The sequence below is a fragment of the Myotis myotis genome, unplaced genomic scaffold (genome assembly GCF_014108235.1).
Source record: "Myotis myotis isolate mMyoMyo1 unplaced genomic scaffold, mMyoMyo1.p scaffold_m19_p_4, whole genome shotgun sequence".
Lineage (NCBI taxonomy): Eukaryota > Metazoa > Chordata > Mammalia > Chiroptera > Vespertilionidae > Myotis > Myotis myotis.
The window spans coordinates 58,710,889-58,855,067 of NW_023416346.1; the positions used below are offsets into that span (position 1 = coordinate 58,710,889).

General features: G+C 40.4%; 3 protein-coding genes and 1 pseudogene across 4 annotated transcripts; 3 read left to right on the forward strand and 1 right to left on the reverse strand.

Moving 5' to 3' along the window:
• The first annotated feature begins 14,579 nt into the window (after positions 1-14,579).
• Positions 14,580-16,814, forward strand: BEX5 (brain expressed X-linked 5). 2 transcript variants are annotated; one of them, XM_036305971.1, is made up of 3 exons: positions 14,580-14,715; positions 15,748-15,814; positions 16,231-16,814. In XM_036305971.1, exon 3 carries the CDS (start codon positions 16,259-16,261, stop codon positions 16,598-16,600), a length of 342 nt encoding a protein of 113 aa, XP_036161864.1. In that variant the 5' UTR covers positions 14,580-14,715; positions 15,748-15,814; positions 16,231-16,258; the 3' UTR covers positions 16,601-16,814. The 2 variants fall into 2 exon arrangements, with proteins under 2 accessions (XP_036161864.1, XP_036161865.1); XM_036305972.1 differs by lacking the exon at positions 15,748-15,814 and having other exon boundaries at positions 14,589-14,715.
• Positions 16,815-47,867: 31,053 nt separating this feature from the next.
• Positions 47,868-52,580, reverse strand: LOC118653417 (annotated as a pseudogene).
• Positions 52,581-54,784: 2,204 nt separating this feature from the next.
• Positions 54,785-86,212, forward strand: ZMAT1 (zinc finger matrin-type 1). The gene is made up of 7 exons (XM_036305638.1): positions 54,785-54,848; positions 68,414-68,520; positions 70,989-71,090; positions 71,168-71,342; positions 72,848-73,132; positions 83,086-83,185; positions 84,357-86,212. The coding sequence occupies exons 1-7, from the start codon at positions 54,785-54,787 to the stop codon at positions 85,678-85,680; spliced, it is 2,157 nt and encodes a 718-aa protein (XP_036161531.1). The 3' UTR covers positions 85,681-86,212.
• Positions 86,213-98,625: 12,413 nt separating this feature from the next.
• On the forward strand, positions 98,626-119,373 carry LOC118653418 (nuclear RNA export factor 2-like). The gene is given in 20 exon segments (XM_036304139.1): positions 98,626-98,706; positions 98,790-98,808; positions 111,580-111,754; positions 111,975-112,128; positions 112,717-112,800; positions 112,910-113,014; positions 113,121-113,201; positions 113,315-113,384; positions 113,520-113,608; positions 113,949-114,056; positions 114,229-114,338; positions 116,444-116,480; positions 117,097-117,156; positions 117,207-117,292; positions 117,372-117,479; positions 117,598-117,656; positions 117,761-117,876; positions 117,980-118,022; positions 118,594-118,666; positions 119,202-119,373. Coding segments are annotated over 20 exon segments (1,830 nt in total).
• Positions 119,374-144,179: the final 24,806 nt, after the last annotated feature.

Consider the following 144,179-nt stretch of genomic DNA (forward strand, 5'->3'; position numbering starts at 1 on the left):
TTCAATTTTCATAGAAATGTAGGTTTATTTCCATAAAGACATGCTGAATACAAAGGGCTGAAATAAATGAGTAATCGTTAACATAAAATAATAGAACATTTTAATAAAAATTAGTATTTTTTCTTGAACATTAATTTACCAGACACTGAATAATTGCACAAATTAATAAGCATAACAAAAAATAAACCTATTTTTCTTGTTCTCTGAAAGCAAAATATTTCCTATTGCACACACCAAACAAGTCAGTACAAGACTAATGACGTGGCAATCAGCTGCTAAAATATTTGCTGCTAGTATAGTGGAGAGAAATGGTGCTCCTGTGTATAAGGCGCTTAGGAAAATGAATGCAAAACGATTATAGTAATCAGTCATTAGCGAACGTTGTAGTTTGTTATTAATAATTATGTATAACAGGATATTGTAAAAATTAAGTCACGAAATTTTTATTAAAATGTTTCTTACATACCATTATATTGGCTGGCTGCAAAAATATTCATTGTGGGCTGCATGCGGCCCGCAGGCCATGAGTTTGACATGCTTGACTTAAATGTATCTGAAGCTCTGGATCTCTATCAATTCCAAAGTCTTATGCTCAGCTTTTTCTGCCCTTTCACTGAAAAAGATAAGAGCCTCTTTAAAAGCTACCAGCAATGTTTTCAGATTCTCATACTTGTTGAGGACCTTTAGTTCTCATTTTTCCTCTGCAGGGTATCAATAAATTTAGCCAACTAGTAAGCAGCCAACTCCACTCTCCTAATAGGCATTATCCCTTTCCTAGCTTTTAAAATGCCTGTGTTCCAGCAAGGGTGTTTTTATCATGGAGGCTTTTTTTCCACTTCAAGACTGATGAACTCTCTAGCCATTTGGCCATATTATGGTAGGGACTCTCTGTGTCGCCATGCCACTCAGGATATTTTTTTTATTTGCCTGTTGGGCGGTGAGCCAGAACCCAACCTCACTTTACCACCAGTTTTCTTGGACAATTTGTGTTAGCACTGTCCTCTGAGAAATAGCTGTCCCAATGGGATAGATGATTAAGAGATTAATTGGAGTAAACACCATGAATGATAAAAGGGAGGGAATGGGAGAAGGTGGGGAGAGCCTTCAGATGACAATGCAGGTCTGATATTGGTGAGGAGGAGTAAAGGAAGGAGGATTTAACAGGAAGAGCCTTAGTTAGACTGTAGTGGCATCTTAGGGTTTAAGCCAGGCTGAAGGGGAGACCTGGAGCCAAAGACTCTGGTTAGAGAAGTCTCACACCTTACAGAAATGCGAGTACATTAGCACCAGTAATTGGCAGGGATCAGCCCATGGATGCATTGCCTCAGTATGAATGTGGGGGTAAATTCAGAGGGGCAGCAGCTGAGACCATCAGTCAGCAATGCTCACCACTAATTAGATCTGGGTGGTGCATTTTCATGATTGTTATATTACCTAATAACTTTTTAATAACTAAGGTAAAATTCCTGATATTTGGCTGTTTTACCAGTTCTGATTCCTTTAGTTTTTTTAAAAAATTATTATTAATCAATCATGCATTATTTCTAGCTTGTAAAAGCATCTAATATATTTATGTGTGAATTTATATTTGAATTTCACCAAATCCTACAAAAAACCATTTCACCACAGATATGAGATACAAACTAAAAGTGTAATACAAAATGCAATATCAGAACTTTCAAAAGTTGGATTGTAAAATACACTGAGTGGCCAGATTATTATGACCACCTGACGTTTGTAGGCAAATTAGCCGTAATTTCACGCTGAAGTTGCTAGAGGGCCAGACCATTATAAATAGGGAAGCAGGTTGTTTACCATGACAGAAGTGATTTTTTTTCTGAAGATATGGTTAAACAACGCGATTTAACAGCCTTTGAATGTGGGATATATATTATTATGAGTGGCCAGATTATTATGACCACCTGACGTTTGTAGGCAAATTAGCCGTACACTGCATCATATGGAATATGGAAGCCAAAGGCCTGTTCGAACACCTTTGCTGTCTGCAGTTACCAAGATAAAACGTCTCCAATTCACACAGGTACACAAGGATTGGACAGTCGAGCATTGGAAAAAAGTCATGTGGTCCCATGAATCACATTTCCAGTTGCATCATGCAGATGGCAGAGTGAGAATTGGGCAGAAACAGCATGAAAGCATGCACCCCACATGCATGAGCACAGCCCTTCAAGCTGGTGGGGGCAGTGTTATGGTTTGGGGCATGTTTTCCTGGCATGATTTGGGACCCTTAATTCGTGTGGAACAACGTCTGAATAGCACAACATACCTAAGTATCGTTGCTGATCAAGTTCATCCTATCATGTTGATGGCGTATCCCAATGGAGGTGGCTTCTTCCAACAAGACAATGCGCCATGCCACGGTGCTCATATTGTGCAGGAGTGGTTTCAAGAACATGAGGGAGACTTTACCTTGCTTAGGTGGCCCCCACAATCACCAGATCTCAATCCAATTGAGCATTTGTGGGATGAAGTTAAAAGAGCCATCAAGCAGCTGGTTCCACAACCATCAAATCTCACAGAACTGGACAGTGCTATTCATCAGGCATGGTGTCAGATTCTTCATATCACCTTTCAACATCTTGTGGAGTCAATGCCAGGAAGAATCGCCACAGTATTGAAGGCAAAAGGTGGTCCCAATGAAGTACTGATGGGGTGGTCATAATAAACTGGCCACTCACGTTCCAATATATCCCACGTGCAGCTGTAAAAAGGAAGGAACTCCTACCATTTCCAACAGCATGGATGGAGGTGGAGAGAATTATGCTAAGTGAAATAAGTCAGTCAGAGAAAGATAAATATCACATGCTGTCACTCATTTGTGGATTATAATGAACAACATAAACTGATGAACAAAAACAGATGTAGAGACAGAGAAGCATCGATCAGATGCTCGAAACTCAGAGGGAAGGCAGGGGAGGGTAGAGGTGAGGGGGAAAGATCAACCAAAGGACTTGTATGCATGCATATAAGCATAAGCGATGGATGTGGACAACAGGGGGTGAGGGTGAGGGCAGGATTGTGGGATGAGGGGACATTGGGGGGATAAGGACACATTTGTAATATCTTATTTAATACAGGGAAAAATATTTTAAAACAATAAAAAAATAAAAATGCCAAAAAATACCTAGGAATAAATTAAACCAGGGATGTAAAAGAAATTTACTCAGAAAACTATAAGACAATGAAGAAAGAAATTGAAGAAGATACAAATAAGCAGAAGCATATACCATGTTCATGGATAAGAAGAATTAACATTGCCCAGCTGGTGTGGCTTGGTGGTTCAGCATGGACCTATGAACCAGAAGGTCACAGTTCAATTCCAAGTCAGGGCACATGCCCAGTTGTACTAGTAAGCTCAATCCCCAGTAGGGGGCATTCCAGAAGCAGCTGACCAATGATTCTCTCTCGTCATTAGTGTTTTTATCTCTCTCCCTCTCCCTTCCTCTCTGAAATCAATAAAAAACATATAAAAAAAGAATTAGCATTATTAAAATGTCAATACCATCCAAAGCAATCTATAGATTCAATACAATTCTTATCAAGATACCAATGGCATATTTCACAGAACTAGAACAAATATTCCAAAAATTTATATGGAACCATAAAAGACCCTTAAGATTCACAGCAATTCTGAGAAAGAAGAACAAACTGGGAGGAATCATGCTACCTGATATCAAACTACTTGTATACTACACGGCCATAGTAATCAAAACATGATGATACTGGCATAAATACAGACATATAGATCAATGGAACAGAATAGAGAGCCCAGAAATAAACCTACACCTTTATAGTCAGTTCATATTTGACAAAGGAGGCAAAACATACAATGGAGTAAAGATAGTCTATTCAATAAAAGGTGTTGGGAAAATTGGTCAGGTATGTACAAAAATATGAAACTAGACCACCAACACCATACACAAGAATAAACTCAAGATGGATTAAAGTCTTAAATGATAGACTCAAAACCATAGAAATCCTAGAAGAAAACGTAGGCAGTAAAATGTTGGACATTTCTCATAGCAATAATTTTTTTCTGATATACCTCCTTGGGTAAGGGAAACAAAAGAAATAAACAAACAGGACTACATCAAACTTTTTGCACAGCAAAGGAAACCACCAAAAAAAAAAAATGAAAAGACAACCCATTGAATGGGAAAAACATATTCTCTGATACATTTGATATGGAGTTAATATCAAAATTTTATAAATAACTTATAAAACTCAACACCAAAAACCCCCAAACAATCCAATTAAAAGTGGGCTAAAGATCTGAATAGACATTTTTCCAAAGAGGACATTCAGATGTCCAATAGATATATGAAAAGATCCTCAATGTCATTAATCATCAGAAAAATGCAAATTAAAACCACAAGGAGATATTACCTCAAACCTATTAGAATGGCTATCATCAATAAATCAACAAACAATAAGTGTTTGCGAGGATATGGAGTAAAGGGAACCATTGTGCACTGTTGGTGGGAATGCAGATGATGCAGCTACTGTATAAAGCCATATGACATTACCTCAAAAAAATAAAAAAATGGGTCCTGACTGATGTGGCTCAGTTGGTTGGGCATTTTCCTGTGGACTAAGAGGTTGCCAGTTCTATTCCAGGTCAGGCACATGCCCGAGTTACAGGCATTGGGGGAGGGGGGGAGAGGGGCGTGTGGGAGGCAGCCAATATATGTTTCACTCTCACATTGATGTTTCTCTCTCTAAAAAAAATCAATAAACTATTTTTAAAAATTAAAAATGGAACTACCTTATGACCCAGTGATTCCACTTCTGGGAATTTATCCAAATAAACCTGAAACATTAATTCAAAAGACTATGTGCACCCTTATGATCATAGCAGCATTATTTATAATAACAAAGATTTGGGAGCAGCCCAAGTGTCCATTAGTATATGAGTAGATAAGAAAGCTGTGGTACATCTACATAATGGAATACTACTCAGCTGTAAAAAAGAAGAAAATCTTATCTACCCTTTGCTATAGCATGGATTGAACTGGAGAGTATTATACTAAGTGAAATAAGCTAGTCCGATAAAGACAAGTATCATATGATTTCATCGTATGTAGAATCTAATGAACAAAATGAAGTAATAAGCAAAATAGAACCAAAGTCATAGAAAGCTGGCTGTCAGATGGGGGAGGGGTGGGGGGCTGGGTTGGGGGATGGAAGGATTGAGCAAAAAAGAAAAAAAGAGAGAAAAAACTCATGGACATGGGCAACAGTGTGGTGACTGCCAGGGTAGGGGAGGTGGAGGAAGGTATAGGGGGAGATAAATGGTGATGGAAGAAGACTTGACTTGAGGTGGTGAACACATGATACTGTGTACAGATGATGTATTGTGCAATTGCACCTGAATCCTGTATAATTTTTTAAACCAGTGTCACCCCAATAAATTTAATAAAAAGGAAAAAAATTAAATAGACAATTTTCTCCAGCTGGAGAGGTCGAAATTAAAGGAATTCTAAGTGTTAGAGAGATTTGAAATAAGGGCTGTTCACTCTTGCTGGGATTGAGGGGACCACATGTAGTTGCTGAGAGCAGTCCCTGGCTGACAGCTAGTAAGAAAACCTGGATCTTGGTCATATATCCCCACAGAATTGAATCCTGCCAATAACAAAAATGCGCTTGGAAGCAATTCCCTGGTTTTACCACCAGATGAGGACACAAAAAGCCAACACCTTGATTTTCTGAGCAGAGAACCCAGGCATTCTGTTCCTGATTTCTGTTCGATAGAAACTGAGATAATAATTTTTTGTATATGCCTCTAAGTTTGTGGTAATTTGTTACATAGCAATAGAAAACAAATACAGATTTTACTTTATTTACTGATATGGAAATATGCCCAAATATATTGTTAGGTTAAAAAAAGAAAGCAGCCCTAACTGGGTTGGCTCAGTGGATAGAGCGTTTGCCTGCAGACTCAAGGGTCCCAGGTTCGATTTCGGTCAAGGGCATGTACCTTGGTTGCGGACACAACCCCAGTGGGGAGTCTACAAGGGGCAGCTAATTGATGTTTCTCTCTCATTGATGTTTCTAACTCTCTATCCCTCTCCCTTCCTCTCTGTAAAAAATCAATAAACTATATTAAAAAAAAAAGAAAAAAAAGAAAGCAAATCTCAAAAAAGTATATACAGGGGTGGGAAAGTAAGTTTATAGTTTTTCGTATGGAAAATAGTACAATAATTAATAAATAATAATACAAGAATAAACTTTGTGTTTCGTATATCCCAAACTGTAAACCTACTTTTGCTGGCCCCTGTATGGTTCAATTAAATATATGCATATGTAAAGTATGTGTTATTTTTAGTAACATATTTTTATAGAGCAAACATTTTTGTTATGTGTTTAAGATTTAGGAAAGACAGTAGAATCACCTTTATTTCTACTATAGAAGCAAACAACTTTTGTAATGTGTTTAAGATTTAGGAAAGACAGTGGAATCCCTTTATTTCTACTATAAAAGAGAGGTTTATCTTGAACCATGTTTATTAATATTATCAAGAAAACCTGAGTTTTAGTAGCATTTGAATACAAAGTTTTCTTTAATAAAATCTTACTAAACTTAACAAAGGGTTGTTTTACATTTGCTGTTAGAATTTTTAAAGCAACAATAATTTTCCCACTAATCTTTTATGACCCATGTTATATTACAATGTTTCTAATGTCGTAAATTATTTGAAATAAAAAGACAATCTTTTATTTTAAAGCATTTGAAATAAAAAAGGACAAATAATCTTTTATGACCATGAAATTGTTACAAGTTTTAGCATTAGAAAATAAGTGTATTCATTAAAAAAACTTAGTTGAGTAGTGAACAATAGTTTCTTTTACAGAGAAATAGAAAAAATGTAGTGACTTTAAAACGTTATTTTCTTTAAACTTTTATCTTGCTCTGAAGCATAATTTTGTACTATCCTTAAAGAAGAAATTCACATTTATTATGTAATTCTCCCCTGATTTAATAAAGTTTTCTTTTACATATGTATATGCATAGAAAATAATTTCCAATAATATACACCAAACTGGATGGATTGTTTTATTTTTTGAAAAACAACTCTTCATTAATATAAAAGGTATAAAAAGAACAGAGACTGAAATAAAAACAGAAGAAATCAAAATTACAGATCAATGATGGGTGTGTGAGTGTTAACAATTTTCAGGGCTTAGGGAAATAAATTGCTTGCTTGTACAGAAAACTTAAGGAAATGTATTTAGTTTGAAAATTTTCCCTTAAACTTAAAATTTTGTTCTTAAACAAAATTTAAGAACTCTGTTTAGAAGCTATGTAACATCCTAAATATTAAAGAGCAATTTTAAGTATTATTTCATCCTTAAGACCCAATCTTTAAGGACAATAAAGAAACTTAAAAATAAGAGTCTGAACTACACTAAGAATTAAAGAAAATAAATTAGCAAATTAATGATTTTTTAAACCCATCAAGGTGTTTCCCAAACGCGCCTGATCTTATATGTTACCTGGGGTGCTTCTTAAATACAAACTCTCATGTGTCATCCCAGATATATTATTAAAACCTCCTTAGGATGAACTTGTGTATCAAGGTGTTATTTATATATCTAGGATGTCACTCAAGAATAAGCAGATTTGGTAAATCCTGGGAGATTAGATTTACAAAAACAAAACAAAAACAAACAAACAAACAAAAAACCATCAACAAAACAAACCTAAAACCTAAAAACAAAACAAATTTTATTGTTCAAGTGAGGGAAGTGCAAAGGAGCCTTGCACAAGAACCTTCATTGCATATATGCTTGTAATAGAAAAAAATAAGGGGGGGGGAATCTAAATGTACATCAGTAAGAAAACAAAAGATGAATGACAATACAATTGTACAATGGAATACTATACTTCTATAAAAATAAATCACCTACATTTATATACAGTAGTTCTTCATCATTTGCGGTTTCAATTACTCATGGTCAGCCAAGGTATGAAAATATTAAATGGAAAATTCCAGAAATAAACAATTCATAAGTTTTACATTTTAAGCCATTCTGGGCCGCGTGATGAAATTTTGTACCATCCCACTCTGTCCAGCCCCACTCCCAGGGATGAGACTCATCTTTTTTCCAGGAAATCTACACTGTATACACTACCTGACGATTAGACACTTAATAGCTATATGGGTTATCAGATCAACTATCTAGGTATATCAGTGTTTGTGTTCAAGTAACCATTACAGTGGGGCCTTGACTTACGAGTGTCCCGACTAACGAGTTTTTCGAGATAAGAGCCATCTCTCAGCCGATTTTTTGCTTTGAGTTGCGAGCTAAAATTCGGGTTATGAGCCAGCTTCAGATACCCCACCGCTAGTTGGCGCAGCGAACGTCACAGTGAACGCCACAACATCAGCCCAGCATCACGTGTCTCACTCATTCACTTTAAGATTTGACATACGAGTAATTTGAGTTACGAGCTCAGTCACGGAACGAATTAAACTCGTAAGTCAAGGCCCCACTGTATTTTACTTAGTAATGGCCCAAAACACAAGACTATATGCTGACAATTCTGATATGCCAAAGAGAAGCCATAAGGTACTTCCTTCAAATGAAAAGATGAGTACAGTACAATGAGATATTTTGGGAGAGATACCACATTTACATAACATTTATTACAGCATATTATTATAATTTTTCTATTTTATTATTAGTTATTGTTGTTAATCTTTTACTGTGTCTAAATTATAAATTAAACTTTATCATAGGTATGAATGTATATAAAAATATAGTATAAGGTTTGGTACTATCTACAGCTTCAGGTATCACTGGGGGATAAAGTACATAAAATATGTACATAAAATACATAAAGCATTTGTACATAAAATAACTAAAGTACATAAAATAACTATGTATGTATTTATATGTATATATATACATGTTAAAGTACATAAAATAACTATGTATGTGTTAATATGTGTATATATGTGTGTGTGTTTATATGTTTTTTCAAACTATATACAGTATAAAACAATGGATATATGCTAGTATAAAATAATGGATGATTGATTACACCTTGCTTTGGTGATGGTGTAAACAAAAAATTTTTGGAGGATAATCTGCATATATAAATTTATTTAAACAATACTGGTAACTATATATACACTGAGTGTCCAGATTATTATGACCACCTGACGTTTGTAGGCAAATTAGCTATAATTTTGCGCTGAAGTTGCTAGAGGGCCAGACCATTATAAATAGGGAAGCAGGTTGTTTACGACAGTAGAAGTGATTTTTTTCTGAAGATATGGGTAAACAACGCGATTTAACAGCCTTTGAATGTGGGATACATATTATGATGAGTGGCCAGATTATTATGACCACCCCATCAGTACTTCATTGGGGCCATCTTTTGCCTTCAATACTGTGGCGATTCTTATTGGCATTGACTCCACAAGATGTTGAAAGGTGATGCGAGGAATCTGACACCATGCCTGATGAATAGCACTGTCCAGTTCCGTGAGATTTGATGGTTGTGGAACCAGCTGCCTGATGGCTCTTTTAATTTTGTCCCACAAATGCTCAATTGGATTGAGATCTGGTGATTGTGGGGCCACCTAAGCAAGGTAAAGTCTCCCTCATGTTCTTGAAAGCACTCCTGCACAATATGAGCACCGTAGCATGGTGCACTGTCTTGTTGGAAGAAGCCATCTCCATTGGGATACGCCATCAACATGATAGGATGAACCTGATCAGCAATGATACTTAGGTATGTTGTGCTACTCAGGCATTGTTCCACATGAATTAAAGGTCCCAAATCATGCCAGGAAAACATGCCCCAAACCATAACACTGCCCCCACCAGCTTGAAGGGCTGTGCTCATGCATGTGGGGTGAATGCTTTCATGCTGTTTCTGCCCAATTCTCACTCTGCCATCTGCATGATGCAACTGGAAATGTGATTCATGGGACCACATGACTTTTTTCCAATGCTCGACTGTCCAATCCTTGTGTACCTGTGTGAATTGGAGATGTTTTATCTTGGTAACTGCAGACAGCAAAGGTGTTTGAACAGGCCTTCGGCTTCCATATCCCATATGATGCAGTGTACGGCTAATTTGCCTACAAACATCAGGTGGTCATAATAATCTAGCCACTCATAATAATATATATCCCACGTTCAAAAGCTGTTAAATTGCGTTGTTTACCCATATCTTCAGAAAAAAATCACTTCTACTGTCGTGGTAAACAACCTGCTTCCCTATTTATAATGGTCTGGCCCTCTAGCAACTTCAGCAGGAAATTATAGCTAATTTGCCTACAAACGTCAGGTGATCATAATAATCTGGACACTCAGTGTATATATAAATAATACTAATATGAATTACTTGGGGATTGATCAAATAGGTTATGATAATTTAAACACTCTTGAAACATTAAAAACAAGTGGAGTCCTTAAACTGTTACTAATCTGAAAATACTTTTAAACAAATAAAAAAGCATGTAGCAGCCCTAACCGGTTTGGCTCAGTGGATAGAGCGTTGGCCTGTGGACTGAAAGGTCTCAGGTTCAATTCTGGTCAAGGGCATGTACCTTGGTTGAGGCACATCCCCAGTGGGAGGTGTGTAGGAGGCGGCTAATGGATGTTTCTATCTCATTGATGTTTCTAGCTCTCTATCCCTCTCCCTTCCTCTCTATAAAAAATCAATAAAATATATTTTTTAAAAAAGCATGCAGCAGAATAGTTCATGGTATATTGTTCCACTAAATAAGATATGTAAATAAATTATATGAGTATAATAGTGAGTACTGAACATTTAGTAAGACTATACACTAAAATATTTATCTTTAGACATTACAAATTATATGTATTTTTAAAATCTTATATAAGAAACCCAAAGATAAAAATAGGCTAATATTTAAGAAAATGTTATATAGAATGAGGAAGTTGAGGAAAGGTGGAAGAAGGCAAAGGGGGCCCTGGCTGCATGGTTCAGTAGTTAGAGCGTCCGTCTGGTTCCTGGGTTGCAAGTTCTATTCCTGGCCCTAGGGCTGAGTGGGGGAGGCGACCAATCGATGTGTCTCTCTCACATCAATGTTTCTTCTCTCTCACCCTCTCTCAATCCCTTCCACTCTCTCTAAAAAATCAATAGAAAAAAATATCCTTGGGTGAGGATTAAAAAAAAGAAGAAGAAGGCAAAGGGAGATAAATGTGGACAAAATTGGGCGAAGGGTGCACAATGCAGTATGCAGATGATGTCTTGTTGAGTTGTACACTTGAAACCTGTATGGTTTTGTTAACCAATGTTACCCCAGTAAACTCAATAAAAAAGACCAAATACTCAAAAGACTTCAGGGTTTAATAAAGTAGAATTCATTTTTTAAAGTTTTATATGAAATGAATTAAACTAAATATTTTTAAATGGCCAGTTAGTATTCAACTGAGGACATGTGACGTACTTTGTGCTATTTTCAGAATCATTCTGTAACTTTGAAATGATTTCATAATAACTTTTTTTTTTGTAAAAAGACCACTTACATAACAATGGGAGATTTTCTGTTTTGTTTTTGAGGTTTCTTGTTTGTTTTTGCCTGGGATATGGATTTCCAACCCTATCCAATATTAAGAATTGCATAAGGTGAAAGATTTATAGGATCTGAAAAGGAACTCTCATTTACTGCTACAGGAATGTAAACTGGTATAGCCACTATGGAAAGTAGTATAGAGGCTCCTCCAGAAATTAAAAATTAGAGTTACTGTATGACCCAGCAACTTCTCTTCCAGGTATCTACCTGAAAATCTTGAAAACATTTGTTCGCAAAGATATATGCATCCCTATATTCATTACAGCATTATTCACAGTGGCTAAGACATGGAAACAAAGTGTCCTTAGCTAAATGTCTAGATAAAGAAGATGTGGTACATATATACAATGGACTACTACTCAGCCATAAGAAAAGATGAAATAACTGCCATTTGCTACAGCACAGATGGATCTTGAGAATATCATGCTAAGTGAAACAAGTCAGACAGAAAAGGTAAAGAACCATATGATTTCACTCATATGCGGTATGTAAAACTGAAAGTAACAAATGAACAAGCCTGAAAAACAAACAAATCTCATAGACACAGATAACAGTATGGTGGTTATCAGAGGGAAAGGGATGGGGAATAATAAAGGGTATTGGGGGCCAAATATATGGTGATGAAAGAAGATTTGACTTTGGGTGGTGGGCACACAATGCAATATATAGGTGATATATCATAGAATTGTATACTTGAAACCTATATAATTTTATTAACCAATGAATTTAATTTTTAAAAAATAACTGCATAAGGAACTTAAATGCAGATTCTCAGATATGACTCCAATTTACTGAACTAGAATCTTCAGAGTCTGGAAATATTAATGTTAAGAGTCTGTTTGATGTGGCAAGTTTAGAAAATATTGCCTGATAACCTTGACAACAAATTTTTAAAAATAAATGAAATAAGACAAAAAGAAACAAAAATAAAATAAAAACTACAATAAACAAGGTAATAGTGTTCTTGGACACATGAAAAAAACAGGAATGCTCATTCATTATAGAATCAAATTGGAACAATATTTTTCAAGACCAATTTCTATGACAATTAAAAGCATCCAAAATATACGCATAGCCTATGGACACAGACAACAGTGTGGTGATGGCCAGAGGGAGAGGGGTAGGGGCTGGGTGGAGATGGGTAAATGAGGAGGGGGGAATGGGGGACATCTGTAATAGTATCAACAATAAGAAAATAAAGACATCCATAGTAATATACAGCAATGACAGTTCTAGGAATTTAATACTCTCATATTATTATTTTAAAAAACCATGTACAAAGAGTTTCGATTAACACTGTCTCTCATAGATAAAACTACAAACATCCCAAAGTTCATAAATATGGGAATCGATGTGTGTGTGTGTGTGTGTGTGTGTGTGTGTGTGTGTGTGTGTTGTCTTTATTTTAAAGGAAAATATTTGGACTGATTTACAGTAAAATCTGAATAGTATATTTCTTGAGGCAAGGATAAAAGCAAATATTTTCCTTCTACCTCTTCTGTATTTTCTCATTTTACTGAGGGATTTTTCTGGCACCTTGGGGGCTTGCTCAACCTAGGCAAAGGACAACTCAGAAGTGCCAGAGATTTTAGCATTCTCAGGGTAACATGCACTAATAAAGACCTGCATCTGTGGATAAACATTCTAGATTTGCAACGCTGATTGGGATAGTTCTGAGGAGCATTCTACCTGGTTCCTTAGACTTAAGCAAAATTGGGCCAGTTGTCTTTTGCCATGTCTGTCTCTGGTGTTATATTTCTAACAACTTTTTCATCCTAATATTATATACAAAATTATTTTTCCTATATATTATTTTCAATGGTTTTATGTCTTTTTATCTAATCATTTAATGTCTGTATGTAAGTGTATAACAAGAATACAGCACTTTATTATTTTTTTCCAGATAACCAATTATCCATCACCATTTCTTCAACAATATAACCTCTCCCCACTAATTCAAAATATTTCAATCAGATTACTAATATTTCTCTTTATTTGAGTTGGACAATTGGCTTTCTTTTCTGTTTCATTTTTTTCTATATTTAGTCTGGCATAATATTTTTAATATTGTAACTTTACAATACTTGTTAACTGTCAGTATAACTTTCCCAAATAATTGTTTGAAAGACCTCAGTGTTGCTCTAATTTAGAGGCCATGTTAGAGGCTTGTTGTAAAGTTGTACTAATGTAATTTAGAGGAGACCATAAGTTTGTCATAGGCTCTCAAGATCTGAAAATCCACCAGCAAGAATCTATTAGGAAAAAAAAGACTCTAATTATTAGACACCTGCCTCATCTCATAGAAAGACCACACAGAGATCCTTCCTAAGAGGAACCACTAGCTTAGCTTTCTATTTCAAAGTCCTTAAAAGGGGAAGGGGTGCTGTCTGAAGGGTCTATATATATAGAATGTTTCAGCAGCAGATACTGGTTGCCAAGATTTTACAACTTGAATCCTATTTTTCAACTGAAAATAATAGTATTGTCTAATTATAACAACTAAAAGATTAATGCATGCCAATGGAAACCAAAACAACCACCCCCTTTAAAAATCAACAGAAAGGGAAACAATTAAGCTGAAAAAAATGTTAATGTTACTTCCTACCTGTTTTCCAGACTTCCTAGCCTCACCCCCCTTCCCTGCTCTGGTTTCAGTCTGGGACAAAACCAGTAAGTCCTGGTGAGTGGAGGGAAGAGAAGTTGGCTTTTCATAATATAGAAGAGAAAGAAACAATTCTTTAAAAGTTCCAGCAGAAATCAGGGAAAAGGGCAAATACAAACTATAAAATATTATGGCCCGATTGGTTTCAAAGATTGCTAAATAGAGGGAAATATAATAAGGCATGGGCAGTAGCCTGCGGTAAGGATGGGATGGTGAAAATGAGGAGAAAGGTGGCCCCGCCATTCTCCTGCCCCCACCCTCCTGCCGTACTGCAGGTATGATCCATAATTCCGGATCTGAGCTCACAGTGACGTAATTCTTACGAGACGTAATGCTGACGCGAGGGTTAGTTTCTCCTCCTACTTGCGGTGTGAGAGTCCTTTGTAGCTGTGTGTCTGCTCACTATTGCCTTCAAAGCGATCCTGTAGCCCAGGGAAGGAGGAAGTCCTAGAAGCTGTCTCCGATCCACTGCAGGTTGGTGGGCGCTGACTGGGGGAGGGGTGGCAAAGGGCAAAAACCAGATTGGGTCCTGGACTAGATTCTCTGTACCCCTCCCCCGATGCCCACCCGTTTGGTGCAAGAAATGGTTGATATAGGGAGGGGCCAAGAGTTGGAATTGTGTACCAGTTCGGATCTTCAGGAGATGGGTGATTGGGCGACATCTGGAAGGGAAGAATGAGAGAAGGGGTTATTGAGGAATGGGCCAGGCAACGGGAGGGGGGCATAACCATGAAATCAGGTTGGGGATGACGGGCTCCCCAACCGGTTTAGGCCTCCGTTACCGCCATCTCTTCACCCTTCGTCCATTTTTGGTGTCTGAAATGGTGGGCTGCGGGAACCGTGTGGGGATGGCGCTTGCTGCAGAGAATATAGGGAAAGGTATTAGGCCTGGAAAATAGGTCCTTTTTGCAGAGGAGGCAGTCGAGTGGGCGGGTTTTTAACTGAGGGATCTCGGCAGAGAGTGCGAAACTGTTTCAGGTCTTTGCGGGTCGGTGTAATCGTGGTCGCTGAGTGTGCCCTAGGGCAGGCATGACAAAGCGCTGAGACTGAAGCGGGTCCAGGTTTGCATGCCCTCGCTATTCTGCTCCCTTCGTCCATCTTGATACATAAAATGATGGGCAGTGAAAGGCCACTGGGTCTCAGAAGGTCCTGGCTGATACCCAGACTGAAATTCTTTATGAATAAACCACGTCGCCGTGCAGTAATCTCTTCTGACTACTACCCCGCCCCGAAAAGTTATCCATTTGTGTTCAAGAAATGGTAATTAGGTGACGGGAGGGACAAGACAGTGGGGTAAGGGACCTAAAGAATAGGTAGCACTGGTTTGGAAATAATCATTGATTACAATGCCTATTTCTGGAAGGCGTGTTAGGGCATCACTGGAGGGGAAAAGAAGCCGTGAGACCGAATGAAGGAGAAAAGGATGGTGGCAATGCTTGACTAATAAGCAATGAAGCTGTCCTTTAATCAAGTGATCAGTCCTGGCCATTGTATTTCTGTCTGCAGGTCTCTAGGTCCTTTGGTGCAGCAGATATCAAGGCTAAGAGAGGAAACCTGCTTCTGATCCCTGAAGGTAGGGGAGTGCCTGGGATCCTAAAATGTAGGGGTATCAGGGATTAGAACAGAAACTGGGGGACTCAGTCTTCTGTGCCCGAATTAAGAGCAGGAGAAACTTGTGTAAGTCTTTAGAAACTGGGTCTGTGGCTGGTGAGGGAAGAAGGAGGGGCAAACTCGGGCGCCCCTGGAAGGCTTATCAGGATTTCTGTTCTCTCAACCACTGTCCCACCCACCACTTGTCCTGCGTTTTTGTGTGAGGACTGGCCTAGGGAAGGATTTTCAGAGAAGGTGGTGGGCTTTGGGGGGCAGGGCTGGATCTGGGGCGACCCCTAGAGGGCGCGCCAAGTCTCTCAGATGGGGAAACCTTTGCCTACACAGGGTTCTGAATCAGATTGTTACAATGCATTGAATCCTTGTTTTTTAATCTCCTAGAAAGAAGCAGAAAAACAACAACCTCAACATGGAAAATGTCCCCAAGGAATGCAAAGGAGGTGAGCAGGCTCCAGTGCAGAATGAAGAAGAAGCCCGCCCTTTGGGAGGTGGTGAAGTCCAGGAGCCTGGAGGAAATATTAGAGAGGCTTGGGCTCCACCTGCCCAGGATTTTAGAGAGGATATGCCAAATAGGCTTGTCAATAACATTGATATGATAGATGGAGATGCAGATGATATGGAACGGTTCATGGAGGAGATGAGAGAGCTAAGGAGGAAAATTAGAGAGCTTCAGCTGAGGTACAGTCTGCGCATTCTTATAGGAGATCCCCCTCACCATGACCATCATGATGAGTTTTGCCTTATGCCCTGAATGCTGAGGTTAAGAATAATAAACCCCCTACTTCCCACACTTGCATTTTTTGATGTACCCATTATGGTGAATCTTTGGTGTTTTTTATTTTTCTGATTGGAGATTTCATTTTGATGTAGTCTGTAACTTTTTCTGTCAGCAGGGGAGTTTCATTAACTTGCATGGAAAAATGGTTAATAAATATCACAAAGTTAATAAAGCAGTTTAAAAAGCAGCTTATAGATATACTATCTCATTTAAAAGCATGCATATTACATATATATCAGAGTGTGTTTTTTATTTTGTTTTTCTATTTTTTTTCAAAATAAATACACATGTATTATATGTATCAGAAAACAAGTAAGAAGCAAAGGACTTGTCAATCATCTTATGAAGGGAATGCATACAATTAAATACTTGAGACACAATTTAAAGACATTGATCTTTTTAATACATATATTTTATTGATTCTTTACAGAGAGGAAAGGAGAGAGATAGAAACATCAATGAGAGAGAAACATTAATCAGCTGCCTCCTACACACCTCCTACTGGGGATGTGCCCGCAACCAAGGTACATGCCCTTGACCAGAATTGAACCTGGGACCTTTCAGTCCACAGGCTGACGCTCTATCCACTGAGCCAAACCGGTTAGGTCAAAGACATTAATCTTATATTACCTCTGTATCTCTTATTTAGAAGCACAAGCCTGGAAGGATGTCCGGTCTAATTAGCATATTATGTTTTTATTAAAGTCAGCCTATTTATGATGAAGATACAGCAATACATGCCTTACAGGGCTATTGTGGGAATCAGTAAGGTAATAACTGAACTCTGGCTGGCTCTATCCACACATGCAAGGCCCCAAACCCTCTAGGTGCCATTCATATTTAGGGAAGAGCCCAAGGAGTATGCTTACCAGCAAATACAGTTGACTGCCAGGTGGGTAACACCTTTGTATACCTATGCTGCTGGATTATGCCATGACTGATTGGCACCCCTTCCCTATATAATGCTATGACTGCTATGTACTCCTTCCCCTTCTGCTCAGTTTTGTTTTCCTCCACTGGTCCCAACCACTGCTGATGTGCTGGAGTGCTAAAGGTGAAAAAGACCCATTAATTTCTCTGGAACCTTCAGTGGTCTGACTCCCCATTTTTGCCTTTCAGAAATGTGGAATATGCCCCCTTCCTGCTTTAAAGTAATAATCAGGTGCATACTTCCCCAGTGCTGCTTAGGAGTCCAAACAGCCCTTTATGGTTTATCTCAGACTTTTTTTCTCACCCTTGTTCCCTAGATAACTGAATGACACTAATGATAGTGTGCTCAGAATTGGACTATCCCTTTTATCTTTGGATGAATATGGCCCGGTTTTCTTGACTTGCCATTTCTTGTGCATACACTGCTGTAGGTTTGCTCTGAGAATATACAGGTGTTTTGAGGTCTCCAAGACTGCTCTGGTCCACACCACTCACACATCCCAGGAATTCACAGTAGACTCTACTTACACTAGCTTACATGGACCCAGAGGAGTTTCCTTCTTCCTTTGCTTTGATTTTTGCTGCACCAAATAAACCTGTAATCACAAATCATTGGGAAACTGGCTGGGATTGGGGACCTGGTAGATGGACCATTGTTTTAGAACATATTCCACCACCCAGTCATCACTGCTCCTAAATTGATTGTGCCCTTCTATCAGTAACTATATTGTCTCCTTTGTCCTCATACTCTCAGTACCTAGCACATAGTCTGATAAGCTGTAGGGCACAATAGTTAATTATAGCTGAGTCAAGAGTCCTGCATTCTGGGCCCAGGTTTCCTCTGATCATTTATGGGCAAGTAACATCTTTTCCCTATAGACTGTAGCTTGTAATTGAAAAAAGTATCACAACAGAGAAAGCATAGTACACCAATGTTAACACATGGACTTAGTATAATGTTACATACATATCAGTATTTATAAACATGTGCTATACAGACCACCTACAGAGAATCACCTGAGACATTGGCTAAATATTCAGGAAACTAGGTTTTAATTCACTCCCACTGCATCCTACAAGTTCATCTTTGGACTTAGATAAATTAAAATGGAGACCCCAGCTTTAATTCAAGATATATATATATATATTTTAAGTGCCTTAATTAACCTATATACATCAGGCTTTATTTTCCCACTAGACTACCATGTTTAGAGACAACTGTCTTATATTTTACTGTTATCTTTAGTGCATAGGTTCTCAACCTTGGCTACAGGTTTCATTTATTTGAGATTTTAAAGTGCAGCTCAGAACCTACTCCCAACAAATTGAATCAGACTCATGAGAAGTGAGACCTAGGGATTATCACAGTGTAAGTGCTCTCCCATTGATTCTGATGTACATGTAGAGTTGAGAATAATTGGGTATAATTTGTGATTAAAATATCTTTGGTTCGTTTTATCTGCACTACATTTGGTTGACTGTGTGAGCCTAATCAAGTCATATCATTTATGTAGAATATATATTTGTTAAAGAATAAAAAAGGAGGAATTACACCCCCAAAACAACACATCAGAGCCTTTTAAGATGATATATGTCAGAATTCCTCCAAGTTTGATAGCCTATCAAATACTTCAGAATCACATGTGGAGCTTGATTAAAATACAGAATCCCAAGAACCACTCTTTGGTAATTGTGCCCAGGTAACTGCATTCGTAACAACTTCCCAGGTGATTCTGCTGCTCACTAGAGTTTGAGAATTACCCTTGCATACATTTTTATCTCAAGTATATTAAGGACAAACCAATTAAACACAGACAGTCTTCGGGTTACGTCGGACTCAACGTACATCGTTTTGTGGTTATGTCATCAACTCCCATTTATTTATTAAAAAAAAGTTCCATCATTTCAATATATGTACATATGTGCTTTATGTTTTTTTATTATTTATTTACCACAAGTAAAGGTCAAGAATTGCTATCTTTTTTAAAAATTTTTTTACTGTTTCACTTCATTACTGCTGTGTATGTGCTCCATGTGAGTGATGTAGGTGCTTTGTAGGTGGGTTCTGACTTACGGCAAAAATAGTGTTACGTTGCATCATAGGAATGGATCTCCAATGTAACCAGAGGACCTACTGTACTCTGAATTCTTTCTATGACATGTTACTTGCCTCCATTTCATTTAATTCCCTTTCTGGTGATTCCTCTTTTTCTTTCCTTTGGGAATTTTTTTTGTCTCCCATTTTTTGCTGTAACATTTTAATTATTTCTGTGTCTTAGATCCAACTGCTTTGCTACCCAGGTTCTTTTGGGGGTGGTGCTAGTGGTGAGATCTCTCAGGTCTCCTGGGCTTGGTGATCTAGCAGAGTTCCCTACTTGAGATATTTGGGTTCTCTTGATGTAGTTAAATCTTGAATGTTAGTTTCTTATTCATGGATAAAGTCTCATCATGGATTGGCAATATGACCCAACCCTGGCTTCATTGTGCAAGCTGCTTTGGATGTGATCACGGTTCCGGCTCTTGTGGAAAAGGTTGTCTGAGGTCTCAGCGGTATGTGCTCATTGTGAGTTCCCAGAGTCCCGGCCTGGGAGAAAGGACTCTCAGGGCCTGAGGCACAGGTACTGTGACTTTGGTTGGTGTGGTGTAACTCTTGCTGGATTAGTGTCACTCTGTACCTCACTACGAGAGGCCTAGAACCCGTGACAGTGGGGGGCCGATGTCTCATAGTCTGTAGTTGAGGCAGAGGGACTTTGGCCAAAGTGATTCCCTCTCTGAATCATGAGGGAATTCAGAATCCTAAAGCTGGGGATGTGGAAATCTTGGAGTCTGTGGCTGAAACAATGTGACCTTGTCCAGGGAGGCAAGTCCTCAGTAACTCACCAAGCTGTCCAGAGGTAGGTAGCCGGGAGGGGGATGTCCTGGATCCTACTGAGGGAGCCATGTGACCTTGGATGCAGAGGCACACATGCAGTGACAGCTCACAGAGGGGCCCAGGAGCCGTCTGCAAGGGGTGTGTGCTCGTGGGGCCCATACACTGGATTGGGGCGATTGTGGTATGCCACCAGCTCCGTGGAGGGAGAAGCCCCAGTTTCTGCTTTGGGGGATGTGCACCCTTGGTTGGATATGTGCGCTCAGTGCCTGCTTACAGAGGTACCCAGGAGCTGTCTGCTGGGGCAGTGGGCTCAGGGGGCCCATGTGCTGGAGTGGTGCTACCATGGGGACTGGATGCCAGCAGCCAGGGTTGTGCCTTGTGGCAGCTCAGAGAAGCACCCCGGGAGTCACCTGCTGGACAGGGGGCCAGTGTGCGATCAGTAGAACAAGATTGCTAAATACATTTTTAAAAATTTTATTTTATTGTTTAAATAATTACAAATAGTAGTACATATGTCTCATTTTTTCCCCATTGACCTTCCCCAGGCCTCCCCAACCCCCCAGAATATGCCCTCACTCCCCCCCCCCAGTTCTTGTGTCCATTGGTTATGCTTATATGCATGCATACAAGTCCTTCGGTTGATCTCTCTCCCCCCCGCCCAGCCTTCCCACTATAATTTGACAGTCTGTTCGATGCTTTTCTGCCTGTGTATCTATTTTTTGGTTCCTCAGGTTATAATGTTCTTTATTATCCATAAATGAGTGAGATCATGTGGTATTTGTCTTTCACTGCCTGGCTTATTTCACTTAGCATAATGCTCTCCAGTTCCATCCATGCTGTTGCAAATGGTAAGAATTCCTTCTCTTTTATAGCAGCATAGAATTCCATTGTGTAGATGTACCATAGTTTTCTAATCCACTCATCTGCTGATGGGCAGTTAGGCTGTTTCCACATCTTACCTATTGTAAATTGTGCTACTATGAACATAGGGGTGCATATATCTTTTCTGATTGGTGTTTCTGTTTGGGGGGGATATATTCCTAGAAGTGGTATTACTGGGTTAAATAGCAGTTCCATTTTTAAATTTTTGAGGAAATGCCATACTGTTTTCCAAAATGGCTGCACCAGTCTGTATTCCCAACAACAGTGCACGAGGGTTCCTTTTCCTCCGAATCCTCTCCAGCGTTTGTCGTTGGTTGATTTTTGATGCTACCCATTCTGACAGGAGTGAGGTGGTACCTCATTGTTGTTTTGATTTGCTTCTACCAGATGATTAGTGACTTTGAGCATGTTTTCATGTGTCTCTTGGTTTTCTGAATGTCCTCTTTTGAAAAGTGTCTATTTAGGTCCTTTGCCCATTTTTTGATTGGATTGTTTATCTTCCTTTTGTTAAATTGTATGAGTTCCCTGTAAATGTTGGAGATTAAACCCTTATCAGAGATAACATTGGCAAATATGTTCTCCCATGCAGTGGGTTTTCTTGTTGTTTTGTTGATGGTTTCTTTTGCTGTGCAGAAGCTTTTTATTTTGATATAGTCCCATTTGTTTATTTTCTCCTTAGTCTCTCTTGCCCTAGGATCTGTGTCTGTAAAGATATTGCTGTAACATATATCTGCAATTTTGCTACCTATGGAGTCCTGTAGGATTTTTATGGTTTCCCGTCTTACATTCAAGTCCTTTAGCCATTTTGAGTTTGTTTTTGTGTATGGTGTAAACTGGTGATCTAGTTTCATATTTTTGCATGTATCTGACCAAATTTCCCAGCACCATTCATTAAAGAGGCTGTTTTGACTCCATTGTATGCTCTTGCCTCCTTTGTCAAATATTAATTGAGTATAATGGCTTGGGTCAATTTCTTGGTCCTCTATTCTGTTCCATTGGTCTATATGTCTGTTCTTATGCCAGTACCAGGCAGTTTTGAGAACCGTGGCTTGGTAATATAATTTATGTCTGGTATTGTGATCCCTCCAACTTTGTTCTTCTTCTCTCAGGACAGCCGTGGCTATTTGTGGTCTTCTTTTATTCCAGATGAATTTTTGGAGAGTTTTTTCTAGATCTTTGAAATATGCCATTGATAATTTTAAGTTAATACCTATTAAAATTCTTTAATACATATTGCATTGAATCTATAGATTGCTTTAGGTAGTGTGGATATTTTAATGATGTTGATTCTACCAATTCATGAACATGGTATGTTCTTCCATTTGTTTATGTCTTCCTCTCTCTTTTTTTAATGTTCTGTAATTTTCCAAGTACACATCTTTTACATCCTTGGTTAAGTTTATTTCTAGGTATCTTAATTTTTTTGGTGCAATAGTAAATGGGGTTGTTTTTTTCATTTCTCTGTGAGTTCATCATTGGTGTATAAAAAAGCCATAGATTTCTGGGTGCTAATTTTGTATCCTGCTACATTGCCAAATTCATTTGTTAGGTTTAGTAGAAAGGGAAATGGAGAGGGATAGAAAGTTTGAAACATTGATGAGAGGAACAGTGATCAGCTGCCTCCTGCACTTTCCCTACTGGGGATGTGCAAGCAACCAAGGTACATGCCCTTGACCAGAATCGAACCAAGGACCCTTCAGTCTGCAGGCGGACACTCTATCCACTGAGCCAAACTGGTTAGGGTGAGGTCTAGTAGTTTTTTGATGGAGTCTTTGGGGTTTTCTATGTATAGTATCATGTCATCTGCAAATAAGGACCCTTTTACTTCTTTTGCAATTTGGATGCCTTTTATTTCTTCTTCTTGTCTGATCACTATGGCTAGTATTTCTAGTACTATGTCAAACAGGAGTGGTGAAAGTGGGCATCCTTGTCTTGTTCCTGCTCTTAGGGGAAATGGATTTAGTTTTTGCCCATTTAGTATGATATTGGCTGTAGTTTTATCATATTGGGCTTTTGTTATGTTGAGATATGATCCCTCTATTTCCACTTTTCTGAGAGTTTTTTTTTTATCAAGAAAGGGTGTTGGATTTTGTCAAATGCTTTTTCTGCATTAATTGATATGATCATTGCTTTCTGTCCTTCAGTTTGTTTATGTGATGTATCACAATTTTTGATTTGTGGATATTGTACCATCCTTGCATCCCTGGAATAAATCCCATTTGGTCATGGTGTATGATTTTTCTAATGTAATGCTGAATTTGATTTGCTAGAATTTTGTTGAGGATTTTAGCATCTATGTTCATCAAGGATATTGGCCTGTAGTTCTCTTTTTTTTGTGGTGTCTTTATCTGGTTTTGGGATTAGGGTAATGCTGGCTTCATAGAAAGTCCTTGGAAGTGTGCCTTCCTCTTGGATATTTTTGGAATAGTCTGAGGAGGATAGGTTTTAGTTCTTCTTTGAATGTTTGGTAAAACTCCCCTGTAAAGTTGTCCAGACTAGGGCTTTTGTTTGCTGGAAGATTTTTGATTGCTGTTTCAATTTCTTTGGTAGTTATCGGCCTACTCAGTTTTTTGTGGGTTTTTATTATTATTATTCTTGGTTGAGTTTTGGGAGCTTGTATTTTTCTAAGAATATGTCCATTTTGTCTAGGTTGTCCTTTTTTTGGGAATAGAGTTGTTCATTGTATTTTTTTCATAATCGTTTGTATTTCTGTGGGATCGGTTGTTATTTCACCTCTTTCATTTCCGCTTTTGTTTATTTGGGTCCTCTCTCTTTGCTTCTTGGTGATTCTGGCTAGAGGTTCATTAATCTTGTTTATCCTTTCAAATAACCAGCTCTTGGTTTTGTTCATCTTTTGTATTGTTGGGGGTTTTTTTGTCTCTATCTCATTTATTGCCACTCTGATCTTTATTATTCCCTTCCTTCTGCTTACGCTGGGCTTTTCTGGTTTCTCTCTTTCTAACTCTTTGGGTTTTAGGGTTAGATAATTTATTACCATTTTTTTGTTTGTTTTTTGATATAGGTCTGTAGAGCTATGAACTTCCCTGTCAAGACTGCTTTCACTGTGTCCTATAGATTTTGGATTGTTTTGTTTTCATTGTCATTTGTTGCCATGATGCCTTTTATTTCTTCTTTGATCTCTTTGGTAACCCAATAATAGTTTAATACCATGGTATTTAGCTTCCAGATGTTTGATTTTTTAATTGTTTTATTGTAGTTGATTTCTAGTTTTATGCCAATATAATCTGAGAAGATGCTTGATATGATTTCTATCTTCTTGAATTTGAAGAGACTTTGCCTATGTCCCAATATATGGTCTATCTTTGAAAATGACCCATGTGCACTTTAGAAGAATGTATATTCTGTGGCTTTGGGGTGAAATGTTCTGAAGATGTCAATTAAGTCCATCTGATCTAGTGAGTCATTTAGGATTGATGTTTCTTTGCTGATTTTTTGTTTAGAGGATTTGTCCAGTGATAGTGGGGTATTGAAGTCCCCTACTATGACTGTATTGCTGTTAATCTCTTCATTGATATCCTCCAGAAGTTTTTTATGTATTTGGGTGCTCCTGTATTGGATGCATACATGTTTACCAGAGTTATATCTTCTTGTTGAATTGCTCCCTTTAGTATTATGAAGTGGCCTTTCTTATCTCTTGTTATGGCCTTCATGTTGAGGTCTAATTTGTCAGATATAAATGTTGCTACCCCAGCTTTCTTTTCATTTCCATTCACCTGTAAAACCTTTTTCCACCCCTTCCCCATCAGTTTTGTGAGCCCTTTGTTCTGAGGTGGGTTTCCTGTAGACAGCAGATATATGGTTCATGTTTTCTTATCCACTCACCTACCCTATGTATTTTAACTGGGGGATTTATTCCACTTACATTTCAAGTTATTATTGATAGGTACTTGTTTGTTGCCATTTTTATTCTTTTGCCTGTGTTCCTTCTTTCCTTCCTATTTCTTCTTTTTACAACAGACTCTTTAGCATTTCTTGCATTGCTGGTTTGGTGGTTATAAACTCCCTTAGTCTTTTTTGTCTGTGAAGCTCCTGATTTCACTCTCAATTTTGATTGATAGCCTTGCTGGGTATAGTATTCTTAGATTCAGACCCTTGCTTTCCATGATTTTGTATATTTCATTCCATTCCCTTCTGGCCTGATGTGTTTCTGTTGAATAATCAGTCAATAGTCTGATGGGAGATCTTTTGTAGGTAACTTTCTGTCTCTCTCTGGCAGCCTTTAAAATGCTTACTTTGTCGTTGGTGTTTGCCTATTTAATTATAATGTGCCTTAGTGTTGGTCTTTTGGGGTTCAGTTTGTTTGGGACTCTGTGAGCTTCTTGGACTTGTGTGAGTTTTTTTCTTCCAGATATCAGGGAAGTTTTCTGTCAATATTTCTTTTTTTTTTAATATATTTTATTGATTTTTTACAGAGAGGAAGGGAGAGAGATAGAGAGTTAGAAACACCGATGAGGGAGAAACATCGATCAGCTGCCTCCTGCACATCTCCTACTGGGGATATGCGTGCAACCCAGGTACATGCCCTTGACCGGAATCGAACCTGGGACCCTTCAGTCCGCAGGCTGACGCTCTATCCACTGAGCCAAACCGGTTTCGGCCTGTCAATATTTCTTCAAGCAGGTTTTCTATTCCTGCTCAGTTTTCTCTCCTTCTAGTACTGCTGTTATGCAGATGTTGTTTTGTTTCATGTTGTCCCAAAGTTCCCTTAGGCTCTCCTCCTGTTTTTTAAATTTTGTTTTCTAGATGCTGCTCTGCTTGGGTATTTTTTCCCATCTTGTCTTCTAGCTCACTGATGTGGCCCTCCACTTCTTCTAGTCTACTGTTGATGCTTTCTATTGCATTCTTTATTGTAGTGATGTCATTTTTCATTTCTTTTTGGTTCTTCTTCATTTCCTCTTGGTTCTTACACATATTGTTGAATTTGTCTTCCAACCTTTTCAGAGTCCTTATGACCATTGCTCTGAATTCTTTCTCTGACATATTGGTTGCCTTCATTTCGTTTACTTTCTTTTCTGGTGTTTCCTCCTTTTCTCTTGTATGGAGGCTATTTCTTTGTCTTTCCATGATTGCTCCTCTCAGGGTGTCTGGTTCTGTAGTTCTCTCTCTCCTGCGTTGACTTTCTCCTTTCCATCCATGGATTGCATCACCAGCTGTGTTTAATTTGCCACTTCCAAGTGGGTGTTGTTTGATTCAGCTGTTCCTTCTACCTGCTCTGTGAGATGGCACAGGGCCCATCCACATAATTGGCGCCACTTTGTATCCCCCTGGACAGACTCTTTAGGCACCCGTGATCAGTTGGGGAGTCTGGAGTCCTGGTGTTCATGGGTTCACAGCAGAGGCAGCTGGTTCCTGGGTGTTGTGGTTGTAGGGTCCCGGGAGGTATCCGAGGTCTCCCCAGTTGAAGGTACAGCTGGGCTTCCAATCACAGCCAGTTTCCCCTTCAAGATGGCATGGTCTCTGCAGCAGAGCTGACCACTCAGTGAGAGATTTCAGCAGCAGTAGAGGCTGCCCGGCCAGGGGAGCCTGGTCTGCCAGTCCCTAACAGTCTTGTGGAATATAGCTGTCCCTCTCTCACAAATACACTCTCCACACGTCCATGCACTCTCTTTTTGTTCTCTCACTCACGCACTATCTTGCAGCCTGCCATCTTGTTGGCAGCCATCTTAGATCTCTTAAGTATTTTTTTTTGTCATTTAGAGACAGTCATTGTTTTACTCTGATGCATTTGAAAAAATGTTGCATCTTCTGACTTCTAAAATATGAATTTTTGAGAATAAATTTTCTAATCATACCTTTGAATTGGATGAAAATTTATAAAACTCCAAGGAATAACTGGATTCATAGACATACTGGCAAATAATAAGGATAAATAAGAATCAATTACAGATTGAATAAACTAAAGATAATTATATTATGATTTTTTTCAAAGTATGGTTGATTTTGAAAAATGTGTTTGTTTTCTTAGAGAAATTTGGTAAATTGTACCTTGCTAAGCAATATTAAAGCATTTATATTTTCTCCTTACTTTATCCCTCTAGAATTTAAGCACTCTTAATGAGTGAGTATTATTATTTTAATGTCACTATGTTTGTTTGCATAAATCCAATAGGAATCTGGTTTTTTCATATTAGGACACATAAAGCCAGTTTCCAATTGCTGTTTTATTAAGCAAGACTGACTGAAATGTCATATTTGAGAAAGACCTGCCTAGACTTTGGATGTCAGTAAAGAAGCCTACAGAAGCCTGTTGGAAAATTGTCATGGTACCTTGCTTATTCATATGCTTCATGGCAATCTTTCCAGGTAAGGATTGAAGGTTGCTTTCCTGGGAGTTGGCAAGGAAAGAATCTCAAGACATTTTGGAGATCTCAAGAACTTGAGGAATTTACCCAAACCTATAGGCGTTGCAGGCAAAGCCTGATGGCAACTCTGTGGCTTGAGTTCTTTTCTCTGAGAGAACAAAGCAGATTTTAAAAGCCTATATGATCAACTAGTATTCTTTTTTTTTATTGCTTAAAGTATTACAAAGGGTATTACATATGTGTCCATTTTTCCCCCCCACCCTAGACAGTCCCTTAGCCTCCCCTATTCCCCAGTGTCTTATGTCCATTGGTTATGCTTATATGCATGCATACAAGTCCTTTGGTTGATCTCTTACCCCCCTACCTCCTGCCCCCCAACCCCCTCCGGCCTTCCCGCTGCAGTTTGACAATCTGAGGCAGCTCTGCCTCTGTATCTATTATTGTTCAAAAGTTTATAATGGTCTCTATTATCCATGAATGAGTGAGATCATGTGGTATTTTTCCTTCATTGACTGGCTTATTTCACTTAGCATAATGCTCTCCAGTTCCATCCATGCTGTTGCAAATGGTAAGAGTTCCTTCCTTTTTAGAGCAGCATAGTATTCCATCGTATAGATGTACCACAGTTTTCTAATCCATTCATCTGCTGATGGGCACTTAGGCTGTTTCCAGATCTTAGCTAAGGTGAATTGTGCTGCTATGAACATAGAGGTGCATATATCCTTTCTGATTGGTGTTTCTGGTTTCTTGGGATATATTCCTAGAAGTGGGATCACAGGGTCAAATGGGAGTTCCATTTGTGGTTTTTTGAGGAAACTCCATACTGTCTTCCATAGTGGCTGCACCAGTCTGCATTCCCACCAGCAGTGCACAAGTGTTCCTTTTTCTCGACATCCTCTCCAGCACTTGTCGTTTGTTGATTTGTTGATGATAGCCAGTCTGACAGGTGTGAGATGATACCTCATTGTTGTTTTGATGTGCATCTCTCGGATGATTAGTGACTTTGAGCATGTTTTCATATGTCTCTTGGCTTTCTGAATGTCCTCTTTTGAAAGGTGTCTATTTAGGTCCTTTGCCCATTTTTTGATTGGATTGTTTATCTTCCTTTTGTTAAGTTGTATGAGTTCCCTATAAATTTTGGAGATTAGGCCCTTATCAGATATGACATTGGCAAATATATTTTTCCACACAGTGGGTTTTCTCGTTGTTTTGTTGATGGTTTCTTTTGCTGTGCAGAAGCTTTTTATTTTGATGTAGTCCCATTTGTTCATTTTCTCTTTAGTTTCAAGTGCCCTAGGAGCTGTAGCAGTGAAGAAATTGCTTCGGCATATGTCTGAGATTTTGTTGCCTTTGGATTCTACTAGAATTTTTATGGTTTCCTGTCGTACATTTAAGTCCCTTATCCATTTTGAGTTTATTTTTGTGTATGGTGTAAGTTGGTGGTCTAGTTTCATTTTCTTGCATATATCCGTCCAATTTTCCCAACACCATTTATTGAAGAGACTATCTTGGCTCCATTGTATGTTCTTGCCTCCTTTGTCAAATATTAATTGAGCATATTGGTTCGGGCCGATTTCTGGGCTCTCTATTCTATGCCATTGATCTATATGCCTATTCTTGTGCCAGTACCAGGCAGTTTTGAGAACAGTGGCTTTGTAATACATCTTGATATCTGGTATTGAGATCCCACCTACTTTGTTCTTTTTCAGGATTGCTGCAGCTATTCGGGGTCTTTTTTTATTTCAGATGAATTTTTGGAGAGTTCGTTCTAGATCTATGAAGTATGCCGTTGGTATTTTAATGGGAAGTGCGTTGAATTTATAGATTGCTTTGGGTAGTATGGACATTTTAATGATGTTGATTCTACCAATCCACGAACACGGTATGTTCTTCCATCTGTTTATGTCTTCCTCTATATCTTTTTTCAACGTCCTGTAGTTTTCTGAGTAGAGGTCTTTTACCTCTTTAGTTAAGTTTATTCCTAGGTAGCTTAATTTTTTTGGTGCGATGGTAAACGGGGTTGTTTTTATAATCTCTCTTTCTGAAAGTTCACTATTGGTGTATAGAAATGCCTCGGATTTCTTGGGGTTAATTTTGTATCCTGCTACATTGCCAAATTCATGTATTAAGTCCAGTAGCTTTTTGATGGAGTCTCTAGGTTTTTGTATGTATAATATCATGTCGTCTGCAAATAAGGACAGTTTTACTTCCTCTTTTCCAATTTGGATGCCTTTTATTTCTTCTTCTTGCCTAATTGCAATGGCTAACACTTCCAGTACTATGTTGAACAGGAGTGGTGAGAGGGGGCATCCCTGTCTTGTTCCTGTTCTTAGCGGAAATGGTGTTAGTTTTTGTCCATTGAGTATGATGCTGGCTGTGGGCCTGTCATATATGGCTTTTATTATGTTGAGGTATGATCCTTCTACTCCCGCCTTACTGAGAGTTTTTATAAAAAATGGGTGTTGAATTTTGTCAAATGCTTTTTCTGCATCAATTGATATGACCATGTGGTTTTTTTCTTTCAATTTGTTTATGTGATGTATCACGTTTATTGATTTGTGGATATTGTACCATCCTTGCATTCCTGGGATAAATCCTACTTGGTCATGGTGTATGATCTTTCTGATGTACTGCTGGATCCGATTTGCTAAGATTTTGTTGAGGATTTTGGCATCTATGTTCATGAGGGATATTGTCCTGTAATTCTCTTTCATTGTGTTGTCTTTACCTGGTTTTGGTGTTAGGGTGATGCTGGCTTCATAGAATGAGCTTGGAAGTGTTCCTTCCTCTTGAATTTTTTGTAGTAGTCTGAGGAGGATAGGTTTTAGTTCTTCCTTGAATGTTTAGTAAAACTCCCCTGTGAAGCTGTCTGGTCCTGGGCTTTTGTTTGCAGGAAGCTTTTTGATGACTGCTTCAATTTCTTCCATAGTTATTGGCCTGTTGAGATTTTTAGATTCTTCCTGATTGAGTTTTGGAACGTTGTATTTTTCTAGGAATTTGTCCATTTCCTCCAGGTTGTCTAGTTTGTTGGAGTAGAGCTGTCCATAGTATTTATTAACAATCATTTGTATTTCTGTGGGGTCTGTTGTTATTTCGCCTCTATCGTTTCTGATTTTGTTTATTTGGGTCCTCTCTCTTTGCTTCTTGGTGAGTCTGGCTAGAGGTTTGTCAATCTTGTTTATCCTTTCAAAGAACCAGCTCTTGGTTTCATTGATTTTCTGAATTGTTTTTTTGGTCTCTATGTCATTTATTTCTGCTCTAATCTTTATTATCTCCTTCCTTCTGCTCACTCTGGGGTTTTCTTGTTGCTCTCTTTCTAATTCTTTGAGTTGTAGAGTTAGATGATTTACTACCATTTTTTCTAGTTTTTTTTGAGATAGGCCTGTAGAGCTATAAACTTCCCTCTCAGGACTGCTTTCATTGTGTCCCATAGGTTTTGGATTGTTGTGTTTTCATTGTCATTAGTTTCCAGGATGTTTTTAATTTCTTCTTTGAGCTCATTGGTAACCCAATCAATATTTAATAGCATGCTATTCAGCTTCCAGGTGTTTGAGTATTTTGGGTTGTTTTTATTGTAGTTTATTTCTAATATTATGCCATCGTGGTCTGCGAAGATGCTCTTTATGATTTCAATCTTCTTGAATTTGGGGAGACTTTGCTTGTGACCCAATATATGGTCTATTTTTGAATATGTCTTATGAGCATTTGAGTAGAATGTATACTCCCTGGCTTTGGGGTGAAGTGTTCTGAAGATGTCTATTAAGTCCATCTGATCTAGTGAGTCATTTAGGATTGCTGTATCTTTGCTGATTGTTTGTCTAGAGGGCTTATCCAGTGCTGTCAGTGGTGTATTAAAGTCCCCTACTATGATTGTATTGTTGTCGATCTCTCCTTTGATATCTTCCAGGAGTTTTTTTATGAATTTGGGTGCTCCTGCATTGGGTGCATATATGTTTACCAGGGTTATATCTTCTTGTTGTATTGATCCCTTTAGTATTATGAAGTGGCCTTCCGTATCTCTTGTTATGGCCTTCACTTTGAGGTCTAATCTGTCCGATATAAGTATTGCTACCCCAGCTTTCTTTTCCTTTCCATTTGCCTGAAAGATATTTTTCCATCCTTTCACTTTCAGTCTGTGTGAGTCCCTTCTAATGAGGTGGGTTTCTTGTAGACAGCAGATGTATGGGTCATGTTTTTTTAATCCATTCAGCCGCTCGATGTCTTTTGTTTGGAGCATTTAGTCTGTGTACGTTTAAAGTTATTATTGAAAGGTACTTGTTTGTAGCCATTTCTTTTTTTGTGTGGCTGTTTTCTTTCTGAGCTTTTTATTTCTTCATTTTATACCAGTCCCTTTAGCATTCCTTGCATTGCTGGCTTGGTGGTGATAAACTCCCTTAGCCTTTTTTGTCTGTGAAGCTTCTTATTTCCCCTTCAAGTTTGAATGATAGCCTTGCTGGATAGAGTATTCTTGGATTCAGTCCTTTGCTTTGCATCACTTTGTAAATTTCCGTCCATTCTTTTCTGGCCTGATGTGTTTCTGTTGAGAAATCATTTGATAATCTAATGGGAGATCCCTTGTATGTAACTTTCCGTCTCTCTCTTGCAGCCTGTAAGATTCTCTCTTTGTCCTGAACATTTGACATGGTAATTATGATGTGTCTTGGTGTGGGTCTTTTCGGGTTCACCTTGTTTGGGACTCTCTGGGCTTGTGTGACTTTTTTCTTCCCCACCTCAGGGAAGTTTTCTGATATTATTTCTTCGAATAGGTTTTCTAATCCTTCTTCATCTTTCTGTTGTTCTGGTACCCCTATTATTCGTATGTTGTTTCATTTCATGTTGTCCCAAAGCTCCCTTAGGCTCTCCTCCTGTCTTTTAGTTTTTTTCTCCAATTGCAGTACATTTTGGGTGTGTTTTGCTTCCTTGTCTTCTAATTCACTAATTTGGTCCTCTGCTTCTCTTAGTCTACTGTTGATACTTTCAGTGGCGTTTTTCATTGCAGCTATATCACTCTTCATTTCTTCTTGGGTCTTAAGTTGTTGATTTTTTCATCTGTTTCTTCTAGCTTCTTGCAGAGGTTGTCGATTTTTTCCTCCATCCGGTTTATGCACTCTAGAATCCTTATTCTGAATTCTTTTTCTGTCATGTTGCATGCCTCTGTATTACTTAGCTGCTTTTCTGGAGAGTCCTCCTTCTCTTTCCTTTGGGGGTTTCTTTGTCTACCCATGTTTGATCTCACTGACATATCTAGACGTTGAGTCATTCAGTGGCTGCTCCCTGGGTGGCAGTGACTCCTTGGTCTGTGGTTGCTCTTTGGGCGGTTGCGGTAGCAGCTGCTCTTCAGTTGGCAGCAGCTCCTCTGGTGGGTGCTGTTCACAGCTGTGGTGGCTCTTCTGGCTGGTGGGGGGAGGTTTCACGTACAGCTGCTGTTCCTCAGCAGAGGGTGTGGTGCTCAGGAGGCTGCTGTTGCTTGGATCTGCTGCGTTGATTTAAAGGCACAAAATACAACACAACAAGGCACCACATACCAGGCACCAAGCACAAATATATTCACGATATTAATAACCCCAAATAAAGGTGACCACCCGAATTAAGAGAATTAGGGGATAAGGAAGAAGGAAGATAAAAGAGAAAAAAGAAAAGAATAGTAGGGACCAAAAAAAGGAGTGCAAAAATGAAATTGGGAAAAAGGAGGGGGGGAAATAAAAGCGAGAAAAGAAAAGAAAAAAAAAGAGCGAAAAGAGAGAATGAAGTGGAAGAGGGGAAGAGACTTTTTATATGAGGAGAATACTCCTATAGAACCGCCACTAATCCCAACAAATTCCAGCAACAGCTCCCTGGAGATGGATGCAAACTCGAAACAACCAATAATATAACTATGAAAATAGAATGGAGAACACTAATCCCAAAATAAAATAAAGAGAAAATAAAATGGCACTTTAAAAAATGGTAAAATGGTAGCAGTAATAATACTGGTTAAAAATAAGAAGGTAGTAATTAAAAGGGTAAAATCAGGTGATGGAAAAAGAAGAAGAAAGAAATAAAAAAAGAAAAAAGAAAAAAAAAGAAGAAAAAAAAGGAAAAAAAATTGGTTTCTTAGTTAAAAGGTGAAAAAAGAAAAAAAAATTGCAGTAGTGAAGGTCCTTCGGTTCTTCTATTCTTCAGTCTGGCTCACCTTTAGTCCTGCCAGGTATTCAGGAGATTGTTGAGTTTCCCTGCAATACACTGTTCCTCTGTGTTGTAAACCACAGTCCTTATTTTAAAGCAGGCCGTATTTGTTTCCCAGACTGCCTTATTTCGTGTTTAGCGAAGAGTCAGTTCGTGGCTCAGCCTCTGGGTGGCAGTGTTCTGGGGTTGGCCTCTGAGGCTATACGGCATCTCTATCGCACTTAAAAATGATTTGGAGAGGTCAACTATCCAGAGCTGGTTCCTTAATAGTTACCTGCTCTGTGTTGTTGCTGGGATTGAAAATCCCTCTATAGGCCAGACCCTGTTAACTCCCAGGGACTGATCAGATTATTTTAATCCTTGATCTCATTCAGGGTGGAATCTGGGTGTGGCTGTGCTCCTTGCCTGGGGGCTGGGGGAAGGAGTCTCACTCTCCGGAGAGAATGGCTGCCCCAGTCCTGGGCTCAGGAGTGTCTCAGCACTCAATTCGCTGCCACCTCTCCCGGCCCCCCTTCTCTCCTCAGTCTCTCTCCAGATTCCACTCCTCCGCACCCTCTCCCTCTCTTCAGCACAGGTGAGTGTCTATATCCGAAATGTCCCATGAACAGGATTCAGTGAGAACAAACAAACAAATGCCGGCCGCGGAGACGGGGAAGGCTTGGTTCCTGTAAGCTCTTCTCTTACCGGCACTGCATGGTCTGGTCAGCTCTTCAGGCTGCCCCCTTTAGGCTCAGTCCTCCGTGATCACAGAACCCAGCTCTCAAATCCCCCGGCGGCGCCAGGAATCCCACAGATCTCCTTTCCCCAGTCAGGGGCTGTGCCTGTCCCAAGGGACGCGGCTGTCTGCCATGCGGTCTCCCTCCGACCCTCTGGGCTCAGAGGTCTGGCAAACATTCCTGCCCAAATCCCTGTTTTTTTTTTTTTTTTTTTTTTGTTTTGTTTTTGGTTTTTGTTTTTTTTACCTTTCCAGGGGAGTTCTGCCCTTCCTGGCTGCAAACCGTCTCACCAGCTGAGCAATTTCTCCAATTCGGGGTGGGTGTTATTAGTTTCAGCTGCTCACTCCATTTGCTCCGGGACACGACCTGGGACGCGTCTGCCTATATCGCCACCATCTTCTCAAAACCTGCTATTCTTGTTGTGTTTATGCAAATAATCAGGCCAAATTGAAACTGTACTTAATACAGTAAATGAATTAGTCTTGACTTGGCTCTTTGACAAAAATGAGGGTGATTTTAGGAAAAAAATGTGTTCCAATAAATCTATAATATATAGTTATGAATATTAGACTCTAGTTCAGTTAATTGTCTGTAAATTTTTACTTTTCACTTATGAACTAGACCCGTGGTTGCCAAACCGCAGTTTTCGAGCCACATGCGGCTCTTTGTCCCCTTCAGTGTGGCTCTTCCACAAAATACCACGTGTGGGCACACACGTACAGTGCTATTGAAACTTCGTGGCCCATGCGCAGAAATCGGTATTTTGTGGAAGAGCCAGTATTTTGTAGAAGAGCCACACTGAAGGGGCCAAAGAGCCGCATGTGGCTCGCAAACTGCAGTTTGCTGACCACTGAACTAGACTATATCCTGAATTCTTTTCTGAAATAGTTTGGCTACAACCACCTAACTTTTATGGAAATGGAAGAAAAAATGACATGGGGGAATTGTAACAATGGGAATTGTAACCCATCCCACTATTCTTTTGGGATTATTTCTGTAAATTCTGACTCTGACTAATATGTAGCTTGTAGATAAACAGCATCCTATCTAATAAAAGAGAAACATGGTAATTAGCCATACCTCCGCTACCCTTCCCATTGGCTAATCAGAGCGATATGCAAATTAACTGCCAGCCAAGATGGCGGCCGGCAGCCAGGAAGCTTGAAGCAAACATGAGGCTTGCTTGCTTCATGATGGAGGAAGCCAACGTTCCCCGCCTGCCTTGCCGGCCTCTGAGCTTGCAGTTTGAAACATTGTTACAAATATAGAAGCTAAACAAAACCCCAGAAAGCTGCTTTCAGCCAGCCGGGATCTCAGAGCTGGAGTTGATACAGTGTTTTGATTATAGAACCCAAACAAACCAGATACCTGCTTTCAGCAGCAGAGGCCTCAGAGCTGGAGCCAAGCCTCAGAGCTAAAGTTGGCCCAGAATAAAAAAAAAAAAAAAGGAGCGGTTGGGAGCTTCAGTCACATGCCAGGCTGAAAACAGCCCTCAGCCCCTCACCCAGACTGTCCAGGAACCCCAGTGGGGACCCCCACCCTGAAGGGTGTGTGACCAGCTGCAAACAGCCATCATCCCCTCACCCAGGCTGGCCAGGCACCCAAGCGGGACCCCCACCCTGATCCAGGACATCCTTCAGGGCAAACCAGCCGGCCCCCACCAGTGCACCAGGCCTCTATCCTATATAGTAAAAGGGTAATATGCCTCCCAGCACCAGGATCAGCGTGACAGGGGGCAGTGCCCAACCCCCTGATCACCCTGCGGCTCTGTGTGTGACAGGGGGCGGGGCCACAACCTCCCTATCTACCCTGCTCTGTTCATGACAGGGGAAGGCGCCCCAACCCCCTGGTCAGCCTTGCTCTGTGCCTGATAGGGGGGAGCTCCCCAACTCCCTGATCGCCCTGTGGCTCTGTGTGTGACAGGGGGCAGTGCCCCAACCTCCTGATCGGCCCTACTCTGTGCTTGACAGGGGGTCGCGCTGCAACCTCCCCATCAACCCTGCCTTGAGTGTGACGGGGGCGATGCCCCAACCCCCCAATCGGCCCTACCCTGAGCGTGACTGAGGGTGGCATTGCAACCTCCCGATCCGCCCTCCTCTGTGCATGACAGGGGGTGGCGCCCCAACTCCCCAATCGGCCCTGCTCTGAGCCCGACCAGGGACTGCACCTAAGGATTGGGCCTGCCCTCTGCCACCCGGGAGCAGGCCTAAGCCAGCAGGTTGTTATCTCCCAAGGGGTCCCAGACGGCGAGAGGGCACAGGCCGGGCTGAGGGACCCCCCTCCCCCCTGAGTGCACACATTTTTGTGCACTGGGCCTCTAGTGTTTGTATAAGAATCCTAGGAACTAACTTCAGAAGATGCAGACTCCAACCTTCAATCATCCCAATCTCGTGAGATTTGTTGACCTTCAACCATAGAACCAGGATGATGTAGAACCAAAATGACAAAGACCAGGATGATGTACACCACCCTTAGTTTCTATGTTCTGCATTACCTCTCCATCCTAATAAAAACCTCTGCCTGCACTGAGATGTTGAGATGGGCTTTTGACAAGAGTCCTCCATCTTCTCAGGTGACCAGCACTTGAATAAAACTCTTTCCTTTTTTACCAGCATCTTTCTCATGTGTTTGGTTTTCATAGCGGCAGGCAGTCAAACTTTGGTTCTGGTTACAGTTTCTTGATAAGCATTTTAGTGAACCTGTAGATTACTTTGGGTAGCATGGGCATTTTAATGATGTTAATTCTGCCTATCCATGAACACGGTATATGCTTCCACTTATTTGTATCTTCTTTGATTTCTTTCTTCATGTCTTATAATTTTCTGAGTACAGTTCTTTTGTGTCCTTGGTTAAATTTATTCCTAGGTATTTATTTTTGAAACAATTGTGAATGGGATTGTTTTTTAAGTTACCTTTCTGATAGTTCATTATTGGTGTATAAAAATGCAACTGCTTTCTGGACATTTAGCTTGTATTCTGCTACCTTAATGAATTCATTTTTCAGTTCTAGTAGTGTTTTACTGAAATATTTAGAGTTTTCAAAACATAGTATCATGTCATCTGCAAATAATGACAGTTTTGCTTCTTCCTTTCAAATTAGGATGCCTTTTATTTCTTCTTGTTGTTGGATTGCTCTGGCCAGGACTTCCAGTACTATCCTATCTAATAATAGAGAAACATGGTAATTAACTGTAACTTCGCTACCCTTCCCATTGGCTAATCAGGGAGATATGCAAATTAACTGCCAGCCAAGATGGCGGTTAACTGCCAGCCAAGATGGCGGTTAACCGCCAACAAAGATGGCGGTTAATTTGCATACGTAGCAGCAATGCTGGGAGGCGAAAGGGATTGGAAACCCAGACAGCAGGCAAGAGGTGGGGGGCGGGCAAAAGCGGCCAATGATCGGTGATTGCATTGTGGATTGGAGGCAGAGAGAGCCGTGGCGCAGGCCTGCCGGCACCCCTGGACCCCCCGGGGATGGGAGTGCCAGCTGGCCTGCTGCCCCGTGATCACCATGGCACCCCCAGCACCTCAGCACCTGAGATGCAAAGTTTCGGGATGAAATGACTTTTCCCAACCACATCTGCAAATATCCTGGTGAAGGCATCATGAAGAGTTCACATCAACTGTCTTACTTGGCAAGGAAGAAAGCAGTTGGCAATGGAAACAATCCCTTACATCAAATTTAAGGTCCCTCTGAGTAAAAAAGAATATTTCCAAACTAAAGGAGGGAGCAGGCAAAAATAATAGGTTCTCATGACTTCCACTGAAGTTTGAGCATATGATAGTCAAAATGAACATACAAATTAAAACAGACAGTGGACATTCAAATGACCCGAATCAACTGTCACTGTTTGTTCCAATAGCAGCAATGCTTATGTGATAATAGAGTTTAACAAACATACAAAACAAGTCACATGATAAGAGAGGTTCGGCTTCTAAAGTAAATTGAATATGTTCTTTAAAAATTCTCATGTCCTCCCCTCTGACTATAATTCTTAATTTTCCAATCAGAAAATTACCCCAGGCGATCCAGTAACATGTAGAACTTTAGTAACCTAACTTATTTAAAAAAAACAAACATCCCAACCATTTTTAAAATATTTAAATTGATATTTTAGGTTTTAAATTATAGCAGATATTTAGATCCAAATATATTTTCTGAATAGAAAATATTTCAGTTTTTGATATTAAAAAAATAAACATAAAAAATATATAAGTGACACATTTTCCCAAGGAACTCTGAATTAGTACCTTTCCCTCTAACTTTCTTCAAATTAAGAGAATCTATGGAGTTCCCTATACTGCACAAGTTTTAATGAAAGAAAATAAGACTTTCTAAGAGCATCAAATACATGTTTTGTTATTTACAAACATATACACTTCTCTCTCTCTCTCTCTCTCTCTCTCTCTCTCTCTCTCTCTCTCATATATTCTTACTGATTCAGAGAGGAAGGGAGAGGGAGAGAGATAGAAACATCAATGATGAGCCCTGGCCGGTTTGGCTCAGTGGATGGAGCATTGGCCTGTGGACTGAAGGGTCCCAGGTTCGATTCTGGTCAAGGACATGTACCTTGGTTGCGGGCACATCCCCAGTAGGAGGCGTGCAGGAGGCAGCTGATTGATGTTTCTCATCGATGTTTCTAACTCTTTATTCCTCTCCCTTCCTCTCTGTAAAAAAACAATAAAATATATTTTTTAAAAAAGAAAGAAAGAAACATCAATGATGAGAGAGAATCATTGATCGCCTGCCTCCTACACGCCCCGTACTGGGGATCAAGCCTACAATCCCGGGCATGTGGCCTGATCTGGAATCAAACTGTGACTTCCTGGTTCATAGGTCGATGCTAAACCACTGAGTCACACTGGCCAGGCTCAATTCTAATTTATAAATTCATTCCAAGGACATATACAGCTTGAAAAGCTTTGGAAGTAGTTTCAAAAAAACTAGCTTTTAAGTAACAAGAAAACAGTTATAGAAGAAAGTTTAAATTAAAAGAAAAAATTGTTTTGATTTATTCAAGAGTGGGAACATCCTCCATGAAAATGTGTACCTTGACTGTGGATGGCTGGGAGGCCTTATCACACCTTAGGCATTCAAATGCTTTTTACAATGAAAGGAAAGAGAGTTTCATCTCATTTCTCTACCAGGGTAGATGTCTGTCAATAGAAGGTGGACATTAATAAAAGGAGGGGTTTGCACAAGCAATCCAGAAAGTCAGCAATCTATGAATAATCCAGAACCGAGTATTTATCTCCTCTGCCACACACCCTCCCTCCCAGCCAGTGAGCAAGATAATTACTCTCAAGTCAAGCTAAGTGCCCCCCAGTCACAGTGGTCCAATGCTGACATACAAAGCATACAAATAATTCTCACTCTGGCATAAAAGTGACAACTTTCTTGGAAGAAAAGCAGATACTGTAAATTTCTCAAAGTCTTCCTGAGACTTTTTTAAAGTAATTTTTACTTCTTTAGAAAAAATGCCCTGGGAAACCATCTGTAATAAAATGCCCATTCTATAAAATAATTCATCTATACTAATAAAAGGGTAATATTAGCCTGGGAGACCTTCCAGATGTTCTTCTGGACAAAGCCATGGTGGCGGGGCTGAGGTAGAGGCAGTTAGAGGCCAAGAGGGGAAGGCAGTTGTGGGTGATCAGGCTGGTCGGGGGCAGGGCAGTTGGGGGTAAGCAGACCAGCAGGGGGGCCAGTTGGGGAAAAGCAGGCCATCAGTGGGGGTAAGTTGGAGGTGATCAGAACTGCGGGGGGGCAGTTTGGAGTGAGCAGGACAGCAGGGGGACAGTTGGGGATGAGCAGCCAGTGGGGAGGGAAAGTAGGGGCGAGCAGGCCAGCAGGGGGGGCAGTTTGGGGTGATCAGGCTGACGGGGGTGCATTTGGGGGCAAGGAGGCCGGCAGTGGGGAGGGCAGTTGGGACCAAGCAGACCGGCAGGCAGAATGGTTAGAGGCAATCAGGCAGGCAGGCAGACAGGTGAGTAGTTAGGAGCCAGCAGTCCCTATTGCAAGAGGGATGTCTGACTGCCAGTTTAGGCCCGATCCCTGTAAACTGGCAGTAGGACATCCTTTGAGAGGTCCCAAATTGGAAAAGATACAGGCCAGGCTGAGGAACATACCCTCCCCTGTGCACAAATTTTGTGCACTGGGCCACTAGTCTATATATATAAAACCCTAAGTGACTGTTACTACCAGTCGCTATGACACACACTGAGCACCAGGGGGCAGACGCTCAACACAGGAGCTGCCTCCTGGTGGTCAGTGTGCTCCCACAGCCAACCTCCCATGGTCCTTGTCTCTGGCTGGCTGGCCTCTCTTGGCAAGAGGACCTCATTGCTGGCCAGATGAAGGGACCCCACCTGTGCACGAATCCGTGCACCAGGCCTCTAGTGTTGAATAAGAGTGGTGAAAGCGGACATCCCTGTCTTTTTCCCATCCTAAGGGAAACTCTTGTGGTTTTTGCCTGAGTATAATGTTGGCTGTGGGTTTGTCATATATGGGCTTTATTATGTTGAGGTTTGTTCCCTCTATTCCCACTTTGCTGAGCATGTGGTTTTTTATCCTTAATTTTATTTGGTGTAACATGTTCATTGTTTTGTGAATATTTTACCAACCTTGCATCACTGGAATCAATCCTACTTGATCATGGTGTATGATCTTTGTAATATATTGCTGGATACAGTTTGCTAATATTTTTTTGAGGATTTTAGATTCATGTTCATTGGGATATTGGTGTATAATTTTATTTCTTTGTAGTTTCTTTGTCTGGTTTGGAATTAGGATAATGCTGGCCTAGTAAAATGGGCTTGGGAGTCTTCCCATCTCTTGAAATTTTTGGCAAAGTTTGAGGATAGTTGTTAGCTCTTCTTTGAATGTTTGGTAAAATTCACCTGTGGAGACATCCAGTCCAGGACTTTTATTTATTGTGAATGTTTTTATTACTGCTTACATTTCACTAATTGTAATTTATCTTTTCAGAATCTGTGAATATTCTTTATTCAGTTTTGGAAGACTTCATGTTTCTAAGAATGTATCCATTTCATCCAGATTGTTCAATTTGTTAGCATATAATTGTTCATAATATTTTCTTACCATTTCTTGTATTTCTTTAGAGTCAGTTGTTAATTCTCTTTCATTTCTGGTTTTATTTATTTGGGTCTTCTATCTTTCTTTTTCTTGAAGGATCATCAATCATTTTTATATTTTTAAAGAACCAGCTCATGGTTTTATTGATTTTTTGTATTGTTTATAGACTTTGTTTTGTTTATTTATGCTCTGATCTTTATTTTTTCCTTTCTTCTACTCACTCCTGTCTTTGTTGGCTGTTCTTTTTCTATTCCTTTAAGTGTAGAGTTAGATTATCTATTTGAGATTTTCTAGTTCCTTGAGATAGCCCTGTAATGCTATGAATTTTCCCCTTAGTACAGCTTTCACAATGTCCCATAGGTTTTTGGCTGTTGCGGTGTCATTTTTATTTGTTTCAAGGTACCTTTTGATTTCTTTCTTGATCTCAATTGTTAATTGATTGCAATTGTTAATTGATTCATTGTTTAACAACATATGATTCATCCTCCATGTCTTTGTGTATTTTTCAGTTTTTTCTTGTGATTGATTTCTAGTTTTATACCATTTTGGTCAGAGAAGATGCTTGATATGATTCAAATATTAAATTTATTGAGACTTGTTTTGTGTATTAACATGTAGTATATCCTAGGAAATGTTCCATTTGCACTTGAAAAGAAGGTATATTCTGCTGCTTTGGGGTGAAATGCTCTGGAGATATCAATTAAATCCATCTGATCTATTGTGGTATTTAGGGCCACCATTTTCTTGTTGATTTTCTGTCTGGAAGATCTATTCATTGATGTCAATGGGGTGTTAAAATCCCCTACTATGACTGCATTACTGTCAGTCTTTCCCTTGTAAGCCCATAAATATTTTCTTTACATGTTTAGGTGCTCCTATGTTGGATGCATAAATGTTTACAACACTTGTGTACTCTTGTTGGGAGAATCATGCTACATGATATAAAACTATATTACATGGCCACAGTAATCAAAACAACATGGTACTAGCATAAAAGCAGACACTTAAATCAATAGAACAGAATAGAGATCCAAGAATAAATCCACACCTTCCAAGTCAATTAATGTATGACAAAGAATGCAAAAGCATACAATGGTGTAAAGATAGCCTATGCAATAAATGGTGTTGGGAAATTGGACAGATACATGCAAAAAATGAAACTAGATCACTTTCTTAAACCATACACAAGTATAAACTCAAAATGGATTGAGGACTTAAATGTAAGTTGTGAAACCATAAAAATACTAGAAGCAAACATAGGCCATACAATCTTGGACATTTCTCTTATCAATACTTTTTTCTGATATTTTGTCTCAGGGAGGGGGAATAAAATAAAAAGTAAAAAATGGGTGCCAGAGGCAAAGACCAACAGTAGTTAACATATAAATGTGAGAAGTCCGCTGGAAGGCTAATGGACTTTAATATTCAGCAGGGCTGAAAAATCAGCATTATATTACCCTGCTGTTGGCAAGATGGCTGAAGACAATCCCCTAACCTGATAATCCTTTTATTGTTTACCAAACTTTAGCATTGATATACCTGTTTGCATTCCTAAAGGGAAAATGTGTATTCAAGTAAATAAAAGCTGATGGGTCCAGGGTTTCAGAGAGTCTCTCCGCTAGAGAGAAAGGTTTCTGCTTGGCTCCCCCATGCCTTCTAAATTCATATTTCCTGTCTAGTGTATTCATTGTGTACAGCCCCTTTTCCAGATCCTGAATCCTTGCTGCAAAAGGTTGCAGCAATGGGATTAAAATAAAAAAAGGTTTTGCACAGAAAAGTAAACTATCAACAAAATGATAAGATAATTCACTGGATGTCAGAACATATTTGCCAATGATACATCTGATAAAGGGTTAATATAAAAAAATTTTAAAGAACTTATAAAACTCAATACCAAAAACCAAAGAAGTCAATAAAGAAATGGGCAATGGATCAGAATAGATACTTCTCCAAAGAAGACAAACAGATGGCCATTAGACATATGAGAAGACTAGAGGCCCTGTGCACACAGTTGGGGAGGGTCCCTCGGCCCAGCCTGTGCCCTCTCGCAATCTGGGACCCCTCAGGGGATGACCACCTGGTGGTTTAGGCCCGCTCCCCAGCAGTCAGACATCCCTCTGGCAGCCCAGGAGCCCTCGGGGGATTTGCATGTTTCTCTTTTATTAGATTAGATCATGGTGTGTTTTTTTTCTTGCCATCATTAAACATAGTAACTCTTACTTATGTATTAAAGTTCTATTCCTGCTAGGTCTAGAAGCAGCCTCAGAATCTTTCTCACCATTCTTCTTAAGTCTGATGCTTAGTTCATCAGAATTAATACCTGAGGTGAAGCCTCTTACTGCAGATGTATCCCAGAATGTATGGCATCCTCTCTGCTTTATGATCCAGCTAATAATACATTGCCTCAATCATGTTGACTGAGGTCATTTTTCTCCTTGAAGTTTCTAGTAGTAGATTACCATCTACTGCCTAGGAAGTAAAATTGACTGTCTCCATGTAGATCGCAAAATAATGCATTTTTCTCATCAATAAAAATTCATTCTTTCAGCATGAGTAATTTTGTCAACAACGTTTTCAGGCAGTAATAGTTTATAACAAATTGAGTGAATTATTGATTCAGGTACTGTGCTGTGTCATACACAGATTTCATTTTATCTTTGCAACAACTCTACACAGTAGGTACTATAATGACACAGATGAGAACACTGAGGTATAGAGAGATCAGGTAACTTGACCAGTAAAACCCAAAAGTGGCTGAGTCTTATTTCAAATCCATTAGCCTTGGCATTTAACCATTACACTCCACTCAGTATTGTGCTAGAGCCTGATCTTACTGGCTCACAAATTTTCAGGAATTTTGTAAGCTGGTTTTAAACACGTTCATTATTAAAAATTAAATTATATAATCTTAAAAGTGAATAAATTACATTAAAACCAAAGGAAATACATAGTCTACATTCATCACGCCTCAATTATTTACTACACTTTACTGTTCTGACTCTTGACATTATTTATATTTTTGGGGTCTTTCTGGTAGAATATAATAGTGTATTACTGCATGTTTCTCCTCAACTCTGCATTTAGTGGCATCACATTAGCAGCTGAAATCAGCCTTGGATGGAGAATTTATGCCACAGCAATTGGCCGACAGTATAAATCAGAGTCTTGTTTTCTTTGAGAGCCAGTTGGTAAACATTTATTAGCACAACACTGACCACATTGGTGGTGGTGGTCTTGTCAGAATGTGTTAGATTATGCTGATGAAAATCTATTTAAACAGATTTGATGTAGATATTTTCAAAGATGGAAGAATTGTCCTTGTCAACTATGTTAGTTGATTCATATCTTCACTAATAGTCATCATTGCAAAGTTTTCAGTCCCCTTATGGATTGCTGGATATAATAGGTCATGTGCTGTCCCTGTCCCCACCCCCCCTTTGTAGCCTTTGTTACCTTAAGGACTCTAGTTTTCCATTTATATGTTTAAGTACCAGCCTTACCAGCTTAAAAATGTAAGCTTTTAACACTGCTTTGTTCCGTATCCTTCCGATGAAAAGTGGAGTTGGGTTGCAGCACAGGAGAGAAATTCAGAAGGGGAATATTGAAGTAATGACTGCAGTAGGAGAAGAGGGAACCTATTTCCCGGGCCACAGGCGCTGGAGCCCTCAACTACTGGGCTGGCAGCTTCTCCGGGTGGCTGCAGCCTGGGACCTCAGGGCAGGTGGCTTGTCCATTTCCTGGGCCACAGCCAGCCGCAGGCACTGGCGCCTGGACCACAGGTGGGCAGCTTCTCCATGTCTCCTGGGATGCAGTGTGGGCAGCTTCTCTGGCTGGCTGCAGCCTGGGATCATGGGGCAGGCGGCTTCTTTGTCTCCTAGGCTGCAGCCAGCCTCAGGTGCTGGGGCCCGGCTTCTCAGTCCTCCTGAGGACATGGGGCAGGCATATGTGGGGCAGGCAGCTTCTCTGGCCAGGTGCGGCCTGGGATCACGGGGCAGGTGGCTTCTCTGGCCTGCTGAGGCCTGGGATCACGGGGTAGGTGGCTTCTCTGGCCTGCTGAGGCTTGGGATCATGGGCACGCAGCTTCTCCAGCCTGCTGAGGCCTGAGATCATGGGGCAGGCAGCTTCTCCGGCCAGCTGCAGACTGGAATCACGGGGTAGGCGGCTTCTTCGTCTCCCAGGCTGTAGCCAGCCTCAGGCACTGGAGCCGGACTTCTCTGTCTCCCCTGACTTCTGCGTCTCCAATAAGCCTGGAACAGCCAGAGCCGGGATGCTTGCATGGTAGCTGTGGCTGCAACGCAAGTATCCCGGCTCTGGCCTCCACCATCTTTGTCCGGTTAATGTGCACGTCTCTGGATCGGCTGGTGGGCGTGGCTGGTGGGTGTGGCTGGTGTTGGGTCTAGCGAAGGTACGGTCAATTTGCATGTTTGTCTATTATTAGGTAAGATGCTCAACATCACTAGTCATCAGAGAAGTGAAAATTAAAAGCACAATGAGATATCACTTCAGGCCTATCAGAATGGCTATCATCAATAAATCAAACACAAGTACTGGTGAGGATGTGGAGAAAAGGGAACTCTTGTACTCTGTTAGAAGGAATGAAGATTGGTACAGCCACTCTGTAAAGTAGTATGGTGTTACCTTAAAAATTTAAATATGGAACTGCCTTATGACCCTAGTGAACCACTTCTGGGAATATATCCAAATACACCCAATACACTCATTTGAGAGAATATATACACCCCTATGTTCATTGCAGCATTATTTACAGTAACCAAGATTTGGAAGCAACCCAAGTACCCATCAGTACATGAGTGAATAAACAAGGTGTGGTATATTTACAATATGAAATACTACTTGGCCATAAAAAGAATAAAACCTTACCCTTTGTGACAGCATAGATGGAAAAGAATTATATGATCTCACTTATATATGGAATCTAATGAACAATATAAACAAATAAAAATTAACTCATAGATACAGATAACAGACTGACAATTGTCAGAGGGAAGGGGATGTGGGGGTTAGGTGAAAAAACTGAAGGGATTAAGCAAACAAATAAACAAACTACTCATAGATAGATAGCAGTATGGTGATTATCAGTGGGACAGAGCTGTTGGGGGAGGTAGGAGAGGGTAAAGGGGTGATAAAGTGATGAAATAAGATGTGACTTGGGGTGGTGCACACACAATAAACAGAAAATGTATTATAAAATTGTACCTCTGAAATCTGTATAATTTTATTAACCAGTGTAACCCCAATAAATTCAATAAAAAAGACACTACCTTTTAAAATGTACAAAAAGTGAGGGAAAACTTTAATTACAGAAAAGAAAGTCAAATTTATTTAATGAGAAACTAGAATTAATGAAAATTATCAAATACACAAAATATACACACAGTAGCACTACATATTGGCTAAAAAAAGAAAAAGTGAGCAACGTCAGAGAAATGGCAGCTTGAGAGGTCCCCTTGACCTCTTCCCTTGAAGTTCCAACAATTTGAACAGCTATAATTCAACAAAGGATTCCCTGTTTAACGTACAAACAGATCTGCGCATTAAAACATCTGAAGTTGGGCAAATGGGAGCAAAACCCCGGAGGTGGGACGAGAGAAGAACTTAGCTGGTATCAAGGACGCACCCCAAGGCTCGCAGGCTGGAACTCATATCTTGAAGCTCATATCTTGGGTCTCCAGATAGGAAAGGAATCAGGTTGCCACTGGTACTCCCTTCTGTCCGGAGGTGCAGAGAGCTATAATGAGCATCCCTGTAGCTCAGTATGTACTGCAGCTGAACCCAGTGACCTTGGCAGAGACAAAGCTCAGAATTGTAGACATGGTTGTCCAGATATTGCCATTCCAGACAGAGAAACAAAGTTATAGAGCCTGCCTGCCTTCCCTCACCCTCTCCAGAGCTCTTCTCCCCTCACGTTGCCAGAGCTAACAGCAGGCCCCAGGAGAAGTTATAGCAGTGAGTGTTGTGTTGCATGGCACATTATCTGAAAACCTGAGAAATGCTACTACAGAAACGTCTTTTCCTTGGAGCAACAGGCACATTCTGCAACTAATCCGAGGGTCATGCAGAAATATAGAGGGGAAGTCACTGAGGTCTGCCAGTCACCAATACTGGGGGAACAAAACAACAAAGGAAGCAACCACTTTTCCCTAGGTAACCCCAAGTCCACCCATCAAGGCTGCACTGAAGCAGTGTCTGGCTGCAGAGGACAACACTGATATTTTATGGATTTGGAACCCTATCACCCACCACATTCCCCCTCAGTGTTGATCCCCTGAGATGGAGATGGCCTGAACACAGAGGAGATGCCCACTCGGGAACACCAGGCATTCTCCATCATCCCATAGAGATCTGAAAAGTCAGAACAGTGCAAGAGAACTAAATATCTTGTGCTTCAGCACTACCTACTAGAAAACAATAGAAGGACTTCTTATAAACCTACCAGAGCCTACCACTAAGACATAGATGCCTAGAGAGAGAAGAAATCCATTAATACCATGAAAAAACAAGGTCACAATGCAGCTCTGGAAAAAAGGGGGGGGGGAAGTTCCAGAAAATAAACAGAAAGAAAACACAGATAGGCAGTTTAATGAACTCAGAAATAAAATCAATGAACAAAAAGAATACTTTACAAAAGAGATTGAAACTTTAAAAAAGAACCAAATAGTAATTCTGGAGATGAAGACCTCAATAAAAGAGATAAAGGATAAACTAGTGAGCTTAGGAAATAAAGCTGGCCAGATGGAGGAAAGAATTAGTTATGCTGAAGATAGAAATTTAGAAATGATGCAGAAGGAAGAGAGAGACTTGAACATAAAAAAGTGCAAGAACTCTTTGAGAACTATCTGATTCCATCATAAAGAGCAATATAAGAATAATAAACATACCAGAAGAAGAGAGGGATAAAAGAATGGACAGCCTATTCAAATAACTGATGAGAACTTTCCAAAGCTATGGAAAAAGCTAGATCCTAGAATCCAAGAAGCAAACTGAACACCTAATTACATTAATCCAAAAAGGCATTCTCTAAGGCACATTGTGTTAAAACTGTCAAAAAATTAACAACACAGAAAGAATTTTCAAGGCAGTCAGGAAATAAAAGACAGTAACCAATAAAGGAAAGTCCATTAAGTTATCATTGGATTTCTCAGCAGAAACCCTACAAGCTAGGAGAGAGTGGAATCAAATATTCAAGCTACTGACAGAAATTACCAACAAAAAATAATATATCTAGCAAAGGTATTTTTTAGATATGCAAGAACTAAGGACTTGGTCAGACATAGAGAAGGTGATGAAATTTCTTAAAATATATTTTTATTGATTTCAGAGAGGAAGGAAGAGGGAGAGAGAGATAGAAACATCAGTGATGAGAGAGAATCACTGATCGGCTGCCTCCCGCATGCCCCCCACTGGGGACCGAACCTGCAACCCAGGCATGTGCCCCTGACTGGAATCAAACCCAGGACCCTTCAGTTCACAGGCCGATGCTCTATCCACTGAGCAAAACCAGCTAGAGCAGAAGGTGATGAAATTTATCACCAGAAAACCCTATTGCAGGAAACACTCAAGGTGGTTATTATACCTGAAACAAAGAACAAATCTTTGAGTAAGATCACCAACAGGCAGACAGAAACAGGATATTATAACCATTTTTAGAATAAGGTACTATATACTTAAATATCACATTAAGTTTAAAGGAGGTAATAACAGAGAGAGGAAGAAGACAATAGCCACTTCAATTTAGAAATGAACTAGGAATGTAAATAAAGATAATTGGTGACACTAAAAATATAAAAGAAGGGGGTTATAAAGGTCTGAATTTGAAAAAGGAGATGGAGATTATATGCATTCAGAAGAAAAATGACTAATACATAGATGAAAATTTATTTTACATAGACCTAACTGCAACAATATAAAAAAGAAACTGAGACATAATTTTAAAAATAGAGGAAACAGAAGGAAAAGTAAATAATGCCTCAAAACAAAAATAACAGACAGAAATGCAAAGGAAAAGAACCAATCAAACACCCTCCAATCAATTCTCACAGTTTCATTAATTTTCATTCTACTAGAAATTAATAATAGAAACAAGTAAGTTCTGAGCAACATTTAAGCTCTCATAAGGTCAATCATGAAGGATGATATGGAAATAAAAACAGGCTTTTTTTTTTCCTGGATACAATATTTTTCTTTTATCCAGAATCCCCGCCCATAACTGTATAATTTAAACAATGTTTTTCACTGTTACATTTTTCAGATTAAATAGTGTTGAAAGAAAGGGTGATATTTTAGTTGGGCATTTTAGAAGAGGGTAATGTGGAGAGGCTAATGTTGAGAAAATACCAGTGAAAGTACATCTCCGAAGAGGAGTCATTACACTGGTGAAGTTTGGAGGGAGAGCCAGGGCCCCTGCCTTGGGAATGAAATCCGAGGAAAGACTCTTCAGCAGACAGTTCACTTATTCCTGGCCCCATTTTATCTTGTCCAGTTTTCACTGCTCAGTGAGGAGTGTTGATTTCATTTTTCCCAAAGTGCTAGTAACCAGGAGTTGTTCCTCTGAAAGGTAATTGGCCAGAATGCCAATTGACCACGTATTCCCTCGGTCCAGGTTATCCTTAAGCACCTGGGAATCATTGTGCTGCCTCGCAAGGACCTTCTTGTTCTTGTTGAGAGGGCTCCTTTCTTAATTACTGGCATCTTCACCAAGGCCAATAAGGAAGTTCTGCATGTGGGCTAGGTGCCTCCACCAGAAGAGCAGCAGGTTTACCACCTTGTCCAAGTCCCCAATGAATAGCTTGTACTTGTCAAACTCACTGGGCTTGCAGAGCTCACTGATCAAAGTCTTCACCTCTTCTCCTAAGGCATTATTGAGCTTGATGGCTATTAGCAGACATTCCTTCTCTTTCTGGAGTGTCTCAAGGTTGTGGGTAAGGCTTCCCATCAGCGTGATCTTCTTCCTGTTGACATCTCCCTGCTCCTCTTCTTTATTCACTTCTTCTGGGGTATCTTTAATTATGTTAGAAGTTCCACTTTGGGAACAGACACACTGTAGTAGGCAGGACAGTTGACCAACAACTGCTTTCTTGTCTTCACCCCCTCTTGCTTTCATATCCTGGGCAGCAGACAGTTCTCTACACCACCTTCCTCTTTATCTGTTTAGCTACAGCAAGTTAACATTTTGAGGAAACAAATCTTCCATCAGACGCATAGCTGTCTTCATTCTGGGGTCTGAATCCAAAACGTCTGCCAGAGATTTGTCTTGGTGGACAACTTCTTTGTCCAGAGACTTTATTCTGTTGTCTTCTGAGGACCAGAAATGACACAAAAGAGAACTATTTTATTATTTATTTACTCTTTAAAGACATGTATATTTTTAATTATCAATCAGTTGCTTCCTGCACGCCCCTTTACTGAGGATCAAGCCCACACTTGGGCATGTGCCGCTAATGGAAATCAAACTGTGACCTCCTAGTTTATAGGTTGATACTCAGCCACTGAGTCATGCTGGCCAGACAGAGGAGGGCTATTTCAAAAGAAATTTTTTCATAAAGTAAAAACTTGTGGTGAGCGGTTCTGTTGAAGAGGAGTTCAAAGAACTGGATCTGGGCTATTCAGCTCTTGTGTGTGTGTGTGCGCGCGCACACACACACACACACACACACACTATCATCAAGCTAATAGACCCTTCTTTTTAAATTTTCTAAAAATATATTTTATTGATTTTTTACAGAGAGGAAGGGAGAAGGATAGAGAGTTAGAAACATCGATGAGAGAGAAACATGGATCAGCTGCCTCCTGCACACCCCCGACTGGGGATGTGCCCACAACCAAGGTACATGCCCTTGACCGGAATCGAACCTGGGACCCTTGAGTCCGCAGGCCGATGCTCTATCCAGTGAGCCAAACCAGCTAGGGCAATAGACCCTTCTTATAGCATAAAATCTTAAATTCTACAATAGTGATTACTATTTTAAAAATGCCCATGTGAAATACACCCTTTAGCAATAACCAAAAATATGGCTATAGTGATATTTATTCTAATATTATTTTCATCCAGAAAATAATTACTAGCTGGGAGGTAAGATTAGTTATACATTTAAAAAAATACTCTACTGCACACTATTTGTGCAATTACGTTTAGTTAACTTCATTATCACTTGAATACAGTGAACAGTTTCTAGCTGAAAGAACAACCATAGATAGGACTAAGATAGCAGCTGATGTCTCTTAAAGCAAGAGCTGCATGGTGATGTGAAGATGATGAATAGCACAAAAATGAAAAATTAGAAATCAGAGGTGCACATGAAATAAGAGGAAATGGAGTGCTGAAATTGTTTTCTAACTCCAAAACTGCACTGGATGATTAAGGGACCAATATTTAAACATGTTCCCTCCTTAACCAATTATAGAAGATAACCTCAGGTTATGGAAAACTATTTTCTATACTTCGCAAACAATGAGAACTTTCTAGATGTTTATAAAACATAAGGAACATTTAGAGTAATTCTGGCAGAGATGATAAATCACTTGGTAGGATGTTCCCTTTAGACCTTCTCTATGACTGTGTGATGGGGTGGGGAGCAGACAACAAGAATGAGAACATATGCGGGTGTATACTTTGACACAAATACATTAGGCATACATAGATATTTTTCTGTAAAAGTTCTGTACAACCCCCTTTTCATAAAAATATATATTTACATATGAAAACTTTTCATGTCAATAAAATACACTTCAACAACACAAATAACAACAATGTTCAAGGTTTTATAATTCCCACACTCAGAGATTCTGATTGAATATTCCTTTACAAGTGGGCTGGGATTCACATTTTGAGAAACAATGCTTTTGAGGGATTTCTCTTCCTCCCCTTATGGGAAGGAATAAAATTACACTCTATTTTTCATGCTTACCTTGACGTACTGGCTATTTCAGTGGAATATTTCTTGTCCATGACCTATCCAATAATTTCTTTGATGAGTAAATGTTGCACTAATTAAAGGACATGATAGAAGATTGGAGAAACCACCCAATTACTCAGATAACATTGGATAAATTAGAACCACAAAACATTATGTTCTTAAGAGCCCAGCACTCCAAGTCTCAGAATTTGCTATTCAGCTCCAGTACACAGCTACTACTGCCAATCTTCAAATGCTTTCAAAAGACTTTTTTTTTTCATGAAATGCCCCTTTCAAATATTGACAAGAAAGTAAGTAAACAATTATGCAGTTAAACAAAATATATTTGTGGGCCAGATCTAGGGACCTAGGACTTAGAGACCTAGACTTAAGGTCCACTGGTTTGAGAACTTTGTCTTAGTAATTAACTGTTCTGAAGCATGGAGTGTCAAAAATAAAACAAACTGTATTTTGTGATGTATTATCTGAGCTTCAAGGTGGGTAGAAGGGTTTACTAGGCAGGTGCCTAATGTGAGGAAATGGGCCTTTCAGGAAGCAAGAGAAACAAATACAATTACATTGCATCATGGAAAAAATCATAGTCTTCACGAGAATCTATACGAGGATTTAATACTGCCGAATCATAAAGTACGAGTGGTGAGGTGGGGGCAGAAGAGGATGAGATTAGGGAGATAATAATAGGAAGCCATGACCTTTGAGTATCCAACAATCAACGGAGAGCTAGCGATAAATGATAGTGATACGGAAATAGATTGGAGGGATTGAGATCAGAGGAAAGGTGGCCATTGGGACAGGTACCATAGTTCTGAAAAGAGATGATGAGGCCCTGACCGGTTTGGCTCAGGGGATAGAGCATCTGCCTGCGGACTCAAGGGTCCCAGGTTCGATTCCGGTCAAGGGCATGTACCTTGGTTGTGGGCACATCCCCAGTCGGGGGTGTGCAGGAGGCAGCTGATCCATGTTTCTCTCTCATCGATGTTTCTAACTCTCTATCCCTCTCCCTTCCTCTCTGTAAAAAATCAATAAAATATATTTTAAAAAAATAAAAAAAGAGATGATGAGGACTTGAAATAAGGCAATGAAAGTGAGTCTGGAGAGGATGGCATACCTAAAATAAACTTTGCACAGATGCACCAGGACACATACACATCAACAGAAATGGATGGGGTATTATACAGCACTGACAATGAATAAACTACAGTTACATGGTAATCTCAGGAACAAAATGTTGAGTGAAAGAATCAAGTCCCAAAATGCTATATAGAAAAGATATACATTTTCGTGAAATTTGAGAACAATAAAAGCTAAACAATATTGTTTAGGCACATAGCCATGTGATAAGAATATATGTAAAGAGAAGACAGACATAATAGATATAAATCAAGATATTGGTTTCTCTGGGAGGGAAATTTGGGAAAAGATGGTGAGTCGGATATTTAAATTATCAGCAATATTCTAGTTCTTTGGTTGGGTACTGGATTCACAGGTTTTTAATTTAGATGGGTAATTTGATAGACATGCCATTGTTCATGGGGACATAATATGTCATGACCAAGGACGCTGCTTATTTCTGTACTCCGTACTGATGTTTTCCACTGGACCCCTGCCTTGTCTGCCCGTGTTAAGCTAACTCCTCTCACTGACAGAAGATGTATTTTAGAGATATTTTGGGGATGGAATCAATTGTTTTTACTAGATATTATTTTCCCCCTTGAATTGGTTGTAGATGACTCGTGAGGCCCAGGTACTTTCACATCCCTCTCTTTTTGCCCTTTGCCCTTGGTCATCTTAGCTTCTCCACAGAAGGGAGAAGTGTGACGCCAAGCAGTGGAGAGAGGGAAGAAGCGGCCAGCGGGTCTAACGCGTTTTCATTGGCAGAGAGGAGCTAGTAGATTCTAGAACGAGGCAGAAGCTGAAGCGAGAGAAAGAGGGGCAAAGGGGCGGGGCTTAGAGGGAGGCGGGGCTAAGGGGGTTAAGGGGAGCGTGCGATTGTCCGCGCTTCACTGCGTTGGCGGCGCCTAGCGCAGTCACACCGTCGGTGGCAGAGTCTTCCCCTGAGGAAGCTACCTTCTCTGCCACCTCCCCCCCCCCTCCTCCCCCCCCCCTCCTCCTACACCGCCTGCGCGGCGGCGGCGGCGGCAGTGATTGAGTCTGCCTCCTCGCCACCTCCACCCCTGCCAGCTCGCCTGCAGGTGGCTGTGGCGACAGCGGCAGCGGAGGCTTTGGCGGCTCCACTATGGCGGCGGCGGGGAGGGGGGACAGTAGTTTTAAAGTAGACACCCGCCCTTGCCTCAGAGAAGGTGAGTTCCCGTGCCGGGGTTTGGGGGCGGCCCCATCTCCTTCGCTGCCTCTCTTCAGCCTGTCCAAGATCTGAGGGGCGCGGTTCGCCACCGCCCGACCCCCCACCTGCTGTGGCGCAGTAAGAGGCCAAGCTCCTCCCGCCCCGCCTCGATGAAGTAGCCCCGAGTGTACAAGACGGACTGAAGCAGAGAGTGGGTTCCCTAATTCTCCCCCTACCCCGAAAAGAATGGGGCTCCCAGGAAAAGGAACCTCAGGTATTCATTCACAAGGCAGGAGTTTGAAGGGGGAAAAAAGCCCGTAATTTTTCTTCCAGTCAGGCCACCTCAGTATGCTGTAGGAAGCTGAGACGTGATTTGGTAAAAGATAGGAGACAAGGTAGACAAGCGCTGTGGAACTATAGGATCAGGGAAAGGGAAGAGAGACTGACGGATGAGAAAGGGGGCAGAGATCAGAAGAGTAAAGGTCAAAGAAATCAGAGAGAAGAAACCCCCCTTTGGTGAGATTCAGCATCCTGAAGGGCAGATACTTGCAGTGGGATATTAAAGAAGAGATGAGTTTAGGAATTTGGGGTTGTTAGCGTGTATACTTTAGCTTTCAGGTAGGATCTGTTTGATTTTAGAATCCTAGGGTCTGGTGGAGGAGGGAGTTGTATTGAGGAAAGGAGAGGAAGAGAGTGTGGCAGAAACACCGATTTTCAGGAATCACTTTGGAGAGTTTTCTTTGGCTCTTTGAGGACGAAACCTTGTACATACAGCAAGGTTTGTGGGCCCATCTTTAAGGTGGTTTTGGTTTTAATAAGTGCTATTGTACCTACAACACATTCCTAACAGAAAAAAAATTATTTCTTGACTATTTCAGTATATGGTATTTAGTTCACACAAGTACTATATACTTGTAAGCAGCCTGCTAGTAGCAAACTGTAAAGTTTGCCATTGTGTTTTAAAGCATCTTTTGGAAATGTTTCTTAGGTGGTTAAAATAGATTCCAACTGGAGACCTCTAAAGTATTTTGCCAACGTAAACTTTGTATTAATTTTCATTATTTTCGCTGTGTTACCTTATGTTGCTAACTTGACTCCAAAGTGAAAGGTCATGGACTCCAAAATAGAGTAGAATAATGTAAGTTCCTTTTCTTAGGAGCACACCCCATTAAAGTTGCCCCATAAAATGATTTTCCTCGTCACATTCTTTTTTTAAAAAATATATTTTATTGATTTTCCACAGAGAGGAAGGGAGAGGGATAGAGAGTTAGAAACATCCATGAGAGAGAAACATCAATCAGCTGCCTCCTGCACACCCCCTACTGAGGATGTGTCAGCAACCAAGGTACATGCCCTTGACCGGAATCAAACCTGGGACCCTTGAGTGCGCAGGCCGTTGCTCTATCCACTGAGCCAAACCAGTCAGGGCTTCACATTCTTAAATGACACATCCCTGTGTGCTATTCCATATCCGTTCACACCTTTCACTTTGGAGGAAAAGCAAAGCAGTAAAAAAATTTACAATATTTCTCATAGGTTCATTACATACATACCACTTATTAGAAATTAGAAATACACTATGATATGATGTTTTTATTTATTAACACACTTACTGAAGGCAACCTTTGAAACCCTTCGTTTAATGTCTTCAGTCAGCCTGGATTTGTACAGTTGTTCTGGGATGAAGATATGAAATCTCCTGGAATTTTGTTTTTATACCAAACTTTCTCTCTGTAACCAACAAGGAGGAGAAAACAGTGTTATAGGTGGTCATGACCACAATTCAGTTTGGCTCTCATAACTTTTGCATAGTAAGGTTTAGAACTAGTATTTCATGGAGAAAATGGCTTTTTCCTGGCTTGGTTGCAATGTCTTTTAATATATGCAGGTATTAACAGCTTTAAGAGATAAAATTCATAAAGTAGCTGCAATACCATGTCTATAGTATTGCTAGCTGGTAAAATGAGGAGAGCCCTAGTGTATGAGTCTGGTGTAGTGACCATAGGTTCTGTTGTTAATCTACTAAATTTTGTTGCCCTGAACAGATCCCAAGTTTCCTGGATTTGAGTTTTGACGTTTCTGAAGTACAGGTTTTGGACTAGCCAGAGTCTGAGGTTGTTTTCAGATCTGAACATATGAACCTTGATTTTGCAGTTCTATATTAATATTCTTTCAATGGCATTTCCATGGCTGTGCACTAGAAACCCATAAGAAACCTTGCCCAAATAGTATCACTTGATATTCAGTGAGTAATAAAATCTGTGTTGTTAGTGTTGAGACAATTTACTAGGATATGAAAATCCAAATATAATTGCTACCCCAAAACTATCATTTCATTATAGGTAAATATCCTTCATTAACTTCAGTCCAAATAAAACTCCCTTACCTTTTCATATAGTACACTATCTAAAACACTATTAGTTCTCAAAATATTTTTGTTTAGATGTTTATAAAGGCCATAAATGATTGTCATTTATGATAGTAGATAAAGGAGAAGAGAGAAAAATGTTGTTTGGTAGTGTGCCAATATCTTGTGTTTGTTTCTTAAGTCCTAGTTAGGAGATTCTCTTAAAGGTGGCAAAGAATTGTCAAGATTTCAATTATTACAAGTCTACTCCAAATAGGACCATTAAAAGTGTCTTGCTATAAACTATTTGCTGATCCATTTTCAATGATAGCTAACATTCCTGAGGATCTCATCTGTCTTGGTTTGGTAATGAACAAATGTCAGTGGAGATTAGAAATTGCAAAGCAGGGAAGATTAGAAGCTTTCAAAGGTTCCAAAGAGGAAGGCAATCAGCCTAAAAACAAAAACAACAAACAAAAGTGCCCACTGAACAGACATATGAAAAAACATATACCCAGAATCCATGGTAAAGGGAGTAATGAGATTTTGTAGGGCACTTCATGTTTCAGTCACTGAAGTTTTTAAAAATAAACATGTTCAATGGCTCAAAAATGAATTTTCAACCAGTATTGATATCCATGATGTAATCATAGTAAAAATCAAAACAAAATTAAACAAAAACTCTCTTTAAGAAAAATAAATTATTAAATGGATTCTGTTTTAGACTGGAGGGCATTCTGGATTTTTATTTAGTTACTAATTCATTTGCATAGCAATTACCCAGCAAGGCTTCCTTTTGTCTCTATATTATTCAGTAAAGTTTCAGGTTCACCATAAGAAACCTAGTTAATAGCCTTTCCATTATTCATTCGGGAATCATTTATTGAACACCTGTGTGTGTGTTGTGTGTGTGTGTGTATGTGTGTGTGTGTACAAGTGAGCGCATGCCACACATTGCTGAGGATATACAGATGAATTAGACAGTTATATTAAAGAGCTTGATAGTAAAATTATAAAATGAATAAGATCACTGGGGAAATGCAATCTAACTAGTCAGACTCCTAAACTATAGGACCTTTCCATTTTTTATTATAAATCTGTACTCTTCCCATGGTGGTTTATCTATATATATAAAAGGCTAATATGCAAAGTGTCTCCTTAGGAGTTCAACTGGGAAACCGGGAGTTTGATCACTTGCTATGATGTGTGCTGACCACTAGAGGGCGGCACGGAATGAAGGAAGGCCGGTGCAGGCAGCTGGAAGGCCCTGATTGGCCCTGATCGCTGGCCAGGCCTAGGGACCCTACCTGTGCATGAATTTCATGCACCAGGCCTCTATAAACACAATGAAACACATTATATTGTTAATCTAATGTTGGCATCTAGGAAGAGTAATTAGAAAATCGTTAGAATTAATTTTTAATCCTCTGCATTTGACATGGTAGGGATGTCTGGAGAAAGGTTAATTACCATTTGTTAGTTTCTGACCCTCTGTCTTTATTAGGTGTCAATATGTGAAGATATTGACTAAACATGTCCACTACTGTATTCATCACCTGTCTGTTAGGATCATTTTCTACCTGAAACCAGTCTTGCAGATCCATTCACATTTACTAACCTGTTGGAATGAATGGCATGGTGGCTTTCTCATGCAAAAAGCTGTCATGGGATCAAGTAAATTAATGGATTTAAATAGTACTTAAACTCAGCTTTTCACAATCATGTCTTCTGAACTAGCTAGCCACAGAGTGCTTATGATTATAGAATTCAACTTAGTAAACATTAAACATATAACTAGTATTCACAATTAATTTTGTTAACTTCATTGTATTTTGTAACTGTTAATATGACATGGGAAAACCTTTACCAAAACTTGCCAAACTCATATGTCATACTTATCTTCTAGCCTGAGAAAATAAGGATACTAGATAGCGTTACAGTAAGAGTGTTCAACAGGTCTTTATTTCTGGCAAAGTTAATATCTCTGAAAACTCCTGAAATGGGGTGTGGACTTTAGGGAAAAAGAGAGTTAAAACATCTTGGCAAGGATAGCACAGGCACTTTCCCAGTCTCCTATAACTTAGTGTTGAGCTCTGCTCATTCATTCTTAAAATTATGATGGTATTAAAAGATTGCAAATGTCAAGTCAGCTATTTTTAAAAATCATTTTTTTATCAAAAATATTTGAGGAAGGTTATCTCTAAAAGTGAAATCAAGGAGACTATAGAGCACATATGCTCTTTGCAGAATTAATATGATTATTTCTCAGATTTCTTAATGCCTGGCTTTAAACCTGTGACTAAGAATGAGATTTGTTTATAGTATTACAGCCAACCCTTCTGAGGTTTGCTCAATTCTTGTCACCATATTAAAATAGGATATGCAGAGTTCTTTACAATGTTCTATATTTATAACTATATCTATATTATGTGTATGTATATGTATATTATTTATGTTTATGTTTAGCTTCAAGATCAGTTGGACTGTGAAATTCCCACTTCAACAAAGCATTAAAATAATTAATAGCTTCCCTGGCCAGGTGACTCAGTTGGTTGGAGTATCGTACCCTGCACCAGAAAGTTGTGTGTGTTTGATTCCTGGTCAGAGCACATACCTAGGTTTTGGGTTTGCTCCCTGATTGGAGTGTGTCCAGGAGGCAACCAATTGATATTTCTCTCTCACATTGATGTTTCTCTCTCTCTCCCATCCTCTCTCTCTAAAGATCAACAAAAATATACCCTCAGGTGAGGATTAAAAATTAAAAAACAAAACAAAACAGTTAATAGCTATTATTGCCATAAGCAACTGATGGGTTATCTTAAGGAAGAAGTGTGAGGTTTTGTACAACTAAATCTGTCATATAACAAATGCAAGTAATATTCAATTTATTAAATATACCCAATTTTATAGAGAGTCACCTAATTTGAGTAAGCTTAATTTTTTAGCAGGTAACTGATGAACATTTAATTGGAGTGAAGAGAGAAAGTTCTCTTACCTAGAACTGATGAGATGTGATAATCTTCTTTTTTAATTTAATTTAATTTATTTATTTTTTGATTTCATTATTGATTAAGGTATTACATATGTATGTGTGTGATAATCTTCTGATTCCTTCCTCAGAGATCTTATAAGGTTTTAAATTCTATTAGTGAAAAACAAACCAAATTGTAGGCATAGATTCATTATTCTTTTCTGATTCAAGCCATAAATATTGTTCTTTTGTCACAAAGATCTATTTTATCCTAAATTGTCTGTTGTTATATAGCAGTATTAATTAGAAGAAAGTTTCAATCGTGATAATTTAGATGCCACACTCAATTGCATTTTTGGATAAAGAAGTTAAAGCTATTTTACTCTAGGATAATATGGTAATACAACTATTTGGAGTAGACACATTCCAACAAGGTCCCTAAAAAGTGAATTTCTGGCAAGTAAATCAATCCCCTTTGCTTTTTATATCATCAAAGGCAAAAATCTGGTACAAGCTGAATTGCATATTTTTATATCAACATAGGGGATTTTAGTAATGCCCAAGTCTATAGGATGTGAAATATTAGTACTCACATTTGTATTTAACTGACTTAAGAACTATCCCCTCCTATTACTGTCTCCCCCAGACTACAGAAATTCTTTTCATGGTTCAGGTCCACCTGAGTACAGAATCATATCTTTTAAAGTTTAGCTTTCCAAGTCCTTTATTTCCTACTAGAGGCCCAGTGCACGAAATTTGTGCACAGGTAGGATCCCTAGGCCTGGCCAGTGATCAGGGCTGATCTGCGGGGTGACCGGCGGGGCAGTTGGGGGGCCCCTGCTCTCACCCGCCTTGGCTGGCCTGGGGCCTCCAGGCTGGAGGCAGCTCCTGTATTGAGCGTCTGCCCCCTGGTGGTCAGTGCATGTCATAATGACCGGTCGTTCCGCCGGTCATTCAGTCGTTCAGTTGATTTGCATATTAGGCTTTTATTATATAGGACTAGAGGCCTGGTGCACGAGATTCTGGGAGTCCTCGGGGATTGTCCAACTGACGGCTTAGACCCACTCTCCCCTGACATCCTTAGCACTGCAGAGGAGGTGGGAGAGGTTCCAGCCACTGCCACTATGCCTGCCAGCCATGAGCCTGGCTCAGGGCTTCTGGCTGAGTGACGCTCCTCCTGTGGGAGTGCACTGACCACCAGGGGGAAGCTCCTGGGTTGAGCATCTGCCCTCTAGTGGTCAGTGTGCATCATAGCGACCGATCATTCTGCCATTTGGTTGATTTGCATATTAGCCTTTTATGATATAGGATAAGCTCTCTGGGCCTTAGATTGCTCATTTTGAAATAAGGACATTAGGCTTAATAATTTATAAACTGGAGGCAATTTTGCTTCACAAGGGACATGTGGCAATGTCTAAAGATACGTTTGGTTGTCATACCTGGGGAATGCTATCAATTTCTAGTTAGTAGAGGCTAGGGATTCTGCAGAACATCCTACAAGGCATAAAACAGCCCCTCACAAAAACAAATTATTGGGCCCAAAGTAACAGTAGTACCAAGATTGAGACACCCTGGACTAGATTATCTCTAAAAGGATTCTGATCTTGCCTGACCAGTGTGGCTCAGTGGTTGAGTGTCAGCCTATGAACCAGGAGGTCAAAAGTTGCAGGCTCTATCCCCAGTAAGAGGCATGCAGGAGGCAGCAGATCAGTGATTTTCTCTCATCATTGATGTTTCAATCTCTCCCTCTCCCTTCCTTTCTAAAATAAAAATATATATATTTAAAAGTTTTAAAGTATTCTGATCTGAAATAAAATTATTATGTATAATATTAACTAAAATTTGTAAAGCTTCTGGATTCATAAGCATATTTTGCCAAGTACCTACTGTGTTAATCATTTAAAATATTTTACTGTATTTAATATTCATCATATCCTGAGATAGACATTGTATTTCTGTACTCTTTAGATGAAAAAACAGACTCAAAGTGGTTAAATAATTTTCTCAGGGTTATATAATAATTATGGACAGAGATAGGATTTCAATCTGTTTGACCAGCTCAAAATCTTATTTTTTTCCTGCTACCTAGTGCTATAGGTCATAATTTCCCCCATTTCAAATTATTATGAAAGATTTATTTTCTCAAGTCATGTAAACATTCCTTGTAGAAAGGAACTAAAGATATTAAACAATTTCATTAATAAAAAATTGGTTGATTCATTCTCTTACCAAAGGCTAAAGCCACACATAAATATAATCAAATTGTAGGAGCATTGAATACCTGAATTTCTTATCAGATCCCATTTATAATTTGTCACAAACCCCTATTTCATTTGCAATAATCCTCAAAAATGTTTTTCAGGAAAGGATGGCTATGTCTTGGTAGCAAAACAAAAGTTTATTTCTTGTTCATGCAGTTCCCTCTGTGTGATGGATTGATGGGGGGGCAACTGTCCTTCATGCTGTGGTTCGGGGAGAAGGTGCTTTCATTCTCCCCCCCTACATATATATGTATATTTAATGCTTTTATTTCTTTCAGAGAGGAAGGGAGAGGGAGAGAAAGATAGAAACATCAATGATAAGAGAGAATCATCAATCGGCTCCTTTCTGTATGCCCTCAACTAGGGATCCAGCCTACAACCCGGACATGTGCCCCAACTGAGAATCGAACTGTGACCTTCTGGTTCATAGGTCAATGTTCAACCACACTGGCCAAGTATTCCAAATATATTTTTAACTATGATAAAATATACATAACAAAAATTGCCATTTTAAACATTTTAAGTGTGCAATTCAGTAATTCAATTCAGCATTAAGTACATTCATGTTATGCAACAACCATTACCACTATCCATCTCCAGAAATTTTTCATCATTTCAAACTGCAACTCTGTACCTGTAGGTCATAGTTTTGTTATATGACCATATTCCTCCACTCTCAAGAACTTTACTAATATGTCTACTTTCTGGGAAACAACAGATATTTAAAAGTTATACGTAAGCCCTGGCCAATGTTGCTCAGTTGATTACGCGGCATCGTGTACTGAAATGTTGCTGGTTCAATTCCAGGTCAGGGCACAGGCCTGGCTTGCTGCTTGATTCCTGGTAGGGAGCATGCAGGAGGCAGCCGATCAATGTTTCACTCTCACATCAATGTTTCTCTCTCCTTCTCCCTTCTTCTCTCTCTAAAAATAAATAAAAACCCTTTAATATATATATATATATATATATATATATATATATATATATATTACATATATATGTTACATATATATGTTACATTTAATTTGTTAACATTTGACAACCTTAGAAAGTACAATTTATTGTGACCATCGATCATAGGACCAACCATGCATTAAATATTGGTTTTATTTTATCTTTTCCAGATCCTATTAGTTTAAGCCCTTATTCCATTATCAGACTTAGGTTCTCTTCCCATTTTGAACCTGTTTTTGACAGTATTTTTTTATTCCCCACTGGTTTTGTTTTATGCTAAAACACAAAGTAATGGTATCAGCACCAGAAACTCCTGTATGTTTCAAAGGCATTTTTTTCCAATCCATATTTGAGAGGTCACTGTTGTATCATTAAGAACTCACTACCAAGTTGCACTAAAGTGGGCTTTGATTCAGACTACAGAATCTTGATTCCCATCCATATCTTTTTTCCAAATTCATGATAGCATACAAAATTCAAATATGTCAGGGAATGAAGGACACTTGAAAAGTGCTATGCTAGGAATAGTAAAACAACATTCCTGAGATTAACCAGCAGTTAATTACCTTCCCATGTTCAAAGAACTTAATTTGCTGTAGATGAGAGATGAAGTCACACTTGACAGCATTCAATAATTTGTCATTGGGTATTTTTTTCTGTATTTCTTTTTAAAATTTAATTTATTTTTTACTACAGTTGACATTCAATATTATTTTATATTAGTTTCAGGTGTACAGCATAGTGGTTAAACATTTATATAATTACGAAGTGATCACCTAATAAGCTTAGTACCCACCTGGCACCGTTCACAGTTATTACAATACTAGAGGCCCGGTGCATGAATTCATGCACTCGGTGTGTGTGTGTGTGTGTGTGTGTGTGTTGGGGGGAGTCCCTCAGTCTGGCCTGCGCCCTCTTGAAGTCTGGGACCCCTCACTCCTTACTGCCCGCCTGCTCACTGCTCCTTAGCGCTGCTCCTTAGAGAGGCTCCCACCACTGTACTCACCAGCAGTGAGCCCGGCTTCTGGCTGAGCGGTGCTCCCCCTGTGGGAGCACACTGACCACCGGGGGCAGCTCCTGAGTTGTCTGCCCCCTGGTAGTCAGTGTGCATCATAGTGACTGGTCGTTCTGCCTTAACAATCGCTTAGGCTTTTATTATATAGATTATTGACTATAGTAAAAAATGTTGTACTTTTTTTTGTTGTTAATCCTCACCCAATGATATTTTTCCATTGATTTTTTTTTAAAGAGAGTGGATGGAAGGAAGGGAGGGTGAGGGAGGAAGGGAAAGAGAGAAACATCACTGTGAGGGAGACATGTCAATTGGTTTGCCTCCCACAGGCAGGGACCCGTGGTTCAAACCTGCAACCCAGGTATGTGCCCTTGACTGAGACTCAAACCCTGACCCTTCAGTGCGAGGGCTGATGCTTTAACCCCTTAGCTACACTGGCCAGGGCCCTATGCTGTACTTTACATCACCATGACTATTCTAATGTGTAATCTACTTAGATATTTTAACCCTAGCTCTCTTAATTTCTAATTAAAGTAGATCTAAAGATGCAGAACCATCTGCCATGAATTTGGTATTCATTGTCAAGAAAGAAAAGTAAAGCACTTATACCTAAATTATAACCAAAATAATACTTTTTTTCTGTTTGATACTATAATGACTAAAACACTGTACTTAGTAATAGAAATGCTGCATCTGTTTTTGCAAAGAAGTATTTTGGAGAGAACTATTTGGAGAATATTGAGATCTTTTTAATATTAGGACCTTAAAGTCTGTATGAACTGTATAGCTGCTTAAAACTTCAAATAATCTTTTGTGTTTCCTAATAGACATTATTTGGAAGCAGTTAAGATATTTTCATCCTTCTGTAAGGACCCCACCAAAATTTTGCTTTTGTGTATGTATTCCTATCTAAAATACGTTTTCCCATTGATGACGATGAACTTATAGTCAAGTACAAAAGAAGCTTAAATGGAAATCTGAAAGGTTGTTACATGTTCTTAGTCATACACTAGTTAATAGCAGCATAAAGACTATAATGTAATCTCAGTGTAGTGCTTTTTACAACTCTTAAGAGCCAATATAAGCCTATACTTAGCAATCACACTATAAAAATACATTTGTTTCATATTCTAATCAGTTAAGGGATAGTAAACATGGAGTGAGTATAAAGAAAAGAAGGAAAGGAACAAAGATACAAACCCCCAAGTTTCTTCAGCTATTCCCTGGTCCCCGTGCCTACCAGAATGATCTCCTAAGCCTCAGTTCTTTGTGAGAACACTTACTTTAGTTCCTAGCATGTAGTGAGTGCTCAATAAACATTAGTTCCTGTCCCAGCCATCTTCCTAACAGCCAATGTCATTTGCTTACCTGACCCCTAATTTAACATCTGCCTGAGGTTGTCCTGCCCTCTCTTTCTTCTCCTTGAGACAGGCTGAAAAATATCTGTACTATCAACAGTTTCTTGGACCACTTTCAGAATTGGCGATAGGCTATATATTTCTTGGAGTCCAAACATCATGTCTCAAATATTGGTGATGGGGGTAGAGTGGGGTCTTATTTAGCACCTCTTGGGAAGCATACATATGTTTCTTACATGTGCCAAACCTAGAGAGGAAGTTGTTCACACAAGACTTTTGCCTTTTTAAGAGTCAACTCTCGGGGATATCTTGGGCAGACAGATTTGAATTGGACAGGTACTAGCTGTGTGACTTTGGGCATATTGCTTGACCTATTCAAGCCTTAGGTATCACCATTAGAAAGTATAAATCATTACAATCATGTTAAACTTAGGGTAAATGCATCTTGAAGAGAAGTTGACAGTGTGGAGTGGCCTCTGACAAACAATACCCCATCATATATAATTGTTCTTAGTAAAAAGCCACCCTCCACAAACCTCCTTTGACAGATTTAGGATTTAAAAGATTTTGAGAGGCTGAAATGATTGGTAGAATCCAACAAGGTAAATATTTAATGAGACAAATATAAGTTTATATTGGGTCTGAAAATTTTTTTAACTATATAACTATGTTCTAAAGAGGGACAAAGTTTAACTAGCTTAGGTAAAAAAGAAGCTTATATTTTAGTAAAAAGTTGGCATAGCAAGAGTCAACAGTATGATGTGACCACCAAAAAATGTTGAAACTATCTTAGGCTATATTGCCTTAAAGTTCATTTAAAAAATTAATTTAATTTTAATTTTTCAATGACAGTTCACTTTTAACATTTTATTGGCTTCAGGTGTACATCATAGTGGCCAGACAATCATACACTTCATAAAGTGTTCCCCCTGATATTTTCAGCACCCACCTGGTAACCACAAAGTCATTGCAACATTGTCTACTGGTATATTCCCTCGGCTATGCTTTACATCCCTGTGATTATTATGTAACTACCAATTTATACTTCTTAATACCTTCACCTCTTTTACCCAGTCCCCCAAATCCCTTCCTCTTTGGCAACGACCAGTCTGCTCTCTGTGATTGTGTTTCAATTTTATTTATTTTGTTCTTTAAATTCCACATATAAGTGAAATCATATGATATTTGTCTTTCTTAGACTGACTTAGTTCACTTAGCATAATACCCTCTAGGTCCATCCATACTGTCTCAGATGGTAAGATTTGAATTTTTTTATGGTCGAGTAATATTCCATTGTATATATGTGCCACTTCTTTATGCACTCGTCTACTGATAGGCACTTGGGTGGTTTCCATATTTTGGCTATTGTAAATAATGCTGCAATGAGCATAGGGGTGCATATATTCTTTCAAATTAGTGTTTTGGGTTTCTTCAGGTAAATCTCCAGAAGTGGAATCACTTGGTCACTAGGCAGTTCCATTTTTAATTTTGGAAGGAAACTCCATACTATTTTTCCATAGTGGTTGCACCAATCTTCATTCCCATTAACTGTGCACGAGGGTGAGCGTTTCCTTTTCTCCACATACTAGCCAGCACTTGTTGTTTGTGGATCTACTGATGATAGCCATTCTGACAGGTGGGAGGTGGTATCTCCGTGTGGTTTTAATTTGATGTTGAGCATCTTTTCATATGTCTGTGGGCGATCTGTATGTCCTCTTTTTTAAAAAATGTGTTTTTATTGATTTCAGAGAGGAAGGAAGAGGGAGAGAGAGAGAGACAGAAACATCAATGATGAGAAAGAATCATTGATCAGCTGCCTCCCACATGCCCCACACTGGCGATCGAGCCCTCAACCCGGGCATGTGCCCTGATTGGGAATCAAACCTCCACCTCCTGGTTCATAGGCTGATGCTCAACCACCAGGCTTAACCACCGAGCCATACCAGCCAGGCTGTATGTCCTCTTTAGAGAAGTCCTCTACCCATTCTTTTTAATCCTCACCTGAGGATATGTTTTTATTGATTTTAGAGAGAGAGGAAGGGAGAGAGAAAGAGAGAGAGAGAGAGAGAGAGAGAGAGAGAGAGAGAGAGAGAGAGAGAGACATTGATTAGTTGCCTCCCATACCCACCCTGACTGGGGATTGAAACTGCAACCTAGGTATGTGTCCTGACCAGGAATCAAACCTGAGACCTTTTGGTGTATGGGAGGATGCTCCTATCAACTGAGCCACTTGGCTAGGACTCCACGTGATTTTTAGATAGTACTGGGGCAGCGGGTCCAGATAAATGGCAGTCTTAAAACAATGCCTTTCTTTAGATTGTCTGCTGTAAAACACAGAATTCCAGGGATGGGTGTTTTAATCCTGCCTGTCATTATTGGTGCCCCAAATCATTACATGAAGCTCATGAAGTTACTGATACTCTTATAACTTTTCCTTTGGAATGGTATTGCCTAGACTTACTATACTAAATAAATAACTCTTGCCATATCAGACATTAAAGGCAGATTTATTGTACCCATATTAAATTACATACTCAGTAACTAAAAAGCTATTACTGTAGCCTGCAAACACTCGATTTGAGGTGGTATCTGAAATAATATATGGTTGAAGAATGAAAATGATACTTGTAAATATTCATTAATGGGATATATAGTCTCACCTCCCTTTATTTTGTTCATAGATACAACTGGGACTGAACAGGAAAAGACTGAAGTTTTTACAGATAACTTTTGTAATGTATGCAGAGTTGTGCTACCGTTTGAATCACAAAGGATTTCACATTATGAGGTAGGTTAAAAAGAAGGCTTAGGAATGGGACTGGAATGGGGAGGGAGGCAATGGGGAAAAGGAGGGACATCTGTAATACTTTAAACAATAAAGATAAATTGAAAAAAAGAATCAGAATAGAGTCTAAAATGGGTTTTTAAATATAGCAGATAAAATTCCTATGTTATATTTTTTTGATTATGTAGAATAGATGGTATTATTTCCCTTTAATGGATAAGGAGACTAGCTCAGAGGGGGACAGTAATTTACTAGCTTAAATTTGGGGAATTAGAGTTTAAACTCAGTCTCTCTTTTTTTTACTACAAAAATGCTTTATTTTCTTCACGCCATTCTGTATCTCTTTGTATTCATCAAGCCACTACTATATCCTTTATGACTTTGTAATAAATTCAAGGAAAACTGTTCATGTAAATCAGGGGATATTATAGAACTCCAGTGTTCCTTTATAGCAAACTGGAAACGCAGTGCACGAATTCGTGCACCAGTGGGGTCTCTTGGCCTGGCCTGTGAGATCAGGCCAAAACTGGCTCTCTGACATCCCCCAAGGAGTCCCGGATTTCGAGAGGGCACAGGCCAGGCCGAGGGACCCCACCAGTGCACGATCGGGGCCAAGGAGGGACATAGGAGGTTGGCCAGCCAGGGGGGGGACCACAGGAGGGCTCCAGGGTGTGTCTGACTAATCTTGCTCAGTCCTGATCAGCTGGACCCCAGCAGCAAGCTAACCTACCAGTTGGAGCGTCTGCCTCCTGGAGGTCAGTGCACTTCATAGGGAGTGATTGAACAGCCTTAGCATATCATTAGCATATTGTGCTTTGATTGGTTGAACAGATGACTGTTCACTTAGCATATTAGACTTTTATTATATAGGATGAAGGCTTTAAAAATAAAATGAACCAGTCTAGCACTTGACTTAGCCACATGTTTTTAGGAACAGAACCATAGAATTCTAGAGCTAGAACATGGAAAGTTTAATGTTCTTTCTCTTTTGGTTTATCGATCAGAAAATTGAGACCCAGAGGGAAAGTGATTCTCTATAGTTAGTATTGGCATGGCTAAGCTTAAAAATGATTTCTTGTGATTTCATATCCAGTGTTCTTTCATCTGCTATTGCCTTTCATTTCTACATCATGTAATGAGCTATTGGATTTTTTTCATATCTGGTATCTGGGTTACTAAAAGTACTAGATACATTTACTTAAAAGAAATAGAATGCCAGCTGTACTTTTTAAAACACCTTATCTCATTTTGCCCTTTGCAAATCTTATTGGCAACTATATTTAAGTCCTTATCTTCTTTGGGATTCAATTAATGTAGTTACAGATAGGGGAACTGTTTTGGCTGTGGATTGAAAGGACTTAGGATCTAGTCTTAACTCCGTCATTGTTGTGTAACCCTGAAGAAGTCACTTTACCTCTCTGAGCATGTTTCTTGAACCTGTAAAACAGGGCTGGTAAAATCCCTCTTACTATACTTGTGAGAATTAAATGAAATCAAATATGTGAGTGTACCTAGCTCATTCTCAGACTCCATAGCTCAAAGATTTAGAGTTAGTAAAGAGAAACACACAATTGAGGGCTCTGTGATAATTGTGGTTGGAACCATTTGAATTTAAATTTGAAAAGTAGCTTTTTATGGGCTTATGGAGTGCTATTCAGTGGGGAAAATATACTAAATATGAGAAAATAAAAATCAATTATAATTATGTTGACCAATGTCACCCCAATATAATTTAATAAAAATAAATAAATAAATAATTATATTACTTGCATTATTTAATTTTTCTTTTGCTTATGTGATTTCAGTATGCTTTCTGAACACACACGCACACATTTTTATAAAAGAAAATTGTATATGTTGTGTTGTACTTGTTTTTTCATATGAGATCATATTCTGGACACTTTGTCTTATCATTACACCTTTTTCTTCTTTTATAATATTTTATCGGCTATAAAGCACATAATAATGTAATGGTGTAGCATATTTTAAAATTTAAATTTCAGTGCCATCTGTAAGTGTGGTGCTTAAGCTTATTAAATCGTCAAATCAATATTGTACATGACTTTCCATGTATTCTGAAAAGGTGATTTTTTTCTGTTTAGTATATAGCTTGGTTAATAATTTTAAACTATCTCAGTATAGTATTTATTGTAAAATAGAACAGTTCTGCAGGAGTTTTGAATGTTGATGAGGTTGTACTTATACATGTTTAAGAAACCATTCTCTGCACTTTTGTCATATAGATTTCCCCTATATTTTATGGTTCTGTACCAAAATGTTATTGCCTTCTTGAGTTGTAGCATAATTTTCATTTCACTGAGATTTAGAGATTTGAAAGCATGTGAAGCTCTTTTATAAACTTGGTACACACCAAATAAATTATAGCTTACAAATTCTGTCCTCAAATTCAAAGAGGTATAAATTTGGAGTGTCACTGTTATTGAATAAAGTCATATTACATCTTTTTACAGAGTGAAAAACATGCTGAAAATGTTAGGTTTTATTTTCATATATATGGAAAACAAAATGAAGTGCCTAGTAAAAGAAAGAAGATGAATGTTAGAAATTTTCAGGTGAGTGGTCTATGTTGATGTTGTAATTCTAAATTTTGAGTTATTGAATCTTTCTAATAAGATTGTGCTTATTTCAGGTGCATAAGACTGAAGTAGTGGACAGAAACAAATTTTGTGATCTCTGCAACATGACTTTTAACTCTCCAATTGTTGCTCAGTCTCACTATGTGGGGAAAGTCCATACTAAAAAATTGAAGCAATTAATGGAGGAGCATGATCAGGTACCTCCATCAGGATTTCAGGCGAAGATGGGTAAGATTACATTTACTTCTTTAGCTTCAATACAGGATCTCTCTATCATTCCTCCGCCCCTCGCCCCCCCAACTCTGCCATCTATTTCTTTTTCAGAGAAACTTTCACTCCAGGGCAATATATTGATTCTTCTTCTTCTGCCCAGTTAATCTCTTTCTGTGTTCTTATAATTTACTATAGAGATTATAATTGTTAGCTGAATTTTAGGAAATATTATGACCTCTCCTTTTCAGTTTATTAAATTCAAAAATAGGTGATTTGCTATGCCTGCTATAAAGAAACAATAACCAGCCTGAATCCTTCACTTTCTAATCAAATCATAACATCTTAGCTTCTTACTTCTCCTTGGCATCTATCTCATTCTTTTTTTTAATTTAGTACTTTCCAGAACATCATCTCATGTGTGGGTTCAGACCCCATAATATAGTTATGATTCAGCATCCTGACTATAACTGTAGGCAAAAAAATTAGTAAGTTATAGAATCTCCTTTTACCCTGATAGCTCATTTCTTCCTTCCTATGAAAATAAAGAAAAAAAATATCATTAGTAGCATCAATCAGTAGTTATTAAGTACCTATTTTTATGCTAGATCCTAAAGATACAGTGAACTATAAAACATTGCCTCTTCCTTCCAGTGATGTTGGGTCACGAGCATATGAGAGATATCACCCAAACTTCTAACTTCTTGCCTGAGGTGGCAGAGTACAACCTGGAAAACCTAACTAGTATTTTGAAAAATGTGTGTGCTAGAACAAAAAAATGAGATGATTAATCCTCTGAATAAATAATTTACCACATTTTCACTAACTTCAACACTTTAAGGATATGGCATGCTTGGCATGGAAAATTTACCAACATTAATTTCCAATTGATAGTGTAGACCTCATCCAGCATTAAAATATATTGTCTCTCTAATTTTTGTATTTTTTTCTGTCTGTCATTCTAAAAGGGCTAGAATCAGTGTGCCCTACAAAAGAAAGCGTCTTGTAAAGTCTTATCTTCAGTTACCCAAACCCATCAATTTGGTCTCAGAGAGGAGACCAAATGAAAGAGCTCTGAAATAACTGTAATTGTGACAGTGTATAATTTTATAGCCTTAAACACCTGCATACATTTTATTTTGATACAGACACAGCAAATCTGGACTGAATAGATGACTTACTCTGCTACTCAGGGACCTCAACTTAGTATTTGGTACCATCTGTTTTACCCTCACTAATTTCAAGAACCATCCTAAGACAGCTTTCATTGATTTTTCCGATTAATATAATTAGTCAATGCCTGATGTTGAACATCCTTTCCTGTATCTTTATTGGAGAAACTTGGTGAAAGATTTGTATTCAACTTTCCTTTCTCACAGAAGGCACTTATTTTTAACCCAGATGTGAAAAAAATAAAAAGATAGTGGGTTTTAAAAGCATTCTAAATTTCCCTAATACTTTATAATCAATGTAGCTCTGATAGCTGAACACATGTTGATCACTTCTCATTATGACTATTTTAGCAGGTGTGCCTATTATTACTTCTGCAGAATCAACTTTTCTGAAGCCCCTTGCAGTCAAGCCTTCTCCAGGTGGGATTAAAGACAAGACTATGCCTTCATCTTCCAGCACTGCTTTGGATTTGAATAATCCAAACAAGTATTGCAAACTCTGCTCTGCTTCTTTTAATAGTCCATTAATGGCCCAACAACATTATGTTGGGACAAAACACAAAAGAAATGAAGCTAGAAAGAAATATGTAGACAAGATAAGAGCGAAACCTCTTCTAGCAAAATCAGATGCAAATGGTAAACAGTAAAAATATTACAAAAATTTCATAGGAAGTTTGTATTTTTAAACACAAACTACTGGCTTATGTAGATACAATTTTACTCTTATTGAGTAGGAGGCTGATAGTACTCATGGGATCATATATTTTTAGGTAAGTAAGGACTTAGAGTCTATCTAGTTCTGTCTGTTGGTTTTCTAGAAAATGAGACCCAGAAAGTTTTAAATGACCCTTATTAATTACAGAATCAAATATAGGTATTTTCATGGTTCCTTGTTATATCATAAGTACATAAGGAAGCATTTTAAATTAGTATTGTGTGGTTTTACCATTTATTCACTAAGTATGTTTTAAGTGTCTCTTGGGAATACAAATGAGGATGGATAAACTATTTTCTCAGGATAGGTGTATAAACTAGTTAGTAGGTAATATTTCATTGCAAGTGGCTACAGACATGGATTTATGTATGTATTTAGGGAGGAGTGAAACATCATGGTTCAAAAATCTTTTTAGAGGAAATGCATGATTTAGATTGGTAGGAGTGGGAACGAGGAAGGATGAACAAAGGTGCTAAGAAAGAGTGTCAAGAATTCAGGCACAAATAAAAATTCTGATCCTGACTGGAGTGATCTACTTGCTCTTCTAACTTTCTTTTTTTTTCATTTTACCCCCATAGGCACCTTCTCACTATTGGTATATTTTATTCCCTTTTCATATTCTTTCGTCCACCTACGTCTTTCCCTCCACTCACTCTTATTTTTTAAGTCTTTCCTTACTAGACCTTTTCTGCTTCATGTGAAAATGTTCATTACTTCTTTCTTCTTAAAGCTCTATTCTTATGTCATATGTAACTCCTTATGCTCTGGTTCTTCTCCTGTGATTCTACTTCTTTTTTATTTTTATTTTTTTTGGGGGGGGGCTCTTTAAAAAAAAAATCCATTACCTAAATGTAGATATTCCCATGGTTCCGTTCTTGCCCTTACTCTACAAACATGACCTAATCTACCCTCTGATTTCGTCTCTCATTTGTATGCTTATAATTTTTCTGGCAAGCTTTAGACTCATAGATCCAAATGGTAGCTGTTACTTCCACTGGATACCTTATAGCTATTTCAAATCCACCAAGTCATTCAAACTAGAAACTGGGAATCCCCCACACCACCTTATTCACTTTCTATATCGAATGAAGCACCAAACCATGACTGTTTTACCTCCAAAATATTACCTATTCCTTATCTTCAGCCTGTTCTTCCCACACTAGTTCAGACCCTCAACATCTTTCCTAGAACTTTGCTACTCAAAGTATGGTTTGTGGGCATATTCATTGGCATCACTTGAGAGCTTGTTAGAAGAAAAAAGAATTTCAGGCCTCACTTCAGACCTACTGAATCAAAATACACATTTTAACAAGATCCCCAGGTGATTTGTATATACAATAAATTTTGAGAAGCATTGTTCTAGAATATTGCTATAACCTCCCAACCACTCTCCCTGCTATCATTTTTGTCTGTCAAATATGTCCTCAATTTAATCACTAGAATATTTCACCTAAAGTGCACATTTTTCCATGTCATTCCCTTGCTTAAAAATTCATAATTGTTTCTCTATTTTCTAAGGATAAAATCTAAGCTTCATAGCTCTTTACCATGTTGTCCCTGCCTACCTTCTCAAGGCTTATCCTCTACTACTTCCTGCCATGACCTGCGTGGGTCAGAACCTACAAACTCTTTAAGGTTTCCAGAAATCATTAACCCATTTATTGTCTCTATGACCTTGTTCATGTTGCCTTTGCCTGGAACATCTCCATGTCCCTCTTGTCTTGGCTCACTTCCACCCATTCTTGTGTATCTAGTTATCTCTCCATGTATCTTTAGCTCCCATTAGAATGTAAGGTATTTGAGGGAAGGGACTTCACTTAACTAATTTCTATTTCCAGTGGCAGAGTATGTCTACCTCAGTAGAGATTAGTCTAATATATGAACCAATGAACTATTAAATTTTTGAATTTTTTATTAAGGTATTACAAATGTGTCTTTATCGCCCCCATTGTCCCCACATCTCCCCAGTCTTGCCCTCACCCTCACCCCCTGTTGTCTGCTATTTATTTTTATATATTGAGTGCTAACCCTGTGTTTATACTACTTAAGTTTCTTAATGTGATTCAAATTCTCTCCCAAAGTTACACAAAGATCTGTGTTTTTATGTAGGATTTTAAAGAATTGTTATTTAGGCAAGTGTAGAAATAGAAGTCATAGGGCTTCTGAAAGTAGTAGATGTTTAGAGAAATCACAAACTTCCACTTGGTAGAGGTTTTTTATTTTTTTATTGTTATTTTTTGTATTGTTGGGCTTAGGGTATCTGAAATAAGTGACTTCTAGTTTAATGGCATTAGGTAAAATTGGAACCGAGTCAGCTATGAGAAGTGTGTGTATCTTGAAAGGGGGGGGGATCATTTTAGTACTCTGAGGTCTCAGGGTTATTAGAATAAGAGAAAAAAGTTTGGATAATATTTTCATCTGCCTGGGAAAGGGTTGCTGATCATCAACAGAATCTAATCCAACCATTGAAATCATTTTACACTAGCTTCTAAAGCTAGAGCCCAAAGAAGAGATTATCAACCTTGCCTTGACTATTCCATTTTTTAGAACAGTAACCATTTGAGGATCAAAAAGTAGCTGGAGAATTTAATTTAGCAAATGAGAATTTCAAAGAACAGCAACAGCAGAAGCCTACATTATATATATGAGCAAGTAGTAAGACAAAAAGTGTTTAACACGTGCCTCCTTAAATATTTCACTCTCCAACCATTTTCTCCCTTCTTACTCTCTTTGACTTCTTTTCCATTTGCTATTGTTTATATGTTTCCACTATATCTAATCTCCCTCTTTCTTCATCATTCTCACTGTTTCTTCATGTTCCTTATCCAGCCCAGATCTTATTAGCACAGGAATGGCTACCATAACAATATGGAACTAAAGTATGTATGTATTATTTATTTATTTGTTTTGCATATCTTACTAATTTCTAGCCCCATTATTGCACATAGATGTCTCATTTCCACCTGTAACTCAACATATCTTACATTGAAATAATAATCTCCACTAAAACCAATTTGAATTTCCCAAGTTTTCTCTCTTTGTCAGTGGTGCCACTATTTGTCACCAACACTTGAATCTTTGAGAACTTTGATTACTTAATTGCCGTTATCCTGTCCATCAGTCAGTCTTACTAAGTCTTCTTAGAACTACTTCTCCTTCCTGTACCCTTCCATTACATTCCATTATCATCATCTCACACTTTAATGCTGCAATAACCTTCTGAAAGGCTTTACTTATATCTCATTGTTATTCTCTCATTACCTAGTAGCAGTGGGGCTGGGATGAGCGGGAGCAGCAGGCAGGAGTGGCAGGTGGCGTTGGACTGCTGGTTTCAACCCTATCCCCGCGGACCACACCGAGGAACCCCATCAGTGTGCAAATCCAGGCCTCTAGTATTTACATAACTGTGGTCTCCTTACTTCCAGGCTTGCCCCTCTCAAATTCAAGGTTTCCAATGCACAAAATAAAAAGTCTAGGCTTCTTAACATAGCATGTAGGTCTCTCTTTGATCTGACAACCTTTTGCCTCTCCCATCTCATACCCTTATATTTATTTCTAAAACAATTTGAATTTTTTTAAACAATTTTTAATTTTAAGAAGTTCCTGCAGACATTTCAGTGTTTTTTTTCTCTCTTTTTAAAAATGAATTTATTGGGGTGACATTGGTTTCAAGTGTACAATTCTATGCTACATCATCTGTATATTGCATTGTGTGCCCACCACCCAAATTAAAATCTCCTTTGCTCCATATATTTGACGTCCTTTACCCTTTACTACTCCCATACCCCTTTCCTCAGGTAAAGACCATACTGTTGTCTGTGTCTATGAGTTTTTGTTTGTTTGTCTTGTTTTTTTCATTAGTTGCTTCCAGTTTTATATCCCACATATGAGTTAAATCATATGGTTCTTGACTTTTATTGTCTGACTTATTTCACTTAGCATGATATTCTCAAGATCTATCCATGTTGTTGCAATGGCAGTATTTCATCTTATGGTTGAGTAGTATTCCACTGTGTATAATATATGTATACCACATCTTCATTTTTAATGCTATTTCCTCTGCCTATGGTACTCAGCTCTTTTCATTACGTTAACTATTTTTCATCCTTCCAAGTTTAACTAAGGCATCATTTCTTCCAATAGTCCTCTTCAGACCCCCATATTGTTCTCATTGCCTCTGCTTCTTTGAGCTCCTGTACCCATTAAGCATACCTCTTTTATACACATTAAGCATACCTCTTTTACCTTTTACCGAATGAAGTTGAACTTCTCTGTTCATGCATCTGTTTCTCATTTGGAATTGTGAGCAACCTGCCCATTTTATTTATCTTCTACCCTTAGCATCTAGCTGCCAGCTGTGGGCAAACTACGGCCCGCGGGCCAGATCCGGCCCATTTGAAATGAATAAAACTATTGAAAAAAAAGACTGTACCCTTTTATGTAATGATGTTTACTTTGAATTTATATTAGTTCACACAAACACTCCATCCATGCTTTTGTTCCGGCCCTCCGGTCCAGTTTAAGAACCCATTGTGGCCCTCGAGTCAAAAAGTTTGCCCGCCCCTGATCTAGCTTGATGTTTGGTGCCACATTGGTGCTTGTTGAACAGATTATTTGAATTAAACACATCATGCTAATTTCTGTCTCTGCCATACCTGATATTGTTTTCACCCCCTGGATGCCCTTATCCACTTTCTTTACATTTCAAATCCTTCTTCTCCTCCAAGATCCATCATGACCACCCTCACTGCTCCAGCTCTTGGTATTATCCTCTTTCTCTGATTCCTCATAGGCTTTACTGTTTATTGACAATTGCATTAACTATAGCCCCTTAATTGAATTAGCCTCCTTGAGACAAAGGATTATATTTTATTCTTTAATATCCTTCTCGGTGCTTTATATGGTAATGACTATATAATTTTCCCTCAATTAATATTTGCTAATAGTTTATTGAGAGGAAATGTTGTGTAGAGGGATAAACATAGATTCATAGACATGTTCAAAGTCACTTGCCCAGTTGCAATTCAGATTCTTCAAGTATAAAATAAAAATAAGGCTACTTCACAGGATTGAAAAAGGATGAAATAAAGCAGTATATACAGTATCCATCACAGAATAGGTCCTCAAGAAATGTTAGTTTTTAAAAATGTTTTGTTCTCCTGTCATAAAAATTTTTTAAAAAGGTAAGCTGGACATTTTTTTCTTCATAAGTTAAATCCCATATTAAGTTGCATTTTTGCTTACATATAGCTACCAATTGTTTTATCCGCATTTAAGACATTAGACCCATGTTTCTCATCCTTGACTAAATATTGGAATAACTCATGGAGCTGTTAGAAATTCTAGTGCTCAGGCCTTCCCTCAAATCAATTATATAAGAATCCCTGGGACCTAAATATTAACGTTTTGTTTTCTTTTTTAACTCCCCAATTGATTATAATATAGAGCCAAGATTGAGGACCACAATGTTAGACTATGAGGACATGCACTTCCCTAATTTATGCTTTGAAAACAAAGACCTTAATCAAGGGAGTTATGAGATTGGGCTGTGATTAGGAGAAATGTGGACCCCACAAGTGGTTATGGAAGATTCTGAAAAGTATAAGGTGCAAAGGAGCTTGAGTTTCTGGGTAAAGTCAGAAACAAGGAATCTTAGCAGAGCTAAGGGCAGCAAAGCTAGACAGGACCAAGGAGCAGTTTCATATAGAAAGGTAGAGAGCATAAGAAACATATGCAGGCAGATTCCAGGAGTATTAGATCAGGAATTTTTATCTCAGGGCCAATAAATATATTTTATATCTTCACAGAAAGGGTTTACACTGTTTTTATATATTATTTTCTGCAATGTGAATATCTTACAAAAAGATAAGGATTATCAGTGTGTGAAAAAGACAATGGCTAAGTTAATAGTAATGAGACCACAGTTTCAGAAGTGCCTCTGGACCTTTCATGTGTGACCTGCAGTTCCTCTAAACTCTTGTATTATCCTATATAAAACCTTGTATTATCCTATGTAATAAAAGCCTAATATGCTAAGTGTGTGGTGATCAGTTGGCTGTTCAACCAATCAAAACGTAATATGCTAATGATATGCTAAAGCTGCTTAATGGCTCGCTATGATGTGCACTGATCACCAGGGGGCAGACAGTCAACTGGTGGACCAGTCGCTATGACATGTACTGATCACCAGAGGGCAGACACTCTGACTGGTAGGTTAGCTTGCTGCTGGGGTCCAGCTGATCGGGACTGAGCAAGATGGGCTGGACATGCCCGGGAGCCCTCCCATGACCCCTCCCCAGCTGGCCAACCTCCCACATCCCTCCCTGGCCTCAGTTGTGCACCGGTGGGGTCCCTCACTTAGCCTGTGCCCTCTCGCAATCCAGGACCCCTTGGGGGATGTCGGAGAGCTAGTTTCAGCCTGATGGTGGAATGACCAGTAGCTATGATGTGCACTGACCAACAGGGGGCAGACGCTCAATGCAGGAGCTGACCCCTTGTGATCAGTGCTTTCCCACAGGGGGACCGCTGCTCAGCCAGAAGCCGGGCTCTGCGGCAGCACTAAGGATGTCTTGGGGGAGCGGGCCTAAGCCATCAGTCAGACATCCCCTGAGGGCTCCCAGACTGCGAGAGGGTGCAGGCCAGGCTGAGGGACCCCCCTGAGTGCAAGAATTTTGTGCACTGGGCCTCTAGTCCTATATAAAACCCTAATATGTAAATAGACCAAATGGTGAAACGACTGGTTGCTATGACACGCACTGACCATCAGGGGGCAGCTCCTGTGTTGAGTGTCTGCCCCTCAAGAGGGAGGTGACCAGTGGGTGGTGCCAGGCTGCCAGCCAAGGTAGGTGCCAGTGGGCTCTCCCACCCGATCACCCTGCCCACTGGTTGCCCCACAGATTGGCCCTGATTGCCAGCCATGCCTAGGGACCCTACCCTATATATTGGAAACAGTCTCTTAGATTTAAAAATTAAAACCTGGCTAGGCTACTCTAACACTGAAAAAACAGGATGATGCAGGGATGACATGCATGGACTCTGGCTTGCACATTTTGTGATCAGCCCTGATTCTGACCCTTATAACTATGTGACAAAGCCAATTACTTAACTTCTCTCTGCTTCAGTTTTTCCACCCATAAGATGGGGAAAATGGTAGTATTGCCTCAAAAGGATCATGTTATGTACTACTTTTTATAATCAGGGCAAAAAAATGTAGCTGCCCATACAACAGCAAGATGCCTTTCACCTGTATGAAAAGTATGGTCACTGGTGTATGCAGCATCCCGGATAGCGAGAGGGATGTCCAACTGCCGGGGATGGGGCCTAAACCAGCAGTCGGACATCCTCCGAGGGCGCAGGCTGGACTAAGGGACCCCCCTCGCCCGCATTTTGTGCACTGGGCCTCTAGTCTATATTATAATCTTACGTGATTTTTGAAGAAACAAAGGAGGAACTGAGAAAGACATTATATACCATTTATTTTTTAAACACTAAAGAAATATGTAAAACCTCTGAAATATAATCTAAGTTTATAATCATAATGAAGATCATTGGCTTGATAAACTAGGGAAGTGGTGCTCAACAGTGGCTGCACAGAAAAATCATCTAGAATACTTTTATGAAGTCAGAAAGCCTGGTTCCACTCTCAGAGATTCTGATTTAATGGGTCTGATGTGAACTGTAACATGAAAAGTTTTAAAGTTCTCCATATGGCTCTAATGTGTAACTAGCATTGAGAAACACTAATTTAGAAGAAAGAGGGACTCCTGCTTATCTTGCATAATTTGAATGCCCTCAGAATGAATGGTGTTGGCCAAATGAATCTGAGTCTTAATTTCCATATCTGTTAAATAAAGATAGCAATTTATTGAAAAGCATTGCTGTGAGCATGAAGAGTCTTCAATTTAGTCCTTAGCTTTGAAAGAAGTCCAGAATATTCTGAGTCCATCTGCCTAAATCAGGTACTCACCACACCACAGACAGATTTGGAAGATGCTAATAAATAAGGAACTGGTAAGTATTCCCTTAGTGCATTTCTCACACATTCTCTGATAACCACAGCCTTGGGTATTATTAAAATACAAATGCCCTGCCCCAGACACAGAAAAGCATGTTCTCCAAAGGAAGAGCCTGAAGATCTGTATTTTTCATTAACATCCCAGTTGTTCCTATGGAAAACAATAAAATAATTAATAAATAATAATACAAAAATAAACTGTCTTGCATACTCATAACTGTAAACCTACTTTTGCCCCACCCTGTATATATTTCAGTTCCCAGGGTTTAAAAAATAATCATCCAGGGTATCCTTTTTTTTGGTATCAAATAATATGGGAAGCCAAATTATAATCAGAACATAACTTTGCAAGCACAAAATCAGAGCACAGGGAGAGAGGATAGTTTTGAAGAATCACTCATTCAAACTTGGTCATATTCTGCTAAGTTCTCCTTGCCCCAGATAGTGTGTCAAGAGTGAGCAGAGTTCTCATGTTCTTCAAAATCAGCATCTTTCTCTCCCCTTGACACTAGTTTCCTGTTTCTATGAATAATCTTTGCTTCAGAAAGGTCAATATACTTGGTAATGATTATTTTAGCATAATATAAATGATTAAGTTGCTATTTGATTTCAAAGATGACCTTGCTTGACCCTAAAATCTATGCATCCACCAATTTATTGATTTTTAAAGGTGGGATTGTTTTTTATTTTTGGCTTATGAAATTTATTAATTTGTTTCTTCTGACCAAAGAGATAATGGAAGGATGATGAGATTAAGAAAATAAAAATTAACTTATCCCCTGTTTACAATTCTACCTGCAAAGCATAATAGAGAGGTAGTTAGTATACCTTTTCTGTAGCTGTTAACTCTTTTGAAGTGGTCACTCATAGTTTTGTTTTAGAATTTTGCTTTCAGCTTTTGTCCTGAGAGTGGGTCTCACTAAACCTATCTCCTTTCTAAAATCTGTCTGTGGAAAGTACTTTTGACTAACTAATGTACTACAGTGATTTCAGGTAAGAGAGTAAATATTTGCTTTTGTTTGCTTTTAAACTTTTGGGATGTTTCAGGTTTTGGTTGGGTGTAAAAAATAAGGGGAAAACAAAAAGAGGTTGGTTGAGGGGTTAAGAGGTAAAGGTTCATTGGGCCTACAGCACTCACACATAGAAACAATAAGCAGGCAGACAGCAGATTTTTTAGGAAAGAAGCCAAGGCTAGAGAAGCAGTGTGATGTTGTATAAAGAATACTGGGCTTTAAATTAAGAGACATGAACTCTGAGAAGCTATCTCTATTACTAACTGATTCTGTGACTTTAAGTCACTTGACCTTTCTAGGCCTTATCTTTAAACTAGAGTCCCAGTGCACGAAATTTGTGTAAGGGGGGGGGTCTCTCAGCCCAGCCTGCACCCTGTTACAGTCCGGGACCCCTTGGAGGATGTCCCAGGGAGAGCAGGCCTAAGCCAGCAGTCGGACATCCTTCTCTCAGTCCAGGACCCCTTGCTCCTTACCACCCACCTGCTCACTGCTCCTTACCACTTAGCTAGCTGTTCCTTAGTGCTGCTGCTGCGGAGGCAGGATAGGCTCCAGCCACCACCATTGCGCTTGCCAGCTGTGTGCCTGGCTTCTGGCTGATTGGTACTCCCCTGTGGGAGCACACTGACCAGCAGGAGGCAGCTCCTGCATTGAGTGTCTGCCCCCTGGTGGTCAGTGTATGTCATAGCGACCAGTTCTGCAGGTCATTCAGTAGTTCAGTTGATTTGCATATTAGGTTTTTATTATATAGGATTGGGTAAGTTGAAGTAGATGGTGTCTAGTAAATTCCTGTCCAGCTATGTGATTCTAAGTGTATCCATATTGACCTTAATTTGAACTGTTTTTTCAGCATTTAGTGTGAGAACCTACAACTGTTATATTTGTAATATCACCTTTACATCATTAGAAATGTTCCGGTTCCATATGCAAGGAAGTGAACATCAAATTAAGTAAGTATTTTTTTGCCAAAATGCTCCTATAACATCAAATACTAGGGTTTCTACCAAGTGCCCTTGCATGTATTTTACAAATTTTCTAAGCATTTATTTCATTAGGAGTTAATCCTGTATATGATTTGTGGTATTTGTAACATATTTCATGCTTGTAACATCTCCCAGGAAGTTCTCTGACAGTATTATTTTTCTTTGGAGAGATATGTTAAAGGATCATTCTCTGGCTAACCATACAAATTCAAATAATACCTGGTAGGTTGGTTTAGTTCCAGATTCCATGATCTGGTCATCATTCTTCCAGTGAAGTATAGTGGTTAATAACAAAAGTCTTGCTGTTAGAGAGACCTGGATTGGAATACCAGATCTATCTTTCTATCAATTATGTAACTTTGGACAGTTCTGATATAAAGTGGTTATAATGAAATATAAAAATGTGGGTAAAGTGCCTGGCCTGGAACATAGTAGGAGCTCAATAAATGTTTATCCCATTCTAGTCTATTATTTTAAGGAGGAGAAGATTGAGTGGATAGTTAGGGGCTAGATAAGTCAGGTAGCAGGACAGACGGGTACTTACTGGTAGCTATTGTATATTGGTTTGTTGCTTTTAAAATCAAAGCATAACATTAAATTATTTTATTATAGTAGAAGAGATTTATACTATTGAGTGTGAATACTTAGGAGGTAAATTGTCTGACTCACCAAATTAACCTTCATTTAGACTTCTAAGAAAATCTCAGGGTTCCAGAATAAATAGCCATCACATTTAAAATATTTATACAAGGAACTAACTAATCAAAACTTTTAAAACAATGTGATATTCAGATGAGATCATCTTCTGATAGTGTTTAAATATTATTGGTCCTTTCCCACACATCCCAGCATGTCTTACATTCTAAGTACTATAACAGTATCAGATATGTCTGCTTCTTTGTACCCATATTCCCAGACCTGAAAATGTTTTTATATGTAGAATATTGAGAAGTACCTGGGACATATCTGACCATTCTTGCTGCTTCTTTTTTTGGCATAAAAAGTCATGATTTTTAGCTTTTATTTTAGGTAGGTTTTAAAAATCTGTGTTTTTTTAGAGTAATCTTTTCAAAGGTACAGAAAAATATTCAGAATAAAGTAATCTAGTAACAAGAACTTTCTACTGTCTTTGTTGCAGAGAATCCATAACTATCAGTCTAGTGAAGAATTCAAAGAAGACACAAGACTCTTACCAAGTAGAAAGTGAAGATTACATGAGAGCGCAGAAAGTTAGAGAACCAGAGCCCAAGATTTGTTTCAGAAAAATGGAAGATAATTCTTTGGAAACCCGTGGATACAGAAAAGTGGTTGGTTTCCAATCCAGACATAGAGTATATGAACAAAGACACCCATATGAGACTTTCCGGACATACCCAGAATCATACAAAATTTCGCAAACAGTGGAAAACCGCTTACCTCATTACTTACCAGCTTATTCAAGGAAGACATATGACTCTTTCCAAGATGAACTGGAAGAATACATCAAAGTGCAAAAAGCCAGAGGATTACATCCAAAGACTTGTTTCAGAAAGGTAAGAGGGAATTCTATGGAAACCCATGGGTACAGAGAAGTTGATTCTGGACCCAGACAAAGAATCAATGAGCAAAGATTTCCAGTTCAGACTTCTCATACCTTCCAACGACCATACAATATTTCACCAGTGGAAAGCCAGTTACATCATTCGTTACCACCAGCTTACTTAAAGAGGACATATGATTCTTTCCAAAATGAACTTGAAGATTACATCGAAGTGCAGAAAGCCAGAGGACTACATCCGAAGACTTGTTTCAGAAAGTTAAGTGATAGCTCTATGGAAACTCATAAGTACAGAGAAATGTTTGATTCCAGACCCAGACATAGAATGTCTGAGCCAAGAATCCCATTTGAGACTTTCCAGACCTACCCAGAATCACACAATATTTCACAAGTAGTGAAAAATCAGTTACCTCATTGCTTACCAGCTCATGACAGCAAACAGAAACTAGACTCTATGACCTATTGTCAGCCCACCAGAGACTATTTCCCAGAAAAACCAGTACCCCTAAGCCTTAGTCAGCAAGAAAACAACTCTGGCTTATACAGTATAGAATCTGAAGTTTACAAGCACCTCTCTTTAGAAAACACCACCAGTGTCCCTCAAGCACGTCATAAACGGAGACATCAGAAGAGAAGGCATCTGGAGGAAGGTGAAGAAAAGCCAGAGAAAGAGCAGTCCAAGCATAAAAAGAAAAAGAGTGATGGGGATATGGAACTAAATAAGGACAAGAGCATCCGACAAAAGAAAAGAGAGGGAGATAAAGTTAGTGTCAGTTCAGGCAAGCTTAAGCACCGAAAAAAGAAAAAAAGCCACAGTATACCCTCTACAAAAGAAGAACGTAAGCACAGGAAAGAGAAAAAGAAACCTGTTGAAGAAAAGACAGAAGAGGAAATGCTTTGGGATGAGTCTATTCTTGGATTTTGAACTTTTAGGTTAATTTACCCGAAGATGCATTGAAGAAATCTTATAAGAATATGGATTTAGGCAAAGAAATGTTTAGTGAAGAAAAAGAGGTGGATATAGTCAGTGTCAGCTCAGGAAAGTTTTTTTTGTGTATAAAAATTGAAATTGAATTAAAAGAAGAAACACACAACCCTAAACCTAGCCTTTGAGAAAGAACATAAGAACAAAACAAGAACATAAGACAAAAGTATACCTGTTGAAGAAAAGACAGAAGTCATTCTTTGGGACGAATCTACTCTTGGATTTTGAATGTTTTAGTTTTGTTATTTTAAGTTTGAATTGAAGAAATAAGTTAAAGAGTTTCATTTTATGAAATTCATGTTATTTGAATTTTCCTAAGTGGACAGTGACTTTAATCTCTAACAAAAGCCAAGTGAAGTAAAAGTATTTAATATGCCTTTTTGTCAAGTTATTTTTCCTCATTTTCTTTTGAGGGAGGGAGGGAGGGAAATTACGTATTTCTTACATATAATGTAATTTCCCTTAATGCGGTTGTCTCTCTAACTCATCAAATCGCTGTGATAATGAATTATTTACCCATGGGATATCATTTATTTTAAGTGAAAGAATTACTAGGCATTACAAAATCCATTCGTTGTTTGGGTTTGTGTTGATGGTATTTTATTGTTATGTGTTTATGTTTCTTGATTTTCTCTAAGAAAAATGTATGAAGAGATTTAGACTGCTTTTTTGTTTGTTAAATCTAATTTGCAGTGTATTTTTTTATTTTATAGTTTTAAAAGTGGAATATGAAACAGTCTATAATAAACTTAGATGATATATAGTTTTAAAAGTACTGATACAAAGTCTATATTCTGGAAACGTTTATATTATATTAAAGCGTTTTAATTTCTACATATTGTTTTATGTAAATGGTCATTTCCCAGCCAAAGATAATTTTGGGAATGAGAGGAAATAATTAAACAAGACTGTACCTCTGGGGAGATCACATTATAAAGTTGTAATAATTTTATTTCTTCTACAGCTTGCTTAGAAGCTGATATTCATATGAGCTCAGTTTTAAGTTAGAGAAATATGACTGACTATATACTTGAAAATGAAGGGATAATTTATACGTGGAAGAAGGCTGTGAGGGTACATTACCTTTAAAGGGCTTAATCTTGATTATTTTTTACTCTAGTGCTCCCTTTTATATAATAAGCGCCTCTTGTAAGCATTTGAGCATCACCATAGTATAGAGGGAGTAATAGCCAGGGAATGTAAATCTCAGGATTCTGGTTTCAGTTGTAACATCAAGTTTCTGTGTGACCTTGTGGGAATATCATCAGAATTCAACATGGCCCTAGCCAGTTTGGCTTAGTGGATAGAGCATCAGCCTATGGACTGAAAGGTCCCAGGTTTGATTCCTGTCAAGGGCACATGCCCGGGTTGCAGGCTAGATCCCTAGAGGTAGGTGTGCAGGAGGCAGCCAATAAAAAATTCTCTCTTATCATTGATGTTTCTATCTCTCTCTCCCTTGCCCTTCCTCTCTGAAATCTAAAAAATAAAATAAAATAAAATAAAATAATTCAACATGGAGTCATCAGGAACAGGAAAAAAATAGACTACAGTAATTCCTTGATGTGTTAATCCTATCAAAAAACACATAAATTTAGATGGTGTTGTATTTGCACTTAGGAAAAGCATTTAATAGTTGGGTTTTCTTGAGATTTGAATAAAATGGTAAATATGAGCAGAAGCATATGATTGGTTGGGGTTTGTAGCTGATAGAATGAATAGTCCAAAAGGGAATTATATGGTCCACAAATGAACTTGTATTCTGCAAAACTGTTGGTATGAGATTATTTGGTGATATAATATCACTTTCCCTATTTAAACACATCTGGTATACTGGAGATAGGGGGAAAGAGGAACCAGAGTCAAGCAAAGAGAGTGTCAATTAGCCATACACACAAAAAGGCAAATTCTCTTTTCTGAACATGCCAAAAAGGCAACTTTTTCCCCACAAAAAATGTGAGACAAGATAGATTGAACTGTAAGCATTTTTAGAACTGACAATTTCTTTGATTTTTTAAAATTTTATTTTATTTTTATTAATTTATTGTTTAAAGTATTATATGTCTCCTTTCCCCCCATTGACCTCTCTCCAGGTCGTTCCCACCTCCCCAGCACCTGCCCTCACCCCCATACTATCTGTGTCCATGGGTTATGCTTATATGCATGCATACAAGTTTAATGAACAACGCAAACTGATGAACTAAAATAGATCCAGAGACATAGAAGCACCAAACAGACCATCCAACCTCAGAGGGAAGGTGGGCGGGGGGGAGATGAGAAATCAACCAAAGAACTGACAAATTCTTTTGAATAAAGTCCATTTTGTGTTTAAAGCTGGGGGGTGGGAATTCAAAACTTATAAGAATATTCACTAAGATACCAAATTACTGTGATCTTTTCAAAATAACTTAAATAGATTGATGATTCATTAAAATTAGCCACACAGTTTTAATTAATACTGGGTAAATTATACAAATTTTTAACATTAAAACCATTTTAATTGGGTGGTGGCAACTTGGGGAAGGATAAGGGTGTGGTGTTGACTACATTATTGAGGAAGTCGTCACTGACTTGCTGTAGAAAGTGGTTTTTAAAAATTACCAAAAATAAACTTTATGTTAAGCTACCATAAAATAAATTTTCTGTTAACCAGAAAGTGTTGTTTTCTGGTTGAAGCTGGGCAGAAGGACCTGATGCCCGATTTTGGCATCTGAACACTTAGAGGTAAAAGTGTAAGTCAAGAGCCAAAACCGGTTGGGCTCAGTGGATAGAGCGTCAGCCTGCGGACTGAAAGGTCCCGGGTTCGATTCCGGTCAAGGGCATGTACCTTGGGTTGCGGGCACATCCCCAGTAGGAGATGTGCAGGAGGCAGCTGATCGATGTTTCTCTCTCTCATCGATGTTTCTGACTATCTCTCTCCCTTCCTCTCTGTAAAAAATCAATAAAATATATATTTTTTAAAAAAGTGTAAGTCAAGATATTTAAATATATATGTATGATCCCAAATGATCTCCAATTTTTTTAAAATTAAATCTTTATTGTTCAGATTATTACATTTGTTCCTCTTTTTTTTCCCCCCATAACTCCCCTCCTCCAAGTTCCCGCCCCACCCTCCGCCCTCACTCCCCACCCACTGTCCTCATCCATAGGTGCACGATTTTTGTCCAGTCTCTTGCCGCATCTCCCACACCCCTTTCCCCCCCAAGAATAGTCAGTCCATTCTCTTTCTATGTCCTTGATTCTATTATAATCACCAGTTCATTCTGTTCATCAGATTATTTATTCACTTGATTCTTAGATTCACTTGTTGATAGATGCATATTTGTTGTTCATAATTTGTATCTTTACCTTTTTCTTCCTCTTCCTCTTCTTAAAGGATACCTTTCAGCATTTCATATAATCCTGGTTTGGTGGTGATAAACTCCTTTAGCTTTTCCTTATCTGTGAAGCTCTTTATCTGACCTTCAATTCTGAATGATAGCTTTGCTGGATAAAGTAATCTTGGTTGTAGGTTCTTGGCATTCATCACTTTTAATACTTCTTGCCACTCCCTTCTGGCCTGCAAAGTTTCTGTTGAGAAATCAGCTGACAGTCGTATGGGTATTCCCTTGTAGGTAACTGAGTTTCTTTCTCTTGCTGTTTTTAAGATTCTCTCTTTATCTTTTGCTCTTGGCATTTTAATTATGATGTGTCTTGGTGTGGTCCTCTTTGGATTCCTTTTGTTTGGGGTTCTCCGCGCTTCTTGGACCTGTAAGTCCATTTCTTTCACCAGGTGGGGGAAGTTTTCTGTCATTATTTCTTCAAATAGGTTTTTAATATCTTGCTCTCTCTCATCTTCTGGCACCCCTATAATTCTGATGTTGGTACGCTTGAAGCTGTCCCAGAGGCTCCTTACACTATCCTCGCATTTTTGTATTCTTTTTTCATTTTGCTTTTCCAGTTGGGTGTTTTTTGCTTCCTCGCATTTCAAATCATTGACTTGATTCTTGCGCTCCTCTGGTCTGCTGTCGGGAGTCTGTATAATATTCATTATTTCAGTCCGTGTATGCTTAATTTCTAGTTGGTTCCCCAATATAACATCGAGGGTCTCATTAGTTTTCTTGTAGATCTCATTAAGTTTATCGGCGGCTTCTAAACAGTTCTTGAGAGACCTTAAAAGTGTGGTTCTGAACTCTATATCTTCCATTGACAATTTTGTCCTGTTTCTTTGTCTCCGCATTTTGTTATGCTTCCTTGGTGCACCCCCTAGTGGTCTTTGTTCGAAGTCTTACAGTTAAACCTTGATTGTTGTAGCTAATACCAGGGAGGGTTTGACCTCCAGGCCAAGTGGCTATGAGAATCAGCTGTGTCAGCAGTGAGAGAACTTCTGTCCTCTAGGGAGGTGCTAATCTGGCGTTTGCCTGAGGCTATTCGGCAAATGCCTCTGTGCAGGGCTTGGGCAGGGCGGGTCGCACAGGATCAACAGGGTGGGCCGGAGAGAGCAGTTATGGCGGCTCTCAGTCCTGTCCCCAGGGGCTCTGCCTCTCTGAGTCCCAGCATCCGCTGCAAAGCTCGGAGAGAAAGCTGCACTCGCTCTGACCGAAGCCAGACAGTCCCGCTTCTCCCGTTTGAGTCTGGGTCCCTAAAGACTCGCCTGTATCTGGAGCTCAGAGTCTGTGACTCCCTCCCGATTGAAAACGCCAACCGCGCCCTCCGCCGCCAGCCTGCTCCGAGCACTCCGCACCTCAGAATTTGACTTCAGCACTGAGCCTCCTTTGAGTGTCCGTATGCGTTTCTCTTTCCTCCTAGTTGTAGGACTTCCACTCAGCCAGCGTTCCTGTGGTTCTGGGTGATGTCCCTTCCGTCTTTTAGTTTCACTTTTGAAGTAGTTGTTCAAAGCAGCAAACTCCAGCGTTAACCTATGCCGCCATCTTGGTTCTCTCCACTTCTGAGTTAAGTACTAAATCTCCAGTAAGATGAAATTGAATAGTATGTATTTAATCCTGCATTTTGCTATGGAAGACAATACAAAAACATATTTGAGGAGACATACTTTAAGATATTACATATAGAAACAGTTTTGGGATTTTTATTGCATGCCTGGTTTGAAAGGGTAGTATACTCATCCCGATATATGATCTAAAGCAAATTATTGAAGTCAGTATTCAGACAAGGAAATTAATAGCATCTAGATTCATAGGAATAGAAGATAGATGAAGGCAAATTTTAGCTGAATTTGGAAAATGAGTTTTAATTATTGGACCTATAGAAAAAATTGAGTTGACTACCTTGTTATATGCATGCATTGAATAAGAAGAGATGACTGTCAGCATTGAGCCAGGAAAGAACCTGACAAAATCATGAGAACAGAGGTTCTTTTTTTAAAAAATATATTTCACTGATTTTTCACAGAGAGGAAGGGAGAGGGACAGAGAGTTAGAAACATCGATGAGAGAGAAACATCAACCAGCTGCCTCCTGCACACCCCCCACTGGGGATGTGCCCGCAACCACAGCACATGCCCTTGACTGGAATCGAACCTGGGACCCTTGAGTCCGCAGGCCGACGCTCTATCCACTGAGCCAAACCGGTCAGGGCGAGAACATAGGTTCTGTTCCACAAACCACTCACAATCACTAACAGAGAAAATGGACCAATAAAAAGGAAATTGCAATGTAAATTTGATAAAATCTACAATGAAGTGATGATGGATGCTATGGGTAGCAAGGGTAACAAGCTTAAAAGGATGGGAAGTGGGCATATAAGAAAGGCTTCCCAAAGTGACATCTAAACAGACCTTTTCCTTTCAGTTCAAAGACTTCCTTTGATATACCTACATGCTATCTTTTATGTACTTCAAACTTAATATAACCAAATACCAAATAGAGTGCCTGCTTCTGTCATTGACAATCATTCTTCTTCCACTTTTCCCCATTTCTGTAAAATGTTCATCCACTTGCTCAAGCCAAACACCATTTTGAGCACCTCTTCACTCCTATATTAGACCATAAGCAATTCCCCTTGACCAACTCACCAAAATATTTCTCTTAATGTTCAATTATTTTCATCGTCACTGCCACCACCCTAATCTGAAACATTATTTTTTAATCAAACTGGCAAAATAGATTTGAAAATTAACTGAAAAATTTGGCAAAATCATCACAGGTTCTGAATTACAGGTTAGTAGGAAAAAAACTGCACAAAATTAGCAACAGGTCAGGATGCTGTGGTGAACTAAGCCCTTGAGGATTTCAGAACTATCAAGCATATATTTTCTTTCAGAATAACAAATAGAATGTTATTTTCAGAAATCAAATTGGACAGACTCATTGTGGGTAAGGAGAAGGGGAAAGAATCCAGAGAAAGATAGTGAATGGGGGAAGAATCCAGAGAAAGCTGATCTTAGGCAGTATTATGACAGCAAAATAAACTTCTAAAAGAAAGAGTAATACCTTGGAAGGTAAGACCTGTAGGATGCAAACACACCAGAAAAACACAGGCACAAAGTAAATGGAAACTCTACTATGTGGATGGTACAAATATGTAAGCCCCTATGGTCACATGTCTTCCCTAATTTAGTATTTAAAAATGAGTGGAGGTGGGAAGGAAGATGGCTGCCGAAGGGAAGGCAGACTGCAAGATAGTGAGTGAGTGAGAGAATGAAGGGAGAGTGTGTGGTTGCACGGGGAGTATTTGTTTGTGAGTTAAGGGACAGTTATACTCCAGGGGACTGTGGGGGATTGCTGAACGGGGTTCCCCTGACTGGGCAGCCTCCACTGCTGCTGGGATCCCTCCCGGAGTGACCAGCTCTGACACGGAAGCCACTCCATCTTAAAGGGGAGAGTGGATCGTGTTGGAAGCCTGAAAATCCTGGGAATCTACAACAACAGCACCCAGTGAACAGCTGTGAACCCAGGAACACCGGTCACCAAGTGGCACAAGCATGCAGATTTGGAGTAGCTCTATACCCCCTCACAGAAAGGAGAGAGAGAACTACATAACCAGACACCCAGAGAAGAGAGATCATGGTGAGACAAAGTAACAGCCCACATATGAAAGAAAAACAGGCATCAGCAGAAAAAGAAGTAAACAAAATGGAGGCAAGCAACCTGTCAGACAAAGAATTCAGAGAAATGCTCATAAGGTGTATGAAAAGAATGGAAGACAAATTCAACAATATGTGCAAGAACCAAGAGGAAATGAAGAACCAAGAAGAAATGAAAAATGACATCACTGCTATAAAGAACTCAATAGAAAGCATCAACAGTAGACTAGAAGAAGCAGAGAACCGCATCAGTGAGTTAGAAGACAAGGTAGAAAAAAATACCCAAGCAGAGCAGCTTCTAGAAAAAAATAAAATAAAAAGCAGGAGGAGAGCCTAAGAGAACTTTGGGACAACACGAAATGAAACAACATCCACATAATAGGGATGCCAGGAGGAGATGAAACTGAGCAGGAATAGAAAACCTGTTTGAAGAAATAATGACAGAAAACTTCCCTGATATAGGGAAGAAAAAACTCACACAAATCCAAGAAGCTCACAGAGTCCCAAACAAAATGTACCCCAAAAGACTAATGCCAAGGCACATTATAATTAAATTGGCAAACACCAACGACAAAGCAAGAATCTTAAAAGCAGCCAGAGAGAGACAGAAAGTTACCTACAAAGGATCCCCCATCAGAATAGCGACTGATTTCTCAACAGAAACACATCAGGCAAGAAGGGACTGGAACGAAATATACAAAGTCATGCAAAGCAAGGGTCTGAATCCAAGAATAATGTACCCGGCAAGGCTATCAATCAAAATTGAAGGTGAAATCAGGAGCTTCACAGACAAAAAAGGACTAAGGGAGTTCATAACCATCAAACCAGCAATGCACGAAATGCTAAAGGGTCTGCTGTAAAAAGAAAAAAATAGGAAACGAAGAAGGAACACAGGGGTAAAGAATAAAAATGGCGACAAACAAGTACCTATCAATAATAACTTTAAATGTAAATGGATTAAACGCCCCAATCAAAAGACATAGGGTAGCTGAGTGGATAAGAAAACATGACCCATATATCTGTGGTCTACAGGAAACCCACCTCAGACAAAAAGATGCACACAGACTGATGGTGGAGGGATGGAAAAAAGTTTTTCAGGTGAATGGAAACGAAAAAAAAGCTGGGGTAGCAATATTTATATCTGAAAAATTAGATCTCAAAGTGAAGGACATAAAAAGAGATAAGGAAGGCCACTTCATAATACTAAAGGGAGCAATCCAACAAGAAGAAATAACTCTGGTAAACATATACACACCCAATACAGGAGCACCCAAATACATTAAAAAAAATTCTGGAGGATATCAAGGGAGAGATTGACAGCAATACAATCATAGTAGGGGACTTTAATACCCCACTATCACCATTGGACAAATCCTCTAAACAAAAAAATCAGCAAAGAAACAGCAATCCTAAATGACTCACTAGATCAGATGGAATTAATTAGCATCTTCAGAACATTTCAAGCCAAAGTGACAGAATATACATTCTTCTCAAGTGCACATGGGTCATTTTCAAAGATAGACCATATATTGGGTCACAGGCAAAGTCTCTTCAAATTCAAGAAGATATAAATCATATCAAGCATCTTCTCAGATCACAATGGCATAAAACTGGAAAACAACTACAATAAAAACAATCCAAAAATATCAAACACATGGAGACTAAATAGCATGCTATTAAACTGAGTTACCAGAGAGATCAAAGAAGAAATAAAAAACATCATGGCAACAAAGGACAATGAAAACACAACAATCCAAAACCTATGGGACACAGTGAAAGCAGTCTTGAAAGGGAAGTTCATAGCTCTACAAGTCTACTGCAAAAAAACATGAAACAATGGTAATAAATTACCTAACCCTACAACTCAAAGAGTTAGAAAGAGAGCAACAAGAAAAGCCCAGTGTAAGCAGTAGAAAGGAAAGAATAAAGATCACAGTGGAGATAAACAACATAGAGATGAAAAAAAAAAATCAATACAAAAGATCAACAAAACCAAGAGCTGGTTCTTTAAAAGGATAAACAAGATTGATGAACCTCTAGCCAGGCTCACCAAGAAGCAAAGAGAGAGGACATAAATAAACAAAATCAGAAATGAAAGAGGAGAAATAACAACATACTCCACAGAAATACAAAGGATTGTTAAAATATACTATAAACAACTCTATTCCAACAAACTGGACAACCTGAAGGAAATGGACATATTCCTAGAAAAATATAACCTTCCAAAACTCAATCAGGAAGAATCTAAAAATCTCAGTAAGCCAATAACTATGGAAGAAATTGAAGCAGTAATCAGAAAGCTTCCAGCAACCAAAGCCCGAGGCCAGACAGCTTCACAGGGGAGTTTTACCAAACATTCAGGAAGAACTAAAACCTATTTTCCTCAGACTATTCCAAAAAATTCAAGAGGAAGGAACACTTCCAAGCTCATTCTATGAAGCCAGCATCACCCTAATACCAAAACCAGGTAAACACAACACAATGAAAGAGAATTACAGGCCAATATCCCTCATGAACATGGATGCCAAAATCCTCAACAAAATCCTAGCAAATCGGATCCAGCTGTACATCAGAAAGATCATACACCATGATCAAGTAGGATTTATCCCAGGGAAGCAAGGATGGTACAATATCCACAAATCAATAAACATGATACATCACATAAACAAATTGAGAGATAAAAACCACATAGTCATATCAATTGATGCAGAAAAAGCATTTGACAAAATCCAACACCCATTTCTGATAAAAACTCTCAGCAAGGTGGGAATAGAAGGATCATACCTCAACATAATAAAAGACAGATATGACAAACCCACAGTCAACATCATAATCAATGGGCAAAAACTAAAACCACTTCCCCTAAGAACAGGAACAAGGTAGGGATGCCCACTCTCACCACTCCTATTCGACATAGTACTGGAAGTATTAGCCATCGTGATTAGACAAGAAGAAGAAATAAAAGGCATCCAAATTGGAAAAGAAGAAGTAAAACTGTCATTCGCAGTTGACATGATATTGTCCAAAGAAAACCCTAAAGACTCCATCAAAAAACTATTAGACTTAATAAATGAATTTGGCAATGTAGCAGGATACAAAATTAATGCCAAAAAAAAAAAATCTATGGCATTTCTATACACCGATAGTGAACTTATAGAAAGAGACTAAAAAAGCAATCCTATTTACCATCACACCATTCTATGAAGCCAACAATTAAGATACCTAGGAATACACTTAACTAAAGAGGTAGAAGACCTCTACTCAAAACTACAGGACGTTGAAAAAAGAGATAGAGGAAGTCATAAACAGATGGGAGAACATACCATGTTCATGGATTGGTAGAATCAACATCATTAAAATGTCCATACTACCCAAAGCAATTTATAAATTCAATGCACTCCCCATTAAAATACCAATGACATATTTCACAGACCTAGAACGAACTCTCCAAAAATTCATCTGGATTAAAAAAAAGACCCCGAATAGCTGCAGCGATCCTGAGAAAGAACAAAGTAGGTGGGATCTCAATACCAGATATCAAGCTGTATTATAAAGCCACTGTTCTCAAAACTACCTGGTACTGGCACAAGAACAGACATATACATCAATGGAATAGAATAGAGAACCCAGAAATCGACCCAAACCAATATACTCAATTAATATTTGACGAAGGAGGCAAGAACATACAATGGAGTAAAGACAGTCTCTTCAATAAATGGTGTTGGGAAAATTGGACAGATACATGCAAAAAAAATGAAACTAGACCACCAATTTACACTATAAACAAAAATAAACTCAAAATGGATAAAGGACTTGAATGTAAGATGGGAAACCATAAAAATACTAGAGGAATCCAAAGGCAACAAAATCTCAGACATATGCCGAAGCAACTTCTTCACCGATACAGCTCCTAGGGCACTTGAAACTAAAGAGAAAATGAACAAATGGGACTGCATCAAAATAAAAAGCTTTGCACAGCAAAAGAAACCATCAACAAAACAACAAGAAAGCCCACTGCATGGGAGAACATATTTGCCAACATTATCACCAATAAGAGTTTAATCTCCAACATTTATAGGGAATTCATACAACTTAACAAAAGGAAGATAAACAATCCAATCAAAAAATGGGCAAAGGACCTAAATAGACACTTTTCAAAAGAGGACATTCAGAAAGCCAAGAGACATATGAAAACATGCTCAAAGTCACTAATCATCTGAGAGAGGCAAATCAAAACAACAATGAGGTACCATCCCACCCCTGTCAGAATGGCTATCATCAACAAATCAACAGACAAGTGCTGGAGAGGATGTGGAGGAAAAGGAACACTCGTGCACTGCTGGTGGGAATGCAGACTGGTGCAGCCACTATGGAAGACAGTATGGAGTTTCCTCAAAAAGTTAAAAATGGAACTCCCATTTGACCCAGTGATCCCACTTCTAGGAATATATCCCAAGAAATCAGAAACACCAGAAATATATTTTCTTTAAACACACATGAAATTAAGTTAATAATAACTGTACCTTAATCTTTTAATCTTTTCCCCCTTAATACAATGTTAGGTTTAATGATATTTTCTTTGCATAAAATAAGTTTTAAAACAAAACATTTTTTACTAACATAGAACACTGTTGATATTTACCTAATCTGAATGTTAGAAGCATTTCCCACATATCAAAATATTAATTGACATTAAAGTTGAGTATACTTTTAAAGTTTGTCTTTAACATGATTAATACACACGTTTATCTTTCATTGCCCATAGCTTAGTCTTTTGAAGTAGTCCCCACAATATGGTGATGGTTACGGTTTTAGGTAGTACCTGTTTCATTGCTATGTGTTAATTTATGTATTAAATTGCATGTGTTATTAGAAAACCCCAATAAATTAGCACATTAGAGAAGCGGTGGGGACAGGTGAAGCCCAGCTTGTGTGTTGAGGAAGGGCACCCAGAGGCACCACCATCACTGGGGAGCCCAGGAATGTGGGCAATCTCAGATCTGCAGGTCTCCTGAAGAGAAGTTTCCTGCCCTAACCGGTTTGGCTCAGCGGATAGAGCATCGGCCTGCGGACTCAAGGGTCCCAGGTTCGATTCAGGTCAAGGGCATGTACCTTGGTTGAGGGCACACCCCCAGTAGGGGGCGTGCAAGAGGCAGCTGATCGCTGTTTCTCTCTCATCGATGTTTCTAACTCTATCCCTCTCCCCTCCTCTCAGTAAAAAATCAATAAAATATATTTTTAAAAAAAGAGAGAAGTTTCCTGAAACAAGCAGGTCAGGGAACCCTACTGTCATGAAACTGACCCAGCTTGTGAGCACTGTGGGCTCCTAAAGCTGTGGTCACGTGGATGCTGCCATCATGTGGACACTAGGTATGTGGCAGGCCCAGAAGTACTGATCCTGTCAGCACCTGAGCTCACCTGGCCTCTCTAGACCTGGTGCCACTGTGGTCATGAGGTAGATCCAGCTCTTCAAGTCACTGAGCATCGTGGACTCCTAAAAACCCCGCCCACCATGTGGATTCTTCCTGTCATGTGACCCTTACTAGTTAGCGGCATGCGAAGGCGTCAGCCCTCAAAATCACATCAATGAACGGCTTCTTAGGGTCACGTGGATGGTATGGACATGTATGCCCCTATGGTCACAGGTCAGCCTCAGCCATCTCTACCATGTGAAGATTGTGGGCTACGGAACTCTGCAGATTTTAACTCAGCAGTTACGTGGCTTCTACCATCTCAGCACAGGCAAAGCCGGGCACTTGGGTGAACCCTGCCGCTACCCAATCACTGTGGCTCATGTATATCCTAGGGTCACGCACCACGCACCACGCACCACGCACCACGCACCACGCACCACGCACCACGCTATGATCGCGCTACATACTATGATCATGCACCACGCTATGATCACGTACCGCGCTATGATCACGTATCGGCGCTGTCATCACGTATGATCACGCGAGAGTCTGCTCTCAGGCGAGAATTGAAGGTTCTAGAACTCTGAGTGTCTCCATTTTGTGACTCCTGTTAGGAACCGTCTTGGGAGTCAGGTAAGGTCCCACAGCTGCCAGTGCTGTGGATCCCGCAGTTTTGTGACCCCCCCTATGGCCATGTCCGCCATTTAAGTGTGTAGTGAGTCCTCGACCGTAGCTCCGCTTATCTTTCTGAGGAGTCAGACTGCCGGTAGGTTCAGAAAACCGTTAAAACGGTCCGCGCGCTGGCTGAGGGGGGATTTTGATGAGACAGGCCCACCGTATCTCCCCCCACCCCGTTCCTCTCCGGCCTCCTGAGCGGTGGGCCTCACTCCCTAGAGGGTTGCCACCGGGTAGGAGGGGCCCGAGTCTGTACTAGACGTTTTTTTTCCAGAGGATTGGCGCGGGAGAGGGCGCGGCAGGGGTTTATGGACTTCTCTCGAGCCCAGGCTAAGGAAATCAGGTAAGACCCTCTTCCCATTTCCCTCCCGCTGCCAATTCAAAGCCCTGCTCAGTTCTGGTTTGTGTGGGCCGGTGGGGGTGAGTATTAGAAGAGGTGTTGCGGGGGGCGGGGGGGTGGCGGAGGATGGAAGGATTGAGTAAAAAAGAGAACGAACTCATGGACATGGACAGCAGTGGTTGTGGGGGCGGGGGTCATAGGTGGAGGTGGAAGAGGTTATAGAGGGGATAAATGGAAAAAATTTAATTAAAAACATAAAATAAAATGGGCAGGATGTTCTAGCTGTGTCATGGGTACCTGCGTCATGGGTCGTTATCATTAGCTTCTGCCATGGCCTATGTCTCAATTTGCCAAATTTCTTGAGGGGAGGCCAGTAAACCAACCGTGTTGCCCCTTTCCCATTTTTTCGCAGTGGTCGTCCTACTCCTCTTCCCTCTTCTCCCCATAGTGACGGGAAGCATTTTGGGTAACAAAAAGTAGCTCCCCCAGCCCGGCCAGTGGTAGAGCAATGACCTGTGAACCAGAGGTCACCAATTCCCAGTCGGAGCACATGTTGCCGGCTAGATCCCCAGTGTGGGTCCTGCAGGAGGCAGCTGATCAATGATTCTCTCTCATCTCTCTCTCCCTCTCCTTTCCTCTCTGAAATATATATATCTATATCTATCTAGATATATAGATATATCTAGATATATAGATATAGATTAGATATAGATACAGATATAGATATAGATATAGATATAGATATAGATATAGATATAGATTTAAAAGTAGCTCCCTCATGGTGAAGAACTGGAGCTGGGTGGGAATCCGGTGGAGGGGGGCAGTGGGGGGAAAAAGGGGACATCTGTAATACTCTCACAATAAAGATTTTTAAAAAGTAGCTCTCCCATAAAAGAAAATAAAATAGCTGAGGAATACTCTACTTGGGAGTGCATATAAAACCTAGAAATTAGGGTTTTTAGAAGTAGAATGCGGCCATTTGCTCCACCCTCAATATTTATACAGCAGAAACATATTCTTGGTGGTTAAGTGTTAACCAGACTTGAGTTTCAGTCTTCTTGACTCTGCCACTTACCAGATGTGCAACTTCAGGCAAATAATTTACTTCTTTGTACTCAGTTTATCATCTGCAAAATGGGAATAATAATGGTACCTGCCTTATAAGGTTCATGTGAAGATTAAATGAGGTGATCTCTGGTTTAAAGAGAACTTCCGATAAACACACACACACACACACACACACACACACACACACACACACACACACCAAAACAAAAAAACTAACTCTGCTCTTGCTTACCATCCTCCCATATTCACTGTCTGTGCAGTGTGATGGCTTACTCTGGTTAAGGACACCAGAGACCTCTGAGATGCCAATTTGTATAACCGATTCCAAATCTGATTTTAATTTCTGTTCCATATTGGCTTCTAGAGAATGAGAGGGAAGGAAAGAGAAGGAATTTTTTTAAAGGAATTTGATTTTTTTAATAAAAGTGTGAAAGTACCATCATGTGAAGAATCAGAATTTATTTCTTATATTTACTTGCTGCTCAATAGTTTCTTTAAAATTCATGTGGGCCCTGGTCAGGTGGCTCAGTTGTTTGGAGCATTGTCCCTTACATTATAAGGTTCCTTATTCAAGTCCCAGTCAGGGCAGATATTTTTTTTTATTTTTATTTTTTTTAAATTTTTTTTTTATTTTTATTTTTATTTATTTATTTTTTTTTATTGCTTAAAGTATTACAAAGGGTATTACATATGTGTCCATTTTATCCCCCCGCCCTAGACAATCCCCTAGCCTCCCCTATCCCCCAGTGTCTTATGTCCACTGGTTATGCTTCTATGCATGCATACAAGTCCTTTAGTTGATCTCAGGGCAGATATTTAAGCTGCAGGTTCGATCCACAGTCAGGGCGCATATCCTCGGGTGAGGATAAATAAATAAATAAATAAATAAATAAATAAATGCATATGGAGTGGGTTGCCATAATCTTTTTGTGCTTGGGTTCTCTAAATGGTTTAAACTAATTTAACCAAACACTATTGCTTTTGATTTTCTAACCATTGCTTCTTAGACTCCTTTAAAACTCGCTGCTTTTCTTCAAGTGGAAAACAATAACTTTTCAAGGAAAAACATATTAAGTGAAATTATATGTGATACTTGCATTTAATAAACTTGTAGATGATACTGAATAAGTAAAATTCAGCAAGTAAGGAATATGTTTACATTTATGAGTATTTAAATATTATATGAAAGATGGCTAAGGAATGTTATCACTTGTGCTATTATTTTATTATATCCACTTTATTTTTCTCTCATTTCAGCACTTCCAGGTTTATTAAGAGACACTATGTCTAAAAGACAGCAACAACAAAAATGTCCTCCATTAAAGGAGTATGGGACATACAGAAATGAAGGTAAAAGGGTTTCCATATCGTATTTTTAAGATAATATGCTAATATCTCAAGGAGAGGATAGTATCTTAGTTGGTTCATGCTGCTATAACAGGACATCATGGATTGGGTGATTTATAAACAGAAGGTATTTATTTCTCACAGATCTGGTGGCTGAGGAGTCCAAAATCAAGGCACTGGCAGGGTCAGTGTCTCATGAGGGCCCACTTCCTGGTTCAAATATGGCTGTCTTATTCCTGTGTCCTCACATGGCAGAAGGGCAAGAGAGGTCTCTGGGTCTCTTAGAATGACACTAATTCCATTCATGAGTGCACCTCCACTGTGATCTAATCACCTCCCAAAGCCACATCTTCAGATCAAGTTAGAGATTAGGTTGCAATGTAAACATTCAGTCTAAAGCAGGTAGTTTCCTTTTCTTATATGGGAATGGAACACTTTTCCACAGACCATTTGAGGTACTAGTGTGCTGTGGAAAACATTTTAGGAGACACTGTTCAAACTAATTCTCTTGTACCACACTAATACTGTGTATCTATGTATACCTAGAACAATGTAATATGTATACATATTATGCTAATATGTATAACTTATGCTTCTCATTAAGAAACTACTTATTTCTCCTTACCTGATTTTATCTTATTTCTCATGCTTAATCTGTCCACTTGTTCAGTCTTTCCATAACCCTAGTTTGTAAGTATGTTTCTAATATCATGATGGCAAGAAATAAGTGTATAAGTGCAAATCATTAGGAAGTCATCTAATAATAAGGTAATATAAAAATTGGTTAGTACACCGTCACGAAACAACAGATTAGCAGGCTGTGTGCACAGCAGGAGTGGGTGGGCGGGGACTTGCAGCATCGGTGGGCGGGGTCTTGTGCTGCCTGGGGATGTGAGGCTCATGTCCCTGACCCTGGCAATGGGCCTGGGACATAAGACTTGTGTCCCCGACCCCTGCACCTGCCCAGGGACATAAGGCTCACGTCCCCAACCCTGGCAATGGGCCCCAGGATGTGAGGCTCGTATCCCTGACCCTTGCGCCAGCCCAGGGACTTGAGGCTTATGTCCCTGCCCCCAGCAACAGGCCCAGGGATGTGAGGCTTGCATCCTTGCCCCGGCAACAGGCCCGAGATGTGAAGCTCACATTCCTGCCCCCGGCAATGGCCCGGGGATGTGAGGCTCACGTCCCCACCCCCTGTGCTGGCCCAGGACATGAGGCATGAGTCCCCACCCCCAGCAATGGGCCTGCGGATGTGAGGCTCACATCCCGCCCCCCCCCCCCCAGCAAATAGCAATATTAAAATATTTCCTCTAATTCCCTTTTAATGTGCACGAATTTCATGCACCAGGCCACTAGTCCTCTATAATAAAAGCCCAGTGACAAAACAGAAGAATGACCAGAATGACCTCAACTCCCTCATCCCGGCTAGCCCTGTGCCCCAGCAGGTTCCCCCACCCCAATCGGGGGTGGGGCTGGCTGGCAAACCGCCCGTGGCCCCTCGCCTGAGTGGGGTGATGGATAGACCCTACCAGTGCACGAAGTCATCCACCAGGCCTCTAGTGTATAATACAAGTACAGTGTCCCACTCATAGAGGAAGATACAACTTACCTGTAAAGACAAGCAGGTGCAGAGTCTCTCATTTTATACCAATTTTCCACACTTTTTAAAAACCAGCTATTATTACTTAACTAGAGGCCCAATGCACAACATTCATGCATGGGTAGGGTACCGAGGCCTGGCTGACAATCAAGGACAATCTGTGGGGCAACTGGCGAGGTGATAGGGGGCCCCCTCGCTGGCACCCGACTTGGCAGCCTGGCACTGCCTGCTTGCTGGCCCTGCCCCTGCCCCCTGCTGCCGCTGGTCGCCTCCCTCTGTGAGGTGACCAACAGGGTGATTGAGGGCCCCGCTGGCACCCACCTTGGCTGGTCTGGGGGCTGGGGGAAGCTCCTGCAGTGAGCGTCTTCCCCTGGTGGTCAGTGCACATCATAGTGACTGGTCATTCCATTGGTCATTCTGACGTTTGGTTGACTTGCATATTAAGCTTTTATTATATAGGACTAGAGGCCTGGTGTGAAAATTCGTGCACTCGGAGGGTGGTCCCTCAGCTCAGCTTGCACCCTCTCGCAGTCCGGGACCCCTCGGGGATGTCCGACTGATAGCTTAGGCCCACTCCTTGGGGGAGCAGGCCTAAGCCATTAGTCAGACATCCTTAGCACTGCTGTGGAGGCGGGAGAGGCTTCTGCCACCACCACTGCACTGGCCAGCCATGAGCTGGCTTCTGGCTGAGCAGCGCTCATCCTGTGGAAGCACACTGATCACCAGGGGGCAGCTCCTGCCTTGAGTGTCTACCCTCTGGTGGTCAGTGCATATCATAGTGACTGGTCGTTCCCGGTTGTTTCACTGTTAGGGTCAATTTGCATATTATCCTTTTGTTATATATGACTAGAGGTCTGGTGCATGAAAATTTGTTCACTGGGGGGGTCCCTCAGCCCGGCCTGCTCCCTCTTGCAGTCCTGGACCCCTCGAGGGATGTCTGACTGGCAGCTTAGGCCTGATCCCCTGGGAAGCGGGCCTAGGCTGGCAGTCAGACATCCCTCTCGCAGTCTGGGGCTCTCACAGTCCGGGACCCCTTGCCCCTTCCCACCCACCTTCAACAGAGGTGGGAGAGGCTCCCACCACTGCCGCTGCACTCACCAGCCATGAGCCCAGCTTCTGGCTGAGCAGCGCTCTCCCTGTGGGAGCACACTGACTACCAGGGGGCAGCTCCTGCGTTAAGCATCTGCCCCCTGATGGTCAGTGCACACCATAGCAACTGGGGGATTTGCATATTCTGCCGTTCAGTTGATTTTCATATTAGCCTTTTATTATAATATAGAATTATAGCTGCTATTTGTAAAATTTCTATTTTATGTAAAGCACTGTGATAACCTCATCATATAAATCATTTGGTTTTCAGAAAAATCCTGAGAGGATGTTATTTTAATATAAAGATGAAGTATATGAGACAGAAAAGGCTGGGTTATGCCATGGTAATAGAAAATCCCCAAATGCCAGTGGCTTATTCTTCACTTGTACTACATACCCATGGCAGGTGCACATCCATCACAGGATGGTGGATGTTGGGGGTCTGAGCATTTCTTTTTTTTCTGATTTTGATCATTTTATTATGTAAGGTATGTCTTTGTTTTTAGGAAATAACACATTTAATCGTGTAGCGATAAAGAAACATCATGGCTGCAAATTTCTCTCAAATCGTTCAGAGAATGCAAACATAAAATGTCAACATTTAGCATTTACGGGAATTACCTCTGTTAGCTTTGCAACATTTCTGTAAGCCTGAATTACTCTAAAATAAAACGTTAACAAAATTACTGGAGTCACTCAGGGACAGAAAAAAAAAATACCTAGCACTAAACCATGAGTAACCATGTTTAGACAAAAATAGGGAGAAGGGTGAGCAGTGGAAAGAAAGATGGAAGAATGTTAAAAAAGAGTCAAATGGAATGTGGACAAAGTTATTCAGGAGTCAAAGCTTCTGTGCTCTTCACTCTAAACTGCTAAGCGATGACCTTCCCTCCCGCCACTCAGCACCGGACCACCAAGGGCCGGTCTGAGCATTTCTTATTGGAATGACTTGGAGACCCAAATTGATGAGGAGCCACCATCTAAAAAGTTGCCTCTCTCTGTGCCTAAGGGGAAGAGGGCCCTGAAGTGATTCAAACCAACAACCATATGTTTTCACATGGAAATAACACTTTACTCACAAACCATTATCCTTAACTAGTCACACACACCACCACATTCATAAAAAGGGTGTCAAGAAGTGCAGTTCTACCAGGTGCCTAGAATGGGAGAAATGGAAACACTTGGCAAACAGCACCATTGACAGCCATATCATTGAATTGAGGCTCAGAGACATTGGTTATTGCCTAAAATCACATAGGTAGTAAGTTACAGACCATATTCCAGATAAACATATATATTTCAAATCCATGCTCTTTCTACTTCTACTTCTTTGAATATTTACTCTGTCCTTTTAGATGAAGTTCATATATACTTAAAATAGGAATTCCTTTACAACAATGCTGCAGTCTATCTTCCTTAATTGTCTGATTTTTCCAAAAATGAAATTGAATAGACATGATGGATTTAAATCCCCTGAACTGGTAAGCCACACGTCATTTCCAAGTAAATATATGTATTGCATATTTGAATATCCATGAAAACCTGATGGTAGATGAGAGATTGTTCATTTGTTTCATACTTAATAAAAATAATCTCATATCTTTCCATATTGTCAAGGAAAAATAATAAAAATTAGAGCAATAATTAATGAAATTGATAATATATGAAAAAGTTGAATAAAGTGCTAGATGTTAGTGCTTTTAAAATATAAGAAAATAAATTTCTGGTGTAATGGGTCAAGAAAATTAGAAGGCAAAAATAAGTAACTTTTGAATGAAAAAGGCATCATGCTTGCACTTACAGTAAAGATGTAAAATATAAAACAGTCTAATAATTTGAAAATTTATATGGATAAATTTTAGGAAAAAATTTTATATTGAAGAAATAAAAATATGAATATTAACTGTATTCTTGCCAAACAGTGATTAGAAGACACAATTACTGGTCAATATTAGTTATAGAACTATAAAAATGTGTAAATCTAATATAATAATAGAGGAATATGCAAATTAGCTGGGTCACCATAACCTCACTACCAATCTACAAGCGGCAGAGAGCTACAGGAGGGTGGGGCAGTGAGCTACGAGCAGCAGAGAGCTACCAGCGGTGGTGGGTGGGGTGGCCAGCTGAGGCAAGCAGCAGCGAGCTACTCACACACAGATTCGTGCACAGGGCTACTAATAAAATAATAACAAACTAAATGCAGCAATGGATAAAACAGATACTACACCATGCCACAGTTGTGTTTATCCCAAACTTGCAATGTTGGGTTAACAGGAGATCTATAATGTAATTTAACACTTTAATAAGGTAAGAGAGTAAGAAAAGGGTGATTACCACAATGATTCTGGCGGGGGGAGGAGGGAAAGGCATACCATAAAATTCAACAACCAATGAAGTTTGAATAAGAACACTAATAACTCTCTCAGCTAACTGGGAATACAAAAATACTTCTTTAAACTGATAACAGGTATTTTTTTAAAAAAACTACAATGAATGCCATACATAATAGTGAAACATTCAAAGCATTCCATTTAAATTTTTGAAGCATTTTTGCTAACTCAATCAATTTTAACTTTTTTTAAAATTAAGGATCCCTAGTAGTTTAGCGGTTGTTGCTTTTTTATTGTGTTTATTGGAGTGATATTGATTAATAAAATTATATAGTATACAAGTGAATTAACATAAGCCATTCAGAGAAAGACAAAGCATTCCATTTTAAATCAGAATCAGCAAAAATGACTCACAAATAATCACTTCCGTTCAAGATCTAAATTGAGAGTCCGAGGCATTATTATAACGCAAAATAAATAAATAAATAAATAAATTAATTAATTAATTAATAATTGTATAAATGTTAAAAGAATCAAAACTATAAGTAGAATTGTCTTTATATAAACCTCAAGAGAATTTACAAACATAGAGTGAAAGCGATTAATAAGTTTATTGTATATAAGACTAATGTATACAACATAATTGCAACAAATAAAAAATAACATTTTCACTGTGAATATACCATTTACAATAGCAAAAATAAATTGGTTCTGTGAAATACACTATGAATTGGCAGAGTTGGCAAATATTTCAACACTCAAACATTATATATATATATATATATATATATATATATATATATATATATTGATTTTAGAGAGGGCAGGAGAGAGAGAGAGAGAGAAACATCATGATAAGAGAGAATCATTGATCGGCTGCCTTCTGAACACCCTCAACTTGGGATCAGGCCCACACCTGGGCATATGCCTGTCCAGGAATTAAACCTTGACCTCCTGGTTCATTGGTCAGTGTTCAACCACCGGCTGGGCTGTAGACATTCTTATATGCTTTCCTGGTTTGAGCTATAGCAACCTTTGAAGATGGCTTATTGATAAACAGATCCCTTGGATCTTGAAATATCTGAAAATTCTCAAATGTTGCATTTAATCAATGTAAAGATAAAATATAATTATAATAAACTATAAGAAAACTACACACACACACACACACACACACACTCTAGATCTGGGGACTTGAGCCATCTTGATGGCAAATGATGGTCCCTTACTCAATTCCCACACCTGACCCAGAAAACCATGAACAAATAGACTACTGAGAAAATACCCTACAATGAAGTCACAAGTAACATACATCTTCCTGAGCTACCAGAGTTACTGTGCACTTGCTTGAAGGACACTTGTTCTAAGATAGGGCTGAACAAACTTCTTCTGAAAAGGGCCAGATCATAAATGTTTGAGGGTCATTTGATCTCTGTTGTAACCATTCAACTCTGCTATTGTAGAGTGAAAGCCTCAATAGAAACAGTATGGCTGTGTTGCAGTAAAACTTGATGTATTAATGCTGACATCAGAATTTCAAATAATTTTCTCTTCTCAGGAAATATTGAGTTTGCAAACATTCAAATATGTAAAAATTGTTATCTTAAAGGCTCCACAAAATTTTTCCACAAGCCAAGTTTGGCCCATGGGCTGTACTTTGCCAGCCCTTGATCTAAGCTTGTGGAATCACTAGCACCCCAAAACAACATTGAGAAGAAAATCAGTAAAATAAGATGGAAACCATTCCTAGGAACTTATGGCGAGCATACACCAAAAGCTGATATTTTAACACAGTGGTTTTCAACCTCAGTGGCACATTGCAGTCACATGGAGAGTTTAAAAATACATTTGTCTGGATTTCACCCCAATTGTACTTTAAGTGTTGTGGGTGTGGAGTGGTGCTAGCGATTATTTCAATCTCCTTATGCAGCTGAATTGTTTAAACAAGTTTGAGAACTACCTTAAAAATTTCAATGTTGAAGTTGACCTCAAGGGAAGGGAAGTAAAGGCCAAAACAAATGAATGGGACTATATCAAACTAAATAGCCTCTGCACAGCAAAAGAAATCAACAACAAAACAAAAAGGCAACCAAAAGAATGGTAGATGATATTTGCAAATAACAACTCTGACAAGGAGTTGATATCTAACATATATAAAGAAATACAACTGAACAGTAAACAAACAAATGATCCTATTAAAAAATGAGCAGAGGAGCTGAATAGACACCTCTCCCCAGAATACAAATGGCCAACATATATATGAAAAGATGTTCAACCACACTATTAGGGAAATGCAAATCAAAACTGCAGTGAGATACCACCTCACACCTGTTAGAAACAGTTCCCATGGAGTGTGAGAAAAAAAGATGTAAGTACAGGGGAACTGTGTGCAATGATGGGTCTCTTCAACAGACAGCTGGAGTTCTAGGCATCTTAGTCTGGGACACTGGACCCATCACTGCCTAACAGCCTTTCAGTGAGTCCCATCCAGGCCTCACTTCAGCCTGAACACAGAGTCACACATTATTGGTTCTGCGCATAGGATTTGAGGTGGCTTGGTCAGGATTTGAATCCTAATAATAAATTATATTATCTGGGTCAAGTATCTTTGACCTCCTGGTGACTCACACAAATTTTTGTCCTTAAACTGAGGATAGTAATAGTCTCTATGTCATGAGGTAATTGCAGGCATTGTGTTAATATATGGAACTACACTGAAAATACCTGGAGAAATGCCTGTGACTTAAACCTCATAAGTGTCTCAGCTTTACTAGGTCAGGAACTTAGCATAATATCTGGTGTTTAGCAAGGGAAGAATATGTGTTATTTATATTCATTGTTACAAGTCCCCTAAAAAATGAGAAAGAAAATAGATGGGTTTATGGAAGAAGATTCTGGTGTCAGCTGTTAACATTTCACATGAGTCAACAATATCCTTTCATAAGTTATAAAAACACACACTACAAACAAGTAATAGAAGGAAACATCACTAATCAACAGAGAAATGCAAATCAAAATCAAAATGTGTCAACAATAAAAAAACATCACAATGTGTGTCCTAGCCAGGTGGCTCATTGGTTGCAGTGTCATACCATGCACCAAAAGTTTGTGTGTTTGATTCCCAGTCAGGTCACATACCTTGGTTGCAGATTTGATCCCAAGTTGGGGTGTGTGTGGAGGCAACAAATCAATGTTTCTCTTTCACATCCATGTTTCTCTTTTTCTGTCATCTCCCTCTTTAAAAAATCAATTAAACACAAACACACACACATTTTAAATCAGCAAGTATATAAGAGATCAGAATGTCATAATTTCACTATCAGTGCCACCCATGGAAGGTCTAAAAAGGCTGTGAGTTACCAGATTGTACTGACAGTGGGCCACACAGTGACAGCAGTGATTTCCCAGAGGAGCTCATTTGAGGCCTGATTGTCATCAGTATGTCGTGAAATGATCAGCAGTGAATGATTTTTTACTCATAAATGGCCCTGAGGCAATATGGAGTAATGGGTGTACAACACACAAACCTAGAGAACATTAAATATGAGACCCCAAAGGAAGCTGGTTTCTAACAGTATAATTCTCATAATCTTCCAGTCCCTTCAAACCACCAGTGTTGTCTGCTGGTACAGTTTCAGTTGAATGTGGTAAAAAAAATATCATTAGTGAATCCACATATAAGAGAGACAATTGAGAGTACCTTATTTCTGTAGATGCCAAAGAAATACTTCCATATCCTTCCACATGTTGAATTACATATGTTGGTGAGAGTGTTTTGGGGGGGAAGGATGAACAGCAACACAACTCCTAGGAGTGAATACAGAGTGCAATATAAACAACACATATTATGAGCATACCTGTGGCTACATTCTACAATAAAATAGAAAATTTACAAGAGACTTATTGGATTGGTTCTTTGATTATTGTGTAATGCCTTCAATACCTCCTCTCAGTAAGTGATTGAATTACTAGAGGAAAAATCAGTACATAGCAGATCTGAATAACACAATAAATTAACAGGATTTACCTGACAAATAAAATACTCTGTTTAAAAGGAACAGTGTACGGTATTTTTCAAGTGTCTATGTAACATTTGCCAAGACAGGCCATCTCCTGTGCCATCAAAAAAACCTCCACAAGTTTAAAAATGATTGAAATGACACCGAGTATGTTCTCTGACCATAGAGGGATCAAATTAGAAATCAATAATAGGAAGAGAAAAGAAGAATCCCTAGAGATTTGGAGATGGTAGTTGAAACATCATTCCAGTTTGTCATTCAGACTCTTGTTACAGAAGAGCTGAGGTTAGAAAGAGCTGTCTCCTGAACTCAAAGGCATTTCAGACTGAGCAAAAAGAAAGCTCACTCTGGATATTTCAAGTAGAGTATTGTTGAGGGCAAGGCAGGATGGAGGAGGCCAGTTTAGAGGCTGGTACCTCCGCTCCATCTGACATGAAAGCTTGTACTACAATGGAAAAAGAAGCACAGCTTGCTGAGTGTTAGTGAAATCAGTGTGGTGGCTGATTGGGTTTGGGAAGCATGAGAGAGTGTGCTTCCCATGTATTGGATGGGTTGTCAGAGAGCTCTGAGAGAGGCAAGGTTCACATGCCTTCCTGATGTATGGCTGGCATCTAATCTAACCCATGGACACACCTCTGTTCTTTATAAATCTTGCACCATATTAAAAGGTTCACACAGTTACCTCTTTCTCCTCCTATCTCCTCTCCTCCTGCTCTTGCTCCTCCTTCCTCATCCTGTACCATTTCTCCCCTGATAGCACCATCTGTCAGATATCTGGACAGGCAGAGGTGTTTCCTTTCTGGGATTTGTGGGATTGACCTCTTAGGGCAGGTTGGCATTTTGTTGCCCTGCCTTAGTGTTCGCCCAAGACATGGTACATGGTAATTGGGCACAGATGTGTCTCCACACTTGTATTTTTGTTCCTTGTTTCAGAAGACAATGATGGTTATAGCTCACTTCAAGGAAGAAAGAACCGTTGGGGTTCTTTTCGAGGTAATTTTCACAACAGGAATAGTCGTTATCAACATGGTGGATATCAGCCTCCACACTTTCTGAAGGATTATGGATACATGGAGAAGAGGGCAGTCCAGAAGTACCAAGTCAGACAGTAAGTGACTGGGCAGCCTGGTTTGCATGTAGAAGCCCATGGGACTGTGCAACTCTCACTGCCTGCAATTTTGTTTTTCTTCTCTCACTGGGAAACTGAAGAAGTGAAACCATGGTTGAGCAATCCTAATTGTAGTCCTGGTGTCAGGGATGAAGGATGTATAGAAGACTTTCTTAGCATTCATGGCCACCCTTTTTCTCTCCATTTCCCCCCACTGCAGCACTCCGTATACCATGGGACATGAGAAGAGGAGAGTGCAATGGCATAATGGAGGCGATCTCCATGTTACTCTGTTGCATAATAGAAAATATTTCAGGAGAGAAATGCGGGAGAATACACAAGATCAAACCATGGGGAGTTGGTTCAAGGTCACAGTAAGTGTTCTGAAAAAAAAAATCGAGTATGCAGGAGAGAAAGGTCAGGTGTACTATGGTGGTCTCATGTAGAGACACTCGATACTTTGCTGGGGACAGTTTACAATTTGTCCTTTTTATTACTTCATCTAAGGGCAAATTTAGAGAAACAATATAAGGAAACAGACTGACTGTATGGAAAACAGAGGGGGCTGTCTAAAAGGAAAGGTGGATCTATTGCCGAGGAAATGGAGCAAGTCCACACTAGATATCTCAGTTTGGCTCAAGCTGGATGTGGGAAATGGTGGGTAGAGTCTCTGGAAAATGTCTGAGGGGCCAAGCAGTATCCTAGACAGGATCTCCTAGAACTTTATAAAAGGAAGAAAATGTCTAACACCTTAAGTTGACTATGGGGAGGAGAGCTTCAAATGGAGAGATAATGGATTTAAGAACTCCATATTTGTCACAAACAAGAAATCATGCAAGTGGTCTTTACTTTAGAAGTCCTTTAAAGCTCAGTAGAAGGTAGCAAAAGAACACTGTGTTGAGTCTGTTCTCCAGCCTTCTTTCAAGCTGTCCCTCCTGTCTCCATGCCCTTTTCTCCCTTAGGTTGCCTATGGAAGAAAGTATGACAGGACGTGGCTAATGGATTCAATCCAGAGCCATTGCAGTGTCCCCTTCACTCCAGTGGACGTAAGAGGATGGTGAAGCCAGATGAGAGGGTACAGGGAAAGGGGAGAGACCCGACTCAGCTGGGGCCCTTGACTTCTGACACTATTGTTGTTGCCTTCACTCCCTGTAGTTTCACTACGTGAAAAACAAGGCCCAGTTCTTTGTTCAAGATGCTAGCACTGCCTCAGCATTGAAGGATGTCAGCTACAAGATTTGTGACCAGGAGAACCGGAAGGTATGTATTGAGGTCATTATGTGTACTTAGTCCTGGGGCAGGCAGCGCTGGTCATTTTCTGTAGGACTAGAGTTCCTGGTGCTAATCCCACCTCTTCTTCCTGCAGATAGCTATCTTTGTCAATATGTCGACTGTACCTTACTCAGTGCGGGATAAGTTGGAGCCAGAAGAAATGGAACAACTAAAGGTAATGCAGACTCAAAGGTTCATGTTTGCCCCCAGATCAAGCTCTTTCTCCTCCACCCTGATTTCCCTGTCACCACCACAGCCTCAGACCTCTCTCTCCATCTCACTCTGCAGCTGGCCATGTGCAAACGATATGATGTCTCTCAGAAAGCTCTTGATCTCCAGTTGCTCCGCTATGACCCAGGTACAGCTGACAGTAGTAATTCTAGGCAGAAGTTTCTGCCCGGGAGGGAGATTTAAGTATGGTTACAAGGGAAGGTTTGGTGCTGGTCCTGGACCTCTCTCAGCCTTTTGATTTCCTACTCTTGGCTTTCTGAAGACTTGGTGGACCATGATGTTGCTATAATCCTGAATAGAAGAAACTGCATGGCTGCGACCCTGCAGGTCATCAAAAAGAATTTCCCTGAGGTGAGGCCCTAGACCAGGGGTGGGCAAACTTTTTGACTCGAGGGCCACAATGGGTTCTTAAACTGGACCGGAGGGCTGGAACAAAAGCATGGATGGAGTGTTTGTGTGAACTAATATAAATTCAAAGTAAACACCATTACATAAAAGGGTACGGTCTTTTTTTTCAATAGTTTTATTCATTTCAAATGGGCCGGATCAGGCCCGCGGGCAGTAGTTTGCCCACGGCTGCCCTAGACCCAGTGCTGGTGTTATGGTAGGGGGTGGAACAGATGGGACAGAGGGCAGATTTGTCTCTGAGGTCCTACATAGTAAGCATCACTCTACCTCTTCTTCCCCAAAGCTGTTGTCCCTGAACTTACACAACAACAGACTGTGCCAGCTGGATGGCCTGTCTGATATTGCACAGATAGCACCCACAGTCAAGATCTTGGACCTTTCCAAAAATGAGGTGAGAAGAGGGACAGATCAAAGATGGGTTGAGAGTGGATGGTAGTGTTCATTAAAGTGATGACAGGAAGTAAGCGAAGGTACCTGTGGGAAAAGGAGTGGGCTGTGGGTTCAGGAGCTGGGATGTCCCTTTTCCCTTAGACTATTTTCAGTTTTTCCCCTATATTTCTCAGCTTAACTCTACCTGGGAGTTGTGCAAGATTAAAAGCCTGAAACTGGAAGAGCTATGGCTGGAAGATAACCCTCTGTGCCACACCTTCTCAGAGAAATGCACTTACATAAGGTCTGTGTGAGCCCCTCTCACCATTCCTAGGGTCCTTTGACTTCTGGAAGCCTGAACTACCCCTGACAGTACCATATCGCAGATGGTGGCAGCCCTGGTCCTCTGGGAGGGCTAGAGGCCCCACCTTCTCTTCTCTATGTTCCTCATCTGTGCTCAGAGGTCTCCTCTCCTTCCTCTGGCCTGTTTACCTGTGCTCATTGTCTCCAGTGTGGTTCTTTACTCTGCATTAGTTTTCTCTGGCATTCCCACCAAAGACATGCTCCAGGATGCAGGGCTACCTTCCTCCTACCACCAGGACTATGAGTGTTGAGCCTTGAGGTAGATACTGCTGATCTGGACTGAGAAACTTCCTCCACCCCAGACTCATGCTGAGACAGTCCTTCCTGCTTCTGAGATGATAGAGTATCCCCAATCTATTCTGGGAGGAACCTTTTTTCCCCTTTCTTCGAAAGGGTCTCCCCTCAAATCCCAGGTTGACACAGGGACTTTCCCACCCCATGCCAAGGACTCAGGCCCAGTTCTTTTCTTTAGTGCAATACTAGGAATGAGCCATCCTTGGTAGAATCCAGACTTCCCTAGTCAAGGAGCTAGAAGTGAGCTACCACCGCCCTGGCGGGTTTGACTCAGTGGTTGAAGTGTTGGCCAGCGGACCTAAGGGTTTCAATTTTTAGCATGTACCTTGGATGCAAGTTAGATCCTTGGCCCCTGTTGGGGTACATGGTTAGAAGCAACCAGTTGATGTGAGAGAGATGTTTCTCTCTCCTCCCTCTCCCTCCCTTCCACTCTCTTTCTAATCATCAACTACATTACATTGACAACATCCACACCTGCCCTCAAAAAATATCCTTGGGTGAGGATTGTAAAAAAAAAAGAAGTGAGCCACCAGCAATGAGCAGGGGGCCTCTTGCGGCAGCAGTGGAAGGCAGACAGCAGAGGGGTTTGAAGAGACAGAAGGGCCACTGACCCTTCCTTCACACAACACATCACCTGCCTGATCCTTCAGAGGAGCCCTGGGTAGCCTGACATGGGTAGGATTCCTCAGAAAAGAAACCAACTAAGACAGACAAAGATGCACAGGGGCCATGAGGAGAGAAGGTGGTTTTTATATGAGTGGGCCACGGATCCCCAAGGTTAAGCTGAGCTGGGGCCTGGCCCTTTACTCCTTCTGGGAAGGTGTCCTGATGCCGTGAGTGGTATGTTTCCCATGCCCAGTTCGCATTGAGCTCCCACAGCTGACAAAGGCTCAACCAACATTCTAACAGGCCAACAGAGTCATGCTTTCCATTCCTGCTTGGAGACCCAGGGCCAGCCAGGGGCAGATGAAGGAAAGAGCTGCTGCAGGGGAGCCATATCCCTTTCCTCTTTTCTTCTTCTCTGACCCAACCCCCACTGCCAGGGCAGAACTTTTTCCCCTTCCCTTTAAGTTTCTTTCTGTTTTTCCTTTGTCTCTACACTTCGATGTCTTCCAATCTCTGCTCCTATCTTTACTCTCTTTCTGTCTTCATCCCTCTCCCTTCCACTCCCTGTCTCCTAATCCCTCCCTCCATCACCCCCTTGCCCCAGAGTACTGAGCCATCCTTGGGGCATGTGCTGTTCATGGCAGGATGCTGGACCCCCAGTGAAGTAGCAGAGCCCTGGGCCCCCACCCCATTCCCTCTTCTCTCTGCAGCCATCAGTGGTGGCCTGGAAGGAGGAAAGGGAGGCAGGGAGGGAGAAGAAGCTCTGGAGTCTGGGATCCAAATGCTGTGGTTTGTGGCACTGGGGAAGGAGTCAGGGCCCTCTAGGCAGGAGTTAACCAGGAGGATGGAGAGGGAGAGAGAGGGAAGGAGGGAAAAGGTGAGGGACGCAGGAAGGAAAGGAGGTAATATGAATGTGAAGGTGTGAAGAGAGGTGAGGAGACTGTGTTTCAGGGATTCCATATGGCAGATGGTCAGTGCTCAGCAGAGAAATGGACCCAGAAGCCTTGAAATCTGAGGCTGAGGAGGGCAAAGGGGATTCTGCGTGGGCAGAACACCTGTTTCTGTTCATTCCATCAATGTTTTAAGTAACTTACAGCATTGCAATCTAAACTGTCAACCACTTTTTCTATTTTTGCATTTGGACAGCGCCATCAGGAAATATTTCCCCAACTTGTTACGCTTGGTAAGTGCCTACAGTCATCATCTCTTACTTACATTGACGACCTCCACACCTGACCTCAAGCCCTTTATGTCTTGCTTAGATTACATATTTACATCAGAGCCTTATCCATTTTGGGGGACAAAATGGATAAGGCTTTCCTTCCTCTCCCTCAAAAAAGGGAGATCTCTGAAAAAGACATGAAGATGATCTTTATGAAAATGTACCCCCCTCCCACACACATAGAGATAGAAAGACAGGGAGAGAAGGTGGGAGGGGGGAAGAGAGAGAGAGAAACAGACAGATACACAAAAGTTTCATAAAGTAGTATGCATAGTCTCATGGACACAGACATTTATGTGGTGAAGGCGTGGTCGGGGGTGGAGGGTACTGTTGCAGGGCGGAGAGAGACAAAGGTGGGGGTGGGGGAACACCTGTAATAGAATCAGCCATAAAAATAAACAGTAGAGACTTCCAGGATCTCATGATGCAGATGCCCACTAGAAACTTGCCCATGGAATTTCCTGGGGCTTTTCACTCCTGACCTCTCACCTTCACCATCTTCTAGGCACATCTTTCCCATAGTCATCCAGGACTACTTCTCTGGTCTATACTACTAATTTACCCCTCCCTTCTCCAGGATGGCCAGGATTTACTCCCACGGATTGCTGTTGACATTGATAGACACTACTTAATAAAGGTGAGGAAGAAAGATCAACACTTGGGCTATTGTAAAGGAGGCTTTATCAGCCACATGGTCTCAAATGTCTTTGATTCCAGGAAAAATATAAAGGATCTGATGTGATGAAGACTCAAGTCCTGCAATTCCTGCAGCAGTAAGTACCCCTGAAAGTTTTAAAGTCCCTTTTGAGACCCAGTCCCTAGAGGTACACTGTCTTCATTGTCCCCTCACAGATATTACTTGATCTATGACACTGGAGACAGACAGAGTCTCCTCAGTGCTTATCATGATGAGGCCTGCTTCTCTTTGACCGTTCCCTTCATACAAGAAAATCCAACCACGTGAGTATCAGTTCAGACTCTCATTTGGGGCATGTGTCTCCCTAGCAGAAATCTGCCAGCTCCTGGAAACACCCCCACTGGCCAGACCACCACACCCTGTTTTGTTTTTTCCTCCTAGAAGCAGCTTGTTTGAGTACTTCAAGGATACCAGGAATATGAAGAACCTCCAGGACTCCAGTGCGTGTGGGATGGGGAAGATTGGGCAGAGAAAGGGGGCATGAAGGGTCAGTCATAGGCCCCAGGATGTGGCAACCCTGACCTTTTCTGTCCTTCCTCCATAGATCTGTGTTTTCAGTTGCTGAAACGTACAAAACATGACATTGTGAGCTCTCTCTGTGTGTTTCCCAAAACACAGCATGATCTCAACTCCTTCCTGGTGGACATGTGGTTGGAGTCGGTGAGCACCCTCTTCTTCCCTGGGACAGGCCCAGAAAGATGCAGCTGGGAGTGAAGTATATGTGGAGACTGAGCACATGTGGTCTTTTTTTGTTGTTGTTCAGGAAAGCCTGCTTTTCTTCTGTGTCAACGGAGTGTTCAAGGAAGGTGAGTGTATGTAGGTCCCCTCCCCAGGTCCCCCACTGCTCCCTCCTCCTGGCTGGGCTCCCTCTCAGAACTCTCACAGCTTCCCTCATTCCTTCCCTTTTCTTACTATTCCCTCCATGTCCTCCTGCCTCCAGACACTGCCCCCAAACTAGCCTGGTCTGACCTGCATCCATGCCTATCAACCCTGCATAGCTGGGGCGATGGGTACACAGATGTGGGGTTTGATGGCTGTCATCCCAGATCCTGACTGTGCAAACATAGGTCCATTATCTAACCTTTCATTTTCCTCATTTGCAAAATGGGGATAATAAAACACACCCCTTGGGTAGCTTCCAAAAATGAATCAAATGAACTAGTGAAGTGGTTGTCCCAGGGCCCAGGACATGGTAGGTTCCTTCTCAGTGGAAGCAGATTGCTCCTAATGTTGCCCTCCCTATTCCTCGCACCCTGACTCCCAGAAAATAGTTGTCTCCTTGGGCATGAGTATGCAGTCCCACCCTGACTTGGGAATGCTGAGTGAGTGTGTGAAGCATGTGTGACCCTAAGGAGGTATTATTGTTTGTTGTTGAAGTGGAAGGAAGGTCTCAGGGTTCTGTGCGTGCCTTCACCCGGACCTTCATCACTACCCCTGCCAGCGATTCCAGGTGAGTGTTATGCTCTGGGTGGGAACATACAGCCCAACCTGGGCTCAGGGCTGTGGGAATGTGGCAGTGCATGTTCTCAGGGTTTTCTCCGTGTTGTGGGAAGCCAGCAGGTTGATCCAAGGAACAGTCCTGCAAAGGGGTTAAGAGCTTGGGCTCTGGAGTTAGAACACTGAAAGTGTTTCAGGTTTCTTTCAGGTTCTCTTCATGATGCCAACACTCACTAGATTTGTACCTGAGTGAAATCACATGACCCTCTCTGTGACCTATGTCTTCCTCTGAAAATGGGATTAGATTGTCTTCTCCCGTGGGCTGTTTCACTGAGTAAATGCAATGGGGTTAGGGGTACAAATCTGTTGAAGCTGGTAGACAATTTCTCCAAGGCTGAGGATGTGAAAAGGGAAAAGGAATCTCAGGAGCAGATACAGGTAGGTATGGGAGGAATCTGGTTGCTGAGTGGCAGTGGAAGCAGGATCATTGTTGAGGGTGTGGGGTTGTCCATCCATCAGTTATCTGACATATCATTTTTTTTTTTTAGTATGTTCATCGTGAGTGATGAGCTGTTTGTGAGGGATGCCACCCCAATTGAGACTCAAAGTGCGTTTTCTACCCAAGTGCCCACACCTTCCTGCAACACTTGGCCCACCCTCTCTCAGGAACAGCAGGAAATTGTGCAGATTTCCTTCAGCCTTTCTCAGATGAGCCTCTAGTGGTCTCAGAAGTGAGTGATGGGTGTGCATGGGATAAGAGGGAGCTGGGAGGATTGAATAGTGGGAACTTGCAGGTAATTATTTTAGATCTTTTTTTTTTTTTTACAAGAGTTCATGTGAAAAATACCTTAATTTTATGCTAATACATTGAAATATAACATCTAGTTTTCCTACTGGACATGCTGTTTTGAAACTTGTTTATTAATTATTAGCACCATCATAGTTTGCTGTAAGTATATATTAGGCTACCTATTCCTTCTAAGAACTGTACATTAAGCAGTTGAAATCCAGTAGGCCATAAGCTATTATTGATAGATATTTGTCCTTCCACTGCTTTTTCAACATTACATGGAGTGCTACTTGGTCATTCTGGTGCATACATCTTGGTAAATTTGGAGGCTTCGTTCTGTGGCAAGATTTAGCAGTGACATTGTGAGGTCAAAGTGTCTCCACTTTGGTCCTAAGAGAGGTCATCTGTCCTCCCCCACCATAAGTGCTTTTAGTACAGTGAATAGATGATAGCAGCGCATTAAAAAGTGAAGTCTGAGAATTCAGAGATAAAAGGAAACAGGTCCCAGGCTTTTAGCAAGGCGAAGTGGACAGAAGTCAGGTGGCCTGGGGATGAATCTTAGTGGCCTTTGCTCTGCTGTCTTCCCAATGCTCTCTCTTGACTTTCTCTAGATGAAGAGCAAGATCCCAGAGGAGGCCTTCATGCAGTGACCTAGGATCTTGTAAACAAAGCCCAGGAAATGAGCCCTTAGGTGCTCTCATTTTCATCCTCATCGTATTTGTTATATCTCTCTTGCAACCTGAGGCCACATCGATGACTAAGGCTGAAGCTGGACTAACCAGGAATCCATAGTTCACCTTGAAGCCTGCCAATTGTTCTATACTTTTCCCACTCAAGATCCTTTTTATTTTCATATTAAAGAGTTACATTGCAAATTGTATGTTTTGTGTCTCGGGTTGCTCTTCCCCTGTCCCAACCATGAGCCAACAGGGCCAAGACCAGAAGGTCCAGTCTTCCCCTTCATTCATGGCAATCTCTAGCATTTATTTATTTTTTATTTATATTAATTGAATTTATTGGGGTGATATTGGTTAACAAAACTATACAGATTTAAAGTGTATAACTCAACAAAGCATCATCTGCACACTGCATTGTGTGCCCAAAGTAAAGGGACTTTCCGTCTCCATTTATTCCCCCTTTGACCTCTTCCATCTCTCCCTGCCCCCCAACTTTCCTTCTGGCTATCACCATATTTTTGTCTGTGTCTATGTGTGATATATATCTATAGTTACATATAGATATAGATATAGATACATAGATATATAAAGATGTATATATATATATAGTCCCAAAAATGTATACAAACTTTAACAGCTGATAGCTCAACTTTGAAAATGAAGTATTTCATTTTATTTTATTTTTAATGTATCTTTATTGTTGAAAGTATTACAGATGTGCCCTTTATTTCCCCATTGGCCCCTTCTAGCCCACACCCCCGACTTCCCCAGGCCTTCACCACACCATTGTCTGCATCCATGGGTCATGCATATGTTATTTGGTTAATCTCTTCCCACACACCTACACACTCCCACCTTCCCTCTGAGATTCAACAATCTGTTCCATGCTTCTGTGTCTCTGGATTAATTTTTTTTCAGTTCATTTTGTTCTTTAGATTCCACATATGAGTGAGATCATGTGATACTTGTCTTTCTCTGACTGGCTTATTTTGTTTAGCACAATATTCTCCAGTCCCTCCAGGCTGTCTCAAAAAGTAAGAGATCCTTCTTCTGTATTGCTGCATAGTATTCAGTGGTGTAAAGGTATCATAGCTTTTTTCCCCCTGAGGCATAGAAGTGTTTTATTGGAGAGGTGATATCTGGTATTGTAATCCCTCCAACTTTGTTCTTCTTTCTCAGGATTGCTGTGGCTATTCGGGTGTTTTTTTTTTGTTTGTTTGTTTTTTTTTTATTCCAGATGGTTATTTACTAGTATAGTATTCTGATTCCCAACCAGTATCCAGGCTGAGTAGTAGCAGTGCAAAATTTTAAGTCCAATGCCTGGGACTTATTTTCCCTCAGAGACTCTTATGAACTGGAGAAGCTGGAGGCTAATAGAAGCCTAACAAACCATACTCTTTCCTGCTGTGTCATTGTTTCTGTCTCTGCTCTCTAGTCTCTTATGATAATGTCATTTTAAATCAGGCATTGCTATTGATTGAATTGTGTCCCTCAAACTTCATATGTTGAAGTCCTAACTCCCAGTGCCTCAGAACATGTCTGTATTTGGTGATAGGGCCTTTAAAGAGGTGATGAAGTTAGAGGCTTAATTATGGTGTACCTTAACCCAATCCAACTATTGTCTTTATAAGAAGAGTTTAGGGACACACAGAGAGGCACCAGGGTTATGCATACACAGAGGAATGACCATATAAAGAATCAATAAGAAGGTGGCCATCTTCAAGCCAAGGAGAGAGGCCTCAGAAGAATCCAAACCAGCCAACACCTTGATGTTGGACTTTCAGCTTCCAGAACTATGAGAAATAAAATTCTGTTATTAATACACATAGCCTGTGGTATGATTGCTTGTTATGGCAGCGCATACAGTCTAATGCAGGCATTATAAACATGCTTCAGCCCTTTGCAGGTCATAAAGCGGATACAGTAGCATGTCACATAATGGATGAAAGTTAAGTGATGGTAAAAAATAGCAATGAGTAGTAAAACTAAGATAAAGATAGTTTATTTGTAATATTATCAGGCAAAATAGACATCAAGTAATATTTCAAATAAAGAAGGCCACTCCTTAATCATAAAAGAAAATTTATTAAAAATAAAATTTCTGAACTTACATTCACCTGTTGACAACTTCAAAAACATATAAAACAACAAGTAACAAGCTTACAAGCAACAAAAAGTAAATGTCACTTTTGTTTTCAAAAGAGGACATACAGAAAGCCAAGAGACATATGAAAACATACTCAAAGTCACTAATCATCTGAGCTATGCAAATCAAAACAACAATGAGGTACCATCATCTCACACCTGCCAGAATGGCTATCATCAACAAATCAACAAACGACAAGTGCTGGAGAGGATACGGAGAAAAAGGAACCCTCGTGCACTGCTGATGGAAATGCAGACTGGTGCAGCCTCTGTGGAAAACAGTATAGTGTTTCCTCAAAATAAAATAAAAATAGAACTTCCATTTGACCCAGTAATACCACTTCTAGGACTATATCCCAAGAAACTAGAAACACCAATCAGAAAGGATATATGCACCCATATGTTCATACCAGCACAACTTACAATAGCTAAGATTTGGAAACAGCCTAAATGCCCATCATCAGATGAATGGATTGGAAAACTGTGGTACACCTACACAGTGGGATACTAGACTACTATATAAAGAAGGAACTCTTACCATTTGCAACAGCATGAATGGAACTGGAGACCATTATGCTAAGTGAAACAAGCCAGTCAGTGAAAGATAAATATCACATGATCTCACTCATTTGTGGAATATAATGAACATTATAAACTGATGAACAAAAATAGATACAGAGGCGAAGAAGCATCAAACAGACTGTCAAACTACAGCGGGAAGACAGGGGAGGGTTGAGGGGCTGGTAAGAGACCAATTGAAGGACTTGTATGCATGTATATAAGCATAACCAATGGACATAAGACACTGGAGGGGGGGTGAAGGCATGTGCCGGGGGGTAGGGGAGGCCAGGGGGTGGTCAATGGCGGAAAAAAGGAGACATATGTACTACTATTTGTAATACTTTAAACAATAAAAAAAATGTATAAATGTCAAGATAAAAAACATTCAAACCTGTGAAGAATTTTTGTGAGTTTATTTGAGCCAAACTGTCGACAATTGCCAGGAAGCAAAATTTTAATGGATTGAGATAATGCTCTGGAGAATGGCAGTTTTGTGTCTTATTTTATGCATTACAATCAAAAGAGGAGGCATATGTGGGGTACACAAAATCCATTGGTGACAGGTTAGGGAGGCAGGAGAAAGCAAAGTGGGGGAAACCTCTGGGATTGGATATAAAGTAAGTGATAAATACATACTTTTTTTTACATAGGTGGGTATAGGATAATTAACAGTCAACAATTAACTCAGTAATTAGAAGGGGATTTTTGGTCTATACAGAATGCTGTGCTTTGAGGGGTCCAAAAAGAGGAAAATTACTTGGACATTCCAAAAATATGTTATCTTAGATGCAAAAAGACAACAGACAGGCTCAGTTCGGATAAAGATGGACCTTTGTCAGAGAAGATATGGGCCCTGGACATGACTACCCACAATAAACTGCTTTTAGATAAAAAGTTTTAATTTCAGCCCTAGCCGGTTTGGCTCAGTGGATAGAGCGTCAGCCTGTGGACCAAAGGGTCCCAGGTTTGATTCCGGTCAAGAATATGTACCTTGGTTGCAGGCTACTCCCTGGCCCAGGCCCTGGTCGGGGCTTGTGCAGGAGGCAACCAATGATGTATTTCTCTCACATTGATGTTTCTCTCTGTCTTTCCCTCTCTCTTCCACTCTTCCTAAAAATCAATGGAAAAATATCCTCAGGTGAGGATAAACAAACAAAAAAAACCACACACACACAAAAAAAGTTTTAATTTCAGACCATTCTCTGTGGTTACTTTAGGTCTCTGAGTTTGCAAGGCCACTGTGCAGGCCTTTCCTGAGGTAGTCAGGTTAGCATGTGGCACCTTTTCCTCCACATATCCCCCTTTTGGTCATAAATCAGTCCAAAGGCTGCATTAATGACCAAACTTTTGATTGGATAACAGGGTCCCATTCTGCTAGGAAGCTTATTCCTAGGAGGTTTCAGCATTAGTGTTTGTCTTGCTGAATAATGGACCATTGAGGATGGGGAAAGGCCACAACCTTAGATGGCACTAAAGGTCAAATTATTATCTATACTAATAAAAGGGTAATATGCTAATTAGCGTGGACGTCTTCTGGATGTCCATCTGGACATCCATCCAGACAAAGCCACAGTGGCTGTGAGGCCTGGGGCTCAGGCAGCTGTGGGCTCATGGCAGTCGTGGGCTCAAGCAGCTGTGGGCTCATGGCAGCCGTGGGCTCAGGCAGCTGTGGGCTCATTCAGCTTTAAGGCCTGGGGCTCATGGTGGCTGTGAGGCCCGGCAGCTGTGAGACCCAGAGCTCATGGCAGCTGTGGGCTCAGGCAGCTGTGAGCACCAGCAGCTGTGAGGCCGGGACTCAGGCCTCACAACCTTCATGGCTGGCAGTGGCAACAGCAATGGTGTGATGGGGCATCACCTTTCCCTGATCAGCCTGCAGAGGGAGGCCAGACTTCGGCTTAGGTCTGCTCCCCATGGACTGTGAGGGGGGCAGACTGGGTTGAGGGACCCCCCTCCCCCCAGTGCACGAATGTTCATGCACCAGGCCTCTAGTCCTATATAATAAAAGGCTAACATGCAAATCGACCAAACAGTGGAACAACAGGTCACTATGATGCGCACTGACCACCAGGGGGCAGACACTCAATGCAGGAGCTTCCCCCTGGTGGTCAGTGCGCTCCCACAGGGGGAGCACCGCTCAGCCAGAAGCCGGGCTTATGGCTGGCAAGTGCAGCAGCGGTGGAGGGAGCCTCTCCCGCCTCCTCAGCAGCACTAAGGATGTCCATGGGCTCCAGAACCCGAGAGGGTGCAGGCCAGGCTAAGGGACCCCTTCTCCAAGTGCACAAATCTCGTGCACCAGGCCTCTAGTTTAAAATAAAAAGGCATGTGAATGGGAGGCAGTCAGATCCTGTATGTCCTTGTTAAAAAATATTCTGGATAATGTCTAATTTTTGAGCTACCATGATCTGAGTCTTTTTGCTGCTTGTCTTAAGTTTGTTTTTTTGCATCTACTATAACATTTATATACCAGAAATAAAAACAATAGTATTAAACCAGTAACCAATTAGGAACAGAATATGTCTATTATTAGTTAAGGAAGGGTCTAAGGGGAATAAGCATCCCAGCCAAACAAAAAACCCTTTATATGTATTATAATTTTTATTAAGCTAACTGTATATTCTTTAATTCACTGACACTTGTATTTTATATCTGGCCAGATGAATTAAGACTTTTTATTATTTTATTGTTATAACTGATAATTAGAATATCATTGTCTAGTAGGTATTCAAGTTAAATTTTTCATATTTAATAAGGGAGGGGATCTGGGGAGATAGATATTGTTTCCAATAGGAAACCATAACGAGGATTATAATGATATAAAAATTATTTTATGGACATTTAATTAATAACAATTAATATAAAAATGAGGTTTGAGTAGCAGTAATTTGTGAGCATGCAGACCTTGCTATTGTCTTGGGTTACCTGTCTGCCTCCATGGTTGGTGGCTTTTTATTCTTGAAAAGTCTTTGATTTCCTTTGTAGATTAGGTGAGTGTCAGAGACAGGGGCAGATGTCCATTTGCGGTTAGGCATCTGATAAGGCAATGTCCCTTTTAATATGGTTGGAGAGAGTCTTTAATTAATGTCTTTTTCAGTGGACAAAAATCTTCTACTTGTAAGTTGTGGTTTTTTAATTCTTTGTTTCCTGGGAGTACTATGAAATGAATGTTTTTAATTTATTAGTTCTTATAACCTTATTAATGAGTCATTGATAATAATGTGGAGTGTCTGTTTTTAGTTTTCCTTATATTTGGAAAACAAAAAGATTTAAAAAACAGCAATATTTTAAACATAAGAATAATAATTATTTTCAGTTCATTTAGTTCAATTTTTGTTTATTCTATTATTTGTCAGTATTTTTATGAATTCAGTTATTTGTTAGAGTTTTATAAATTTTCATCCAGTTTTAAGATATGATTTGCTTAGAAACCTGTAATTTAGAGTAAGTCAGAGTCCTTTTCATGGATTTTTAAAACGATGTAATCTATAATAATAAATGCATAATATGCAAATCGACCAAATGGCCAAACAGCGGAACAACTGTCTGGACAACCATGCTATGACACCCACTGGCACCAGGCCAATCAAGGCAGGTATGATGTGATTGGTCAGGGGCCTGGCCATTGCTGCATGATCGCCCCGAAGAGGGAGGCCCAGGCCACTGACCAGGGCTGCGGCAGGTGGATGGGACCTCCCTCTGCGGGGGAGGGGCGATCCATTGCAAAGCCCCAGCTGGGTGGGTAGGGCCTACCTCTTTGGGGCAATGGAGCTCAGAGCCCCGTGATTGATCGCCCCAAAGAGGGAGGCCCTGGCTACCCTGCGGTGGTGCTGCAGTGGGTGGGTGGGTGGGTCCTCCTTCTGTGGGCCAATGGATTGGGGGGAAGCTCCCAGACTGTGAGAGGGTGCAGACTGGGCTGAAGGATAGCCCCCACACCCATGCACGAATTTCGTGCACCGGGTCTCTAGTCTATATAATAAAGAGGGAATATGCTAATTTGTCTTTGACAGAGTCCCGATCATGACCAGTATGTGGGCAGGGCCAGGGGTGGGAACTTCCGCTCCCAGCACTAAGGTCACACTGCCTGCCTGCGTCCCTATTTAGCACTGGTATGACGCTGCAGGAGAGTGAGGGGCTGGGCTTGATGGGGGACCTAAAGTTGAGCCCCCCTGCCCCAGTTCTGGGACAGGAAACCTCAGGCCAAGCCCCCCGCCCAGCAGGTCTTGACAGGGGACCTCAGGCTATGCCCCCTGCCCAGTAGGTCTTGACGGGGGACCTCAGACTGTGCCCCTCGTCTGGTGGGGCTTGACGGGCGACCTTAGGCCACACACCCCTCCCTGGCACCAGGCTGGGGGACCTGAGGCTGTGCCCTCCGCCCAGAGGGGCTTGATGGGGGTGGGGCTGGCTGGGTCTAGGTTTCACCCAATGGGGGTGGGGCCGGCCAGGTCTGGGTCTCCTGCGTTTTCGAAGCGCTTGAGGGTGGTGGGCAGGGACTTGACTCTAGGTCCCACGGCGCACCCCCAGACTCTGACAGGACGGAGATTTTATATACATTTTACTAATTTTCTTTCATCTCTGACACTTCTATTATAGAGAAAGGGCAAATAGCAATATTAAAATATTTCTTCTCATTAATTCTCTTTTAATGTGCACGAATTTCATGCACTGGGCCACTAGTATATTTATAAATGTATTAGAGTAAAACAATATCTATAAATGACAAAAATTAAAGTGGTATGTTATACATTTTATTATAATGTAATTGATTAAAAAACACTTTGCTTTTTTTGTAAGATAAAACATTCCAAGACAAGAATTTTTGGTAAATAATAATTATTGTAAATTATATAAAGAATAATATAAAGTATATGTATATATACACACACACACATACTTAGATTCAATACACAATTTTAATATATAGAGAACAAATAATATGTAAGATTTTAAAATGTTGAAAATGGTTTATTGGAAATGTGTACTGAGCATTGAAAATAATTCATAAACTTTCAATGTATGGACTACAAATATCCAGAGTAGCATTCCTGGCTGCCCCCAAAGGAACCATCACTTTTGGCTTGCTTGTTTTGACAGGACGCCTGTTATCCCTGAGAGTTTCCTGTTTGAACTTGGCTTTGAATCTTTATAAGTTCCTTCCTAGGGCAGGTTGAAATTTGTGCAACATTAATTTTAATAAAAATATATGTATACAAATAGAACAGCTATTGTTTTTTTCTATTTGGCAAGCTTTTCATGTAAATTCAAGCATATTAAATAGGCCTAATTTAGTTTTTAAAAATTTTTATAAGGCAAGAAAATAAATTCTTGAGGTATTCCAGGGCCCATTGGAATAGCTCAAAGTCATTTTTTGGTTAAAAAGTCTCTTAAAATTTAAACTTTGGGAAGGTTGTAAAATATACTTAACCAAAAGATAATATCATAAACTCTTTGTAAATCTAGGTAACAACATATTTTATAATAACTCTAAAAGAAAGACATTAATCAAACTTAAAAACAGTTTTATTTTGTCCAGACTACAGAATTCTGCTTAATTTATATATGTATTTAATCTTTTTAGGGCAATAAAAGATTATATCCTAGTAACGCCATTTGGAGGTTGAAAATTCACCACACACAATACACAGACAAATGCATATTATATAAATACCATACACATAAAGACCATATATATAATTTCAATTATTAATTTTTGCAAAGAGAACACAAGAATTTTTTTGCCCTCATTAATTCTTATGAAGACTGGAAAAGGGGAGGGAAGGTCCTAATTACCAAGCAGGAAGACCTGCTGAGACTTTCAAAAGCCTCAAGGGCCCTGAATGAGCAGCGGAAATAAACAAAGTCTTAGCTCTAGTCTAAGGAATTAAGTTAACAGTTGAGAGCTGGGGTGGATTTTTTAAAATAAACTTAAAACTTTTACAAACTTTTATAGCCTTCACAATCTTTCACCAATCTTTTTATAGCTTTCACAAACTTTCTTATCCATTCAGAAATAACTACCCTTAGAATAACTTACTTTTTTCTTTTCCCTCAAAAATGAATTTTTATACCTCATGCCTTTTATTATCATAACCATATAATTTCTTCTAACTGAACTTGAGCTTTTAATTCTTAGAAGCCTCAATTTCTAATAATAACCAAAAAGTAAACAACCAGCATTCCTTAGATTGATATTTATAAACACATTTTAAACACACTCCCACCTTCAAGAAACATACCTTCAACAAAGCACAAGGCATTATATCAACAGCTCCAAATCTGCTTTACTTAAGCAGGCGAACTTAAGACTTGTCTAGCAATTAAAGTGTCAGTATTTCATGTTATTTCAAAATATCTAGATATTCAATAACTTTAATTAAAATTCACTAATTTAGAAGTAATAGTTGAAATAAGTTAGAGTAATTTGCTTAGTTGGCTAAGCTTTTTTTCTCTATTTTAAAATAAGATTTACCTTCCAGAGACTTTTTAAAAATTTTATTTTATTTGTATTTCTTATTGATTTCAGAGAGGAAGAGAGAGGGAGAGAGAGATAGAAACAGCAGTGATGAGAGAGAATCATTGATTGACTGCCTCCTGCATGCCCCACACTGGGGATGGAGCCCACAACCCAGGCATGTGCCCTGACCGGGAATTGAACCATGACCTCTTGGTTCATAGGTCAACACTCAACCACTGAGCCACGCCAGCCAGGCTCCCGAGACTTTTAATTGCTGCTTTGTATAAAAGTATCCCATATTTAGTCAGTTTCCAAATATCTTTAATTGTCTCCAGTTTCTTTGTTTCCTGATTGTACATTTAATTTGATTCAAGATCTTTATAAAATTTATAATTTTTAACTGCAAAAGTATCCCATATTAAAAAAAGACACCCTAGACTAGACTAAATTCACATTTCAGGATCTAGTTCTCATCAACTATTGCAAATAGTTGTCAGTTTTTAGATAGCATAGGGCATGAAGTGTTTTTCTAAATTTTATGAAAAAATGGCAGAGCATCTTGTACAATTTAGATTAAAATTGGGCCCATATCTATATGAAGTAGTTAATTAAGAAATCATCTGGGTGAGTGGATTAAAAAACTGTGGTACACCTACACAATGGAATACTATGCTGCTGTAAAAAAGAAAGGACTCTTACCATTTGCAACAGCATGGATGCACCTGGAGAACATTATGCTAAGCAAAATAAGCCAGTCAGAGAAAGATAAATATCACATGATCTCACTCATTTGTGGAATATAATGAACAACATAAACTGATGAACAAAAATAGAACCAGAGTTATAGAAGCATCTGTCAAACCTCAAAGGGAAGGCAGGGGAGTGGGTTAAGAGATCAACCAAAGGACTTGTATGCATGCATATAAGCATAACCAATGGACACAAACACTGGGAGGATGAGGGCATGTGCTGGAGGGTGGGAGTGGCTGGGGAGAGGCCAATGGGGGAAAAAGGAGACATATGTAAAACTTTAAACAATAAAGAGTTTTTATAAAGAAAGAAATCATTTGGTGACTATATGGACATACAAAGTCCATCGATATCACTTAGTCCTGAAAACCTTTTATTTTTCTAAAGGAAATTGACTAAGCTCAGTCATTTATGTCATATGCAAAAGTTTCCACCATCAGTAGATTGAAGTGTGATATTGCAACAAGACTGCTTATCTAAAATTTATCTCACAACATTTTTTTCACAATATTTTTAAGGAGAGTAGGTAAAATTATTTTTGGAGTGGCAAATATATTTTTATTGAGTGGAAAACAAGAGCCAAGCTGGGGCCATTTAAATTCTCCCCTTCAAATAATTTTTAAAGTCTTGAACAACACATATTTATTTTATTTTATTATTTAATAATAATCCTCACCCAAGGATTTTCAGAGAGAGAGTGAAAGAGAGAGGAAAAGACAGAGAGAAACACAATGCTTGGGAGTAGCCTGCAACCTAGATATGTGCCCTTAACCGGAATAGAACCCGGGACCCTTTGGTCCACAGGCCGAAGCTCTGTCTACTGAGCCAAATCAGCTAGAGCCACATATTTATTTATTTATTTATTTATTTTATATGTTTTATTAATTTTTTACAGAGAGGAAGGGAGAGGGATAGAGAGTTAGAAACATCGATGAGAGAGAAACATCGATCAGCTGCCTCCTGCACACTCCCCACTGGGGATGTGCCCGCAACCAAGGAACATGCCCTTGACTGGAATCGAACCTGGGACCCTTGAGTCTGCAGGCTGACGCTCTATCCACTGAGCCAAACCGGCTAGGGCCATATTTATTTTTTAATGATTTTCATATGGATAGGTTTTTCAAATGGTATCAATGAATCATACCATCACAAATGGCACAGCTCATGGTCAAAAACCCTGTAAGGAATCTCTAGCTTCTCACTTCTATCTGTCCTTTGGCTTCAAAGAAATTTTCATTGTGAATGTAATTTTATATTTTTATGCTGTGGCAGTCCTCAAGAATGAGCTCATTAGCTAGAGCTGTGAAGTTTACATTGTGTTGGGGTAGGGGAGCATACCGAGTACTTTGTCAGGGAGCAATCTCTCCAACTGGTTCTCTTCTTTCTTGTTACTTGACACTGACAGTAGTTACTTCTAGTTAATAAATGATTTCTTAAAGGAACAAAGAAAAACATATTTTGATTGTAACTTCTATGAAGACGCAGCCCCATCTGATGAATTCTGAGTATAATATTGCCAGGTAAGTCAATTCTGCTTTCTGAAAGTAAATCCACATTGGACATATTTGTGTTTGAACAATAGCATTTGGGCTTTTATGCTTAATTTAACAGTATCACAACTGTCTGTTATTAATTCCTCTTTTCCATTTCCCTGTGTTAGGCAAATCCACTCTTCTGAAAGCCACTAGCATTGACCTACAAAACATCCTCCACAAAACAAAAATTGTTCCCAGTATATCATGCCAAATAACATTAAAGAATTGCTTACTGAAAAAGTATTCATAAAACTGCAATCAAGAAAAACTACATGTATATTCTCTTTGCCTCTTCTCTGTCCTTTCCAGGAAGGTGAAGATAAAGTATACAATAATATCTCGTTCAGATTCCACTCACTTCTAATTTTGTAATTCAGGCAAGAGCTGGGTATGTTTAAAGTGTCTAATATTTTCTTTTTAGTGTTTATTGAAAAGAAAAAGATGTTTTCAAATAGCATGCAGCATTTGCTACCGCTTTTATATACACAAATATTTCACATATTAGTAAGTTTATATTTATACATTAAAATAAATCTGAGGGCCTTAATTATTCCCAACTCTGATTGGTTCTAATTACTGCTAGTACTTGAAGTTATTTAAATGACATTACGAAGGTCCTCCACGATCTCATTTTTTCAGTAGCTGAGGACAGCTTTCCAGTTAGTCTTAATAAGGAAGGCTAAATTAATATTAATTTTCTTTGGATAATCTGGTGGGTGATCAGAACACAAAACCTGGAGCCAGAGTGCCTGGGGACAAATCCTGGCCTACCACCTATAAGTTCTGTGACATTTTAGGCAAGTGAATTAACACATCTGTGCTTCAACTTATTCATCTGTAAACACTGGAATAATAAGAATACCTATGCCATAGAATTGCCACTATTAAATGAGTTAACTTTTTTAAAATTCTATTTTTTAAATTTATCTTTATTGTTGAAAGCATTACAGATGCTCCCTCTTTTGCCCCCTTTGGCCCCTTCACCTCACATCCCCAGGCCTTCACCACACTATTGTTTGTATCCCTGAGTTAACATTTTAAAGTGTTTGTCACATAATAATCATCATACACATTTTTTTCCATCAAATTAACAATTTAAATTCCTTTACTGTGTTTGCTTTAATTTCCTTTAGACTTGCATGAAATTAAGTCAACCCACTGTTTAGGCTTTTAAAATAGTCCCTACCATGTAGTAAATATTATGGTTTTAGGAAGGACCTATTTCATTGCCATATCTTAATTTATGTATAAAATTGCATGTGTTATTAGAAAAAAAACCCCATAAAATTAGTACATTAGAAAAATATGTTTATATACGCAAATAATGTACATTAGTACATTATAAAACAGGGCAGGTGAAGCCCAGCTTGTGTGTTGAGGAAGGGGACCCAGAGGCACCACCATCACTGGGGTGCCCAGGAATGTGGGCAATCTCAGATCTGCAGGTCTCCTGAAGAGAAGTTTCCTGCCCTAACCGGTTTGGCTCAGCGGATAGAGCATCGGCCTGCGGACTCAAGGGTCCCAGGTTCGATTCAGGTCAAGGGCATGTACCTTGGTTGAGGGCACACCCCCAGTAGGGGGCGTGCAAGAGGCAGCTGATCGCTGTTTCTCTCTCATCGATGTTTCTAACTCTATCCCTCTCCCCTCCTCTCAGTAAAAAATCAATAAAATATATTTTTAAAAAAAGAGAGAAGTTTCCTGAAACAAGCAGGTCAGGGAACCCTACTGTCATGAAACTGACCCAGCTTGTGAGCACTGTGGGCTCCTAAAGCTGTGGTCACGTGGATGCTGCCATCATGTGGACACTAGGTATGTGGCAGGCCCAGAAGTACTGATCCTGTCAGCACCTGAGCTCACCTGGCCTCTCTAGACCTGGTGACACTGTGGTCATGAGGTAGATCCAGCTCTTCAAGTCACTAGCAGGGGTGGGCAAACTTTTTGACTGAGGGCCACAATGGGTTCTTAAACTGGACCGGAGGGCCGGAACAAAAGCATGGATGGAGTGTCTGTGTGAACTAATATAAATTCAAAGTAAACATCATTACATAAAAGGGTACGGTCTTTTTTTTTCAATAGTTTTATTCATTTCAAACGGGCCGTAGTTTGCCCAGGGCTGCTAGAGCATCGTGGACTCCTAAAAACCCCGCCCACCATGTGGATTCTTCCTGTCATGTGACCCTTACTAGTTAGCGGCATGCGAAGGCGTCAGCCCTCAAAATCACATCAATGAACGGCTTCTTAGGGTCACGTGGATGGTATGGACATGTATGCCCCTATGGTCACAGGTCAGCCTCAGCCATCTCTACCATGTGAAGATTGTGGACTACCACTCTGCAGACTGATGAGTCAGCAGCCACATGGCTTCTACTATCACGTAGCTCCTGATATCACAGGCAGGCAAAGACTGTGCAGTCATGCAAGCACTACTGTTAACTGAATCGCTGTTGGCCACGTGCATCCTATGGTCACGTTCTAGGCTATGATCACGCGACACTGAGCTCTCTCAGCCACACGGGATTAAGAGCTGAACCTTGGTTCGTTCCGCCATTTGCTCCGGGTCACGCAAGACACTGGAAGTCAGGTAGGTCCCATAGCTATCGGTTTACGTGGATCCTGAAGTCTTGTGATGTTCCTCCCCCCAATCCCGCGCTATGGTCCAGTTCGAGGGTCTGCCCTTTAAGTGTGTGGAAACTCTCTTGAACTGTAGCTCAGTTTAGCTTTCTGAGGCGTCAGACCTGTAGGTTCAGAAAACTTTTGGAATTGAGGTTGGTGCCTCCGCTCTGGCTGAGGGGGAATTATGAGGAGGCTGGTTCAGATACCACCTATTCGCTTCCTGAGGCAGTGAGCTGGGGGCGGCACTCCGTAGGAGGCTCCACTTCGGAGGAGGGGCGCCACCCACCGGGTAGGAGGGTCCCCAGTGAGTCCGTACTAGAAGTTTTCTCAGAGAACTGGCGGGAGAGGGCGCGGCAGAGGTTTACGGACTTCTCTCAGTGTCCAGGCTCAGGAAAAAGGGTAAGACCCTCTTCTCATTGCCCTTCCCGCTACCACATCAAAGCCCTGCTCTTCGGACAGACAGTTCTGGTGGTGGTAGTTGTGAGGGAGGGGGGTAGTGGTGTTGGAGGTGGGGGCGGAGGGATTGAGCGAAAAATAAAAAATGGGAGCGAACTCTTGGACAACCATGTGGTGATTGTGGGAGCGGGGGTGATAGGTGAAGATGGAAGAGGACATAAAGAGGATAAATGGTGATGGAAAAATAGGATTAAGTTTTAAAAAATAAAATAAAATGGGCAGGATGTTCTAGCTGTGTCATGGGTAGCTGGGTCATGGGTCATTATCATTAGCTACTGCCATGGCCCCATGTATCAATTTGTCAAATTTCTTGAGGGGATTGCAGTAAACCAACCGTGTTGCCCCTTTGCCGCTTTTTCTCAGTGGTCGTCCTACACCCTTTCCCTCCTCTCCCCACAGTGACGGGAAGCATTTGGGTAACAAAAAGTAACTGCCCACTGAAGGGAAAAAAATGCTGGGGATACTCTGCGTGGGAGTGCGTCTAAAACCGAGAAATGAGGGTTTTTAGAAGTGGAAGGTGGCCATTTTCTCCACCTCCCGTATTTATACAGAAGAAACATGTTCTTCGTGAGGAAGCGTCAGCCGGACCTCGCTGCAGTTGGCTTGGCTCAGGGGATAGAGCGCCAGCCTGCGGACCGACGGGCCCCGCTTCTATTCCAGCGACGGGCCCAGCCGCGCGCGGTTTCCGCTCGATCCCCGGGAGGGGGCGTGGAAGAGGCAGCCAGTCAATGATCCTCTCTCGCTATTGACCTTTCTCTCTCTCTTTCCTTCTCCCTTCCTCTCTGAAATATATATATATATATATATATATATATATATATATATATATATATATATATATATATATATATATAAATTAGCCAGACCCGCCCGAGTTTCAGTCTTCTTGACTCTGCGCCTTACCAGATGTGCAACTTCAGGCAAATGATTTACCTCTTTGTACTCAGTACTCAGTTTCTCATCTGCAAAATGGTACCTGCCTTATAAGGGTTTTTTGTCAAGCTTAAATGAGATAATCTCTGGTTCAAATAAAACTTTTGATTTAAAAAAGAAAAAACCCTGCTCTTGATTACCATCCTGCCATATTCACTGTCTGTACAGTGTAGTGTGATGGCTTAATCTGTCTCCCTCTGACTATGTGTTATTAAGGACATCAGAGACTTGTCAGATGCCAATTTGTATAGCCATTTCCAAATTTGATTTTCATTTCTGTCCCTTATTTGTCTCTATATAGAGAGAAAAAGGTAAATATTTTTTTTAAAGGAATTTGATTTTTTCAATAAAACTATGAAAGTATCATCATGTGAAGATTCAGGATTTATTTCTTATGTTTACTTTGCTGCCTAGTAGTTTCCTTAAAATCCATAAAGGCCCTGACTGGGTGGCTCAGTTAGTTGATTGCGGTCCTGTACACCAAAAGGTTCTGTGTTCAATTACAGGTCAGGGCACATACCTAAGCTGCAGGCCGGATCCCCAATCAGGATGCATATGGGAGGCAACTGATCTATGTTTCTCTCTCTTCCTTCCTCTCTCTCTCAAATCAATTTATTTTTAAAAATAGGGCATATCCTCAGGTGAGGATAAGAAATAAACAAACAGCCCTAGCCAGTTTGGCTCAGTGTACAGAGGGTAGTTTCGATTCCGGTCAAGGGCAGATGCCTGAGGGCCTGGTGGAGGCAGCCTGTCAATGATTCTCTCTCATCATTGGTGTTTCTATCTCTCTCTCCCTCTACCTTCCTCTCTGAAATCAATACAAATATTAAAAAAAAATAAATGAAAAATTAATAAGTAAAATGCATGTGGGGTGGGATGCCATAATCTCTTTGTGTTTGGGATCCCTAAATTGTTTAAAATAGTCCAACCAAACACTATTAGCTTTTGCTTTTCTATCTATTGCTTCTTAGACTTCTTGAAGACTCTCTGCTTTTCTTCATGTGGAAAACAATAGTGAATTTATTTATTTTTAAAAAAACATGTTAAGTAAAATTATAAGGGATATAATTTATAAAAATCATGTAGATGGTACGGAGTACAATTTAGCAAATAAAGGGTTGTGTTTACATCCATGGGTGATTTAAATATAGAGTGTCCAAAAAATGTATACACACACTTTGGACAATTATAAAGGTAGTGTTTATTAAAAATACATTTCATTTTCAAAAATGAAATATCAGCTGTTAAAGTGTGTATAAATTTTGGGGATACTCTGTATTATTTGATAACCTGTTAAAGAGTGTTATCACTTGTGCTGTTTTTATTATAATATATCCACTTCATTTTTCTCTCATTTCAGCACTTGCAAGTTTTTTTCTACAAGACACTATGTCTGAGAGACAGCAACAACGAAAATTTGTTCCTCCATTAGTGAAATGTGGGGCATACAAAAATGAAGGTAAAAATGATTTCTGTATTATAGTATTTTAAGATAAAATTCTAACATTCAACTTGAATTTCAAAGAGAGTGGCAGGGTCTTAGTTCCTTCAGGCTGCTGTAACAGAACACCAAGGACTGGGTGATATATAGACAACAGATTTATTTCTCACAGTTTTGGGGTCTCTGAAGTCCAAAATCAAGGCATGAGCAGGTTCTTTGCCTGTAAAGATGAACAGATGCAGAATCTCTCATTTTATAATAATATTCCACACTTTTTCAAAATCAGCCTTTTACCATTATTTATTATAGCTGCCATTTTCAGTTCCTATTATATGTCAATCACTGTGATAACCTCATCATATAAGTTATTTCTTAGAAAAAATGTTAAGAAGGTATTATTTTTAATTTATAAGTGAGGTATATGAAACAGAAAAGGCTAGGTTATGCCGTGGTAATAGACAATCCCCAATTGTCAATGGCTTAGTCTTCACTCCTACTACGTGAGCATGGCAGGTGCACGTCCATCACAGGATGATAGATATTGGGGGGTCTTAGCAATTCTTATTGGAACAACTTGAAGACCCAAAATGACAAAGGAGCCACCACTTAGAAAATTGTCAGTGACTGTGCCTAAGGGGAAGAGGGCCCTTGAGTAGGGGGATCTCAAACCAACAACCATATGTTCTTGCCCCCAAGTAACACATGTTAGTCCCATCTCTTAGAGGCAGAACTAGTCACATAAGCATCCCCACCCATACGGGGTCAAACAAGAAGTGAAGTTCTACCAGGTGTCTACAACTGGGGAGAAATGGAAACACTTGGCAAATAGCACCACTGAATACCATATGGTGGAATTGAAGCTTAGGGTCAGTAAGTACTCCCTAAAATCACATAGGCAGTAAGTGACAGACCACGTTCCATATATATATATGTAAATATTTTCCAAGTCCATGCTTTTTCTACTGCTACTTTCTTCTACATTTACACTATCTTCTTAAATGAAGTTCATATCCTATATAATATCCTATATAATATCCTATATAATATAAGGGGAATATGCAAATAGACTGAATGGCAGAATGAGTGGAACACCTGTGGCCCCTTGCCCCGCCTGGCCCTGCCGCCTCCAGTGGGCACCCTACCCCTACCAGGGGTGGGGCTGACCGGCAAACTGCCGGCGTTGCCGGTCGGCCCCCTTGCCCTGGCCGGCCCCACCCCCGATTGGCCCCCTGCCCCAGTCAGCCTGCCCTCAATGGGCCCCCAAATTTGTGCACTGGGCCTCTAGTATATTTATAATAAAACCTAGGGGCCCAGTGCATGAATTTGTGCACTTTGAAAGGAACTGTGGGCCATGAGGCTGCGATGGGCACAGGGGTGGGTCTCGGCCCATTCTCTATGCCCCTGCCTGGCCCATCCCACCACAGCCCCAGTCCACTGTCTGCCGGAAGCCCTACTCCCACTGCCACCTCTCCCACGTGCTGATGGCACCAGCCCTGAATGCACTCACGACTGGGGCCAGCACCAGCCATGGGTGCAAGTGGGGATGGTACCATCAGTGGGTGCAAGTGGTGGCTGCTGCCCCAATTGCCCTTCAGGAGCAAGGGGAGGTGGAGAAGCTGTCAGGGGCGATTGGGGTTGGCAGCTGCCGCTCGCACCTACTGACGGTGCCTAGTGATCGGGGCTGGTGCTGGGTGCCGGCAGCAGGTGTGAGCTGGGCTGGTGCCGGCAGCAGGTGCAAGCACTGGATGGGACCGCGGCACGCAGGAGCAAAGAATTTTTGGTAACCATCAGAGGCTTGCCCCAATGACTGCGACTGGTGCCCCACCTTGGTCTGATGCCCCTGCTCACCTGCTACACCATTCTGCCATGGCTGATGCTGATGCTTGCCATGTTCCGTGCTTTGCTTCCTGCTGCCAATGCCCACCACGTTCCATGCATGCCCCCTGGTGGTTAGCGCACATCATAGTAGCTGGTTGTTCAGTTGTTCCACCATTCAGTCTATTTGCATATTAGGATTTTATATATATAGATTCCTTTACTTCAGTGCTATAATTCTATCTCCCTTAATCATCCAATCTTCCAATAATGGAATTGAATAGACATGATTGATGGACTTGGTTCAAATTCCCAGGGCTATAAGCCACATGTCTTTTCCAAGTAAATACTAGTAAGTATATTGCATATTTGGATATCCATGTATTCAAGGACAAAAGTTATAAAAGAAAACACAGTGGTAGATGAATGATTGTTCACTTGTCATATACTTAATAAAAATAATTTCATGCCATCCTATATTGTGAAAAGAAATTAACAAAAATATGGGCAAAATTTAATGAAATTAATCACAGATATGAAAAGTTAAATAAAAGTACTAGATGCTAGTGCTTTCAAAATATAAGAAAATTAACTTCTGGCAAGATGGGTCAAGAAAATTAGAAGAGCCCTAGTCAGTTTGGCTCAGTGGATAGAGCATTGGCCTGCGGACTGAAGGGTCTTGAGTTTGATTCTGGTCAAGGGCACATGCCTGGGTTGTGGGCTCAATCCCCAGTAGGGGCGCATGCAGGAGGCAGCCAGTGAATGATTCTCTCATCATTGATGAGCTGCCTCTCCCTCCCTCTCTGAAATCAATAAGAAAATATGTAAGTATATATATAAAAGAAAATTAGAAGACACAGATAAGGCACTTTTGAATGGAGAAGGCATCTTGCTTGCACTTAACACTAAAAATGTAAAAGAAAAGACAGTAGGCACACCCCCTCCCCCGCAGGACCGAGGGCGGGGCGGGGCGGGCGGGGCGCGGGGCGGCGCGGTGCCATGGCGACGCGCGGGGGTGACAGCGCGGCGCACTGGGTCCAGGTACGCTCCCCGGCTGGCAGCGCGGGCTGGCGGGCGGGGGCGGAGGCCACTGAGTCGTGGCTTCCACACCGCCGCGGGGAAGATGGGCCCGAGGGGGACTCCCGCCCACGGCTCGGCCTCCCAGCACCTCCGTTGTTCCCCGGCGCTTGCCTTTTGGCGGCTTGCAGATGCCTCTGGTCCCCACGGTGCCTTCGAAAAGAAGGTAAAGGAAACGGACAGCATCTCCCTTTGTGGGGCGAGCGTTCTCCACCGCACTGACTGCGCTCGTTCTGAAAACACATTTCTGCCCTTCCAGGTCTGCAAGGGAAGCCCATTTGGAGGGGAACTCGGACACAAAAACTTCCATTTGTATTACCGTAGAGAGAGTTTCTGATTTGGCTTCTTGCAAAGCGTGTTCCAAAGTGACGGTAGTATAAATGCGTGATGCAGCGGAATAGGGAAACTAAGTTAAAGAGCCGTCTGCAGCCACCTAGTAAATCCTGTCTTCCCTAAGTCAAGGGCACTGCGCTTCTCCCCAACCAGAGGGTAAATAGCTTAAATCATCCTACTCAGGGGCACAGATAACAGAATCCAACTAAGTGGCATTTGCCAATTACACCCAAGGACAGACACATTAAGGAGAATCTCATTTTGGTACATCAGCGTAAAGCTGACCCTCCCCTAAGATCTCCCCCAAACACCGAGCCTTTAAAACCCCTGAAAATGAAGGTCCCAGGGCGCTCTCCCTCCAGGCAGCATGCTGGTAACATTCCCTCCCCCCTTAAAAAAAGAAAAAAAAGAAAAAAAGAAAGAAAAGACAGTATTGCGAAAAAGATATTCTGACAGTTTGAAAATTTATATTAAATGGATAAATTCTAGGAGAGACATTACCTTTTTATATTGCAGAAATAAAAATATGAATATTAAGTGCATTTTTGAGAAACAATGCATGAGAAGGCAAAATTATTGGTCAATCTTAGTTATTGAAAGGCAAAATAAATAGAAATAAGATAATAGCAAGGTAAATGGAGCAATGGCTAAAACAGAAAATACAGCATGACAAAGTTGTGTTCATCCAGAACTTGTAATGTCTGTTAGGAGATTCATAATGGAATACTGCACATCAACAAGATAAATTAATACTTTAAATAAGAAATAAAATAAGAAAAGGTTGATTATCACAAAGATTCTGGAGCAAAAAAACATACAGTAAAATTCAACAACCAATGAAGATTAAACAAGAGCATCAATAACTCAGTTAACTGGGAATACAAAAATACTTCTTTAAACTGATACCAGGTATTTAAAAAAACAGTACAATGAACACCATGCATAGCAGTAAGACATTAAAAACATTCCATTTAACTCAGGAGCAGCAAAGATGACTCATAAATAATCACTTTTGTTCAAGCTCTTACTGTTTCCTATGGATTGAATTAAACTAAAATAAATACATATATACATAAATTAATAAATGTATAAAGTGAAAAGAAAGAAAAGTGTATAATTGTCTTCATATAAAACTCCAAATATACAAAAAATTATAAAATAGTGATTAACAAATTTATTGTATGTAAGACTAGTATATACAAAATAATTGCAACAAATAGAAAATAACACTTTCATTATGAATATACCATTAGCAATAGGGGAAAAAAATTGATTCTGTGAACAGTACTCTGCATTGGATAACTTGGCAAGTAGTCCAACACTGGTAAAGTCTCATATGATTTCAAATGTTATAGAGATTGTAAAGCTTAAAATGAGAATAGAGACTGTGTGTGTGTGTGTGTGTGTGTGTGTGTGCACTAAAGCCCCTTGCATGTAGGGTCCCAGTCAGATCTCTGTGTATGAAGCATATGCACCATAGTGAGACTTGGACATCAAACTGAATAATGTAGGAGCCACATGAAGGCTTAGCTATGTATAATGGGAGAGGCCACTGGTATTTATGGGACAGCCATAGCGGGATTTCTAGAATTCAGTGTCTGTCATACATGTCAAGTATCAGAAAAACACCAGTGGTGTTTAAGCTATTAGAGTCCCATAGTGTATGTGTGGGCCTCCCCTAACTGTACGGCATCCAAACATTCTTCTCTGGCCCTCAAAGAGTTTTTGTATACTATCTATATTAATAATCTATGCCAATAAAAGGGTAATATGCTAATTGGACCAGGAGACCTTCCAGGAAACCGGCCAGGGAGGGCAGTTGGGGGCAAGCAGGCCAGCAGGGGGGGCAGTTGGGAACAATCAGGCTGGCAGGGGGGCAGTTGGGGGTAAGAAGGCTGGCAGTGGGGGGCAGGTGGGGGTGATTAGGCCTACAGGGGGTGCAATTGGGGGTGATCAGGCCAACAGGGGGAGTGCAGTTGGGGGCGATCAGGCCAACAGGGGGGGCAGTTGGGGATGAGCAGGCCAGCAGGGGAGGTAGTTAGAGCCATAAGGCCCGCAGGGGAGGGCAGTTGGGGGCCATGAGGCCGGCAGGGGATGGCAATTGGGGTGAGCAGGCTGGCAGGGGGGACAATTGGGGGCAAGAAGGCTGGCAGTGGGGGCAATTGGAGGCAATCAGGCTGGCAGGGGGGACAGTTGGGGGCAAGAAGGCTGGCAGTGGGGGCAATTGGAGGCAAGCAGGCTGGAAGGGGGGCAGTTGGGGGCCATGAGGCTGACAGGGGAGGGCAGTTGGGGACCATGAGGCCGGCTGGGGATGGCAATTGGGAGTGAGAAGGCTGGCGGGGGGGCAGTTGGGGGCAAGAGGCTGGCAGTTGGAGGCAATCAGTCTGGCAGAGGGGGCAAGAAGGCTGGCAGTGGGGGGCAGTTGGGGGCGATCAGGCCAACGGGGGAGTGCGGTTGGGGGCGATTAGGCCAACAGGGGGAGTGCAGTTGGGGGCGATCAGGCCAACAGGGGGAGTGCAGTTTGGGGCGATTATGCCAGCAGCGTGGGCAGTTGGGGACGAGCAGGGGAGGTAGTTGGGTGCCATGAGGCTGGCCGGGGAGGGCAGCTGGGGGCGAGCAGGCCGGCAGTGGAGGGCAGTTCGTGGTGATCAGGCGGAGGAGGGGGCAGTTGGGGATGAGCAGGCCAGCAGGGCAGGGCAGTGGGGGGCGTTCAGGCTGGAAGGGAGCCAGTTGGGGGCAAGCAGGCCGGAAGGGGGGGGCAGCGAGGGCCATGAGGACTACAGGGGAGGGCAGTTGGAGGCCATGAGGCTGGCAGGGTGTTGTGGAGCGCGAGTGACAGAATGACCAGAACTCCAGACTGATTAAAATTTAGAGAGCCTTTATTGACTGGCCAGTGTCCGCTCCTCCACTCGGGAAGCCCAAGAGAGAAGCGGCCCCGACCATCTGCAGAGTCCAATATTTAAAGGGGACAACTGCATCCGTGTTCAGGTTCCCATAGCAAGCAAAGCCAAGTTACAAAAGCTAATTGCGTAGTTTTAGCCAAGCTACTCATCCTCCTCCTGTCACTCATTTCTGGGTAACGTAAAGGCCAGGACTGTTCTTAATTGTGATCTGTCTGTGCTTTGTAGGCTGTTGCTCAGGAGTGTTGATCTGTTTGTTCTTTGTGGGCCGTTGCTCAGGTGTGGGAGCTCAGTTCCTAGAAACTTTGCACAGGCTGTCAAGCGGCTGAGGTGGCTAGGGAATTAAGCAGGCCTAAAAGTTTTCCTACTCTGTAATACAGGGGAGGGCAGTTAGGGGCCATGACCCTGGCCAGGGAGGGCGTTCGTGGTGAGCAGGCTAGCAGGTGAGGGCGAGCAGGCCATCAGGGGGACACAGTTGAGGGCATGAAGCCCGGAAGGGGGGACAGTTGGGGGCCATGAGGCCGAAAGGGGAGGGCAGTTAGGGGCCGTGAGGCCAGCGGGGGATGGCAATTGGGGGTAAGCATGCTGGCAGGGGGGGCAGTTGGGGTGAGCAGGCCAGCAGGGGGCCTGTTGGAGATGAGCAGTCTGGCAGGGGAGGCAGTTGGGGGCAAGAAGGATGGCAGTGGGGGGCAGTTGGGGGTGAGCAGGCTGGCAAGGGGGGGGAAATGGGGTCAAGAAGGCTGGCAGTGGGGGGCAGTTGGGGGTGATTAGGCCCAGGGAGGGGTGCAATTAAGGGTGATCAGGCCAACAGGGGGACATTTGGGGGTGAGCAGGCCAGCAAAGGGGCAGTTGGTGGCGAGCAGGCCAGCAGGGGCGGCAGTTAGGGGCGATCATGTTGGCTGGGGGGGCAGTTTGGGGTCATCAGGCTGGCAGGGGGGTCAGTTGGGGGCCCTAAGGCCGGCAGGGGGGGCAGTTGGGGGCCTTGAGGCCAAAAGTGGAGGGCAGTTAAGGGCCATGAGGTCAGCTAGGGATGGCAATTGGGGGTGAGCAGG

Excerpts from the sequence above, each read along its gene's own strand:
- BEX5 (XM_036305971.1), top strand. The coding sequence starts at position 16,259 with ATGGAAAATGTCCCCAAGGAATGCAAAGGAGGTGAGCAGGCTCCAGTG.
- ZMAT1 (XM_036305638.1), top strand. The coding sequence starts at position 54,785 with ATGGCGGCGGCGGGGAGGGGGGACAGTAGTTTTAAAGTAGACACCCGC. Across the intron at positions 71,091-71,167 it reads TGAATGTTAGAAATTTTCAG|GTGCATAAGACTGAAGTAGT; the intron begins GTGAGTGGTCTA and ends TGCTTATTTCAG. Across the intron at positions 71,343-72,847 it reads AGGATTTCAGGCGAAGATGG|CAGGTGTGCCTATTATTACT; the intron begins GTAAGATTACAT and ends TGACTATTTTAG.